The sequence below is a fragment of the Pleurodeles waltl genome, chromosome 9, assembly GCF_031143425.1.
Source record: "Pleurodeles waltl isolate 20211129_DDA chromosome 9, aPleWal1.hap1.20221129, whole genome shotgun sequence".
In the NCBI taxonomy this organism is placed as follows: domain Eukaryota; kingdom Metazoa; phylum Chordata; class Amphibia; order Caudata; family Salamandridae; genus Pleurodeles; species Pleurodeles waltl.
Genome location: NC_090448.1, coordinates 42,245,790 through 42,389,968, shown reverse-complemented (window position 1 = coordinate 42,389,968; position 144,179 = coordinate 42,245,790). Strand labels below are relative to the sequence as shown.

The window sequence follows — 144,179 nt, the reverse complement described above, 5'->3', positions numbered from 1 at the left end:
CACCCAACCCCCCAAGTCAGGGATGGAAGGGGAAGCCCTTCCCCTTCCACCCCCGACCCCCCTCCGCCCACCCCCCGTGACGTCAGCGAGCGAGCGCGCGCTGATTGTCACGGAGCCTCCTCCCATTGCGCTGGAAGCTCAGCTTCCAGCAAGATCGGAAGAGAAATGCTTTGCATTTCTCTTCCGATCACGTGGGGGAGACCGAGGGAGGCTTCAAAGGGAAGGAAAGTTATTTCCTTCCCTTGGAAGTCTCTCTCTGCGTTTTGGCAGCCGGATTGAAAGCAATCCGGCTATCAAAACGCCCACTAGACACCAGGGATGTTTTTTTTAAAATGAAATTGACATAAGGGAGCGACCTCTTGGGCAAGGGTCGCTCCCAGGGGGGGGGGCATTTTTTTTAAGGCCTTTTCTGCCCCCCATGGGGCTAGAAACCTCTAGGCACCAGGGATAAAAAAAAAATGTTGTTTTGTTTTTGTTTAGTTTTTTGTTTTAGAGGTGGGGAGCGACCCCTTAGGCAAGGGTCGCTCCCATAGGAGGCAAATTATATTTAGGCCATTTCTGCCCCCCTTGGGGGCAGATTGGCCTATTTTTATGAGGCCAATCTGCCCCCAAGGGGGACAGAAACCACTAGACACCAGGGAGTTTTTTTTTTTGTTCGTGAATTTCACGTAAGGGGAGTGACCCCTTAGGCAAGGGTCGTTCCCCTGGGAGGCAAATTTATTTTAGGCCATTTCTGCCCCCCAGGGGGGCTGATCAGCCTATTTTGATTAGGCCGATCTGCCCCCAAGGGGGGCAGAAACCACTAGGCACCGGGGATTTTATTTTTTTTGTTGTTTTACAGATGGGGAGCGTCCCCTTAGGCAAGGGTCGCTCCCCTGGAGGGGCAAATTGTATTTAGGCCATTTCTGCCCGCTTTGGGGGCAGATCGGCCGATTTTAGGTCAATCTGCCCCCAAGGGGGGCAGAAACCACTAGGCACCAGGGATCTTTTTTTTTTTGCGCCGTCATGCAAGGGGAGCGACCCCGTGGGCAAGGGTCGCTCACCGGGGGTTGGGGGGTCACATTTATTTCAGGCCATTTCTGCCCCCCCTGGGGGCAGATCGGCCTATTGTTATTAGGCGCCCCCGGGGGGGGGCAGGAACCTCTAGGCGCCAGGGCTAAAAAAAATTGTGTGTTTTTTTTTTTTGTTTGTTTGTTTTTTTAGAGATGGGGAGCGACCCCTTAGGCAAGGGTCGCTCCCCTGGAGGGGCAAATTGTATTTAGGCCATTTCTGCCCGCTTTGGGGGCAGATCGGCCGATTTTAGGTCAATCTGCCCCCAAAGGGGGCAGAAACCACTAGGCACCAGGGATCTTTTTTTTTGCGCCGTCACACAAGGGGAGCGTCCTTGTAGGCAAGGGTCGCTCACCAAGAGGGGTGGGGGGGGGATTTATTTTAGGGGGCAGATCGGCCTATTGTTATTAGGCCGATCTGCCCCCGGGGGGGGGGCAGAAACCTCTAGGCGCCAGGGCAATTTTTTTTTTAGTTTGTTTGTTTTTTTAGAGATGGGGAGCGACCCCTTAGGCAAGGGTCGCTCACCTGGAGGGGCAAATTGTATTTAGGCCATTTCTGCCCGCTTTGGGGGCAGATCGGCCGATTTTAGGTCAATCTGCCCCCAAGGGGGGCAGAAACCACTAGGCACCAGGGATCTTTTTTTTTGCGCCGTCACGCAAGGGGAGCGACCTTGTAGGCAAGGGTCGCTCACCAAGAGGGGTGGGGGGGGATTTATTTTAGGGGGCAGATCGGCCTATTGTTATTAGGCCGATCTGCCCCCGGGGGGGGCCGAAACCTCTAGGCGCCAGGGCAATCTTTTTTTTTTGTTTGTTTTTTTAGAGATGGGGAGCGACCCCTTAGGCAAGGGTCGCTCTCCTGGAGGGGCAAATTGTATTTAGGCCATTTCTGCCCGCTTTGGGGGCAGATCGGCCGATTTAAGGTCAATCTGCCCCCAAAGGAGGCAGAAACCACTAGGCACCAGGGATCTTTTTTTTTTCGCCGTCACGCAAGGGGAGCGACCCCGTAGGCAAGGGTCGCTCCCTGGGGGAGTGAGGGGGGCAAATTTATTTTAGGCCATTTCTGCCCCACCAGGGGGCAGATCGGCCTATTGTTATTAGGCGATCTGCCCCTGGGGGGGCAGAAACCTCTAGACGCCAGGGCAAATTTTTCTTTGTGTTTTTTTTTTGTTTGTTTGTTTTTTTAGAGATGGGGAGCGACCCCTTAGGCAAGGGTCGCTCCCCTGGAGGGGCAAATTGTATTTAGACCATTTCTGCCCCCCTTTGGAGCAAATCGGACGATTTTAGGTGAATTTGCCCCCAAGGGGGGCAGAAACCACTAGGCACTGGGGATCTTTTTTTTGCGCCGTCACGCAAGGGGAGCGACTCCGTAGGCAAGGGTCACTCCCCAGGGAGTGTGGGGGGGGGGCAAATTTATTTTAGGCCCTTTCTGCCCCCCCTTGGGCCGGCTGAGCTAGAGGCCAAAATCCGCAGGTAGGCACTTTGCAAAAAACACCTCTGTTTTCTGTGAAAAAATGTGATGTGTCCACGTTGCGTTTTGGGCCATTTCCTTTCGTTGGCGCTAGGCCCACCCACACAAGTGAGGTACCATTTTTATCGGGAGACTTGGGGGAACGCTGGGTGGAAGGACATTTATGGCTCCTCTCAGATTCTAGAACTTTCTGTCACCGAAATGAGAGGAAAAAGTGTTTTTTTGGCCAAATTTTGAGGTTTGCAAAGGATTCTGGGTAACAGAACCTGGTCAGAGCCCCACAAGTCACCCCATCTTGGATTCCCCTAGATGTCTAGTTTTCAGAAATGTGCTGGTTTGCTAGGTTTCCCCAGGTGCCGGCTGAGCTAGAGGCCAAAATCCACAGGTAGGCACTGTTTTCTGTGAAAAAATGTGATGTGTCCATGTTGTGTTTTGGGCCATTTCCTTTTGTGGGCGCTAGGCCTACCCACACAAGTGAGATACCATTTTTATCGGGAGACTTGGGGGAACGCTGGGTGGAAGGAAATGTGTGGCTCCTCTCAGATTCCAGAACTTTCTGTCACCGAAATGTGAGATAAATGTGTTTTTTTAGCCAAATTTTGAGGTTTGCAAAGGATTCTGGGTAACAGAACCTGGTCAGAGCCCCACAAGTCACCCCATCTTGGATTCCCCTAGGTCTCTAGTTTTCAAAAATGCACAGGTTTGGTAGGTTTCCCTAGGTGCCGGCTGAGCTAGAGGACAATATCTACAGGTAGGCACTTTGCAAAAAACACCTCTGTTTTCTGTCAAAAAATGGGATGTGTCCACGTTGTGTTTTGGGGCATTTCCTGTCGCGGGCGCTAGGCCTACCCACACAAGTGAGGTATCATTTTTATCGGGAGACTTGGGGGAACGCTGGGTGTAAGGAAATTTGTGGCTCCTCTCAGATTCCAGAACTTTCTGTCACCGAAATGTGAGGAAAATGTGTTTTTTTAGCCAAATTTTGAGATTTGCAAAGGATTCTGGGTAACAGAACCTGGTCAGAGCCCCACAAGTCACCCCATCTTGGATTCCCCTAGGTCTCTAGTTTTTACAAATGCACAGGTTTGGTAGGTTTCCCTAGGTGCCGGCTGAGCTAGGGGCCAAAATCTACAGATAGGCACTTTGCAAAAAACACCTCTGTTTTCTGTAAAAAAAAATGGGATGTGTCCACGTTGTGTTTTGGGCCATTTCCTTTCGTGGGCGCTAGGCCTACCCACACAAGTGAGGTACCATTTTTATCGGGAGACTTGGGGGAACGCTGGGTGGAAGGAAATTTGTGGCTCCTCTCAGATTCCAGAACTTTCTGTCACCAAAATGTGAGGAAAATGTGTTTTTTTAGCCAAATTTTGAGGTTTGCAAAGGATTCTGGGTAACAGAACCTGGTCAGAGCCCCACAAGTCACCCCATCTTGGATTCCCCTAGGTCTCTAGTTTTTACAAATGCACAGGTTTGGTAGGTTTCCCTAGGTGCCGGCTGAGCTAGGGGCCAAAATCTACAGATAGGCACTTTGCAAAAAACACCTCTGTTTTCTGTAAAAAAAAAATGGGATGTGTCCACGTTGTGTTTTGGGCCATTTCCTTTCGTGGGCGCTAGGCCTACCCACACAAGTGAGGTACCATTTTTATCGGGAGACTTGGGGGAACGCTGGGTGGAAGGACATTTGTGGCTCCTCTCAGATTCCAGAACTTTCTGTCACCGAAATGTGAGGAAAATGTGTTTTTTTAGCCAACTTTTGAGGTTTGCAAAGGATTCTGGGTAACAGAACCTGGTCAGAGCCCCAAAAGTCACCCCATCTTGGATTCCCCTAGATGTCTAGTTTTCAGAAATGTGCTGGTTTGCTAGGTTTACCCAGGTGCCGGCTGAGCTAGAGGCCAAAATCCACAGGTAGGCACTGTTTTCTGTGAAAAAATGTGATGTGTCCATGTTGTGTTTTGGGCCATTTCCTTTTGTGGGCGCTAGGCCTACCCACACAAGTGAGATACCATTTTTATCGGGAGACTTGGGGGAACGCTGGGTGGAAGGAAATGTGTGGCTCCTCTCAGATTCCAGAACTTTCTGTCACCGAAATGTGAGGAAAATGTGTTTTTTTTGCCAAATTTTGAGGTTTGCAAATGATTCTGGGTAACAGAACCTGGTCAGAGCCCCACAAGTCACCCCATCTTGGATTCCCCTAGGTCTCTAGTTTTCAAAAATGCACAGGTTTGGTAGGTTTCCCTAGGTGCCGGCTGAGCTAGAGGACAATATCTACAGGTAGGCACTTTGCAAAAAACACCTCTGTTTTCTGTCAAAAAATGGGATGTGTCCACGTTGTGTTTTGGGGCATTTCCTGTCGCGGGCGCTAGGCCTACCCACACACGTGAGGTATCATTTTTATCGGGAGACTTGGGGGAACGCTGGGTGGAAGGAAATTTGTGGCTCCTCTCAGATTCCAGAACTTTCTGTCATCGAAATGTGAGGAAAATGTGTTTTTTTAGCCAAATTTTGAGATTTGCAAAGGATTCTGGGTAACAGAACCTGGTCAGAGCCCCACAAGTCACCCCATCTTGGATTCCCCTAGGTCTCTAGTTTTTACATATGCACAGGTTTGGTAGGTTTCCCTAGGTGCTGGCTGAGCTAGGGGCCAAAATCTACAGATAGGCACTTTGCAAAAAAACACCTCTGTTTTCTGTAAAAAAAAATGGGATGTGTCCACGTTGTGTTTTGGGCCATTTCCTTTCGTGGGCGCTAGGCCTACCCACACAAGTGAGGTACCATTTTTATCGGGAGACTTGGGGGAACGCTGGGTGGAAGGAAATTTGTGGCTCCTCTCAGATTCCAGAACTTTCTGTCACCGAAATGTGAGGAAAATGTGTTTTTTTAGCCAAATTTTGAGGTTTGCAAAGGATTCTGGGTAACAGAACCTGGTCAGAGCCCCACAAGTCACCCCATCTTGGATTCCCCTAGGTCTCTAGTTTTAGAAAATGCACAGGTTTGGTAGGTTTCCCTAGGTGCCGGCTGAGCTAGGGGCCAAAATCTACAGGTAGGCACTTTGCAAAAAACACCTCTGTTTTCTTTAAAAAAAATAAATGGGATGTGTCCACGTTGTGTTTTGGGCCATTTCCTTTCGTGGGCGCTAGGCCTACCCACACAAGTGAGGTACCATTTTTATCGGGGGACTTGGGGGAACGCTGAGTGTAAGGACATTTGTGGCTCCTCTCAGATTCCAGAACTTTCTGTCACCGAAATGTGAGGAAAATGTGTTTTTTTAGCCAAATTTTGAGGTTTGCAAAGGATTCTGGGTAACAGAACCTGGTCAGAGCCCCAAAAGTCACCCCATCTTGGATTCCCCTAGATGTCTAGTTTTCAGAAATGTGCTGGTTTGCTAGGTTTCCCCAGGCGCCGGCTGAGCTAGAGGCCAAAATCCACAGGTAGGCACTGTTTTCTGTGAAAAAATGGGATGTGTCCATGTTGTGTTTTGGGCCATTTCCTTTTGTGGGCGCTAGGCCTACCCACACAAGTGAGATACCATTTTTATCGGGAGACTTGGGGGAACGCTGGGTGGAAGGAAATGTGTGGCTCCTCTCAGATTCCAGAACTTTCTGTCACCGAAATGTGAGGAAAATGTGTTTTTTTAGCCAAATTTTGAGGTTTGCAAATGATTCTGGGTAACAGAACCTGGTCAGAGCCCCACAAGTCACCCCATCTTGGATTCCCCTAGGTCTCTAGTTTTCACAAATGCACAGGTTTGGTAGGTTTCCCTAGGTGCCGGCTGAGCTAGAGGACAATATCTACAGGTAGGCACTTTGCAAAAAACACCTCTGTTTTCTGTCAAAAAATGGGATGTGTCCACGTTGTGTTTTGGGGCATTTCCTGTCGCGGGCGCTAGGCCTACCCACACAAGTGAGGTATCATTTTTATCGGGAGACTTGGGGGAACGCTGGGTGGAAGGAAATTTGTGGCTCCTCTCAGATTCCAGAACTTTCTGTCACCGAAATGTGAGGAAAATGTGTTTTTTTAGCCAAATTTTGAGATTTGCAAAGGATTCTGGGTAACAGAACCTGGTCAGAGCCCCACAAGTCACCCCATCTTGGATTCCCCTAGGTCTCTAGTTTTTACAAATGCACAGGTTTGGTAGGTTTCCCTAGGTGCCGGCTGAGCTAGGGGCCAAAATCTACAGATAGGCACTTTGCAAAAAACACCTCTGTTTTCTGTAAAAAAAAATGGGATGTGTCCACGTTGTGTTTTGGGCCATTTCCTTTTGTGGGCGCTAGGCCTACCCACACAAGTGAGGTACCATTTTTATCGGGAGACTTGGGGGAACGCTGGGTGGAAGGAAATTTGTGGCTCCTCTCAGATTCCAGAACTTTCTGTCACCGAAATGTGAGGAAAATGTGTTTTTTTAGCCAAATTTTGAGATTTGCAAAGGATTCTGGGTAACAGAACCTGGTCAGAGCCCCACAAGTCACCCCATCTTGGATTCCCCTAGGTCTCTAGTTTTTACAAATGCACAGGTTTGGTAGGTTTCCCTAGGTGCCGGCTGAGCTAGGGGCCAAAATCTACAGATAGGCACTTTGCAAAAAACACCTCTGTTTTCTGTAAAAAAAAATGGGATGTGTCCACGTTGTGTTTTGGGCCATTTCCTTTCGTGGGCGCTAGGCCTACCCACACAAGTGAGGTACCATTTTTATCGGGAGACTTGGGGGAACGCTGGGTGGAAGGAAATTTGTGGCTCCTCTCAGATTCCAGAACTTTCTGTCACCAAAATGTGAGGAAAATGTGTTTTTTTAGCCAAATTTTGAGGTTTGCAAAGGATTCTGGGTAACAGAACCTGGTCAGAGCCCCACAAGTCACCCCATCTTGGATTCCCCTAGGTCTCTAGTTTTTACAAATGCACAGGTTTGGTAGGTTTCCCTAGGTGCCGGCTGAGCTAGGGGCCAAAATCTACAGATAGGCACTTTGCAAAAAACACCTCTGTTTTCTGTAAAAAAAAAATGGGATGTGTCCACGTTGTGTTTTGGGCCATTTCCTTTCGTGGGCGCTAGGCCTACCCACACAAGTGAGGTACCATTTTTATTGGGAGACTTGGGGGAACGCTGGGTGGAAGGACATTTGTGGCTCCTCTCAGATTCCAGAACTTTCTGTCACCGAAATGTGAGGAAAATGTGTTTTTTTAGCCAAATTTTGGGGTTTGCAAAGGATTCTGGGTAACAGAACCTGGTCAGAGCCCCAAAAGTCACTCCATCTTGGATTCCCCTAGATGTCTAGTTTTCAGAAATGTGCTGGTTTGCTAGGTTTACCCAGGTGCCGGCTGAGCTAGAGGCCAAAATCCACAGGTAGGCACTGTTTTCTGTGAAAAAATGTGATGTGTCCATGTTGTGTTTTGGGCCATTTCCTTTTGTGGGCGCTAGGCCTACCCACACAAGTGAGATACCATTTTTATCGGGAGACTTGGGGGAACGCTGGGTGGAAGGAAATGTGTGGCTCCTCTCAGATTCCAGAACTTTCTGTCACCGAAATGTGAGGAAAATGTGTTTTTTTTGCCAAATTTTGAGGTTTGCAAATGATTCTGGGTAACAGAACCTGGTCAGAGCCCCACAAGTCACCCCATCTTGGATTCCCCTAGGTCTCTAGTTTTCAAAAATGCACAGGTTTGGTAGGTTTCCCTAGGTGCCGGCTGAGCTAGAGGACAATATCTACAGGTAGGCACTTTGCAAAAAACACCTCTGTTTTCTGTCAAAAAATGGGATGTGTCCACGTTGTGTTTTGGGGCATTTCCTGTCGCGGGCGCTAGGCCTACCCACACACGTGAGGTATCATTTTTATCGGGAGACTTGGGGGAACGCTGGGTGGAAGGAAATTTGTGGCTCCTCTCAGATTCCAGAACTTTCTGTCATCGAAATGTGAGGAAAATGTGTTTTTTTAGCCAAATTTTGAGATTTGCAAAGGATTCTGGGTAACAGAACCTGGTCAGAGCCCCACAAGTCACCCCATCTTTGATTCCCCTAGGTCTCTAGTTTTTACATATGCACAGGTTTGGTAGGTTTCCCTAGGTGCCGGCTGAGCTAGGGGCCAAAATCTACAGATAGGCACTTTGCAAAAAAACACCTCTGTTTTCTGTAAAAAAAAATGGGATGTGTCCACGTTGTGTTTTGGGCCATTTCCTTTCGTGGGCGCTAGGCCTACCCACACAAGTGAGGTACCATTTTTATCGGGAGACTTGGGGGAACGCTGGGTGGAAGGAAATTTGTGGCTCCTCTCAGATTCCAGAATTTTCTGTCACCGAAATGTGAGGAAAATGTGTTTTTTTAGCCAAATTTTGAGGTTTGCAAAGGATTCTGGGTAACAGAACCTGGTCAGAGCCCCACAAGTCACCCCATCTTGGATTCCCCTAGGTCTCTAGTTTTAGAAAATGCACAGGTTTGGTAGGTTTCCCTAGGTGCCGGCTGAGCTAGGGGCCAAAATCTACAGGTAGGCACTTTGCAAAAAACACCTCTGTTTTCTTTAAAAAAAATAAATGGGATGTGTCCACGTTGTGTTTTGGGCCATTTCCTTTCGTGGGCGCTAGGCCTACCCACACAAGTGAGGTACCATTTTTATCGGGAGACTTGGGGGAACGCTGAGTGGAAGGACATTTGTGGCTCCTCTCAGATTCCAGAACTTTCTGTCACCGAAATGTGAGGAAAATGTGTTTTTTTAGCCAAATTTTGAGGTTTGCAAAGGATTCTGGGTAACAGAACCTGGTCAGAGCCCCAAAAGTCACCCCATCTTGGATTCCCCTAGATGTCTAGTTTTCAGAAATGTGCTGGTTTGCTAGGTTTCCCCAGGTGCCGGCTGAGCTAGAGGCCAAAATCCACAGGTAGGCACTGTTTTCTGTGAAAAAATGTGATGTGTCCATGTTGTGTTTTGGGCCATTTCCTTTTGTGGGCGCTAGGCCTACCCACACAAGTGAGATACCATTTTTATCGGGAGACTTGGGGGAACGCTGGGTGGAAGGAAATGTGTGGCTCCTCTCAGATTCCAGAACTTTCTGTCACCGAAATGTGAGGAAAATGTGTTTTTTTAGCCAAATTTTGAGGTTTGCAAATGATTCTGGGTAACAGAACCTGGTCAGAGCCCCACAAGTCACCCCATCTTGGATTCCCCTAGGTCTCTAGTTTTCACAAATGCACAGGTTTGGTAGGTTTCCCTAGGTGCCGGCTGAGCTAGAGGACTATATCTACAGGTAGGCACTTTGCAAAAAACACCTCTGTTTTCTGTCAAAAAATGGGATGTGTCCACGTTGTGTTTTGGGGCATTTCCTGTCGCGGGCGCTAGGCCTACCCACACACGTGAGGTATCATTTTTATCGGGAGACTTGGGGGAACGCTGGGTGGAAGGAAATTTGTGGCTCCTCTCAGATTCCAGAACTTTCTGTCATCGAAATGTGAGGAAAATGTGTTTTTTTAGCCAAATTTTGAGATTTGCAAAGGATTCTGGGTAACAGAACCTGGTCAGAGCCCCACAAGTCACCCCATCTTGGATTCCCCTAGGTCTCTAGTTTTTACATATGCACAGGTTTGGTAGGTTTCCCTAGGTGCCGGCTGAGCTAGGGGCCAAAATCTACAGATAGGCACTTTGCAAAAAAACACCTCTGTTTTCTGTAAAAAAAAATGGGATGTGTCCACGTTGTGTTTTGGGCCATTTCCTTTCGTGGGCGCTAGGCCTACCCACACAAGTGAGGTACCATTTTTATCGGGAGACTTGGGGGAACGCTGGGTGGAAGGAAATTTGTGGCTCCTCTCAGATTCCAGAACTTTCTGTCACCGAAATGTGAGGAAAATGTGTTTTTTTAGCCAAATTTTGAGGTTTGCAAAGGATTCTGGGTAACAGAACCTGGTCAGAGCCCCACAAGTCACCCCATCTTGGATTCCCCTAGGTCTCTAGTTTTAGAAAATGCACAGGTTTGGTAGGTTTCCCTAGGTGCCGGCTGAGCTAGGGGCCAAAATCTACAGGTAGGCACTTTGCAAAAAACACCTCTGTTTTCTTTAAAAAAAATAAATGGGATGTGTCCACGTTGTGTTTTGGGCCATTTCCTTTCGTGGGCGCTAGGCCTACCCACACAAGTGAGGTACCATTTTTATCGGGGGACTTGGGGGAACGCTGAGTGGAAGGACATTTGTGGCTCCTCTCAGATTCCAGAACTTTCTGTCACCGAAATGTGAGGAAAATGTGTTATTTTAGCCAAATTTTGAGGTTTGCAAAGGATTCTGGGTAACAGAACCTGGTCAGAGCCCCAAAAGTCACCCCATCTTGGATTCCCCTAGATGTCTAGTTTTCAGAAATGTGCTGGTTTGCTAGGTTTCCCCAGGCGCCGGCTGAGCTAGAGGCCAAAATCCACAGGTAGGCACTGTTTTCTGTGAAAAAATGTGATGTGTCCATGTTGTGTTTTGGGCCATTTCCTTTTGTGGGCGCTAGGCCTACCCACACAAGTGAGATACCATTTTTATCGGGAGACTTGGGGGAACGCTGGGTGGAAGGAAATGTGTGGCTCCTCTCAGATTCCAGAACTTTCTGTCACTGAAATGTGAGGAAAATGTGTTTTTTTAGCCAAATTTTGAGGTTTGCAAATGATTCTGGGTAACAGAACCTGGTCAGAGCCCCACAAGTCACCCCATCTTGGATTCCCCTAGGTCTCTAGTTTTCACAAATGCACAGGTTTGGTAGGTTTCCCTAGGTGCCGGCTGAGCTAGAGGACAATATCTACAGGTAGGCACTTTGCAAAAAACACCTCTGTTTTCTGTCAAAAAATGGGATGTGTCCACGTTGTGTTTTGGGGCATTTCCTGTCGCGGGCGCTAGGCCTACCCACACAAGTGAGGTATCATTTTTATCGGGAGACTTGGGGGAACGCTGGGTGGAAGGAAATTTGTGGCTCCTCTCAGATTCCAGAACTTTCTGTCACCGAAATGTGAGGAAAATGTGTTTTTTTAGCCAAATTTTGAGATTTGCAAAGGATTCTGGGTAACAGAACCTGGTCAGAGCCCCACAAGTCACCCCATCTTGGATTCCCCTAGGTCTCTAGTTTTTACAAATGCACAGGTTTGGTAGGTTTCCCTAGGTGCCGGCTGAGCTAGGGGCCAAAATCTACAGATAGGCACTTTGCAAAAAACACCTCTGTTTTCTGTAAAAAAAAATGGGATGTGTCCACGTTGTGTTTTGGGCCATTTCCTTTTGTGGGCGCTAGGCCTACCCACACAAGTGAGGTACCATTTTTATCGGGAGACTTGGGGGAACGCTGGGTGGAAGGAAATTTGTGGCTCCTCTCAGATTCCAGAACTTTCTGTCACCGAAATGTGAGGAAAATGTGTTTTTTTAGCCAAATTTTGAGATTTGCAAAGGATTCTGGGTAACAGAACCTGGTCAGAGCCCCACAAGTCACCCCATCTTGGATTCCCCTAGGTCTCTAGTTTTTACAAATGCACAGGTTTGGTAGGTTTCCCTAGGTGCCGGCTGAGCTAGGGGCCAAAATCTACAGATAGGCACTTTGCAAAAAACACCTCTGTTTTCTGTAAAAAAAAATGGGATGTGTCCACGTTGTGTTTTGGGCCATTTCCTTTCGTGGGCGCTAGGCCTACCCACACAAGTGAGGTACCATTTTTATCGGGAGACTTGGGGGAACGCTGGGTGGAAGGAAATTTGTGGCTCCTCTCAGATTCCAGAACTTTCTGTCACCAAAATGTGAGGAAAATGTGTTTTTTTAGCCAAATTTTGAGGTTTGCAAAGGATTCTGGGTAACAGAACCTGGTCAGAGCCCCACAAGTCACCCCATCTTGGATTCCCCTAGGTCTCTAGTTTTTACAAATGCACAGGTTTGGTAGGTTTCCCTAGGTGCCGGCTGAGCTAGGGGCCAAAATCTACAGATAGGCACTTTGCAAAAAACACCTCTGTTTTCTGTAAAAAAAAAATGGGATGTGTCCACGTTGTGTTTTGGGCCATTTCCTTTCGTGGGCGCTAGGCCTACCCACACAAGTGAGGTACCATTTTTATTGGGAGACTTGGGGGAACGCTGGGTGGAAGGACATTTGTGGCTCCTCTCAGATTCCAGAACTTTCTGTCACCGAAATGTGAGGAAAATGTGTTTTTTTAGCCAAATTTTGGGGTTTGCAAAGGATTCTGGGTAACAGAACCTGGTCAGAGCCCCAAAAGTCACTCCATCTTGGATTCCCCTAGATGTCTAGTTTTCAGAAATGTGCTGGTTTGCTAGGTTTACCCAGGTGCCGGCTGAGCTAGAGGCCAAAATCCACAGGTAGGCACTGTTTTCTGTGAAAAAATGTGATGTGTCCATGTTGTGTTTTGGGCCATTTCCTTTTGTGGGCGCTAGGCCTACCCACACAAGTGAGATACCATTTTTATCGGGAGACTTGGGGGAACGCTGGGTGGAAGGAAATGTGTGGCTCCTCTCAGATTCCAGAACTTTCTGTCACCGAAATGTGAGGAAAATGTGTTTTTTTTGCCAAATTTTGAGGTTTGCAAATGATTCTGGGTAACAGAACCTGGTCAGAGCCCCACAAGTCACCCCATCTTGGATTCCCCTAGGTCTCTAGTTTTAAAAAATGCACAGGTTTGGTAGGTTTCCCTAGGTGCCGGCTGAGCTAGAGGACAATATCTACAGGTAGGCACTTTGCAAAAAACACCTCTGTTTTCTGTCAAAAAATGGGATGTGTCCACGTTGTGTTTTGGGGCATTTCCTGTCGCGGGCGCTAGGCCTACCCACACACGTGAGGTATCATTTTTATCGGGAGACTTGGGGGAACGCTGGGTGGAAGGAAATTTGTGGCTCCTCTCAGATTCCAGAACTTTCTGTCATCGAAATGTGAGGAAAATGTGTTTTTTTAGCCAAATTTTGAGATTTGCAAAGGATTCTGGGTAACAGAACCTGGTCAGAGCCCCACAAGTCACCCCATCTTTGATTCCCCTAGGTCTCTAGTTTTTACATATGCACAGGTTTGGTAGGTTTCCCTAGGTGCCGGCTGAGCTAGGGGCCAAAATCTACAGATAGGCACTTTGCAAAAAAACACCTCTGTTTTCTGTAAAAAAAAATGGGATGTGTCCACGTTGTGTTTTGGGCCATTTCCTTTCGTGGGCGCTAGGCCTACCCACACAAGTGAGGTACCATTTTTATCGGGAGACTTGGGGGAACGCTGGGTGGAAGGAAATTTGTGGCTCCTCTCAGATTCCAGAATTTTCTGTCACCGAAATGTGAGGAAAATGTGTTTTTTTAGCCAAATTTTGAGGTTTGCAAAGGATTCTGGGTAACAGAACCTGGTCAGAGCCCCACAAGTCACCCCATCTTGGATTCCCCTAGGTCTCTAGTTTTAGAAAATGCACAGGTTTGGTAGGTTTCCCTAGGTGCCGGCTGAGCTAGGGGCCAAAATCTACAGGTAGGCACTTTGCAAAAAACACCTCTGTTTTCTTTAAAAAAAATAAATGGGATGTGTCCACGTTGTGTTTTGGGCCATTTCCTTTCGTGGGCGCTAGGCCTACCCACACAAGTGAGGTACCATTTTTATCGGGAGACTTGGGGGAACGCTGAGTGGAAGGACATTTGTGGCTCCTCTCAGATTCCAGAACTTTCTGTCACCGAAATGTGAGGAAAATGTGTTTTTTTAGCCAAATTTTGAGGTTTGCAAAGGATTCTGGGTAACAGAACCTGGTCAGAGCCCCAAAAGTCACCCCATCTTGGATTCCCCTAGATGTCTAGTTTTCAGAAATGTGCTGGTTTGCTAGGTTTCCCCAGGTGCCGGCTGAGCTAGAGGCCAAAATCCACAGGTAGGCACTGTTTTCTGTGAAAAAATGTGATGTGTCCATGTTGTGTTTTGGGCCATTTCCTTTTGTGGGCGCTAGGCCTACCCACACAAGTGAGATACCATTTTTATCGGGAGACTTGGGGGAACGCTGGGTGGAAGGAAATGTGTGGCTCCTCTCAGATTCCAGAACTTTCTGTCACCGAAATGTGAGGAAAATGTGTTTTTTTAGCCAAATTTTGAGGTTTGCAAATGATTCTGGGTAACAGAACCTGGTCAGAGCCCCACAAGTCACCCCATCTTGGATTCCCCTAGGTCTCTAGTTTTCACAAATGCACAGGTTTGGTAGGTTTCCCTAGGTGCCGGCTGAGCTAGAGGACAATATCTACAGGTAGGCACTTTGCAAAAAACACCTCTGTTTTCTGTCAAAAAATGGGATGTGTCCACGTTGTGTTTTGGGGCATTTCCTGTCGCGGGCGCTAGGCCTACCCACACACGTGAGGTATCATTTTTATCGGGAGACTTGGGGGAACGCTGGGTGGAAGGAAATTTGTGGCTCCTCTCAGATTCCAGAACTTTCTGTCATCGAAATGTGAGGAAAATGTGTTTTTTTAGCCAAATTTTGAGATTTGCAAAGGATTCTGGGTAACAGAACCTGGTCAGAGCCCCACAAGTCACCCCATCTTGGATTCCCCTAGGTCTCTAGTTTTTACATATGCACAGGTTTGGTAGGTTTCCCTAGGTGCCGGCTGAGCTAGGGGCCAAAATCTACAGATAGGCACTTTGCAAAAAAACACCTCTGTTTTCTGTAAAAAAAAATGGGATGTGTCCACGTTGTGTTTTGGGCCATTTCCTTTCGTGGGCGCTAGGCCTACCCACACAAGTGAGGTACCATTTTTATCGGGAGACTTGGGGGAACGCTGGGTGGAAGGAAATTTGTGGCTCCTCTCAGATTCCAGAACTTTCTGTCACCGAAATGTGAGGAAAATGTGTTTTTTTAGCCAAATTTTGAGGTTTGCAAAGGATTCTGGGTAACAGAACCTGGTCAGAGCCCCACAAGTCACCCCATCTTGGATTCCCCTAGGTCTCTAGTTTTAGAAAATGCACAGGTTTGGTAGGTTTCCCTAGGTGCCGGCTGAGCTAGGGGCCAAAATCTACAGGTAGGCACTTTGCAAAAAACACCTCTGTTTTCTTTTAAAAAAATAAATGGGATGTGTCCACGTTGTGTTTTGGGCCATTTCCTTTCGTGGGCGCTAGGCCTACCCACACAAGTGAGGTACCATTTTTATCGGGGGACTTGGGGGAACGCTGAGTGGAAGGACATTTGTGGCTCCTCTCAGATTCCAGAACTTTCTGTCACCGAAATGTGAGGAAAATGTGTTTTTTTAGCCAAATTTTGAGGTTTGCAAAGGATTCTGGGTAACAGAACCTGGTCAGAGCCCCAAAAGTCACCCCATCTTGGATTCCCCTAGATGTCTAGTTTTCAGAAATGTGCTGGTTTGCTAGGTTTCCCCAGGCGCCGGCTGAGCTAGAGGCCAAAATCCACAGGTAGGCACTGTTTTCTGTGAAAAAATGTGATGTGTCCATGTTGTGTTTTGGGCCATTTCCTTTTGTGGGCGCTAGGCCTACCCACACAAGTGAGATACCATTTTTATCGGGAGACTTGGGGGAACGCTGGGTGGAAGGAAATGTTTGGCTCCTCTCAGATTCCAGAACTTTCTGTCACTGAAATGTGAGGAAAATGTGTTTTTTTAGCCAAATTTTGAGGTTTGCAAATGATTCTGGGTAACAGAACCTGGTCAGAGCCCCACAAGTCACCCCATCTTGGATTCCCCTAGGTCTCTAGTTTTCACAAATGCACAGGTTTGGTAGGTTTCCCTAGGTGCCGGCTGAGCTAGAGGACAATATCTACAGGTAGGCACTTTGCAAAAAACACCTCTGTTTTCTGTCAAAAAATGGGATGTGTCCACGTTGTGTTTTGGGGCATTTCCTGTCGCGGGCGCTAGGCCTACCCACACAAGTGAGGTATCATTTTTATCGGGAGACTTGGGGGAACGCTGGGTGGAAGGAAATTTGTGGCTCCTCTCAGATTCCAGAACTTTCTGTCACCGAAATGTGAGGAAAATGTGTTTTTTTAGCCAAATTTTGAGATTTGCAAAGGATTCTGGGTAACAGAACCTGGTCAGAGCCCCACAAGTCACCCCATCTTGGATTCCCCTAGGTCTCTAGTTTTTGCAAATGCACAGGTTTGGTAGGTTTCCCTAGGTGCCGGCTGAGCTAGGGGCCAAAATCTACAGATAGGCACTTTGCAAAAAACACCTCTGTTTTCTGTAAAAAAAAATGGGATGTGTCCACGTTGTGTTTTGGGCCATTTCCTTTTGTGGGCGCTAGGCCTACCCACACAAGTGAGGTACCATTTTTATCGGGAGACTTGGGGGAACGCTGGGTGGAAGGAAATTTGTGGCTCCTCTCAGATTCCAGAACTTTCTGTCACCGAAATGTGAGGAAAATGTGTTTTTTTAGCCAAATTTTGAGATTTGCAAAGGATTCTGGGTAACAGAACCTGGTCAGAGCCCCACAAGTCACCCCATCTTGGATTCCCCTAGGTCTCTAGTTTTTACAAATGCACAGGTTTGGTAGGTTTCCCTAGGTGCCGGCTGAGCTAGGGGCCAAAATCTACAGATAGGCACTTTGCAAAAAACACCTCTGTTTTCTGTAAAAAAAAATGGGATGTGTCCACGTTGTGTTTTGGGCCATTTCCTTTCGTGGGCGCTAGGCCTACCCACACAAGTGAGGTACCATTTTTATCGGGAGACTTGGAGGAACGCTGGGTGGAAGGAAATTTGTGGCTCCTCTCAGATTCCAGAACTTTCTGTCACCAAAATGTGAGGAAAATGTGTTTTTTTAGCCAAATTTTGAGGTTTGCAAAGGATTCTGGGTAACAGAACCTGGTCAGAGCCCCACAAGTCACCCCATCTTGGATTCCCCTAGGTCTCTAGTTTTTACAAATGCACAGGTTTGGTAGGTTTCCCTAGGTGCCGGCTGAGCTAGGGGCCAAAATCTACAGATAGGCACTTTGCAAAAAACACCTCTGTTTTCTGTAAAAAAAAAATGGGATGTGTCCACGTTGTGTTTTGGGCCATTTCCTTTCGTGGGCGCTAGGCCTACCCACACAAGTGAGGTACCATTTTTATTGGGAGACTTGGGGGAACGCTGGGTGGAAGGACATTTGTGGCTCCTCTCAGATTCCAGAACTTTCTGTCACCGAAATGTGAGGAAAATGTGTTTTTTTAGCCAAATTTTGGGGTTTGCAAAGGATTCTGGGTAACAGAACCTGGTCAGAGCCCCAAAAGTCACTCCATCTTGGATTCCCCTAGATGTCTAGTTTTCAGAAATGTGCTGGTTTGCTAGGTTTACCCAGGTGCCGGCTGAGCTAGAGGCCAAAATCCACAGGTAGGCACTGTTTTCTGTGAAAAAATGTGATGTGTCCATGTTGTGTTTTGGGCCATTTCCTTTTGTGGGCGCTAGGCCTACCCACACAAGTGAGATACCATTTTTATCGGGAGACTTGGGGGAACGCTGGGTGGAAGGAAATGTGTGGCTCCTCTCAGATTCCAGAACTTTCTGTCACCGAAATGTGAGGAAAATGTGTTTTTTTTGCCAAATTTTGAGGTTTGCAAATGATTCTGGGTAACAGAACCTCGTCAGAGCCCCACAAGTCACCCCATCTTGGATTCCCCTAGGTCTCTAGTTTTCAAAAATGCACAGGTTTGGTAGGTTTCCCTAGGTGCCGGCTGAGCTAGAGGACAATATCTACAGGTAGGCACTTTGCAAAAAACACCTCTGTTTTCTGTCAAAAAATGGGATGTGTCCACGTTGTGTTTTGGGGCATTTCCTGTCGCGGGCGCTAGGCCTACCCACACACGTGAGGTATCATTTTTATCGGGAGACTTGGGGGAACGCTGGGTGGAAGGAAATTTGTGGCTCCTCTCAGATTCCAGAACTTTCTGTCATCAAAATGTGAGGAAAATGTGTTTTTTTAGCCAAATTTTGAGATTTGCAAAGGATTCTGGGTAACAGAACCTGGTCAGAGCCCCACAAGTCACCCCATCTTGGATTCCCCTAGGTCTCTAGTTTTTACATATGCACAGGTTTGGTAGGTTTCCCTAGGTGCCGGCTGAGCTAGGGGCCAAAATCTACAGATAGGCACTTTGCAAAAAAACACCTCTGTTTTCTGTAAAAAAAAATGGGATGTGTCCACGTTGTGTTTTGGGCCATTTCCTTTCGTGGGCGCTAGGCCTACCCACACAAGTGAGGTACCATTTTTATCGGGAGACTTGGGGGAACGCTGGGTGGAAGGAAATTTGTGGCTCCTCTCAGATTCCAGAATTTTCTGTCACCGAAATGTGAGGAAAATGTGTTTTTTTAGCCAAATTTTGAGGTTTGCAAAGGATTCTGGGTAACAGAACCTGGTCAGAGCCCCACAAGTCACCCCATCTTGGATTCCCCTAGGTCTCTAGTTTTAGAAAATGCACAGGTTTGGTAGGTTTCCCTAGGTGCCGGCTGAGCTAGGGGCCAAAATCTACAGGTAGGCACTTTGCAAAAAACACCTCTGTTTTCTTTAAAAAAAATAAATGGGATGTGTCCACGTTGTGTTTTGGGCCATTTCCTTTCGTGGGCGCTAGGCCTACCCACACAAGTGAGGTACCATTTTTATCGGGAGACTTGGCGGAACGCTGAGTGGAAGGACATTTGTGGCTCCTCTCAGATTCCAGAACTTTCTGTCACCGAAATGTGAGGAAAATGTGTTTTTTTTAGCCAAATTTTGAGGTTTGCAAAGGATTCTGGGTAACAGAACCTGGTCAGAGCCCCAAAAGTCACCCCATCTTGGATTCCCCTAGATGTCTAGTTTTCAGAAATGTGCTGGTTTGCTAGGTTTCCCCAGGTGCCGGCTGAGCTAGAGGCCAAAATCCACAGGTAGGCACTGTTTTCTGTGAAAAAATGTGATGTGTCCATGTTGTGTTTTGGGCCATTTCCTTTTGTGGGCGCTAGGCCTACCCACACAAGTGAGATACCATTTTTATCGGGAGACTTGGGGGAACGCTGGGTGGAAGGAAATGTGTGGCTCCTCTCAGATTCCAGAACTTTCTGTCACCGAAATGTGAGGAAAATGTGTTTTTTTAGCCAAATTTTGAGGTTTGCAAATGATTCTGGGTAACAGAACCTGGTCAGAGCCCCACAAGTCACCCCATCTTGGATTCCCCTAGGTCTCTAGTTTTCACAAATGCACAGGTTTGGTAGGTTTCCCTAGGTGCCCGGCTGAGCTAGAGGACAATATCTACAGGTAGGCACTTTGCAAAAAACACCTCTGTTTTCTGTTAAAAAATGGGATGTGTCCACGTTGTGTTTTGGGGCATTTCCTGTCGCGGGCGCTAGGCCTACCCACACAAGTGAGGTATCATTTTTATCGGGAGACTTGGGGGAACGCTGGGTGGAAGGAAATTTGTGGCTCCTCTCAGATTCCAGAACTTTCTGTCACCAAAATGTGAGGAAAATGTGTTTTTTTAGCCAAATTTTGAGATTTGCAAAGGATTCTGGGTAACAGAACCTGGTCAGAGCCCCACAAGTCACCCCATCTTGGATTCCCCTAGGTCTCTAGTTTTTACAAATGCACAGGTTTGGTAGGTTTCCCTAGGTGCCGGCTGAGCTAGGGGCCAAAATCTACAGATAGGCACTTTGCAAAAAACACCTCTGTTTTCTGTAAAAAAAAAATGGGATGTGTCCACGTTGTGTTTTGGGCCATTTCCTTTCGTGGGCGCTAGGCCTACCCACACAAGTGAGGTACCATTTTTATCGGGAGACTTGGGGGAACGCTGGGTGGAAGGAAATTTGTGGCTCCTCTCAGATTCCAGAACTTTCTGTCACCAAAATGTGAGGAAAATGTGTTTTTTTAGCCAAATTTTGAGGTTTGCAAAGGATTCTGGGTAACAAAACCTGGTCAGAGCCCCACAAGTCACCCCATCTTGGATTCCCCTAGGTCTCTAGTTTTAAAAAATGCACAGGTTTGGTAGGTTTCCCTAGGTGCCGGCTGAGCTAGGGGCCAAAATCTACAGGTAGGCACTTTGCAAAAAACACCTCTGTTTTCTGTTAAAAAAAAAATGGGATGTGTCCACGTTGTGTTTTGGGCCATTTCCTTTCGTGGGCGCTAGGCCTACCCACACAAGTGAAGGTACCATTTTTATCGGGAGACTTGGGGGAACGCTGGGTGGAAGGGACATTTGTGACTCCTCTCAGATTCAGAACTTTCTGTCACCGAAATGTGAGGAATATGTGTTTTTTAGCCAAATTTTGAGGTTTGCAAAGGATTCTGGGTAACAGAACCTGATCAGAGCCCCACAAGTCACCCCATCTTGGATTCCCCTAGATGTCTAGTTTTCAGAAATGTTCTGGTTTGCTAGGTTTCCCCAGGTGCCGGCTGAGCTAGAGGCCAAAATCCACAGGTAGGCACTGTTTTCTGTGAAAAAATGTGATGTGTCCATGTTGTGTTTTGGGCCATTTCCTTTTGTGGGCGCTAGGCCTACCCACACAAGTGAGATACCATTTTTATCGGGAGACTTGGGGGAACGTGGGTGGAAGGAAATGTGTGGCTCCTCTTAGATTCCCAGAACTTTCTGTCACCGAAATGTGAGGAAAATTGTTTTTTTAGCCAAATTTTGAGGTTTGCAAATGATTCTGGGTAACAGAACCTGGTCAGAGCCCCACAAGTCACCCCATCCTGGATTCCCCTTGGTCTCTAGTTTTCAAAATGCACAGGTTGGTAGGTTTCCCTAGGTGCCGGCTGAGCTAGAGGACAATATCTAAAGGTAGGCACTTTGCAAAAAACATCTCTGTTTTCTGTCAAAAAATGGGATGTGTCCACGTTGTGTTTTGGGCCATTTCCTTTCGTGGGCGCTAGGCCTACCCACACAAGTGAGGTACCATTTTTATCGGGAGACTTGGGGGAACGCTGGGTGGAAGGAAATTTGTGTGCTCCTCTCAGATTCCAGAACTTTCTGTCACCGAAATGTGAGGAAAATTTGTTTTTTTAGCCAAATTTTGAGGTTTGCAAAGGATTCTGGGTAACAGAACCTGGTCAGAGCCCCACAAGTCACCCCATCTTGGATTCCCCTAGGTCTCTAGTTTTAAAAAATGCCACAGGTTTGTAGGTTTCCCTAGGTGCCGGCTGAGCTAGAGGACAATATCTACAGGGTAGGCACTTTGCAAAAAACATCTCTGTTTTCTGTCAAAAAATGGGATGTGTCCACGTTGTGTTTTGGGCCATTTCCCTTTCCGTGGGCGCTAGGCCCTACCCACACAAGTGAGGTACCATTTTTATCGGGGAGACTTGGGGGAACGCTGGGTGGAAGGACATTTGTGACTCCTCTCAGATTCCAGAACTTTCTGTCACCGAAATGTGAGGAAAATGTGTTTTTTTAGCCAAATTTTGAGGTTTGCAAAGGATTCTGGGTAACAGAACCTGATCAGAGCCCCACAAGTCACCCCCATCTTGGGATTCCCCTAGATGTCTAGTTTTCAGAAATGTGCTGGTTTGCTAGGTTTTCCCAGGTGCCGGCTGAGCTAGAGGCCAAAATCCACAGGTAGGCACTGTTTTCTGTGAAAAAATGTGATGTGTCCACGTTGTGTTTTGGGCCATTTCCTTTCGTGGGCGCTAGGCCTACCCACACAAGTGAGGTACCATTTTTATCGGGAGACTTGGGGGAACGCTGGGTGGAAGGACATTTGTGGCTCCTCTCAGATTCCAGAACTTTCTGTCACCGAAATGTGAGGAAAATGTGTTTTTTTAGCCAAATTTTGAGGTTGCAAAGGATTCTGGGTAACAGAACCTGATCAGAGCCCCACAAGTCACCCCCATCTTGGATTCCCCTAGATGTCTAGTTTTCAGAAATGTGCTGGGTTTGCTAGGTTTCCCCAGGTGCCGGCTGAGCTAGAGGCCAAAATCCACAGGTAGGCACTGTTTTCTGTGAAAAAATGTGATGTGTCCATGTTGTGTTTTGGGCCATTTCCTTTTGTGGGCGCTAGGCCTACCCACACAAGTGAGATACCATTTTTATCGGGAGACTTGGGGGAACGCTGGGTGGAAGGAAATGTGTGGCTCCTCTTAGATTCCAGAACTTTCTGTCACCGAAATGTGAGGAAAATTTGTTTTTTTAGCCACATTTTGAGGTTTGCAAATGATTCTGGGTAACAGAACCTGGTCAGAGCCCCACAAGTCACCCCATCCTGGATTCCCCTAGGTCTCTAGTTTTCAAAAATGCACAGGTTTGGTAGGTTTCCCTAGGTGCCGGCTGAGCTAGAGGACAATATCTAAAGGTAGGCACTTTGCAAAAAACATCTCTGTTTTCTATCAAAAAATGGGATGTGTCCACGTTGTGTTTTGGGCCATTTCCTTTCGTGGGCGCTAGGCCTACCCACACAAGTGAGGTACCATTTTTATCGGGAGACTTGGGGGAACGCTGGGTGAAAGGAAATTTGTGGCTCCTCTCAGATTCCAGAACTTTCTGTCACCGAAATGTGAGGAAAATTTGTTTTTTTAGCCAAATTTTGAGGTTTGCAAAGGATTCTGGGTAACAGAACCTGGTCAGAGCCCCACAAGTCACCCCATCTTGGATTCCCCTAGGTCTCTAGTTTTAAAAAATGCACAGGTTTGGTAGGTTTCCCTAGGTGCCGGCTGAGCTAGAGGACAATATCTACAGGTAGGCACTTTGCAAAAAACACCTCTGTTTTCTGTAAAAAAATGGGATGTGTCCACGTTGTGTTTTGGGCCATTTCCTTTCGTGGGCGCTAGGCCTACCCGCACAAGTGAGGTACCATTTTTATCGGGAGACTTGGGGGAACGCTGGGTGGAAGGAAATTTGTGGCTCCTCTCAGATTCCAGAACTTTCTGTCACTGAAATGTGAGGAAAATGTGTTTTTTTAGCCAAATTTTGAGGTTTGCAAAGGATTCTGGGTAACAGAACCTGGTCAGAGCCCCACAGGTCACCCCATCTTGGATTCCCCTAGGTCTCTAGTTTAAAAAAATGCACAGGTTTGGTAGGTTTCCCTAGGTGCCGGCTGAGCTAGGGGCCACAATCTACAGGTAGGCACTTTGCAAAAAACACCTCTGTTTTCTTTAAAAAAAAAAAATGGGATGTGTCCACGTTGTGTTTTGGGCCATTTCCTTTCGTGGGCGCTAGGCCTACCCACACAAGTGAGGTACAATTTTTATCGGGAGACTTGGGGGAACGCTGGGTGGAAGGACATTTGGGCTCCTCTCAGATTCCAGAACTTTCTGTCACCGAAATGTGAGGAAAATGTGTTTTTTTAGCCAAATTTTGAGGTTTGCAAAGGATTCTGGGTAACAGAACCTGGTCAGAGCCCCAAAAGTCACCCCATCTTCGATTCCCCTAGATGTCTAGTTTTCATAAATGTGCTGGTTTGCTAGGTTTCCCCAGGTGCCGGCTGAGCTAGAGGCCAAAATCCACAGGTAGGCACTGTTTTCTGTGAAAAAATGTGATGTGTCCATGTTGTGTTTTGGGCCATTTCCTTTTGTGGTCGCTAGGCCTACCCACACAAGTGAGATACCATTTTTATCGGGAGACTTGGGGGAACGCTGGGTGGAAGGAAATGTGTGGCTCCTCTCAGATTCCAGAACTTTCTGTCACCGAAATGTGAGGAAAATGTGTTTTTTTAGCCAAATTTTGAGGTTTGCAAATGATTCTGGGTAACAGAACCTGGTCAGAGCCCCACAAGTCACCCCATCTTGGATTCCCCTAGGTCTCTAGTTTTCAAAAATGCACAGGTTTGGTAGGTTTCCCTAGGTGCCGGCTGAGCTAGAGGACAATATCTACAGGTAGGCACTTTGCAAAAAACACCTCTGTTTTCTGTCAAAAAATGGGATGTGTCCACGTTGTGTTTTGGGGCATTTCCTGTCGCGGGCGCTAGGCCTACCCACACAAGTGAGGTATCATTTTTATCGGGAGACTTGGGGGAACGCTTGGTGGAAGGAAATTTGTGGCTCCTCTCAGATTCCAGAACTTTCTGTCACCGAAATGTGAGGAAAAGGTGTTTTTTTAGCCATATTTTGAGATTTGCAAAGGATTCTGGGTAACAGAACCTGGTCAGAGCCCCACAAGTCACCCCATCTTGGATTCCCCTAGGTCTCTAGTTTTTACAAATGCACAGGTTTGATAGGTTTCCCTAGGTGCCGGCTGAGCTAGGGGCCAAAATCTACAGATAGGCACTTTGCAAAAAACACCTCTGTTTTCTGTTAAAAAAAATGGGATGTGTCCACGTTGTGTTTTGGGCCATTTCCTTTCGTGGGCGCTAGGCCTACCCACACAAGTGAGGTACCATTTTTATCGGGAGACTTGGGGGAACGCTGGGTGGAAGGAAATTTGTGGCTCCTCTCAGATTCCAGAACTTTCTGTCACCAAAATGTGTTTTTTTAGCCAAGTTTTGAGGTTTGCGAAGGATTCTGGGTAACAGAACCTGGTCAGAGCCCCACAAGTCACCCCATCTTGGATTCCCCTAGGTCTCTAGTTTTATAAAATGCACAGGTTTGGTAGGTTTCCCTATGTGCCGGCTGAGCTAGGGGCCAAAATCTAAAGGTAGGCACTTTGCAAAAAACACCTCTGTTTTCTGGAGAAAAAAAAAATGGGATGTGTCCACGTTGTGTTTTGGGCCATTTCCTTTCGTGGGCGCTAGGCCTACCCACACAAGTGAGGTACCATTTTTATCGGGAGACTTGGGGGAACGCTGGGTGGAAGGACATTTGTGGCTCCTCTCAGATTCCAGAACTTTCTGTCACCGAAATGTGAGGAAAATGTGTTGTTTTAGCCAAATTTTGAGGTTTGCAAAGGATTCTGGGGAACAGAACCTGATCAGAGCCCCACAAGTCACCCCATCTTGGATTCCCCTAGATGTCTAGTTTTCAGAAATGTGCTGGTTTGCTAGGTTTCCCCAGGTGCCGGCTGAGCTAGAGGCCAAAATCCACAGGTAGGCACTGTTTTCTGTGAAAAAATGTGATGTGTCCATGTTGTGTTTTGGGCCATTTCCTTTTGTGGGCGCTAGGCCTACCCACACAAGTGAGATACCATTTTTATCGGGAGACTTGGGGGAACGCTGGGTGGAAGGAAATGTGTGGCTCCTCTTAGATTCCAGAACTTTCTGTCACCGAAATGTGAGGAAAATTTGTTTTTTTAGCCACATTTTGAGGTTTGCAAATGATTCTGGGTAACAGAACCTGGTCAGAGCCCCACAAGTCACCCCATCCTGGATTCCCCTAGGTCTCTAGTTTTCAAAAATGCACAGGTTTGGTAGGTTTCCCTAGGTGCCGGCTGAGCTAGAGGACAATATCTAAAGGTAGGCACTTTGCAAAAAACACCTCTGTTTTCTGTAAAAAAATGGGATGTGTCCACGTTGTGTTTTGGGCCATTTCCTTTCGTGGGCGCTAGGCCTACCCGCACAAGTGAGGTACCATTTTTATCGGGAGACTTGGGGGAACGCTGGGTGGAAGGAAATTTGTGGCTCCTCTCAGATTCCAGAACTTTCTGTCACTGAAATGTGAGGAAAATGTGTTTTTTTAGCCAAATTTTGAGGTTTGCAAAGGATTCTGGGTAACAGAACCTGGTCAGAGCCCCACAGGTCACCCCATCTTGGATTCCCCTAGGTCTCTAGTTTAAAAAAATGCACAGGTTTGGTAGGTTTCCCTAGGTGCCGGCTGAGCTAGGGGCCACAATCTACAGGTAGGCACTTTGCAAAAAACACCTCTGTTTTCTTTAAAAAAAAAAAATGGGATGTGTCCACGTTGTGTTTTGGGCCATTTCCTTTCGTGGGCGCTAGGCCTACCCACACAAGTGAGGTACAATTTTTATCGGGAGACTTGGGGGAACGCTGGGTGGAAGGACATTTGGGCTCCTCTCAGATTCCAGAACTTTCTGTCACCGAAATGTGAGGAAAATGTGTTTTTTTAGCCAAATTTTGAGGTTTGCAAAGGATTCTGGGTAACAGAACCTGGTCAGAGCCCCAAAAGTCACCCCATCTTCGATTCCCCTAGATGTCTAGTTTTCATAAATGTGCTGGTTTGCTAGGTTTCCCCAGGTGCCGGCTGAGCTAGAGGCCAAAATCCACAGGTAGGCACTGTTTTCTGTGAAAAAATGTGATGTGTCCATGTTGTGTTTTGGGCCATTTCCTTTTGTGGTCGCTAGGCCTACCCACACAAGTGAGATACCATTTTTATCGGGAGACTTGGGGGAACGCTGGGTGGAAGGAAATGTGTGGCTCCTCTCAGATTCCAGAACTTTCTGTCACCGAAATGTGAGGAAAATGTGTTTTTTTAGCCAAATTTTGAGGTTTGCAAATGATTCTGGGTAACAGAACCTGGTCAGAGCCCCACAAGTCACCCCATCTTGGATTCCCCTAGGTCTCTAGTTTTCAAAAATGCACAGGTTTGGTAGGTTTCCCTAGGTGCCGGCTGAGCTAGAGGACAATATCTACAGGTAGGCACTTTGCAAAAAACACCTCTGTTTTCTGTCAAAAAATGGGATGTGTCCACGTTGTGTTTTGGGGCATTTCCTGTCGCGGGCGCTAGGCCTACCCACACAAGTGAGGTATCATTTTTATCGGGAGACTTGGGGGAACGCTTGGTGGAAGGAAATTTGTGGCTCCTCTCAGATTCCAGAACTTTCTGTCACCGAAATGTGAGGAAAAGGTGTTTTTTTAGCCATATTTTGAGATTTGCAAAGGATTCTGGGTAACAGAACCTGGTCAGAGCCCCACAAGTCACCCCATCTTGGATTCCCCTAGGTCTCTAGTTTTTACAAATGCACAGGTTTGGTAGGTTTCCCTAGGTGCCGGCTGAGCTAGGGGCCAAAATCTACAGATAGGCACTTTGCAAAAAACACCTCTGTTTTCTGTTAAAAAAAATGGGATGTGTCCACGTTGTGTTTTGGGCCATTTCCTTTCGTGGGCGCTAGGCCTACCCACACAAGTGAGGTACCATTTTTATCGGGAGACTTGGGGGAACGCTGGGTGGAAGGAAATTTGTGGCTCCTCTCAGATTCCAGAACTTTCTGTCACCAAAATGTGTTTTTTTAGCCAAGTTTTGAGGTTTGCGAAGGATTCTGGGTAACAGAACCTGGTCAGAGCCCCACAAGTCACCCCATCTTGGATTCCCCTAGGTCTCTAGTTTTATAAAATGCACAGGTTTGGTAGGTTTCCCTATGTGCCGGCTGAGCTAGGGGCCAAAATCTAAAGGTAGGCACTTTGCAAAAAACACCTCTGTTTTCTGGAGAAAAAAAAAATGGGATGTGTCCACGTTGTGTTTTGGGCCATTTCCTTTCGTGGGCGCTAGGCCTACCCACACAAGTGAGGTACCATTTTTATCGGGAGACTTGGGGGAACGCTGGGTGGAAGGACATTTGTGGCTCCTCTCAGATTCCAGAACTTTCTGTCACCGAAATGTGAGGAAAATGTGTTGTTTTAGCCAAATTTTGAGGTTTGCAAAGGATTCTGGGGAACAGAACCTGATCAGAGCCCCACAAGTCACCCCATCTTGGATTCCCCTAGATGTCTAGTTTTCAGAAATGTGCTGGTTTGCTAGGTTTCCCCAGGTGCCGGCTGAGCTAGAGGCCAAAATCCACAGGTAGGCACTGTTTTCTGTGAAAAAATGTGATGTGTCCATGTTGTGTTTTGGGCCATTTCCTTTTGTGGGCGCTAGGCCTACCCACACAAGTGAGATACCATTTTTATCGGGAGACTTGGGGGAACGCTGGGTGGAAGGAAATGTGTGGCTCCTCTTAGATTCCAGAACTTTCTGTCACCGAAATGTGAGGAAAATGTGTTTTTTTAGCCAAATTTTGAGGTTTGCAAATGATTCTGGGTAACAGAACCTGGTCAGAGCCCCACAAGTCACCCCATCCTGGATTCCCCTAGGTCTCTAGTTTTCAAAAATGCACAGGTTTGGTAGGTTTCCCTAGGTGCCGGCTGAGCTAGAGGACAATATCTACAGGTAGGCACTTTGCAAAAAACACCTCTGTTTTCTGTCAAAAATGGGATGTGTCCACGTTGTGTTTTGGGGCATTTCCTGTCGCGGGCGCTAGGCCTACCCACACAAGTGAGGTATCATTTTTATCGGGAGACTTGGGGGAACGCTGGGTGGAAGGAAATTTGTGGCTCCTCTCAGATTCCAGAACTTTCTGTCACCGAAATGTGAGGAAAAGGTGTTTTTTTAGCCAAATTTTGAGATTTGCAAAGGATTCTGGGTAACAGAACCTGGTCAGAGCCCCACAAGTCACCCCATCTTGGATTCCCCTAGGTCTCTAGTTTTTGCAAATGCACAGGTTTGGTAGGTTTCCCTAGGTGCCGGCTGAGCTAGGGGCCAAAATCTACAGATAGGCACTTTGCAAAAAACACCTCTGTTTTCTGTAAAAAAAAATGGGATGTGTCCACGTTGTGTTTTGGGCCATTTCCTTTCGTGGGCGCTAGGCCTACCCACACAAGTGAGGTACCATTTTTATCGGGAGACTTGGGGAACGCTGGGTGGAAGGAAATTTGTGGCTCCTCTCAGATTCCAGAACTTTCTGTCACCAAAATGTGAGTAAAATGTGTTTTTTTAGCCAAATTTTGAGGTTTGCGAAGGATTCTGGGTAACAGAACCTGGTCAGAGCCCCACAAGTCACCCCATCTTGGATTCCCCTAGGTCTCTAGTTTTAAAAAATGCACAGGTTTGGTAGGTTTCCCTAGGTGCCGGCTGAGCTAGGGGCCAAAATCTAAAGGTAGGCACTTTGCAAAAAACACCTCTGTTTTCTGGAGAAAAAAAAAAATGGGATGTGTCCACGTTGTGTTTTGGGCCATTTCCTTTCGTGGGCGCTAGGCCTACCCACACAAGTGAGGTACCATTTTTATCGGGAGACTTGGGGGAACGCTGGGTGGAAGGACATTTGTGGCTCCTCTCAGATTCCAGAACTTTCTGTCACCGAAATGTGAGGAAAATGTGTTGTTTTAGCCAAATTTTGAGGTTTGCAAAGGATTCTGGGGATCAGAACTTGATCAGAGCCCCACAAGTCACCCCATCTTTGATTCCCCTAGATGTCTAGTTTTCAGAAATGTGCTGGTTTGCTAGGTTTCCCCAGGTGCCGGCTGAGCTAGAGGCCAAAATCCACAGGTAGGCACTGTTTTCTGTGAAAAAATGTGATGTGTCCATGTTGTGTTTTGGGCCATTTCCTTTTGTGGGCGCTAGGCCTACCCACACAAGTGAGATACCATTTTTATCGGGAGACTTGGGGGAACGCTGGGTGGAAGGAAATGTGTGGCTCCTCTTAGATTCCAGAACTTTCTGTCACCGAAATGTGAGGAAAATGTGTTTTTTTAGCCAAATTTTGAGGTTTGCAAATGATTCTGGGTAACAGAACCTGGTCAGAGCCACACAAGTCACCCCATCATGGATTCCCCTAGGTCTCTAGTTTTCAAAAATGCACAGGTTTGGTAGGTTTCCCTAGGTGCCAGCTGAGCTAGAGGACAATATCTACAGGTAGGCACTTTGCAAAAAACACCTCTGTTTTCTGTCAAAAAATGGGATGTGTCCACGTTGTGTTTTGGGGCATTTCCTGTCGCGGGCGCTAGGCCTACCCACACAAGTGAGGTATAATTTTTATCGGGAGACTTGGGGGAACGCTGGGTGGAAGGAAATTTGTGGCTCCTCTCAGATTCCAGAACTTTCTGTCACCGAAATGTGAGGAAAAGGTGTTTTTTTAGCCAAATTTTGAGATTTGCAAAGGATTCTGGGTAACAGAACCTGGTCAGAGCCCCACAAGTCACCCCATCTTGGATTCCCCTATGTCTCTAGTTTTTGCAAATGCACAGGTTTGGTAGGTTTCCCTAGGTGCCGGCTGAGCTAGGGGCCAAAATCTACAGATAGGCACTTTGCAAAAAACACCTCTGTTTTCAGTAAAAAAAAATGGGATGTGTCCACGTTGTGTTTTGGGCCATTTCCTTTCGTGGGCGCTAGGCCTACCCACACAAGTGAGGTACCATTTTTATCGGGAGACTTGGGGGAACGCTGGGTGGAAGGAAATTTGTGGCTCCTCTCAGATTCCAGAACTTTCTGTCACCAAAATGTGAGGAAAATGTGTTTTTTTAGCCAAATTTTGAGGTTTGCGAAGGATTCTGGGTAACAGAACCTGGTCAGAGCCCACAAGTCACCCCATCTTGGATTCCCCTAGGTCTCTAGTTTTAAAAAATGCACAGGTTTGGTAGGTTTCCCTAGGTGCCGGCTGAGCTAGGGGCCAAAATCTAAAGGTAGGCACTTTGCAAAAAACACCTCTGTTTTCTGTAAAAAAAAAAAATGGGATGTGTCCACATTGTGTTTTGGGCCATTTCCTTTCGTGGGCGCTAGGCCTACCCACACAAGTGAGGTACCATTTTTATCGGGAGACTTGGGGGAACGCTGGGTGGAAGGACATTTGTGACTCCTCTCAGATTCCAGAACTTTCTGTCACCGAAATGTGAGGAAAATGTGTTTTTTTAGCCAAATTTTGAGGTTTGCAAAGGATTCTGGGTAACAGAACCTGATCAGAGCCCCACAAGTCACCCCATCTTCGATTCCCCTAGATGTCTAGTTTTCAGAAATGTGCTGGTTTGCTAGGTTTTCCCAGGTGCCGGCTGAGCTAGAGGCCAAAATCCACAGGTAGGCACTGTTTTCTGTGAAAAAATGTGATGTGTCCACGTTGTGTTTTGGGCCATTTCCTTTCGTGGGCGCTAGGCCTACCCACACAAGTGAGGTACCATTTTTATCGGGAGACTTGGGGGAACGCTGGGTGGAAGGACATTTGTGGCTCCTCTCAGATTCCAGAACTTTCTGTCACCGAAATGTGAGGAAAATGTGTTTTTTTAGCCAAATTTTGAGGTTTGCAAAGGATTCTGGGTAACAGAACCTGATCAGAGCCCCACAAGTCACCCCATCTTGGATTCCCCTAGATGTCTAGTTTTCAGAAATGTGCTGGTTTGCTAGGTTTCCCCAGGTGCCGGCTGAGCTAGAGGCCAAAATCCACAGGTAGGCACTGTTTTCTGTGAAAAAATGGGATGTGTCCATGTTGTGTTTTGGGCCATTTCCTTTTGTGGGCGCTAGGCCTACCCACACAAGTGAGATACCATTTTTATCGGGAGACTTGGGGGAACGCTGGGTGGAAGGAAATGTGTGGCTCCTCTTAGATTCCAGAACTTTCTGTCACCGAAATGTGAGGAAAATGTGTTTTTTTAGCCACATTTTGAGGTTTGCAAATGATTCTGGGTAACAGAACCTGGTCAGAGCCCCACAAGTCACCCCATCCTGGATTCCCCTAGGTCTCTAGTTTTCAAAAATGCACAGGTTTGGTAGGTTTCCCTAGGTGCCGGCTGAGCTAGAGGACAATATCTAAAGGTAGGCACTTTGCAAAAAACATCTCTGTTTTCTATCAAAAAATGGGATGTGTCCACGTTGTGTTTTGGGCCATTTCCTTTCGTGGGCGCTAGGCCTACCCACACAAGTGAGGTACCATTTTTATCGGGAGACTTGGGGGAACGCTGGGTGGAAGGAAATTTGTGGCTCCTCTCAGATTCCAGAACTTTCTGTCACCGAAATGTGAGGAAAATTTGTTTTTTTAGCCAAATTTTGAGGTTTGCAAAGGATTCTGGGTAACAGAACCTGGTCAGAGCCCCACAAGTCACCCCATCTTGGATTCCCCTAGGTCTCTAGTTTTAAAAAATGCACAGGTTTGGTAGGTTTCCCTAGGTGCCGGCTGAGCTAGGGGCCAAAATCTAAAGGTAGGCACTTTGCAAAAAACACCTCTGTTTTCTGGAGAAAAAAAAAAATGGGATGTGTCCACTTTGTGTTTTGGGCCATTTCCTTTCGTGGGCGCTAGGCCTACCCACACAAGTGAGGTACAATTTTTATCGGGAGACTTGGGGGAACGCTGGGTGGAAGGACATTTGTGGCTCCTCTCAGATTCCAGAACTTTCTGTCACCGAAATGTGAGGAAAATGTGTTGTTTTAGCCAAATTTTGAGGTTTGCAAAGGATTCTGGGGATCAGAACTTGATCAGAGCCCCACAAGTCACCCCATCTTGGATTCCCCTAGATGTCTAGTTTTCAGAAATGTGCTGGTTTGCTAGGTTTCCCCAGGTGCCGGCTGAGCTAGAGGCCAAAATCCACAGGTAGGCACTGTTTTCTGTGAAAAAATTTGATGTGTCCATGTTGTGTTTTGGGCCATTTCCTTTTGTGGGCGCTAGGCCTACCCACACAAGTGAGATACCATTTTTATCGGGAGACTTGGGGGAACGCTGGGTGGAAGGAAATGTGTGGCTTCTCTTAGATTCCAGAACTTTCTGTCACCGAAATGTGAGGAAAATGTGTTTTTTTAGCCAAATTTTGAGGTTTGCAAATGATTCTGGGTAACAGAACCTGGTCAGAGCCACACAAGTCACCCCATCATGGATTCCCCTAGGTCTCTAGTTTTCAAAAATGCACAGGTTTGGTAGGTTTCCCTAGGTGCCGGCTGAGCTAGAGGACAATATCTACAGGTAGGCACTTTGCAAAAAACACCTCTGTTTTCTGTCAAAAAATGGGATGTGTCCACGTTGTGTTTTGGGGCATTTCCTGTCGCGGGCGCTAGGCCTACCCACACAAGTGAGGTATAATTTTTATCGGGAGACTTGGGGGAACGCTGGGTGGAAGGAAATTTGTGGCTCCTCTCAGATTCCAGAACTTTCTGTCACCGAAATGTGAGGAAAAGGTGTTTTTTTAGCCAAATTTTGAGATTTGCAAAGGATTCTGGGTAACAGAACCTGGTCAGAGCCCCACAAGTCACCCCATCTTGGATTCCCCTATGTCTCTAGTTTTTGCAAATGCACAGGTTTGGTAGGTTTCCCTAGGTGCCGGCTGAGCTAGGGGCCAAAATCTACAGATAGGCACTTTGCAAAAAACACCTCTGTTTTCTGTAAAAAAAAATGGGATGTGTCCACGTTGTGTTTTGGGCCATTTCCTTTCGTGGGCGCTAGGCCTACCCACACAAGTGAGGTACCATTTTTATCGGGAGACTTGGGGGAACGCTGGGTGGAAGGAAATTTGTGGCTCCTCTCAGATTCCAGAACTTTCTGTCACCAAAATGTGAGGAAAATGTGTTTTTTTAGCCAAATTTTGAGGTTTGCGAAGGATTCTGGGTAACAGAACCTGGTCAGAGCCCCACAAGTCACCCCATCTTGGATTCCCCTAGGTCTCTAGTTTTAAAAAATGCACAGGTTTGGTAGGTTTCCCTAGGTGCCGGCTGAGCTAGGGGCCAAAATCTAAAGGTAGGCACTTTGCAAAAAACACCTCTGTTTTCTGTAAAAAAAAAAAATGGGATGTGTCCACATTGTGTTTTGGGCCATTTCCTTTCGTGGGCGCTAGGCCTACCCACACAAGTGAGGTACCATTTTTATCGGGAGACTTGGGGGAACGCTGGGTGGAAGGACATTTGTGACTCCTCTCAGATTCCAGAACTTTCTGTCACCGAAATGTGAGGAAAATGTGTTTTTTTAGCCAAATTTTGAGGTTTGCAAAGGATTCTGGGTAACAGAACCTGATCAGAGCCCCACAAGTCACCCCATCTTGGATTCCCCTAGATGTCTAGTTTTCAGAAATGTGCTGGTTTGCTAGGTTTTCCCAGGTGCCGGCTGAGCTAGAGGCCAAAATCCACAGGTAGGCACTGTTTTCTGTGAAAAAATGTGATGTGTCCACGTTGTGTTTTGGGCCATTTCCTTTCGTGGGCGCTAGGCCTACCCACACAAGTGAGGTACCATTTTTATCGGGAGACTTGGGGGAACGCTGGGTGGAAGGACATTTGTGGCTCCTCTCAGATTCCAGAACTTTCTGTCACCGAAATGTGAGGAAAATGTGTTTTTTTAGCCAAATTTTGAGGTTTGCAAAGGATTCTGGGTAACAGAACCTGATCAGAGCCCCACAAGTCACCCCATCTTGGATTCCCCTAGATGTCTAGTTTTCAGAAATGTGCTGGTTTGCTAGGTTTCCCCAGGTGCCGGCTGAGCTAGAGGCCAAAATCCACAGGTAGGCACTGTTTTCTGTGAAAAAATGTGATGTGTCCATGTTGTGTTTTGGGCCATTTCCTTTTGTGGGCGCTAGGCCTACCCACACAAGTGAGATACCATTTTTATCGGGAGACTTGGGGGAACGCTGGGTGGAAGGAAATGTGTGGCTCCTCTTAGATTCCAGAACTTTCTGTCACCGAAATGTGAGGAAAATTTGTTTTTTTAGCCACATTTTGAGGTTTGCAAATGATTCTGGGTAACAGAACCTGGTCAGAGCCCCACAAGTCACCCCATCCTGGATTCCCCTAGGTCTCTAGTTTTCAAAAATGCACAGGTTTGGTAGGTTTCCCTAGGTGCCGGCTGAGCTAGAGGACAATATCTAAAGGTAGGCACTTTGCAAAAAACATCTCTGTTTTCTATCAAAAAATGGGATGTGTCCACGTTGTGTTTTGGGCCATTTCCTTTCGTGGGCGCTAGGCCTACCCACACAAGTGAGGTACCATTTTTATCGGGAGACTTGGGGGAACGCTGGGTGGAAGGAAATTTGTGGCTCCTCTCAGATTCCAGAACTTTCTGTCACCGAAATGTGAGGAAAATTTGTTTTTTTAGCCAAATTTTGAGGTTTGCAAAGGATTCTGGGTAACAGAACCTGGTCAGAGCCCCACAAGTCACCCCATCTTGGATTCCCCTAGGTCTCTAGTTTTAAAAAATGCACAGGTTTGGTAGGTTTCCCTAGGTGCCGGCTGAGATAGAGGACAATATCTACAGGTAGGCACTTTGCAAAAAACACCTCTGTTTTCTGTAAAAAAATGGGATGTGTCCACGTTGTGTTTTGGGCCATTTCCTTTCGTGGGCGCTAGGCCTACCCACACAAGTGAGGTACAATTTTTATCGGGAGACTTGGGGGAACGCTGGGTGGAAGGACATTTGGGCTCCTCTCAGATTCCAGAACTTTCTGTCACCGAAATGTGAGGAAAATGTGTTTTTTTAGCCAAATTTTGAGGTTTGCAAAGGATTCTGGGTAACAGAACCTGGTCAGAGCCCCAAAAGTCACCCCATCTTCGATTCCCCTAGATGTCTAGTTTTCATAAATGTGCTGGTTTGCTAGGTTTCCCCAGGTGCCGGCTGAGCTAGAGGCCAAAATCCACAGGTAGGCACTGTTTTCTGTGAAAAAATGTGATGTGTCCATGTTGTGTTTTGGGCCATTTCCTTTTGTGGTCGCTAGGCCTACCCACACAAGTGAGATACCATTTTTATCGGGAGACTTGGGGGAACGCTGGGTGGAAGGAAATGTGTGGCTCCTCTCAGATTCCAGAACTTTCTGTCACCGAAATGTGAGGAAAATGTGTTTTTTTAGCCAAATTTTGAGGTTTGCAAATGATTCTGGGTAACAGAACCTGGTCAGAGCCCCACAAGTCACCCCATCTTGGATTCCCCTAGGTCTCTAGTTTTCAAAAATGCACAGGTTTGGTAGGTTTCCCTAGGTGCCGGCTGAGCTAGAGGACAATATCTACAGGTAGGCACTTTGCAAAAAACACCTCTGTTTTCTGTCAAAAAATGGGATGTGTCCACGTTGTGTTTTGGGGCATTTCCTGTCGCGGGCGCTAGGCCTACCCACACAAGTGAGGTATCATTTTTATCGGGAGACTTGGGGGAACGCTTGGTGGAAGGAAATTTGTGGCTCCTCTCAGATTCCAGAACTTTCTGTCACCGAAATGTGAGGAAAAGGTGTTTTTTTAGCCAAATTTTGAGATTTGCAAAGGATTCTGGGTAACAGAACCTGGTCAGAGCCCCACAAGTCACCCCATCTTGGATTCCCCTAGGTCTCTAGTTTTTACAAATGCACAGGTTTGGTAGGTTTCCCTAGGTGCCGGCTGAGCTAGGGGCCAAAATCTACAGATAGGCACTTTGCAAAAAACACCTCTGTTTTCTGTTAAAAAAAATGGGATGTGTCCACGTTGTGTTTTGGGCCATTTCCTTTCGTGGGCGCTAGGCCTACCCACACAAGTGAGGTACCATTTTTATCGGGAGACTTGGGGGAACGCTGGGTGGAAGGAAATTTGTGGCTCCTCTCAGATTCCAGAACTTTCTGTCACCAAAATGTGTTTTTTTAGCCAAGTTTTGAGGTTTGCGAAGGATTCTGGGTAACAGAACCTGGTCAGAGCCCCACAAGTCACCCCATCTTGGATTCCCCTAGGTCTCTAGTTTTAAAAAATGCACAGGTTTGGTAGGTTTCCCTATGTGCCGGCTGAGCTAGGGGCCAAAATCTAAAGGTAGGCACTTTGCAAAAAACACCTCTGTTTTCTGGAGAAAAAAAAAATGGGATGTGTCCACGTTGTGTTTTGGGCCATTTCCTTTCGTGGGCGCTAGGCCTACCCACACAAGTGAGGTACCATTTTTATCGGGAGACTTGGGGGAACGCTGGGTGGAAGGACATTTGTGGCTCCTCTCAGATTCCAGAACTTTCTGTCACCGAAATGTGAGGAAAATGTGTTGTTTTAGCCAAATTTTGAGGTTTGCAAAGGATTCTGGGGAACAGAACCTGATCAGAGCCCCACAAGTCACCCCATCTTGGATTCCCCTAGATGTCTAGTTTTCAGAAATGTGCTGGTTTGCTAGGTTTCCCCAGGTGCCGGCTGAGCTAGAGGCCAAAATCCACAGGTAGGCACTGTTTTCTGTGAAAAAATGTGATGTGTCCATGTTGTGTTTTGGGCCATTTCCTTTTGTGGGCGCTAGGCCTACCCACACAAGTGAGATACCATTTTTATCGGGAGACTTGGGGGAACGCTGGGTGGAAGGAAATGTGTGGCTCCTCTTAGATTCCAGAACTTTCTGTCACCGAAATGTGAGGAAAATGTGTTTTTTTAGCCAAATTTTGAGGTTTGCAAATGATTCTGGGTAACAGAACCTGGTCAGAGCCCCACAAGTCACCCCATCCTGGATTCCCCTAGGTCTCTAGTTTTCAAAAATGCACAGGTTTGGTAGGTTTCCCTAGGTGCCGGCTGAGCTAGAGGACAATATCTACAGGTAGGCACTTTGCAAAAAACACCTCTGTTTTCTGTCAAAAATGGGATGTGTCCACGTTGTGTTTTGAGGCATTTCCTGTCGCGGGCGCTAGGCCTACCCACACAAGTGAGGTATCATTTTTATCGGGAGACTTGGGGGAACGCTGGGTGGAAGGAAATTTGTGGCTCCTCTCAGATTCCAGAACTTTCTGTCACCGAAATGTGAGGAAAAGATGTTTTTTTAGCCAAATTTTGAGATTTGCAAAGGATTCTGGGTAACAGAACCTGGTCAGAGCCCCACAAGTCACCCCATCTTGGATTCCCCTAGGTCTCTAGTTTTTGCAAATGCACAGGTTTGGTAGGTTTCCCTAGGTGCCGGCTGAGCTAGGGGCCAAAATCTACAGATAGGCACTTTGCAAAAAACACCTCTGTTTTCTGTAAAAAAAAATGGGATGTGTCCACGTTGTGTTTTGGGCCATTTCCTTTCGTGGGCGCTAGGCCTACCCACACAAGTGAGGTACCATTTTTATCGGGAGACTTGGGGAACGCTGGGTGGAAGGAAATTTGTGGCTCCTCTCAGATTCCAGAACTTTCTGTCACCAAAATGTGAGTAAAATGTGTTTTTTTAGCCAAATTTTGAGGTTTGCGAAGGATTCTGGGTAACAGAACCTGGTCAGAGCCCCACAAGTCACCCCATCTTGGATTCCCCTAGGTCTCTAGTTTTAAAAAATGCACAGGTTTGGTAGGTTTCCCTAGGTGCCGGCTGAGCTAGGGGCCAAAATCTAAAGGTAGGCGCTTTGCAAAAAACACCTCTGTTTTCTGGAGAAAAAAAAAAATGGGATGTGTCCACGTTGTGTTTTGGGCCATTTCCTTTCGTGGGCGCTAGGCCTACCCACACAAGTGAGGTACCATTTTTATCGGGAGACTTGGGGGAACGCTGGGTGGAAGGACATTTGTGGCTCCTCTCAGATTCCAGAACTTTCTGTCACCGAAATGTGAGGAAAATGTGTTGTTTTAGCCAAATTTTGAGGTTTGCAAAGGATTCTGGGGATCAGAACTTGATCAGAGCCCCACAAGTCACCCCATCTTGGATTCCCCTAGATGTCTAGTTTTCAGAAATGTGCTGGTTTGCTAGGTTTCCCCAGGTGCCGGCTGAGCTAGAGGCCAAAATCCACAGGTAGGCACTGTTTTCTGTGAAAAAATGTGATGTGTCCATGTTGTGTTTTGGGCCATTTCCTTTTGTGGGCGCTAGGCCTACCCACACAAGTGAGATACCATTTTTATCGGGAGACTTGGGGGAACGCTGGGTGGAAGGAAATGTGTGGCTCCTCTTAGATTCCAGAACTTTCTGTCACCGAAATGTGAGGAAAATGTGTTTTTTTAGCCAAATTTTGAGGTTTGCAAATGATTCTGGGTAACAGAACCTGGTCAGAGCCCCACAAGTCACCCCATCCTGGATTCCCCTAGGTCTCTAGTTTTCAAAAATGCACAGGTTTGGTAGGTTTCCCTAGGTGCCGGCTGAGCTAGAGGACAATATCTACAGGTAGGCACTTTGCAAAAAACACCTCTGTTTTCTGTCAAAAATGGGATGTGTCCACGTTGTGTTTTGAGGCATTTCCTGTCGCGGGCGCTAGGCCTACCCACACAAGTGAGGTATCATTTTTATCGGGAGACTTGGGGGAACGCTGGGTGGAAGGAAATTTGTGGCTCCTCTCAGATTCCAGAACTTTCTGTCACCGAAATGTGAGGAAAAGGTGTTTTTTTAGCCAAATTTTGAGATTTGCAAAGGATTCTGGGTAACAGAACCTGGTCAGAGCCCCACAAGTCACCCCATCTTGGATTCCCCTAGGTCTCTAGTTTTTGCAAATGCACAGGTTTGGTAGGTTTCCCTAGGTGCCGGCTGAGCTAGGGGCCAAAATCTACAGATAGGCACTTTGCAAAAAACACCTCTGTTTTCTGTAAAAAAAAATGGGATGTGTCCACGTTGTGTTTTGGGCCATTTCCTTTCGTGGGCGCTAGGCCTACCCACACAAGTGAGGTACCATTTTTATCGGGAGACTTGGGGAACGCTGGGTGGAAGGAAATTTGTGGCTCCTCTCAGATTCCAGAACTTTCTGTCACCAAAATGTGAGTAAAATGTGTTTTTTTAGCCAAATTTTGAGGTTTGCGAAGGATTCTGGGTAACAGAACCTGGTCAGAGCCCCACAAGTCACCCCATCTTGGATTCCCCTAGGTCTCTAGTTTTAAAAAATGCACAGGTTTGGTAGGTTTCCCTAGGTGCCAGCTGAGCTAGGGGCCAAAATCTAAAGGTAGGCACTTTGCAAAAAACACCTCTGTTTTCTGGAGAAAAAAAAAAATGGGATGTGTCCACGTTGTGTTTTGGGCCATTTCCTTTCGTGGGCGCTAGGCCTACCCACACAAGTGAGGTACCATTTTTATCGGGAGACTTGGGGGAACGCTGGGTGGAAGGACATTTGTGGCTCCTCTCAGATTCCAGAACTTTCTGTCACCGAAATGTGAGGAAAATGTGTTGTTTTAGCCAAATTTTGAGGTTTGCAAAGGATTCTGGGGATCAGAACTTGATCAGAGCCCCACAAGTCACCCCATCTTGGATTCCCCTAGATGTCTAGTTTTCAGAAATGTGCTGGTTTGCTAGGTTTCCCCAGGTGCCGGCTGAGCTAGAGGCCAAAATCCACAGGTAGGCACTGTTTTCTGTGAAAAAATTTGATGTGTCCATGTTGTGTTTTGGGCCATTTCCTTTTGTGGGCGCTAGGCCTACCCACACAAGTGAGATACCATTTTTATCGGGAGACTTGGGGGAACGCTGGGTGGAAGGAAATGTGTGGCTCCTCTTAGATTCCAGAACTTTCTGTCACCGAAATGTGAGGAAAATGTGTTTTTTTAGCCAAATTTTGAGGTTTGCAAATGATTCTGGGTAACAGAACCTGGTCAGAGCCACACAAGTCACCCCATCATGGATTCCCCTAGGTCTCTAGTTTTCAAAAATGCACAGGTTTGGTAGGTTTCCCTAGGTGCCGGCTGAGCTAGAGGACAATATCTACAGGTAGGCACTTTGCAAAAAACACCTCTGTTTTCTGTCAAAAAATGGGATGTGTCCACGTTGTGTTTTGGGGCATTTCCTGTCGCGGGCGCTAGGCCTACCCACACAAGTGAGGTATAATTTTTATCGGGAGACTTGGGGGAACGCTGGGTGGAAGGAAATTTGTGGCTCCTCTCAGATTCCAGAACTTTCTGTCACCGAAATGTGAGGAAAAGGTGTTTTTTTAGCCAAATTTTGAGATTTGCAAAGGATTCTGGGTAACAGAACCTGGTCAGAGCCCCACAAGTCACCCCATCTTGGATTCCCCTAGGTCTCTAGTTTTTGCAAATGCACAGGTTTGGTAGGTTTCCCTAGGTGCCGGCTGAGCTAGGGGCCAAAATCTACAGATAGGCACTTTGCAAAAAACACCTCTGTTTTCTGTAAAAAAAAATGGGATGTGTCCACGTTGTGTTTTGGGCCATTTCCTTTCGTGGGCGCTAGGCCTACCCACACAAGTGAGGTACCATTTTTATCGGGAGACTTGGGGAACGCTGGGTGGAAGGAAATTTGTGGCTCCTCTCAGATTCCAGAACTTTCTGTCACCAAAATGTGAGTAAAATGTGTTTTTTTAGCCAAATTTTGAGGTTTGCGAAGGATTCTGGGTAACAGAACCTGGTCAGAGCCCCACAAGTCACCCCATCTTGGATTCCCCTAGGTCTCTAGTTTTAAAAAATGCACAGGTTTGGTAGGTTTCCCTAGGTGCCGGCTGAGCTAGGGGCCAAAATCTAAAGGTAGGCACTTTGCAAAAAACACCTCTGTTTTCTGGAGAAAAAAAAAAATGGGATGTGTCCACGTTGTGTTTTGGGCCATTTCCTTTCGTGGGCGCTAGGCCTACCCACACAAGTGAGGTACCATTTTTATCGGGAGACTTGGGGGAACGCTGGGTGGAAGGACATTTGTGGCTCCTCTCAGATTCCAGAACTTTCTGTCACCGAAATGTGAGGAAAATGTGTTGTTTTAGCCAAATTTTGAGGTTTGCAAAGGATTCTGGGGATCAGAACTTGATCAGAGCCCCACAAGTCACCCCATCTTGGATTCCCCTAGATGTCTAGTTTTCAGAAATGTGCTGGTTTGCTAGGTTTCCCCAGGTGCCGGCTGAGCTAGAGGCCAAAATCCACAGGTAGGCACTGTTTTCTGTGAAAAAATTTGATGTGTCCATGTTGTGTTTTGGGCCATTTCCTTTTGTGGGCGCTAGGCCTACCCACACAAGTGAGATACCATTTTTATCGGGAGACTTGGGGGAACGCTGGGTGGAAGGAAATGTGTGGCTCCTCTTAGATTCCAGAACTTTCTGTCACCGAAATGTGAGGAAAATGTGTTTTTTTAGCCAAATTTTGAGGTTTGCAAATGATTCTGGGTAACAGAACCTGGTCAGAGCCACACAAGTCACCCCATCATGGATTCCCCTAGGTCTCTAGTTTTCAAAAATGCACAGGTTTGGTAGGTTTCCCTAGGTGCCGGCTGAGCTAGAGGACAATATCTACAGGTAGGCACTTTGCAAAAAACACCTCTGTTTTCTGTCAAAAAATGGGATGTGTCCACGTTGTGTTTTGGGGCATTTCCTGTCGCGGGCGCTAGGCCTACCCACACAAGTGAGGTATAATTTTTATCGGGAGACTTGGGGGAACGCTGGGTGGAAGGAAATTTGTGGCTCCTCTCAGATTCCAGAACTTTCTGTCACCGAAATGTGAGGAAAAGGTGTTTTTTTAGCCAAATTTTGAGATTTGCAAAGGATTCTGGGTAACAGAACCTGGTCAGAGCCCCACAAGTCACCCCATCTTGGATTCCCCTATGTCTCTAGTTTTTGCAAATGCACAGGTTTGGTAGGTTTCCCTAGGTGCCGGCTGAGCTAGGGGCCAAAATCTACAGATAGGCACTTTGCAAAAAACACCTCTGTTTTCTGTAAAAAAAAATGGGATGTGTCCACGTTGTGTTTTGGGCCATTTCCTTTCGTGGGCGCTAGGCCTACCCACACAAGTGAGGTACCATTTTTATCGGGAGACTTGGGGGAACGCTGGGTGGAAGGAAATTTGTGGCTCCTCTCAGATTCCAGAACTTTCTGTCACCAAAATGTGAGGAAAATGTGTTTTTTTAGCCAAATTTTGAGGTTTGCGAAGGATTCTGGGTAACAGAACCTGGTCAGAGCCCCACAAGTCACCCCATCTTGGATTCCCCTAGGTCTCTAGTTTTAAAAAATGCACAGGTTTGGTAGGTTTCCCTAGGTGCCGGCTGAGCTAGGGGCCAAAATCTAAAGGTAGGCACTTTGCAAAAAACACCTCTGTTTTCTGTAAAAAAAAAAAATGGGATGTGTCCACATTGTGTTTTGGGCCATTTCCTTTCGTGGGCGCTAGGCCTACCCACACAAGTGAGGTACCATTTTTATCGGGAGACTTGGGGGAACGCTGGGTGGAAGGACATTTGTGGCTCCTCTCAGATTCCAGAACTTTCTGTCACCGAAATGTGAGGAAAATGTGTTGTTTTAGCCAAATTTTGAGGTTTGCAAAGGATTCTGGGGAACAGAACCTGATCAGAGCCCCACAAGTCACCCCATCTTGGATTCCCCTAGATGTCTAGTTTTCAGAAATGTGCTGGTTTGCTAGGTTTCCCCAGGTGCCGGCTGAGCTAGAGGCCAAAATCCACAGGTAGGCACTGTTTTCTGTGAAAAAATGTGACGTGTCCATGTTGTGTTTTGGGCCATTTCCTTTTGTGGGCGCTAGGCCTACCCACACAAGTGAGATACCATTTTTATCGGGAGACTTGGGGGAACGCTGGGTGGAAGGAAATGTGTGGCTCCTCTTAGATTCCAGAACTTTCTGTCACCGAAATGTGAGGAAAATGTGTTTTTTTAGCCAAATTTTGAGGTTTGCAAATGATTCTGGGTAACAGAACCTGGTCAGAGCCCCACAAGTCACCCCATCCTGGATTCCCCTAGGTCTCTAGTTTTCAACAATGCACAGGTTTGGTAGGTTTCCCTAGGTGCCGTCTGAGCTAGAGGACAATATCTACAGGTAGGCACTTTGCAAAAAACACCTCTGTTTTCTGTCAAAAAATGGGATGTGTCCACGTTGTGTTTTGGGCCATTTCCTTTCGTGGGCGCTAGGCCTACCCACACAAGTGAGGTACCATTTTTATCGGGAGACTTGTGGGAACGCTGGGTGGAAGGAAATTTGTGGCTCCTCTCAGATTCCAGAACTTTCTGTCACCGAAATGTGAGGAAAATGTGTTTTTTTAGCAAAATTTTGAGGTTTGCAAAGGATTCTGGGTAACAGAACCTGGTCAGAGCCCCACAAGTCACCCCATCTTGGATTCCCCTAGGTCTCTAGTTTTAAAAAATGCACAGGTTTGGTAGGTTTCCCTAGGTGCCGGCTGAGCTAGAGGACAATATCTACAGGTAGGTACTTTGCAAAAAACACCTCTGTTTTCTGTCAAAAAATGGGATGTGTCCACGTTGTGTTTTGGGGCATTTCCTGTCGCGGGCGCTAGGCCTACCCACACAAGTGAGATACCATTTTTATCGGGAGACTTGGGGGAACGCTGGGTGGAAGGAAATGTGTGGCTCCTCTTACATTCCAGAACTTTCTGTCACCGAAATGTGAGGAAAATGTGTTTTTTTAGCCAAATTTTGAGGTTTGCAAATGATTCTGGGTAACAGAACCTGGTCAGAGCCCCACAAGTCACCCCATCCTGGATTCCCCTAGGTCTCTAGTTTTCAACAATGCACAGGTTTGGTAGGTTTCCCTAGGTGCCGGCTGAGCTAGAGGACAATATCTACAGGTAGGCACTTTGCAAAAAACACCTCTGTTTTCTGTCAAAAAATGGGATGTGTCCACGTTGTGTTTTGGGCCATTTCCTTTCGTGGGCGCTAGGCCTACCCACACAAGTGAGGTACCATTTTTATCGGGAGACTTGTGGGAACGCTGGGTGGAAGGAAATTTGTGGCTCCTCTCAGATTCCAGAACTTTCTGTCACCGAAATGTGAGGAAAATGTGTTTTTTTAGCCAAATTTTGAGGTTTGCAAAGGATTCTGGGTAACAGAACCTGGTCAGAGCCCCACAAGTCACCCCATCTTGGATTCCCCTAGGTCTCTAGTTTTAAAAAATGCACAGGTTTGGTAGGTTTCCCTAGGTGCCGGCTGAGCTAGGGGCCAAAATCTACAGGTAGGCACTTTGCAAAAAACACCTCTGTTTTCTGTAAAAAAAAAAAGGGATGTGTCCACGTTGTGTTTTGGGCCATTTCCTTTCGTGAGCACTAGGCGTACCCACACAAGTGAGGTACCATTTTTATCGGGAGACTTGGGGGAACGCTGGGTGGAAGGACATTTGTGGCTCCTCTCAGATTCCAGAACTTTCTGTCACCGAAATGTGAGGAAAATGTGTTTTTTTAGCCAAATTTTGAGGTTTGCAAAGGATTCTGGGTAACAGAACCTGGTCAGAGCCCCACAAGTCACCCCGTCTTGGATTCCCCTAGGTCTCTAGTTTTCAAAAATGTGCTGGTTTGGTAGGTTTCCCTAGGTGCCGGCTGAGCTAGGGGCCAAAATCTACAGGTACAGGTAGGCACTTTGCAAAAAACACCTCTGTTTTCTGTAAAAAAAATGGGAAGTGTCCACGTTGTGTTTTGGGCCATTTCCTTTCGTGGGCGCTAGGCCTACCCACACAAGTGTGGTAACATTTTTATCGGGAAACTTGGGGGAACGCTGGGTGGAAGGAAATGTGTGGCTCCTCTTAGATTCCAGAACTTTCTGTCACCGAAATGTGAGGAAAATGTGTTCTTTTAGCCAAATTTTGAGGTTTGCAAAGGATTCTGGGTAACAGAACCTGGTCAGAGCCCCACAAGTCACCCCATCTTGGATTCCCCTAGGTCTCTCGTTTTCACAAATGCACAGGTTTGGTAGGTTTCCCTAGGTGCCGGCTGAGCTAGAGGCCAAAATCTACAGGTAGGCACTTTGCAAAAAACACCTCTGTTTTCTGTCAAAAAATGGGATGTGTACACGTTGTGTTTTGGGGCATTTCCTGTCGTGGGCGCTAGGCCTACCCACACAAGTGAGGTATCATTTTTATCGGGAGACTTGGAGGAACATAGAATAGCAAAACAAGTGTTATTGCTACATTTTTTCCTTCCAAATATAAGAGAGTGTGTAAAAAAGACGTCTATTTGAGAAATGCCCTGTAATTCACATGCTAGTATGGGCACCCCGGAATTCAGAGATGTGCAAATAACCACTGCTTCTCAACACCTTATCTTGTGCCCATTTTGGAAATACAAAGGTTTTCTTGATAGCTATTTTTTACTCTTTATATTTCAGCAAATGAATTGCTGTATACCCGGTATAGAATGAAAACCCACTGCAGGGTGCAGGTCATTTATTGGCTCTGGGTACCTAGAGCTCTTGATGAACCTACAAGCCCTATATATCCCCGCAACCAGAAGAGTCCAGCAGACGTAACGGTATATTGCTTTAAAAAATCTGACATTGCAGGAAAAAGTTACAGGGTAAAACGTAGAGAGAAATTTCAGATTTTTTCACCTCAATTTCAATATTTTTTTTTCAGTTGTTATTTTCTGTATGAAACCCTTGTAGGATCTACTCAAATTACCCCTTGCTGAATTCAGAATGTTGTCTACTTTTCAGACATGTTTCGGTTTCTGGGATCCAGCATTGGTTTCATGCCCATTTCTGTCACTGACTGGAAGGAGGCTGAAAGCACAAAAAATCGTAAAAATGGGGTATGTCCTAGTAAAATGGCAAAATTGTGTTGAAAAATTGGGTTTTCTGATTCAAGTCTGCCTGTTCCTAAAAGCTGGTAAGCTGGTGATTTTAGCACCGCAAACCCTTTGTTGATGCCATTTTCGGGGAAAAACCACAAGCCTTCTTCTGCAGCCCCTTTTTCCCATTTTTTTTTAAAAAACGAACTTTTCACTGTATTTTGGCTAATTTCTTGGCCTCCTTCTGGGGAACCCACAAAGTCTGGGTACCTCTAGAATCCCTAGGATGATGGAAAAAAAGAACGCAAATTTGGCGTGGGTAGCTTATGTGAACAAAAAGTTATGAGGGCCTAAGCGCGAACTGCCCCAAATAGCCAAAAAAAGTCTCGGCACAGGAGGGGGAAAAGGCCTGGCAGCGAAGGGGATAAGAAAGGTTGTGGATTGAAGGTGAATCCAGTCTTAAAGATATCATTGCTTTTGTAAAGAAAGCGGAGTTATCTGAAAGATGTGCGAAAATTACACTGGCACAAGATAAGAAGATAGAAGAAGTAGTTGCCAAGGTGGCTGATCGGAAGCAAAACAAAGGATCCATGGAAAAACGAGATAATGATTCTAGAAAGGAAAAATATCACGCTTCAACAAAAAAATAAAAAAACAAACTGGTCAGATTGAACAAAAAATGAATGTTTCTGGTGTGGAAGTGGATTTCCCTCTGCAAAATTTGATGGTTGTCCAGCTAAAAATGCTAAATGTTTAGAATGTGGTACAGTAGGTCATTTTGCAAGAGCTTTCAGGAGAAAACAAATGAAGAAAGCCAATAGCAAAGTAGCATGTATTAAAGAAGTGGAGGAAGAATTATCAGAAGATAGTGATGAAGAAGCGAATTATAAGCAAAAGGGACATAAAACTGTAGTATTGAACATTTCGGGACAAACTTCAAACAAACCTTTGTGTTGGGTGTCTTTTGGTGGAGATATGTTACAACTTGCAGCATACTCTGGTTCTCCATATACTATTATTTTGGTGAACATGTGGCAAAAGTATTTTGTGAACAGTATAGGGAAGTGTTTAGAACCTCCAGACATTTCTCCTGAAAGTTACACTGGTGACAGCATAGACATAATTGGCTTTAGACTGCTTGTTTTTAAATTTAAACACAGAAAAGCAGTGTTTAAGTTATATGTGGCTAAAGAAGGTCTGTCAGTTTTAGGCTGGAAAGACCAAAAGAAACTTCATATTGTTCTAGATCCTAACAGTGTAGAGCAGGTCTTAGTAATGTGTGATGAAGAGGACACAAAACAATGGGTATTACAAGAATTTCCTGGAGTTTTCAATGGTAAAGTAGGTCAATTGAAGGGAGAGCAGCAAATGTAAATTTGCACAGAGGAAGGTGACTTATTTAGGACACGAGATTAATCATGAGGGTATCAAACTTAAAAAAAAGTTAGTGGAAGCTATTGTGAATGCTCCATCCCCTAAATCTAAAGATGAATTGAGATCCTTCTTGGGATTAGCTGAATTTTATTTGAAATTTGTAGAAAATGTTTCCCATAAAACTCATCAAATGAGATTGTTACTTAAAAACAAAGTTAAATTTGAATGGAGTAAAAGTTGTCAAAAGACATTTCAAGAGGTAAAGAATGTGATTGTAAATGCTCCAGCGTTACAAGGTTATGATCTAAAAGCTTGTTCTATTATCACAACTGATGCGAGTGGGAAGGGGCTTGGAAGTATTGTGACACAAATTGAAGAGATGGGTGAAGAATATGTAGTTGCATATGCTTCCCATTCATTATCTCCCACAGAGGAAAAATACTCAGTAATAGAAAGAGAAACTTTAGCATGTGTGTGGGCTTTAGAACATTTTTGCAAATTTATTTGGGGACAAAAATGCATCATAAGGTCTGACCATAAACCTCTTACAAAATTGTTAACTACAGAATGATTATTTAAAGCATCTGCTAGAATAGCAAGGTTATCTATGAGATTGCAGGATTTCTTATATGAGGTACAATATGTTCCTGGTGTTAAAAATGTTACTGCAGATTTTTTAAGCAGGATGTAATTAACTTTAAAAGAATTGGATCAAGATCTTTGGAATGAATGGTGTGTAGCAGGTATTTTTGATGATAATACTACAGGCTCATTACAAAAAGAAGAATGGATGCAAGAGTATGAGAAGGATGATATATCGAATGAAGTGAAAAGTATGGTGATTCTTGGATGGACTGAAGAAAAGAAAGTTAAAAGCAGAGACGATTTAAGAGTCTATTGGGAAGTGAGAGACGAGTTAAGTGTTGAAGGTGAATTTTTATGTAGAGGTGGGAAGATTATTCCACCTTATTGAATTAGAAATAAACTCATAGCTATTGGACATGAAGGGCATCCGGGCATTGCTCGCACAAAACGGGGAATCAAAGTACTCTATTGGTGGCCAAATATTGATGTGGAAATTGAAAGGTTTGTACATGACTGTATGGAATGTGAGAACAGTGACAAAGCTAAAAAAAACTTTGAATCCACCCATTTCATCTTTAAGCTGTCCTAATTTACCATGGGATGAGGTTGCTTTGGATATTATGGGCCCTATTACTTGGCTTGATGGTACATCAAAATACACTGTGGTATTAGTGGATTTGTTTTCCAGGTGGTTAAAATTTTCAATAATACAGAGGATTGATACACAGACAGTAATTGATTTTTTAGGGGGAAATATTTTTGAGAGAAGGTTTTCCTAGGATTTTGTTGACGGACAATGGTGTTCAATTTAAATCGGAGGAAATTAAAACTTTTGTTAAACTAACAGGTATAGAAAAATAGTTTACAGCATTATATCATCCCAGGGGAAATGCTGTTGTTGAACGTATAAATATAGTAATAAAAAGAATGTGGAATTTGAGCTAAAAAGAATGCTAAGAGCTCAATTGACCATTGGTCAAAGCCCTCTTGATCGGATGAGACGCAGAATTTATTTTTCAAGGATTAATCCAGGATGGATGCAGAGAAGTAAACAAGTGGTTTGGAATAAAGAAGATGTTAGAAAGTGCATAAGAAATTCGCAAGAAAAGAATAAACAGTATTATGATAACAAATATGGTACCACAGAAGTACATTTGAATGTGAGACAATGGGTAAGAGTGAAATCTGTAAGGAAAGTAGGCAAGGTGAGAGTAGGTTTGGCAAATCCATAAGAATCAAGAACGTGATGAAAAATACTGTTGAATTGGAAGATGGAAATGTTTGTCACATGAGTCGCATTGCTATTGCTAAGTCTTGTAGGCGGAATGAGGAAATGATACAGGATAATTTATTTGAGGAAAGTGGTAGCAAATTTTGGTGGTTACAAAGTGAAAAACATATGAACAAGGAAGCAGGTACTGACATTGGGTTTGATGAAACTGGAAATCAAGAATGTGGTCAGATTAATATAAATAAGTAGTGAAGTAAAGAAGAGTTTTTTTGGAAAAAGTTCTAAGAAAACCTAAAGTATTGGAAAATTTTGTGTGTGATTCAATTGTTTTTTTTTTGTTCTATGTTTTGTCCTTATGTTAAAAAAAAAGGAAGGAAAGGGGAGGTGTAATGATGGTTGTAATATATTTTATGGGATCGGCGTGGGTGGATGGAATGTGATGACCTGGGCTTTGATGTGGTTTGGGAATGTTGGGGAGAGTTGGAGACGGATTCAACCTGTTTTCATGTATCTCTGACACAATGAATTCATCTAAATAAATGTATTGATAAAAGAAATGAAGAACCCATCGACTCACTTCACTACATTGGCTTAACATTTTTTGTGACGTACAACTTGAGCTATAAATTTCCTGCCAATGTTATGTGAACCGTATTCCACTAACAGTAGTTGTCAGAAGATGTTCGTGCGTTGCTAACACGTTCCATCGACCACCATTGTAACCAGATAGAGGGTCATATGCATGTTCCACTTGGTGTATTAGTCACAAAACTGTGAGGACTACAGAACCGGGCATGCTGGGGGCTGACCTTTCTTACGACCCGGAAGTCATTTTTAAGCTGAGCGTGACAGGCGGTCTCTAGCGAAGTGTGGACGGTTCCTGATATAGCTCGGCGGTTTATTTGTGGGTAAGTTGAACATATAGAAGCGAACCTTTAACTTTAGTAAGACGAACAGGTTTAGTTTTCGGGCCGCGGAGAAGCATCGCACGGAGGAGAAATTAAAAGTTACGCTGAAGTATGAGTCTGAACCTGTTTTGCGAAAAAAGTGAGGGCAATTGTTGCGAGGTCTTTGGGTGGGGCTAATCATTACATGTTTGTGGCACTGACAACTAGGGAGCGAGTAATTTGCGAGGTGGTAAACACCACGTATAAATAAAATGCCTCTGTTGACGTCCATTGATTACATCCACTTTCTCGCTCTCGAAGCTGTTCTGCCTTCTAAAAAAGTAAGCTGCTCATGAATATTTAACAGCAACTCCAATTCAGTTTAAACCCTTCATTTGTGTGAGCGCGCACAGTGCGGGGTGTGTTTAGTAGCTCTGATGTGGCAGCACTCACAGGCACTAGTGTTCAGGAGAACTGCACTGTAATCGGAGACCTGCAAGTCTGCTGAAAGGGCGAGTCACTTCTGTGACACACTCCCCCCATTATGTGCAGTTAGAAAGACTACCATTCTCACAGGCATTTCGTTGAGCCCGAGCCGATCTCGTTTCCTTTCGTGGTGAATTAAGTGGCCGGCTCGTGTTCGTTGTCTGTGTAAAAAGAAACGTAAACTGACTTTCAAGCTGCCCAGGGTCTGCAAATGTTTCTGAATGCGGCTATCAGGAACAGAATCCCTTGCTGTGGCAACCGTCTGTCTAAAGCGGCCTTTCCATCCCTTGGGCCAATGATGAGTGAATTCATTCGAGGAAAGGAAAGGCTGGAATGCCAACAATGACTTTATGTGTCTCCCGAGAATAACTTATTTCCTTTTATCAGTTTCCCCCACCCTTGAGATTGTTGTAAAATTTTCAGATATGCTGTATTCTTTACTGTTATAGTTTTGTGTCTTTTACTCTTACTGTGCCCGTTTGAGTGTCTCCGCCCTTTTTGTCATGCCAGCATTTGCCAATTTGCTGTTGCATTTAAGAAAAGTACTGAAAATCCAGGCACGGTCATTTACCTTTGAGTAGAAACTTAATAGATACAAGTCAATGCATTAACTTTCTGCGTTATTTGTTCAACTCCGGAACATTTTTTCCATTGTTTGTTTTACTAGAGGGTGTTCCTCAGAACTCTAAATTCCGGGGTGATTTTATAATGTTTTTCTGTACGGCTAAAATCATGCTGTATTGGTAATTACTTGGTGAGGCTAATTGAGCTAAAGGTATCTTAGATGTCTGGCATGGCGCTACATAGAACAGACCATACCCTTGACTTCCTAAAATGCTGGGCTGCTTTTGAGAAAACATCCTAGTATTGCCCATCTAGCTGAATTTTCTTGTCGTTTAATTATGTTTTCGGCGTTAACATTATATAGGAGTAAAGAGGGAAAATAATGGACACCCTCTACTCAAATTTAACATTTAATTGCAAAACCCTAATTAGTGAAAACGGAAAGGATTTAATCAGTTGAAGCTCTCTCTATACCTTCAGCTTAGGGATAGTTCTGATCTATTATAAAGATTTAGAATCTAACCTACAGTTCGCCTTTTATGTCTTAGATAAACATAATCATCTTATTGTAAAATGAGACTTCTCACTGAATTCAGTGCATCTGGCTTGTCATGAGAGGTAGACTCGGTCTGCCAATTTGTGTGCTACTATACAGTTATCTTCAACTATGTTATGAGAATAACTGTAATATACTGTTCTCTGTAGCGCTTGCTAAATCCTCGCCAGTCACTGTGTCTATTCTTTGTATGTTAGTCCAACTGTCAAGTCAGACCTCACACTTGCATGACAGTAACCTAAAAAAAGGAAAGTTTAAGAAAGTGTCACAGGTGGTAATTTGTCATTTATTCAGTGTCTTGGCTGGCATGTGGCTAAAAACAATGTCATGTGTTTGACCTAGTTTTTATGGCTGGCCTCACTGCTGTGGTGATAGAGGCAGTTTCATCTGCCCCCCCAATAATAACATTATGACTCCCCTTTCTTGTCTTATTTTACTCACTTCCAACCCAGGAACTGCATAGTAGTTGAAATCAGTCTAATTCATGATAGTGGATGTATGTCTCATCAAGGATCAGGTTTCTGCGATTTATAGCGACTCCATCCTAGTGCAGGGAATCCTCTGTGGTAAAACTGGCATCATTCTCTGCAATTGCACTATATGAATGGGGTTTTAAATTAAATTAAATGATATTTTCAGTGAACCAAACTAAAACCACAATCCAAAATCTACTAATCTGTCTTTCCACTGTCATTTTAGGACTAATAATTGGCAGGGAGACCTTTTACATGCACAGAGTGGTGGGGGGAAATCAACATTAAAGTTTTGAAAGACTTATTTACTTTGTGTCTTTGTAATGCAAAGACATCAAACTGAGGTGAAAGCGCCCTGTAGGGGGGGGGGGGGTGCATTAATTGACCCCAAGGGGTATCCCAGGCACTGGCCAACGGAACCATCATGCAGATAACAGTGCTTTGTTTTAAGTAAAAAGAACAAAACATGAGCAGCAGTAAGCCACTCTGTAATGCACCGATTATATACCTGAAATCTTCATTACCCTTAGCTCATCTCGCCCTTTTCAACCATTACAAAGTAAGGTAATGTTACCTCATGATGGGAACAAAAAACACGATGGATCCATAGATGCTAGCCTCCTTACTCCCCACCTACTGGGATGCCATAACAGGGGCTGGTACCCCTGATTTCTCATGTTTTTTTTTGGTTTCCTGTGGGACTGCTGTGAGGACGTGGGATGCCCCTGCTCAGCTTGGGCTGAGTCCAGGCACCGCATAACTTCCCCTGCTGGACCTGGTGGGGGTGCGAGCATCTGCTGTAGGATCACTGTACCTGAGAGACAATTGAGGGGCATCCATCTATTGGAAAGAAGGCTTTTGTTTTTGTCTCTGCTTCGCTTTGCTGTGTGTTGGGTGAGGGAGTTCTTACTCGGCTTCGTGCATGCACAGTGGGATTTGAGTCTTGTGAATGCACGTTGCTTTAAATCTAGTTTGCCCATGTGCATTTTTTGTTTAGGAATGTCGGGTCAGGTGCACCTTTACGTACTATATATGGAAACACAGGCAAGTGTTTTCCATTATTTATTGTGCAAAGGAGTGGTGTTGCTGTAATCTGAAGCTGGCTATTTTCTTCTGGGCAAACATTCTTCTAAAAGGCAACATATTTCCCCCATCGCTGTCTAACTCTTCTCATTCTTTAGGTCGCACTGATTCTCCCAAAAGCAGCAGGTGTGGCAAAGAAGATTTGGGGGATTGTCCTCCAAACTGTTGCCACATTTAACGATGATTCCTTCCTTTTTTTCCTTAAAAAGAATATGGTAGAGGCAGTTTCTAATTTGGCAGCCTCAAATTCGGGGAAAGAAGTGTCTACTTCCACAAATGTAAAGGGCAAATACATATCTAAGGATATGATGGCGGGCTGGTTGGGGTATATTAGAGAGAATATGAACGTTTCTCCTCTTGCAAAACCAGGAACCTTGGATGAATCCCTCTTGAGGCAATTTTAGAAACCTTCTAGTTCGTCATGGATGTGGTTAAACAACAGTAGAAAGATCCTTATAGGATTAATTTGTTGAGGTTCATGAGTATGCTCTATTCTGTCTAAAACATGGACTCTATTTTACAAGATATTGTGCATGTGGATTTAGTCATGCAAGTCTGATTGGCTGCTTATCCATGGCAGAAGGAAAAATTCTTAAAGGTGCGTCTGAATAAAAAAAAAAAGTAGACTCTGCTTTGAAGAAGTTTTTTTCCAGGAACCCATGTAGCAATGAAGGCCATTATTTATGGAGCCTATATAGCCCAATCCCTGAACACGAATTTCCAGAATTTATTTTTAGCTGTTCAAAATGAATCAGATTGTTTGTCCTTGTTAGTAGAGAGGGAGCACCATTAATAATTGCCATTTGCTGTTTCTTTTGATGTGGTCAAGTAAGCAGCTTTCGTAGAGGAAGCCACCATTGTGGCAAGGAGAACTCTGTATCTTGGCTATTGAACCACTGATGCCGCTCAGAGGGCAGCCGCACTTGAATGCCCTTTAAAGGTTCAAGGCTTGTCTAGTGTTGAATTGGAGGACAGGCTCTAGCTAAGGTTCAAGTAGAGGAAATATTAATCTTCCTTCCAGTGTCAGTCATCGAAGTTCCAATTCTTCAAGATCAAGGTCGTCTTTTCGTCAACCATGAAGAAGACCGCGAAATCAACATGATTTGTTAAATCTCAAGGCAGGTCATTTCCTTTTAAATTCTTTAGGTAACAGAAGTCGGATATAGGAGCAAAGAATCAGCATTCCTGACAATGCCAAGACACTCAACTCTTTATCAATGGCTGGAGAATGGATTCAGAAATTCTTTTCACAATGGGAACGGATAACAACGGATCATTGGGTTCTTCAAGTTGTCAAGAGAATTATTGGATACAATTGCTCTTAGATCCAGCTTGTACTGGGACCATACGAACTACACTTCGTGAAGACTCAGCCAAAAAGATGGCTTTGCTGGAGAGAGTCTTGACTCTTCCAAGAAAAGGAGCCATTATTCCAGTCCCAAAAGGGGAAATAGAACATGGATTGTACTCAATAGTATTTCTTGTTCCAAATCCCTTTATCGTCTGGTTGTCTTTTTGAAGAAACTCAATAAATTCAGTCAGAGCATAAAGTTCAAAATGGAGAAACTCTAGAGGGTTATTCCTCTGAAACTGACTGGTCATTTTCTCATAACCTTTTATCTCATGGATGCTTACTGCACACTTTAATTGCAAAGAGTCATCACAAGTATTTGACGGTTACGATAGAGGATAGACATTGGCAGTTCAAGGTTCTCCCCTTTGGGCTGCATTCGCCCCAAGGGTCTTCACAAAAGTGATGGCTCCAGTGGAGGTGCACCTTCATCTCTCAGGGATTCCCGTCTTCCTCTTCCTGGACAACTGGCTACTACATGCGGTAAACCTGGAGCAGATCCAACACTACTGGGGACAGACAAAGAAAATAATTTCCAGTCTTAGGGGGTCATTACGACCCTGGCGGAACAAGTCCGCCAGGGCCGTGGGACGCGGTGGCACCGCCGACAGGCCGGCGGTGCCCCGCGGGGCATTCTGACCGCGGCGGCTCAGCCGCGGTCAGAGAAGGGAAACCGGCGGTCTCCCGCCGGTTTCCCGCTGCCCCAAAGGAATCCTCCAAGCCGGCGCAGCATGCTGCGCCGGCATGGGGATTCCGACTCCCCCTCCCGCCATCCAGTTCCTGGCGGTTCTCCCGCCGGGAACCGGATGGCGGGAGGGGGAGTCGCGGGGCCCCTGGGGGCCCCTGCCGTGCCCATGCCTATGGCATGGGCACGGCAGGGGCCCCCGTAAGAGGGCCCCTAAAAGTATTTCAGTGTCTGCAAAGCAGACACTGAAATACGCGACGGGTGCAACTGCACCCGTCGCACCTTCCCACTCCGCCGGCTCTATTACGAGCCGGCGTCATCGTGGGAAGGGAGTTTTCCCCTGGGCTGGCGGGCGGTCTTGTGAAGACCGCCCGCCAGCCCAGGGGAAAACTCGGAATACCCTCCGCGGTCTTACGACCGCGGAGCGGTATTTCGGAGGGGGGAAGCCTGGCGGGCGGCCTCCGCCGCCCGCCAGGCTCGGAATGAGGGCCTTAGTCTCCTATTGAACATTCCCATGTGCCAGCTCCCTTCCTTGAGACATCAGGTGTTCATTGGGTCTTGGTTCATTACAGATGAAGGAAGAGTTTTTCTTCTAGAAAAGAGGATCCTGCACCTTCAATCATCAATTCTCGACCTTCTATGCAGAGATCAGGCTGCAGAGCAGATGCAGAGCTGTGATTGAAAGTGCAATGACACATGGTGGCAACTGTCCATAGAGTTCAGTGGGCGAGGCTTCACCGCATTCTCTTCTGTGGCATCTCAACAGTCATTGGCCCTAGGCAATGGACTTATTAGACAAGTTGGATCCTCGCTCTCTGCTGAAGTCATATGCAGCCTTCCTTGGTGGTTGGATGGCCAATATCTTTCCAAAGGAATGAAGACACATATGAATTCTCCAGTAACAATAACTGTGGATGCGAGAAGTCTAGGCTGGGGTGCACAACTGCTGGACAGACCTGTCAGTGCAGGTGGTCGTTTCTACAGAGAAGCAAGTCCTCAAATTGGAAAGAGCTAATGGCAGTCTTCGGAGACTTCATGTTTTTCAACATCTTCTTTTGGGGAAGAATGTTTCCATCAAGATGGGCAACTTGATGTCAGCATCCTATACACATTAGCAAGGGAGCACTTGTTCTAACTCTCTCAAAAAATTTGCAGTTCAGTTGGGCACTTGGACGAAACAGAACTTGGCAAACCTATTGACTGTTCTCATTAGGGAATAACACTATGTGTTAGCTGACAATCTCGGCAGGGAGTTTCCATCTTCCCAGGTATTAACACTACCCAGGCTAACACTTCAAAGGATATGCAGGTGTTTCGGCAGACATTATCTGGATTTTTTTCAACAAAGGCCAAAACTCAGCTTTGCAGATTCCACTCTAGGTTTCCAGAGGAGGAAGCCTGAGGAGGTAACGCTTTGGAGTCGAAATGGCCAGATGAACTGCTATGTGCCTTACTGTTAATACAGATGGTTCTATTCAAGTTTTAGAAGGAGAAAGGGAAGGGAGATAGCATAAAAACGTTTGAAGACCACTATTCTAGTGCTATTGCAGTGGTATTAGAACACTTTCTTATATTACTGTCACATTTTGAACCAGAAACGTGCATGACACGAGTACAATATGCAGCAATGGATAAAGTGGGTGGCAGATTGAGGTGGATAAAGTAGGTGGCAGTTTGTGGTTGCTTCAGGTCTCTGAGTGGGGCAGGGTGCTATGATGTCCTCAGGTGAATGGCACAGAATCCCTTAAGATCTTGAGATGAAGGATTGCTAAATAGGTTTGCCTCAAGTTGTGGTTGAATTTAAGGAAAATGTGTTAGCCAACAACCTTTTAAATGGGCCTTTTGGTGAAATCTAAGGCTTAGGGTGTACTGCCTGCCCATATAATCAATATGTAGTCTATGTAGCAGCAACATAGTCTTATGTGTGTCTTATAAAGGGTTGTTCTTGTAATGAAATTCTGCTCAAACCATTGTACACAGAGACAAGCAACACTGGGGCGAAAGTGCTCCCAATGGAAGACCCTTTCAATTTGCTGGTAAATGGTCCCCTTGTATTGAAAGAAATTATCGGTTAAAGCAAGTACGGCAGTCACCACAGAATGTATAGGGGTAATGTAATTCCACTCTGCCTTTTTTTCCAGACACTCTACAAAGCGTAGGGTCTGTTCTTGTGAAGAATAAAACCTCGCTGTCTAATCTCAATCACAAATCAATATTCGGGTTAAAGGGCAAGCCTTGTAGTAGTAATAACACATTTTTAGTGTCTTTCAGGTATAAGGTGGTTTAACCCACAAATGAGCAAACAAAACAGTTGCAAAACTCGGAGAGACAATGCCTGAAATTATTGGTCTACCAGGAGATGGTCTCTACTGTTTTTGAATCTTGGGTAGAATGTGAAAATATGGAATACATAGATGTTTTTGAACGAAAAACTCAGCCTCCTTTTTGGTGATCCAATCTGCACAATCCACCTCCTCTGCCATGTTAATTATTCTGCTGCAAAGCCTGTTAGAAGGGTCAGTCTGGAGGGCTTCCTAGTTGGCTCTGCCTGACAATATACATATGTTTTTTATAAATCTCTTTACTAAACACAGTGTGGCATACAATGAGTGATTCAGAGAAACATAGCATCATCGTACAGACATGTGTATCATTTCTCAATATTGGACTCAGTGGTGGCCCCTCCATTAGGGCTGAGGAGCGTCACCCCCTGCTGCCAGTGCCGCCAAAGCTGAAAAATAAAATGGTAATAAACTGAATTTAAGAAATGTACTCCAGCAGCATGAGGTTGATGTTTGGGTGCACTCAGAGTGTGGTTCTGAGTGAATTTGCGCTGCAAAATTGTTGATTTTGAATGTTTTCTCTTGGAAAAGAAGTGAAAGAAAATACATTTGAAGCTGTTAATGATGGCCTACAAAATTAGGCAAGAAACTGGGCGGACCTGTATATTTTCTGAGATGGCAAAATGTAATTCCTTATTAGCACATCTCATTCTTGTAGGTAATATCCATTCCTCTTGATTCTTACCTTCTTTTAGTCCACTGAGAAGTCCTCCCCTGCTAAGCAGTGCTGTGGTTCATTTTTTCAAAACAAAAACATTTTCGAACCCTAATTACGAACAGTCAATATTTTGACTGTCTGTGAGACGAGGTGAGAGTGTTGGGTTCGGAGCATACAATAGGCGAGCCTGTATACAAGATTTTCACTTGCCTGCTGGCGATCACATACTTGTACCTGGGCTCCCTTTCTATAACCACATTTACCCCAAGTTTATAGACTGTGAGTCCTGCTGGTCTGCATCCTCATGAGAAGTCAGCACACCTTCACCAGCAGGGTCTCTAAAACCAGAGTGTCCAGTGTTGGTCCATCAGTGCTGTACCCATGCCAGATGTTAAGGATAACCTCTGACTATGATAAGGAGTTATTTTTATGTAAATGTGTCTTATGTGGATGTCCTGAATATTTTTCATGGATCTGAACCTCCTGGGCCTATTATGCCCCCCCCTTACCAGTTTAAGACCTTTGCGGAGTGATCAGACATTTGACATTTTGCTCTAGCAATGGGATCTTGTTGCTCCTGTCTCAACAGAGAACTTGTAATTAGGTATTGGTCACCTTCTGTTGCTGCACAAGGCAGCTTCATTTTCTTCGTGTCTTGGGGCATTTATTGACACCAGATCCCCACAAGTCCATGAAAGAGGTTATACCCACCTTCAAACCCATTTACAATGGCATAGATTTTCCTTTTTATTCTTTTAGCTTAGACGCATCAACTGCACCTAATTCAGTATAGAGCAGGGTAGTCACTTCCTGCTAGAATCTTTCATATTTATCCCTATTTCTTTTCTAGTGGTGGGAGGTCTCCAAGAAGCTTATTTTGCAGAGGGCTTCTCACAGCCTCACCCTGCTGAAACCGGTTTACTCGAGCCCCTGCTGCAACATAAGCTCCCACTTCAGACTCAGGATGGGATAGCAGAATCACTGTCCACCTAAAACAAGTTTTTGCTATGTCTCCAAAATGTTTGTAACATCCTAATGGATTTTTTTGCTTGGCAAGTCGCTCCTTTTGACTAGACAGATGCTCCAGTGAATAAAGGCAGAAATATCAGTAGTCATCAAAATGCTTATTTTCCAACTACTTTAGTACTGGTACAACACCTTAGCATATTTGTATGTGGGCATGACTGGTTTTGAGACTTTGCCATCTCATTTTCCTTCTTTCTTAATTCCCGTTTCTCTCGAAGGTCGGATAGCTTCTTGACCAGTGCACCGTAGTTTGTATGGGAGATGGATATTTACCAAGGCTTTTATTCCCATTCCTGTGGGTAAAGCAGACAGTGAGGAACGTTCTCGGTGACAACATCTTCAGTCTATTCCTTTAAAGAGATTCTCACAGAAGTAAGGCTGGTGCACAGCCTATTGACCTTTCAAATCGGGTTTTGGCTTTATGTTTTTTTTTTTTAGAGTTCCTTATCCCTGTCTGCAAAAACACTTCATTTACTACCTCTGTCCTCTGCCGAATCTAATCAGACTCTAAAAACTCATGATTGTCAGTTCCTACTGTGTGAATTAAAAGTCATGCAATTTATGTCATCCAGGTAGCTACTTTGTCCAAGTATTTTATCAACTGCTTAATGGCCATCTCGGGTCTACCTCCACATGAGAATTTAATGTTTATATTATCTATATACTGGTGATGCTACATGCCTCTGTTTCGGTTTACATCCACAAGGAGCTCAACATTGTGTATACATTTAATAACAAGCATTTACAATGCAACGGGTCTCGCGTTTGGTCATGTTAGAGCTGATCGCGTTGTAAACTCCTAGCCCGACTTTTCACCTTTCGGGCAAAAGTGCATTTATGTACATAACCCGAAAAAGTGAAATCAAGTATGTAAAGCGCTCGACTTCTGCCAAGTGAGATCGCACTCGTAAATTAGAGAAAAAAAAGTCCACGAGCCCGATGGAAAACAGCGAGCCTCGCATGTTTTCTGTTCTTGGTCGCTGCGCTCCAGGAGGGCTAGCCACCGGAAAAGGCATGACATATGCGTGCCTTCGACTAATGAAAGCAAGCAGATTTTATTAGGGAAGCCCACGAACCAATAAAAAACACTGACGTTAAGTTGACAAGGCTCCGAGCCCTTTTCTAAATACAAAAGAGTCTCTCTGCGATACGCATGCGCTCGCGCATGCAACACAGGCTCGACCCTAATAAGTGGCAGCAGTTTTTCCCATGTCACACCCAACTTGGAGGATCCAATGTGACACGAAATTCATGGCTACCTGCATTATTGTGACAACTGATTTTACATCTTTCTTTTTAACAACTACCAGAACCCACATATTGAGCAACGTGTCATGGATCATAGGTATTCTGATGGGTTCAACATGATGTGAATTAACATACAACACCACAGTCACATCTCCTGCCATACAGAGCAGAGAGGGTTCTGTTTGTTGATCAGCTCTAAGTCAGACTGCAAGAGGAACAAATCTAGTCAGCTTTATAATTGGGTGAAGAGCAGCTTCTCCAGTTCTTTTCCCAATATGGTAGCTTGGAGATGGGCCTATAGTTGTCAAATCTGCTCTGTGAACAGGTGCAAAAGTCTGTCTTAGATCAGTATGATGATGATTAAATAAGATTTATAGAGCGCACAGCTACTCTGAGAGTGTCCTGGCGCTCGCTCCAAAGCAACCTGCAAAAAACAGACCGTCAAACTATTCCTGTTGGCAATGCCAGATTTGTAATTTTTTTCTTAAAAAACGATAACTCAGTTGTGGCGGGTAACTTCAAAGGAAGTTTATTCCAGGCTACTTCCCTGAGATAGGAAAAAGACCTCAACAGATCTTGGGGATACAAGCCTACTGGTGGTGGACCCAAGAGAGGGGACATAATCTTTAATTCTCTCCCTGAGATAGCCTGCTCCGGTGGAATGTAGTGATTTGTGGACAAGGGCTAAAGTTTTAAAGAGCATCCTTTTTTAAATTGGAAGCCAATGGGGTGCCTTCAGGTTTGGATAAATATGATTTCTTGAGGAAGGGGTAAGTTGAGTACAGGCTGATGAATTCTGGGTGACTTAAAGTCTGTTAATAAGGTATTCTGGGAGACCCATGTTTAGAGCATTTGCATATACCATTCTGGACCTTATCAAAGCCTGAATCACCGTTTTTTGTTTTGTTGTGTTTTTTTTTTTTGCTGAAACAGAAAGTAAGGTAAGAGCTTTTTTCAGCATTCGTAGCAACCTCAAACAAGAACCAACCACCGACTGGATTTGTGGTTGAAAGGAAAGGGTGCTATCAAATGCTGAGATTCGTAACAGTGCCCTGTGGAGGACCAGTAAGGGGGTGCATCTTCGGCCAGTAGGTCCTCCATCAATCTGGCAAGATAGGGCTGAATAGTTATATTTCTGTCTTGTCGGCATTACATTTCAGTTGATTAGTGGTCATCCAGTGAAACACATGTGAGAGGCATTTTTGATATCCTCACCTGGAATCTCCTCTCCTTTTCCACAGGTAACAGAAGCTGGGTATTTTCAGCATATGAGATCACATTAGCTCCTAAGGACTCATCAAGCAGGTCTAAGGGCATAACTTAGGCATTAAATAGTGTGGGGCTAAGGGCTGAACTTTGAGGCACAGCAATAGACATCTTGTGTACTTTTGAAGAAAAAGGAAGCATCCAGACTTCTTGACGTATTCCTCCAGAAAGAAAGCAAGCCACTTCAGAGCTATTCCACCAATCCCAAATGATTGGAGTTGGGCTAGTAACCTTGTGTGGAGGGGACAGTATCAAAAGCTGCAGATAGGTCTAGCATAATGAAGATGACCTTCCCCCTATGTCTAAGATGTTTTTAATGTGTTCAGCAACTTCCATCAGTGCCATCTCCGTTCTGAAATTGGGTCTAAACTCAGACTGACTCGGGTGCAGAGGTCATTATTTTCCAAATATTGAGAAAGATGTTGGTTTACAAATCTTTCTATTGCTTTCGAGAAGACAGAGAGAAGTGAAATTGGTCTGTATTTAGCTCAAATGTTTCAATCAGTGGAAGGTTTTTGGATCAAAGGCAACATTTTGGCTCGCTTCCATTGCACAGGGACTATTCCTGATAACAACAAGGCCTTCAGCACGTTGTTTGCTATAGGATTAATGGTTGATGCAGCTTTGGAAAGTATGCTAGGTGGGCACGGGTTGGATGAATTTAAGGCTTTTAATTGCTGCTAGTGATTCCTCCAAGGAGTTTGGGAGAAAGTTAGAAACAGTTGCCCTCCCAGAAGTAGTCTTACTTCTAGTTGCTACTCAATAAGGCCATCAGTTGTCTGTAAGTCTAAATGCAGACTTGCTTGAATAGTTGTAATTTTATTCTGAAAGTATGAAGCCAGCTGGTCGCACCATTCAGCTGAGAGCGGATGGCCTCTGATCGTGGCCTCTGGTCTCATGTTGTAACTATTCAAAACATTTCCTTAGACTTATTGCCTGACTCTTATATCTTTGACTCGAAGTAGGCTTTTTTGGCTAAGCTTACCTCCAAATGACAGAAGCAGTGATAAGTAAAACTGATGGTCACATTTAAGTTCACCCAAGTCACAAGAAGAAGGAAAACTGCCAGAGAGTAGTCTGAGTTATTTCAGAACAAGTGTAAAGTGTATGTATTTAGAGACTGGCCTTGACCACAGCCAATGGGCATTTAACCATACCAGTGCAGTTAAGCTATGCAAAGATCCACTAATGTTCCAACCATTCCTATAAAGTTCTAGTGGAACCCCTATCTGCAGAACGCAGAACACAGAACCTGCCCGTAAGGGCTAAAAAAGATCTACTGTTTCTGTTGAAAAATGTATTTTGTGAAAGTGTTCTAGGTTTCCTTGTGTGCTTCCAAATACCTTCACTAAACATTACACATGATTCTGACACCATGATTAACACCACTTGAGCAATGGAGTAGAGAAAAACCTTTTAGTCTGGCTCCAATTGTATTTCTCCATCCTCTATGGAGTACTAATTTAGAAGCTGAATCTAATGGTGGCCCGCTGTGAATGAGTGCCGAAGAAGAGGATATTACTTACCTTTGGAAGCTTTAATTCTTTCTCAAGTAAATTATCTGCTGCTGGTGTGACCTAGTAGCGGACAACCTTGTCTGTTTTGTTGGCAGCTGGCACCTACGTGCATGGATGAAAGTATTCATGGTGGCATATTTGTGATAAATGTGGTTCATGCATCTGGTTCTAAGTCCTTGTGCTCCTACTATGACCGGTTTCTATCCATTTATTCTGTGACTCTTGAGTTGATGGAGTTACACCAAAATTGGTACTCTAGGGTTACATATGTTAATGAGCTAAGGCACAAGCCAGTAAACTGACAACTTCCAGCAATACTGTGATGTCACATACTTTTCCAAAATAAATGGCTAAATGCTGCTGGATAGATAAATGATGCACTTAGAACCTGGTCATTTACTGGGCCTAAATCTGTAGCCACAGGTGCAGGAATGTCATGAACAGCTGTAGGCCGGAATGGTTAATGTACTCAAAACTACTTCTGGTCTATAGTGGTATGTGGGTGTTGTGAGGACCCAAGCCACAGGTGCAAGAGCACTCAAACACCTTTAATTAGGGATGGTGACCTTTTTCTCAGGAACTTGTGAACATAACTGTCATTTTCTGTTATACTGCTGTGGATACTTTGATAGTTTTGTAGACACGGACATTATCTGGAGGGGTTCAGGTCCAGGTTTATTGGTCCATGGTATGTCAGATGAATATGATATTCTAAGATGTTGGGTTTTTGGCAAGTTCGTTGATGCATGCCGGTGACACAAGTGTTTTAATTCGGTCTGGATCACTAGTCAGTAGTCCTAAATCCATTCGGATTCAAAATTAGGAAGCAGGGCTTGGTGTTATATTCTTACGCTAAGAAAATAACAGAGCCCCTAACAGTTCCGGGGTAACAGATCCTAACAGTTCCAGGGTCTTAGGTCTAGGTTATGGCCCATTTCTAGTTGGAGGCAGTGGATCTTTTCTTACCTTCTCATAATTTCATAGCAGTAAAAGATACCTGCTTTTTTGTCTTTTTCTTCAAGCAATGATTTAATTCCATGGAATAACACAGTAGCTAGTCTGAGATGTTAGCATCAGGGATTCTTAAAACTTTCATGCAAGTGGGGACTGTAGGGGCAATACTTTCCTGCATGCTAAGGAAATTGGAAAAAGGGTATTTGTGGAAATTGTACAGTCCGCCCCAAACAATGACCTCAGTAAATCAGCAAAAGTATGTGATTTGTTTCTAGGTTCAATTTGTGACCCTTCCACACACAGCCTCAATGCATACATATGCATCCAATACATAAGTTGCAGGTTTATGATGAAGGAGGCCAAAGGAAATAACTTGCCATCAAACTATGGCCCTCATTATGACATTATTGGTAAATCCCACTTACCGCCACGCTGATGGCTGCCAACTTACCGCTGCGGCGGTGGATATCTGTTCACCATATTATGACACACACACACCCCAATCTGACAGAATACAGCCACATACACAAATCTGCCAGACCAAAGGTCAGTGATAAAGTGCTGGTATCACAACCCACACCGTTACGCCAACAGAACAACACCCACCACATTATGATGCACGAATCACCGTGGCAGACATTCAGCGGTGGTAAACCATTGGCGGTACATACCGCTGCGCTCACAATGGACACCCACATACAAAACACCACCACATTGGACAATTCGAACAACTCACACCTGACACTCATACACACACCACACCAACATTACCCACAACCCTTTACGATTACAATTCATTGCCACCAGAGAGACACCAAGACCACTGAGACAACTAGAGCCACACACCACTCACACCCATACACAACTCACGCACACCACATCCCACACCCCAGCACATTACCAAACACACCCTCACCAACACACATCACATAACACCCATGGCACCACAAAGACACCCCTGTTTCACAGAGGAGGAGCTAAGGGTCATGGTGGAGGAAATTTGTCAGGGTGGAGCCACAGCTATTTGGAGCACAGGCACAGCAAATATCTATAGCTAGGAAGATGGAGCTATGGTGGAGAAACATGGACAGGGTCAACACTGTGGGATAGCACCCCAGAACAAGGGAGGACATTAGGAAGAGGTAGAACGACCTACGGGGGAAGGTATGTTCCATAGCAGCAAGACACCAGCTCGCTATACAGAGAACTGGCGGTGGACCCCCGCCTCCTCCCCCACAACTCACAGCATGGGAAGAGCAAGTCTTGGCAATCCTGCATCCTGAGGGCAAGGCCTGAGTTGGAGGAGGACTGGACTCTGGTAAGTCAACTTTCTACTATTATCACCCCCTACCTGCATGCCAACACATACCCTCACCCTCACTCCCATCACTCCATTACATCCCACACACTCCACCATCACTTCTCTTCAATCCCAGTGCCAAGCCCTACATGCTCTACCAATGCATGGGCACCCCTCGCACCCCTCACACCCCTGCATGGACACCCATCACTAAAGCATGCACAGCTTAGGGATCTAACAGTCCCACCTTACACTAACATACAAAAGTGAAAGCTGGCAGGGCAAAACCAACCATAGAGGGGAAGCCAGGGATGTACAATATGCAGTACACATCAACCATAACACATCATTTACATCCCCACAGGCACCCCAGCCAATGTCACCGGAGAGGAGGTGTCAGCACTATCCAGTCCCCCAACTGAAGAGGCCCACATTGATGACAGTAACTCTGGACTTCAGGATCTGGGCGACCTACCTGGCCCATCAGGGACCACTGGACAGTTGGTTCCCCAAGCCCAGTCACAGACCACCACAGAGCCTCCCTCTTCAGGAAACACCACCACAGCACGCACCCAGCATACCCATACCTCTGTCCCCAGGACATGTCAATCAGCAGTGTGTCCACTTCTACAGGGACCCCAGGCCACACCTTGCACACAAGACAGTCAGGGACCTGGGGTCAGTGGCAGTGGGCACACAGTTCAGGGGACAGAGGCACAGGCTAACAGGTAAACTGGGAGGACTGCTGTGTGCCAGGGGGAGACAGGACCAGGGAACCGACTCTCCAGGAGGCACTCTCTGAGATCCTAGGACCCTACCAGCATTCCCAGGACACGATGGGCCAGATCCTGCACAACGTGCAGAACAGGCCGCTGTAGGAGGGACAGTACCAGGGGATCAGGAAGGACTTGCAGGCCATCAACAACACCGTGATCTCCAAAGCAGGGGTGCTGGCAGACATGGCCAAAATTATGAGGGAGGCAGTCTCACACCAGCGGGCCCCTGCCACTAGCCAGTCATCTGAACAGCCGTCCACTTTCTCCTTCTCTAGTGGTCAAGAGGCCCCGCCACAGGACTCACAGGCCACCAGCACCCCTCCCCCTGCAGAAGCTGAACCACACCGCAAACGTTCCCTGCAATCCAGACAGAAGCCAGAGACACTTGCCAAGAAACCCTGCCAGGAAATGAGACTCTCCTGATTGTCCCCCTTGTGTCCCACTCAGTCACCCTATCAACCCTGAACTGCCATTGGTCCCCTTCCTATGTCCCCTTGGACAATGCACCTGTGCCACAAACAGACTGGAACAATACCCTGAACTTTCCTCCATCATCACCCCATCCCATTGCACTTTCCCCCTATATGTTAGCACTTCAATAAACACCCTTTGACAAAAATCGATTTTGAGTATGTATATCAAATATGTATTGTTTGAAACAGGTACAACCATTGCAAATGAACTGTACGTAGAATAAGCATAGAATTAATGACCTGTAACTGGCTGTAGTGATCACACCAGGAGTATTTGTCATATCACCAAAGTCTGAAAAATGAATAGCCAGAGGGAACAGTAAGTGGGCAAAGAAGTGGGAATTACCAGCATGCCAATGCCACACAGAATACAACCAAAGTCATTGAAATGTAAAGTTACACTGTCTTACCTGTGTGTCATTGGAAGTATTGACGGATCTCAGATGTTCTGTTGTCCTCATCTTCATCCTCTGCCTCCTCATCCTCACTGTCCACAGGGTCCACTGCTGCCACAGGGGCATCTCCAGTCTCCTCCTCCTGCAGAAAAGGGACATGGCGTCTGAGGGCCAGGTTGTGCAACAAGCAGCATGCCACCACTATCTGGCAGATCTTGGGTGAGTAGCTCAGGGATCCACTTGTTTGATGGAGGTACTGGAACCTGGCCTTCAGGAGGCCAAAAGTCTCTCAATTATCCTTCTGCTTCGCCCATGTGCCTCATTATAACGTTCTTCTGCCCTGGTCCTGGCATCCTCACAGGGGTCAGCAGCCATGATAGGCTTGGATAACCGTAGTTACCTGCAAATATTGAGGGACAACATTTAGCCACACACTATCCTATATGGCCCACACCATACCCATACACCAAAATATACTGGGTGGGAACCAGGGCTCACCTATAGAGCACACCCTGTGCCTCTGTAGTTGGGCCATCACATTTGGGATGCTGCTATTCCTTAGGACAAAGGTATCATGCACCGACCCAGGATACTCAGCATTGATGTGGGAGATGTACTGGTCCGCCAAGCACACCATCTGCACATTCATGGAGTGGAAACTCTTACGATTCCTGAACACCTGTTCACTCTGGTGGGGGGGGGACAAATGCAATATGTGTTCCATCAATCGCCCCAATTATATTGGGGATATGTCCCATTGCATAAAACTCGGCCTTCACCGTGGCCAAATCCTCAACCTGGGGGAATGCAATGTGGCTGCACATGCAGACAATGCTATTGTCAGCACTATTGAGAACATTGGCTGTGACATTCCAGCTGCCAAGCCCACTGTCACTGGGAAAGAATTAGTTGCCAGGACATGGAGAACTGATAGCACTTGCACAAGAGGGTGGATCCCAGTCAGATGACGAATAGCTGATATAATGTCAGGCTCCATTTGGGCACACAGCTCTGTGATTGTGGCCCTGTCCAGTCTATAGCTGAGTATTCTGTGCCTGTCCTGTAGCCAAGACCACCAGGGGGCTATACACGAGGGTATGTCTCTATCTCCTGTTCATCCACAGCGGTAGGAATCTATGAGACAAAAGTGTGAGGAGCCTGTCACACACTGAACAATGAAGCCACAACAATAGTTTGCATTCTTTGAACATGTAATGGGTCTGTATGATTTATCCAGTATGTCCCTAGTTCTCCTGTGACGCAGCATTATTCTATAAGGGCCCCCCCCCCCTCCCCCCCCTTGAAATGGCGTCCGCTTGTCCTGTGTGGAGGGACAGGTGGCGGGAGGCGGTCGTGAACCGCCATGTAACTCCTCATCGGTTAATATTGGGCCCTATCGGTTACCGTGGCCAATGGTGATCTACGCCGGCGGTGTCGGTATGCACCGCCGCGGACGTTACTGCCATTTCCTATCTGATTCCTTACTTGCTACCTGACATTCCATAGAAGAGGACCTACAGTGCATGTGCTGCTGTGACCTGCGTCTGGAACCTACCACGTCCCGTGTGACCGGGGAAAGGGCCGCATCCTTCACTTCGGAGGAGTTGGAGCGACTGGTGGATGGGGTCCTGCCCCAGTACGGACAGCTGTATGGGCCTCCAGACCAACAGGTGAGTACACTGTGGGCACGATGCATGGGCATGGATGCATGGAGATGTGTGTGAAGGCATTGTGTAAGGGGGGTATCTGTTGGTGGTGTACATGTTGTGAGTTGGGCTATGTATGTACCAGTGGTGATGGAAAGGGCTATGGTGGGTGATGTGTGTGACAAGCTGGATTGTTTTCTAATGGTGTTCTGTCTGTATTGGCTCCGCAGGTCAGTGCCCATCAAAAGAAGGGTATATGGCGTGCCATCGCCAAGGAGGGGTCTATGGCAGGTGGAGCACCCACTGTCAGAAACGCTGGGAGGACCTGAGACGCTGGGCACGGAAGACTGCAGAGGCCCAGCTGGGGATGGCCTCCCAACAAGGAAGGGGTGCCAGTCAAACCTTGATCCCCCCCCTCCCCCGATGGCCCGTATACTGGCGGTGGCCTATCCAGAGCTAGGCGGGTGCTTGAGGGCATCATAGCAGCCACAAGGGGTGAGTACAGTGGCTATCATTACAGCTTACAGCTGGTGGGGTGATATCTGGGTGGTGGTTGTGTGTCCTTGGGTTCCCCTAGGCCAGGCCAGACATAGCAGCGTAGGTCCTCTGGTGGCTAGGGGTCTGAATGGAAAATGATGGCTACCTAGCTTGTTAGCATCCCCTACTGGGCAGGACTGCGTGGGTCCTAGGTGTGCTGCAGTTGGCGGTGTATGCTCCTCCTCATGCCTTGGTGGCTAGCAATAACACTGGTAGAGCAATGCATAGTGCGTATGCCTGTTCTCTGTGTGTGAGGGTGCTGTGTACGCCAACGGTGGTGGTGTTGCAGTCATTGACCAGTGTATCCTTTGTCTGTCTCCCCCCCCCTTTCTTGTTTTGTCATCCTGTCCTTATGTGCAGCTTCATCTGGCGGAGGAGCAGAGGCACCGGCGATGTAGGGAGCTGCATCCCAGAGGACCCAGGAGGCAGAGTCCACCGACGCTGAGGGCAACAGTGGGACCGAGGGCGAGGGGAGCACCACGGCGGAGGCTGGAGGGGACAACACAGACTCAGATACCTCTTCCGATGGGAGTCCCCTGGTGGTGGTGGACACCTCTGTGACCAACCCAGCTACAGGTACAGCCACCACCCCCGTACCAGCACCACCCTCCCAGCAGCCCCTCAGCGAGTTGCCTGTGGCCGCTCACCCAGGCGGGTGGACATCTCCTTCGCCCCAGGCACCTCAGGCCCTGCCCCAGTGAGCCCTGCTGCCCTGAGTGAGGAGGCTATTGACCTCCTGAGATCCATCTCTGTAGGGCAGTCAACCATTGTGAATGCCATCCAGGGGCTGGCAGCCCAGATGCAATTTAATGCATTCCTGGAGGGAATTCACACTGGATTGGCGGCCCAACAGAGATCAATCCAGGCTCTGGCCTCCTCTTTGATGGCAGCCATTGTCCCTGTTTCTAGCGTCCCCCCCTCCAACTTCCACCTCCCAGTCCCATTCTCTCAGCCCCAACCCATCCCAAGCACACAGACAGATGAGCATGCACACAAGGCAACACCCAAGAGTGTCACAGGCAAACACAAGCACCACACTTCCATCACATACACTACATCATCATCCAATACATGCATCATCCCCACACCAAGCAGAACACGCACCTCACTGGCAGACACCTCCACAACAGCCATGCACACGTCCCCTGTGTCCTCTCCCACTGTGAATGTCCCCCCTTCCTAAAGTACACAAACGCAAGCACTCAAACACCCAGCAGCCATCCACCTCACAACAGCATACAGCCCATTCACCTACACCCAAATCCGGCAGACAGACACCTCCAACAACCACTCCCTCTTCCTCCACTCCCATTACTTCTCCCTCTTCCCACCCCAATGTCCCTAAAAAGCTTTTCCTTTCCACCATTGACTCCTCCCTCCCCCACCAGCATGTATGGCCAGAGTTTAAGGAACCCAGCCAAGCAACTCAGCCACATAGTCCACAGCCCCACTTTCATTTTCCCCTCCTCATGGTGGAAAGGATTCCAGGCCACAAATCCTAATGGGGAAGGAGCCTGCACCAGCCAGCAAGAAGGGGAAGGAGCCTGCACCAGCAAGCAAGAAGGGGAAGAAGCCTGCACCAGCAAGCAAGAAGGGGAAGAAGCCTGCACCAGCAAGCAAGAAGGGGAAGGAGCCTGCTCCAGCCAGCAGAAAGGGGAAGGAGCCAGCACCAGCAGCTGTCACAGAGCCCCTGCCACCAACCGTGGTTGTGCAGCGATCAGTGAGTGCAGGGGCTGAGCAGGAGCCTCCAACTACCGCCGCCACAACCACAGTGCAAGCATCGCAGGGGCTGAGCAGGAGCCTCCCACTACCTCCACCACTTCCACAGTGCAGGCATCGCAGGGTGCAGGGGCTGAGCAGGAGCCTCCCACTACCTCCACCACCACCACAGTGCAGCCGTCACCGCTGGCGGACTCAATGTGATCCAGCCTCCATGGGTTGCTGTGCGACCTGTCCCCTCCAGAACCAATGGGGAAGACACCCACCCGAGAGACTGTGGCCTTGCACTCCCCAGGACCAAGCACAGGGCATGTTGCCCCCTCCAGAACCAGTGGGGAAGACACCCACTTGGGAGACTGTGGCCTTGCACTCCCCAGGACCAAGCACAGGGCATGTTGCCACCTCCAGAACCAGTGGTCAGCATCTGGCTTAGGTGCCCCCCGCCCCCTGAGGTGCCTGCCTACTTGCCAACTGATGCGCTTGCACTGTTCTCTACGTGTTAATGCAGGTAACAAGTGGGGCCTTGGGCTTTGCCCTGTGGCCCACGCAAACTGACTGGGCAGTGTCCCTTTTCTTGTACATTTGTACATGTCTGTTCCATTGGCAAAACTATTATTTATACTATGTTCTTCTTATAACAATCACTCTGGTCAATTCCTGTTGTCCTTGCATTATTCAGCCGATTTACAGGGATTAACCTATTTTCTTGTGCAGATGGTTGTGTGTATGCTGTGTGTGCTGGGCGTGTGTGTGTGTGTCACTGTTGTGTTCCTCCCTCCTTCCCTTGTGTGTTAGGTGGCTGTACTCACCGTTGTCGTCTTTGCCGGCGTTAATGTTCGTGGTGGAGCAGGACGTAGAATATCATCGGGAAGACTTGCAGTTCTGGTTCCATGTCGGCGTGGTTCTTCCCTGTGTCTCCAATGGTGAGTCATTTCACTTCTGTAATGTGTTTCCGCCAGGCTTTTGATGTCGTTGGTACTGCACCGGAAAAGGTGGAGGATTGTGTTGTCATAAAATGTTGGGCGGAACTTTGTCTTCCGCCTGGCTGTAGGCGGCTACCGCTGTGGTGCCTGTTGTTTCTGCCCTGGCAAACGGTATGGTACATTGGCTATCTTTTAGAGATCTTTCCGCCATGGTCATAATTTAGTAGTTACTGCCAGCCTGTTGGCGGTATTACCGCCACTTTATCACCGACCGCCAGGGTCGTAATGAGGGCCTATGTCTTCACAGTTGTCAAATGAAGACAATTTTGAGTTTGAAGTGTAAGCATGTGGAGAGTAAAAGAGATATCATTATTAGCCAGCTTAGATAAACAGATGAGAAAACCTAATTGACAGATTAGAATCCCATGGAAAGGGACTGCAGTGCACTGAAGAGATAGATGTGATAAATGTGGAGGCACTACAGCCAGGATCCTGCTGTATATGGGTGAATGTAGTCTGTGATATGGTCAGTTTTGAAAATTGTTGACACTGTCGGCATTGCCTGGAGGAAAGGATGTGTCCTGTGCTGGCTCTGCCCTGGTACTGACTTTGTGGGGGCTATAGAACATGAAAGCAGTGGCTTTCTCTGCATTCCCCCAGAACCATTATCCACACTACTCTTCACTTTTTAATGTACTGCCATGCCATTGATGTTGACTTTCATGGAAGATTTTCCATGAAAGACTTCCCAACTCTTGTGCCGCACAATAGCTATTACATTTTCAAGTTATATTTTTGTTTTTAACAAACACACTAAACAAATGAAACATTTACTAACTAGGAAAGATTGTATTTATACGCAGGATTGATTCGCCTTTGTTTCTTTCCTTCAGAACAACCTGAAGATACGTGTATATTGTGTGCGACGGGCCTTCCCAAATATGAAAATATTAAAGAAGTTACATGTGGAGGACTGCTACGTTGGATGTAGAACTCTTCAGTATGTTAGGGTTGCCTTTGGCTCCTCCGCACACGTATGTATTATTATACATATCATTCTTCATCTAAACCAACCCAGGCTGTTGTCTTTTGGGAATTTTCTAACTTTGATGCGCCCGGCCCTGTCGTTTGGTTTACAGTAGTGTTCCCAACCTGTAATCTATGGGCCCCCGGGGGACCGCAAAGCCTCCTCAGGGGATCCTTGACTGCTTAGAAAATTAAATAATATTAAAAGACTCATAAAGTGTATATAAATAAAGTGGCTAAATGTACAATTGAAAATCTAAAAACGTACTGTAAATGTCAAGGAATTGGAAATTGGAGGCTAAAAATGTAATTGGTATCCTCAGATTGATTTGTGGGAGCAGTGTAGGTGCATCAAACAGAATACAATATGGCCAATGTGTGACTTAAGTTGAATTTAGAAAATCTCCAACTATATTTTTCATTTATATTTCTTTGCAAATTAAATGGAATGTGTTATCCTTTGTGTATGTGTTTGATTAAATGTTTGTTTCTGTATTTTATGTTTATTGTTTTGTGGTTCATATCATCGACAATATTTAGGTCAGGTTCCCTAGCTTCCAGTAATGATAAAGTGGGAGTCCATTGAAGTCAAAAGGTTGATGACCACTGGTCTCCAGTATTAAATAGTAAAGCATTTGCTAACAGAAATGTAGACTTGGTGATTTTGTTTTTAATGTCTTCTGCTAGGATGAATACAGATTAACAACTTTTTTTTTTTTTACTGTAAACCATATGCAAGATCTTATTTGGGATCCTACAATTATCCCAACTATTAAGCGACCTATGTCTTTGGATAACACCATATTTTCTTTAAGATTATACACATCTTAGGTTTAAGTTTGAGAAAAAATAAAAGTTTGTGTTTTGTTTTCAAATCTCTTCATTTTTATGAGTATAGTTTCCCTGAGGCTGGTAATACTTAGGTTTGAAATGTTGATAATATCCAGATCATATAGACATAGAAACGCATATTACAGATACATAATTTGGCCTGCACCAGACAGGGATGTTTTTTTATGTTGACTAGATCATTGCTGATCTCATGAAGGCTGGATGCAAAACCCTCTTAAATTTACGTTTGACAATGTTGAGTTTTCTAAAACAATCCTTATTTGTAAAGACAATGCCTACCTATGCATTGTTACGTGTCCCAATAAGACAAAATTGCTGTGTAATCAGCTACTATTTTGTAGGATTTGTGCAAGTCACAGTCTAAACTTGCATTACCCATTGTGTTTGCAAGCAAGAGATGCTAGCTGTACAAAAACTCAATACTTCTAAAAGTAGAGGAACAGAAAAAAACTATTTTGCCATTGTTTTGAAATAGTGTATTTGCTGTATGGCCATGATTTAAAGTAAGCTGCTTATTTGCATTGCTATTATGGAGTTTTTTTTTTTTTAACCCTGAGACTTCCTCTATGCCTTGCAGAAGGCTCCGGCACACATCATAGAAATGTGGCACAGCAGCCAAGGTTGCAAAATCTTTCCGGCATGGCAGTTGGTAAAAGTGTTATGCAATCCCCACAACTTACGGAAACCACTGTAAGATGCTATTGAATTGGGGGCTCCACTTCTCATCCATTATTTGACCTGTACGCCTGTTTGAAATTGTGAGTTGTGAAGTGACGTTTTTGACTTGTTTCCCCCTATTTTTCCTTTCAAGTCCATTTCTGAACTTTCCACATTTTTATTTTTCCCATGTTCTGAAATGTACCATTTGCTTCTGTAGACGCTTATTCCCAGTAGGCTAAATCGTATATTTTGATATGACATGAGCTTAATGGGGAAAAAAGTACATTCCTTAATCTTAAAATGGGGAGAGTTAATTGAAATGAGCAGAAGCCTCAGCATTTGCACCCTTTTTATTACCAGTTATCTTCCATCTTGCTTTCAGTACAACACCACTGGACAACATTGCTACTGATTCAAATCATGTAGCCCAAGCCCCAGCAGAAGCAGGCTACGGATTTCATTTATCTGCACTGAGTGACACATTGTGGGTGGATTCCTGGAAATGCATCTGAAAAATATTTTTTGGTGATAATGCATGAAATACGGTGCAGTAGGAATACACACATCAGCAGATTGTTGATGTCTTATAAATCACTTTTTGGGACTACTAGCATCTCTTTGTTAGTTGATTTGATTATTTTAGTAAAATCTCTTTTTCTTTGCCAATCTAATTTTAGGAGCTTTTGAGGAGCTATTTTCTGGCCTTTTAATGAGGATCATTTATTTTTAGGAATTGCGATTCTCCTATCAACATGCAGAGAAAATCTTGATTTCATTAAAGACAACAGAGACTAACATTATGCAATAACCTTTTATTGCTGCCCCACCATGCAGCCCTTTAAGAACAATAAAACATCATAAAGCATTAGACTGTCCGGTCAATGTAAACATCCAGTGCACTCAGTCGTCCTCATCTTCTTTAGGCTGCGACGAAACAGGATAACTTCTTCTTCCGCCAAACTTTATAACTAGTTGTCTGCCACTAGAAATTCAAAATTAATCCACAAACTCCTGATGCTAAAAAACATAATTCAATCAAACCAGATAAACTCGTTAACAAACTTAAGTAGAAGTTTAAACTTTTACTTTTTTTTAATAAATCCTTCTATTTCTCTTTTCCTCCTGTTAGGGTGAGGAGGGTGGTATAATGTTAGCCTCTGTTGCCTTTAATGAAATCAAGATTCTCTCTGCATGTTAATAGGAGAATCACAATTTCATTACAAGCGTGGTGGCTTCCATTATGCATGTTTAAAGCCATCCAGTGCCACATAACTCACATGCTCTACAGGTCTTAAATAGAATTTTGCAAAATTATTCACATTTGGCTAATCTGCTGCTTTTAAAATCTCTAGAAGCACACCTCCTGCCCTGAAAACCTTACTAGCCATGGTACCTCTCAAAGAATCGGTACCAAAACTAGAAAGCTCAACATCTGCCTCAGTCATAACTATTTACACTCATATAGCTAATGTAGCTGTAGACACTGATTTATAACATTTACCATAAGACAATAACACCTGTTCTTCACCATCTGCTCTATACTCCAACATCTTACTCTCAAACAATTCACCACACATAGGGCCAGATTTACAAGGCCATATTGCCACCGGAGCGTCAGTTTTTGCAGTGCTCCGGTGGCTCTAACCACTGCTCCATATTTATAAGAAGGTATAACACCACTTTTGTGGTGTTACAACTCCTTGTACATATGGGCCCCTCCGACACAGTTTTCTATGTTAGAGGGGCGTGCAATGGGTATTGCACTGGGCGTTCCATCACAACACCCCTTTTTTGACGCTGCCCCAGAATTACAAGAAACCGTAAATCTGTGGCGGCACCAAAATCTAACACCACCCCATGGGTGGCGTTAGCATAGCAAAACGAGGAGGAATGCTTTTATTGCTACTTGTTTTTTGCTTTTACTAAGAAGCAAAATGCCATGGATGATTGTTTATGTTCACTTCCCTCACGCAGATACCCTTGCACTATGTTACAAGGATGCCTGCATAATTTTTCACATTCATGAAAATAAGGGTAAAAGACATAGTCAGACATAGTTTTTGTCCTTATCCAAATATCAAACTGTACCCCCTGAGGAGAAGAGAATCTATTAGAAAATTCTAACTCTTCTATAAGAAATCAAGCAAAGTAGCTAATTTCAAGGAAATGTGTCTAAGAGAGAGGTAGTTATTACCTGGCCATGAAGTAAATAGCTTGGAAATTAGACAGATGTTCTATAAAGACTCATAACATGCACTAGGAGGTCTCCTTAATCGTACACCCTTAGTTACTCTCTGTATCTAAGGGTCACTGCCTATTGCAAAATTACTAACTAATGCATGAACAGCAGAGATAGCTGATCTGTAACAGTTAATGAGCCCTGAATTGTACAAACCCACTACATAGTTAGATACCTCGGCTACAGGAGCTTCCACGTGATCAAAACCCCTCTCTCCATGCCCCAACTACACCACTTCTTCCAAACACCTTTGTATCTCTTTGTAGTTCTCTGGGCCAAAGATTCATCCAGTAGTTCCTTAGCCTTTCCTGAAGGCCCCGAATATCTAATAGTACTCCTGAAATCTCTCAAACAAGAAGGTTCATTTTCTCTTCTAAAACCAAAGGGTGCTCTTCTCCCTCTGAATACATCAGAGTACCCAAAGACACCGGAACCAACCAGGGTATACCTATGGCAAGTTCCATCACCCCCAGGAACCAAACTTGTGACTACCAAAAGTTAGTCACCAGATCAATGCTGCAACCTTCTAACCTTTGTTTCATCAACACTCTCTGGATAATGGGGAAGAAGGGAACGGCATAGCCTCCTTCTCTTCCCCAATCCTGCAGAAAGGGGTCTACTGCTGTTGCCTCCAGATTTGGCCTCCAACTGTAATACCTGGGTACTTGGTAAGTCAGCTTCCTCGAAAACAAGTTTACTTGAACAGGACCCCATAGCTTCTGAATCAGACTGAAAACCTCTGGATTCATTTTGTAATGGCTGAAGTCCCTGAGGTACCAGGCATTCCAATCGCCCTTATATTTTAAAGTCCCAGAATATATTCTGATTTTAGCAAAATCTTGTGATCCCAACAAAAATACCAAATTTGTTTAATTAGATCAGTCGGAGCCTTTGATTTTGATTTGCCGAAGCGGTTTATATATGATACAGCTGTAAAATTGTCTAATCAAATCAGCGTTGCTGTATTAGTCAACGAATCGTGGAAGCTTATAAAGGCATACAGACCTGGCAACATCTCTAAACAATTTATGTGAAGCAGCTTTTCCTCCCTAGACCATCGTCCACTTGTTTCTAAGCTGTTCAGACGAGCTCCACAGCCCAACTTGCTGGCATCTGATTCCCGTACCAGGTCGGGAAACATTCCCATAGATGGCCTTGCCATTCCAAGCCTCTACATTTTTCAACCACCATTCCAGATCTTCTCGAGCATCCACTGACGGGAAGAGAGTCCCCATACCATAAGCCTTTCCTCAGACCCAAAGCTTTCAGTCTTAGAAGGCCTCCGTAATGTAAAGGATCCAGCTAATTTGCTCTTTATGGGCAGTGCCATTTGGTAGATTTTGGGGGTGAAGGGTGTGACTGCAGTTTCTGGTGTTCAAGATAAGGATGTTTCTAGGCCAGGGCTTCCCCTTTTCTGTTCCTGATTGCTGCTCGGAAAGGCTGAGGATAGCCCCTAGTGCTACCGGCTGGTAGAAGCATCAATTTTCACAAAAGCTGCTCCTGGAGTATGGCCTGAGAAATACAGTTGAAAGACTAGCACCCTAAGCTTGTTCTGAAGTTGTCAGGGTTTGCATTCCCTGTCAGTAAAATGTATAAAAAGTCGAATGAACCCCACATCACTTTGAGCATTCTCAGGTTTGTCTTGACCAAGGAAGTGCTCTGCAGAGCACTTGAAGAGCTTCTGTGTTCCCAGGGCTGATGTCTGCCTGACCACCAGTCTCTCTGTTTATAATCTTGGTTGTTACATGAGGGTTGGGTCTATTCACTGAAAGAAGGATGTAGTTATCTCTAATCTTGTTTCTAAGGGTTGAATTTTTCAATACAGTCTCTTATCATCTACGAGCTAAGATTGGGCCGGCTTGATGCATTGGGGCAACGCATGACAAGGGTGTGCCGTTTTTAGGTCCATCTGCGGTTGGCCTGGGCAGTTGGCTGTGGTTGCCATAAGATTTGTGATGTGCCTGGTTGCCGGTCTGGGGTTTCCACACAGAAAGCGGAGTCAGGTTTGAGCAGACTTTTTCTTGGTATTGGTTAGACAATGCTTTAGCTACAGACTCTGCTTAGAATCCAGATAATTTCCTTTTAAATTAGTTATGTTCCAGACCAGGTATTTCCCTGAAAAGTTTGCTTATTTTGAGTGTTTTTGTTCAGACCTTCCCAATCCATTATGGCGAGATAGTCATTCCTGTTCTTCTGTTTCCTGTTCTAGGACAATTCTGTCTAAGAATTTAAAAGGCAGCTGCTCTGTCTGCTTGGAGCATTGCAGATGCACTCTCAACTCGTTGCTTCTTTCAGATTTCCAGTTTTTCTATCCGCTTCTGCTTCCCTGATTCCTGTTCTTGATCTGCCTATATACACAAAGGTCTTTTGCTATTGTTTTCTTTTTTTTACTCTAAGAGATTAAGTTTTCTTCAGTCTGCCACCTGTACCACTCATCTTGTTACCATTTTGAACTAATCAGTAGAACTAGGGGGCAACAGGCCTTAACTTCGAACTAAAAGGAGCGAACAAGTATATTTTAGAAGATCTCCTCTGATTCTTCCAGAGGTGAGGGGCGTCACCTAGGTCACCACTGACCTTTGAAGGAGCTGACAGTCTTCTTGAAGTGCTTAGAAGGCTGCTTGCCTTCAGCGAGGGAAGGGGTGTGGCTGAGGCTGGCTTTGGAGGAACAGACTTGTTGGGAAGGAGAGACCCTTGTGTCCCTAGCAAGAGGAAATCCAAAGTAAGCTGACGATTCAAAGAGTTTGCTAAGATACCTGTGTGATGGAAGATCAATCAAGCTCTTCTGTGCTGTTTGTCAAGTAAATTATACTACCAGGTTGTGCCTGATACTTGTGACCCAGCAGTCGATTGTGGATATGGTCACGTGCTGCAGTCACCGACAAGGAGCAAAGAGACTACATCACCATTTAGTGGAGAACCTAATCTGCATAGGGCCTAACACCATTGCCTCAAGAGGATTCGCCCTGGAGGACTAGCCCCAAACCATCTGAGAAGGCTGCACTTCGGGCGCTGATGTGAAGGCCCACCTCCCTGAAACCTTCTGGCCATGCTGTACAGAAGCCGTTGCTATGCAGCAGGAAGATTGTGCTGCAAAGGTGAAGGGTGCATTTGCAGGGTATGCTGAATGCACTATGAATGTAAACCCCAGGGCTGAGCGACACAAAGGCACTGCACTGCCTGCCATGTCAATGATGGCTGTTGAATTAACACCAACAAACGATAAACTATTGAACTCTGCTGCGCGTTAAAAACAGTGAGAATATTTGTGAGAACTCCACCTCAGCCTAATCCTGCTTTACGTGCACGGGGGCAGTAATAGCGGGAGTCTTAACCTGAGTTGGTAGAAGGGTGATTATCTGGAAGGGAAAGGATGAAAGCACCTCATTGGTGAACACAGAAGTCTGCAAACATGTTGTTCCATGCATTGAACTATATGGTATTTGTTTGCTGTTAGATTAAGAAGTACAGCATCAAAAGAATAAGCTCTGGGCGCAACATTACTTTATTGTATCTGTTAAATATTGAGTTTGGAGCTCTCGACCTATTGTCCTCCCCCCACACTGCCTCCCTGCGGAGCCTGTGATACTTGCCCTCGCTACCCTCAGAGTAAGTTTCAGAAATAGTTGTACTTAGTCCAGTTTGTAGACCCATAGTAGGATGGGCCCACAGCACCTGAGGCATACGACCTCAACCCTCACTCACTGTTAGTCCTATGGCCCCCTGAAAAGGGGGGGGGAGGTAACATACCTGGTATACACAAGCACTTTATTTATTTATTGTTTACATATTTGTCGGACCTGTACTCCTTGACCCGTTGAACATGCATTGTATGTAATTTAAAATCCAGCTTTGAATTACAGGAAGTACAAGCAATGATATATATACAACCCCATATTATAAGTGCCTAAGGACCCAAGGTACAGCTTACTGACAGAATTCAAAATGTCAGAAACATGTTGGGAATTGCTTATTGTTATGTGTGGCAGGGTTGTAGTTATTTATTTTTGGCCAGTTTGCTGTCATTGAGTGGACTGATGTCTCCCCAGTAACGATAAAGCAGTACGTAAGAATCTAATAGACCAAAGAATATAGGTTAAGTATCTTGCAAAGTGTAGCTGCTAGTATTTCAGTGACCTGTTTAATGTGTAAAGTCATTTTAATTGCTTGTCGGATCTTGCTGTGTGCCTCCTAATAAATACATCAGAATTTCTTGTTTCAGCTTCAATTTACTTTTCCATGCTGCTTCCATTTAAGGAAAGAATAAAATGTTCTTTGCTGTGCCCTATGATTAGAGTTATTGCATTCATTAAAAGTAAGTCAGAGGTTATCACTGGCCATGCATCTATTTGTGTCGCAAGTCCTTGCATATTAGAGAGCAGTAGGCCACTAGAGGAATTAACAGTATGTGCAAATGGCCCTGACAATTGTGTGGATAGTGACTGCTGATATTTAATAATAACAGCAGGTTAAGAAAATGATGGCTCTGAAGTATTTGCAGCACGCCTGATGACTTCACTGTGTGAATGGCGTGATGTCACGTGATACAGAAGATGCAGACGGCCATGTAAGTAGCGGTGAGCGGGCCCTGCTCTCTACTGTGGAGTGAGTAGAGCTACGAATAGCTCAATGGCCAGCAAGTAAGTAAGTAACAACATTCATTAAATCCAGTAATAACCCTAATTCTTCAAACTCTACCACTGATGGAGTGGTATAATTAGCATTGAGTTTTTCTCAGTAACTCACAATGTGTTTCCTTTGACAAAATATGTTAAAAAACTGTGTGCGCTCCACAAAATATTTCCAGAGACCACACAACACATGAATATGTCAAGCATACATGAGTACACTTACATCCACAACAATTAAGTTTATGACCGCCAGCAGCCACCCGAGCCATAAGAAGAAGAACTTTTAATGTGTCTGTTTTTTCAAGCACAAAATTCACTAAAATAGAGTTGTGCATTGAATCCTAGAGTGTGTACCGGGATTATGGCAACATCCGGTTCAAGTCTGCATTTGAGAATTTATTTTTTAATCATTTGTTCATTACCTCCAGATACCCATTGGGAATTCCCCAGATCATTTGCTTGAGTTGCATAAGTTAATGAATGAATGAATGAATGCATGCCGCGTTTCTGGTAATATCAGGAAAAGTGTTTTGTTAAAGAAAATAAAAAGGGATCTTGTTCTGGTCCCGATGAAAACTTGTGACCATTGCTGGGATTTGAGTAACCGGCTGAAACATGTACTCCACTGGTAGAGATACCTGGGAACTAATAAACTCCACTCGTGTTTTTATGTTTGCCAAAGGACACTGGGAATAAAATACCAGAGATTGGACATTCCTTTAGACCAGTTTAACCGATTAACCTTGTAGATACCCATCAAATCAATTTTCAAAGAGTCCCTTCTTTAACAGAGATTGAGCCGTCCAGATGTAGTTAAATTCCAGATGAGGGCCTAATGGTGAGGCATGCCACAAAGTTACTATGGGTGAAAGTCATTTTAAAAAGAATATCTTTTCTGAGGGCTAAAGACTTCAGTGATGAGCCAGTGATCTTGATAGTTATGTTTGGTCACGACAAAGGGAATAATCACTCTTTTTGAACTAAAATCTAGAGTGGGCTATCAATTGACTTAATTTACTACTGTTGGAAGTTGGGGTAGCCTACTAACGCCAAGCTTCTTTTGTTCCCCATTGATTTTCGTATGATCCGCAAATTACACTGTACAGACTGCAAGATTGCTAGGAATTACAGTTTGGTCTAACTACTCACGAGCAGAGTTAAACAGAACTAACAGAGCATCACACTGACAAGTGATAGGATTACAGTAAACATAAGTATCAGAGCCAGTCTTCTGTGAAACGAAGCCTGCTTATTAGTAGACCAACAGTACCCCATTACTAAACAGCACACTCACTATTCTACTTCAACCTTGCTGGCTACGATCCAGGATGACTCACCCCTAAAACATTGCAATGCACAACCAAACTCTAATCAATAAGAATCCCAGATTCTTAAAGGGCACCAAGATAACTTCATGACAATGCAGATTATGTAAATGTGGTAAGGAAATGTACTTTAAATAAGAACTCCTGTGGGGAAGCAGTGTGAAGAACTATCCTAACTATTAAATGAGAGTTACTTAAGTATTTCAATAACTCGTGTGGAATTGTGGATTTTTCTAATGGACGTTGCATAATGAGCCACATTATAGCTTTCTTATTTTGTTATCGAGCTTTGTCTGCCTCCTTCGATGTTTTTCCCCATTGTTTCCCCGTTGTGTGCACTTTCGCTTTAGCACTTAGAGAAAATGTATATTGTAATGGTTATTGCTAATTTGCTTGATTGAAATAGTCGAGTTTATTTAACCACCTCAGCCAAAATAGTTTTATGCTTGTATGAAGTTGTGAGAAGATTAATACAGGGACTTTAGTAATATCGTTTGTGATTGGAGAGTTAATATAATTATCATACAAATATTTAAAGATGCATTTTTGAATTCTCTTGTCATTGCACAATTGTTAATTTATTCTTATAGAAGTGAAGTCACCAGCAAATTATCACGGTAGCGTCGGCATCAAGAAAATCTTGTACATGAGAACAAAAAACAAACAGTTGTTTTGCTTTAGTGCACACAGTTTAAAAATATATTTGTTTATTTTGATTTGATACAGAAAAACATTCTTATATGGCCCAACTACAGTGATGGTGCCACGGTCCCGGCCCGCTACGCTAACGGCATTAAATTAAAACAGCAGGGAAAGTAAATTCAGTTATTCTGTTGCCAAAGTTATGTCAGAACATATGAAAGGTTACACTCCAGCACAATATTCAGTCAATAACAAGCACTATCGGTTGGACCATCAGTGTACTGTATTACCTCAAAGGTATCCAATAAACGTAGTTCTAATGACAAAATCACCTAAAGTTTGAAATTATTCCTTTCAGGATATGGTTTCAAATTTTTGTGGAAAATAAAAAAAAATGTGCTCACACTAGTAAATGTTATTCAATATTAAACATGGTGATTATGTACAATAAATTAAGTGGATTATTCTATCGCTCACATCATACTTATCAGTTGAGCAGAGTAGTGTTATCAATGATAACAGATGTTAGCTATTGGAAGAGAGAATGAGAACAGAACGTTCTGCTCCCTTTAAAGAATGTGCACATCATTTTATACCCAAATGGATGCACATCATAAACCAATCTAGACTGACTACTGAAAGATACGGCAGACCATTTAACTTCTGCAGTTAATGCTTGGTGACACTACTAAGAATTCTTGTGTTCGTAGTACGTAGCGGCCATATGATTCTGCAGAAAGCAGAAATATTGCACAAGTTGCACTTTTGTCTTGCTTTGTAGGCTTGTATTTCAGAATATTGCATGCAGAAATATCTTCTGGCATAAATATTGTGTTCTAAATATTATATGCAAATCTATCGTCCCTTCGGGTGTAGATGTTCCATTAAATCCTTAACTTCAATGTGTACGTGTAAACAATGTTCAGGAGATAATACTTATGATAGGTAATATTCTGACAACAATATTCTGTTACCACACCCTCTGTAGGGCAGCATTCTGACAGGACTACTACACAAAGAACAAAGTAATGTGTAGCCATTGTTTCTTGAATTTACATATTACTCCGTGCTTTATAGTCTTTTGGATTTCAAATTTTTTGTTTTTTTCTCCATAGAGTTCATGCATCTGTATCTTGGTTGAGCGATGGCGAACAGTGCCCCCAGCCCTTCAGTTGCTCTCATCGGTGGTGGAATTTCAGGTCTGGTCTGTGCAGCAAGACTGTGCCAGCTTGGAGTGACCAACACTGTGGTGTTTGATACTGGGAAACGGGCCCCTGGTGGCAGATGCAGCAGCAGATACATCAGCATTGATGGCACACTTCAAATCTTTGATCATGCAGTGCAGTTCTTCACTGTGAGTGATCCAAGGTTTTGCAAGATTGTGTCTTTTTTACATTCCAAGAAAGCAGTGCAGGTTTGGCCCGGACCTCTTGTTACACTGAAACCGGGGTGTAAGCCAGAAGAAGTGAGAGGGTTGCAAGCTTTCATTGGCACACAAGGCATACAAACTGTACCTGAATGCCTGTCCAGTCTTGTTCAGTTAAGAGGAAATGAGTGGATAAACAGCGTTCAGTGGGACCCTGTCATCAAAAAGTGGAAAGTTGATGACCATGGATGGTTTGATTATTTGGGTATTGCCCACAATGGCAAATGTGCAGACAGACTACTGGCAAGTGCAGGTGTGCCAGAAATTCATAAACTTCTAAAAGTTAAATTTGGGCCAGAAATAGACCCTAGATCTAATGTGATGCAGCTTTGCTCTCTTTGGGTCCTGCTAGTGGCATTTCCCAATAAACTGCGCCTTAGTTTTGAAGGAGCATTTGTGGATCACCCAGATATATCCTGGATAGGGAATAACACGGCTAAGTACAAATCTGAAAGTCCAATAGAATGCTGGACAGTAATTAGTACCAAGAACTTTGGTGCCCTCCATAAAGTTCCCCAGGAATTTATTCCACCTACTAAAGAGAAAGAGGTTATCCATTTGCTACTTAGTGGTTTTGGGGAAGTAACTGGTATAAATTTGAAGTCCACTAACCCATGTTTCACTAAAGTGCAGTTGTGGGGTGCTGCAAACCCACTAAATGTGCTTCATGGTGAAGAGTGTGTGTTCCAAGCAAGCCACAATGTCGGAATCTGCGGAGACTGGTTGGTTAGCCCCTGTGTAGAAGGGGCAGCATTGAGTGGCCTGGCTTTGGCAGAAGCGATTAACAACCATTGCAAAGGAGAGAGAAGAGACATTGGACTGAGAAAACCTTTAGTTCCCACCATGGCTCGTGCACTAGGGGCATTTCCAACTAACAAAAGTCTGCTTTTTCGACCTAAAATGCAGAGCTGATGCAAATAAAGTTGTACATTGTGCCAAAAACCAATGCCAGCATGAAATTATTTTGTCTGAATCTTTTCACCCAGTGTTTGCTACCATCTCAAAGCTAATTGGCCCTGCTGGTCAGTTGGACTGGAAAAAGATGTATATGCTCTACCTGTCTGTTACTCATTTGTAGTGCTATACACTTACCTGCAGCTTAGCCACTTTACAGATGGCTTCCAGATCGGTTTCAAGGGTTTAAAATTGGTAAATGGGTAAAATCACAAGACTGCCTGCCAGGATGTACCATATTCTCTGGGTACTGATGCTTATAAGGGAGGGTGTGTGAGGTGGGGAAAACATTGAGAAGGTAGGCTGTAGTTTAAGTTGTTGTCATTAGCCAACTTGCAATTCTACTTGTAATTCAGTATATACTTCACACGAAGGCAAAGCAATGCGTTGGATCATCAGCAATTGGCTTTAAAAATATCCTCATTACAACAAAATAAAATGTGCTTATCAGAATTACCCAATTGGAAGTGAAATGCTTACGCACTTGCTTCTAAACTGCTGGTTCCCACCCAACCGTATTCCACCATATTTGGCTTCACAGGACATAACCGCTGGCAAATCTATCCAGTGCTGCATTTTGCGCGCTGTTTCTTAAGACTCAGGTTGCACCTCCTTGACAATTCTAATGCAAGAGAAATATACATGTTGTGGCTTATAGTTGGGTGACTGAAGGTGTGGCCAAACTCTTTGGGCTGGACTGTGTCGAAGTGAGCTGCTTATGGTGAGTCCACTCTTATTGTGGCACAGCTGAAATTTGGATTGTGTTCTCCTATATGTGTGCGGTCTTAATGATGCCAATGATGTTGCATGCCAGTCATAACGTGCATAAAGGTTAATCAGGGAAGATTTTGACTACTTATGGTAGGCATACTATACTCGTATCCTGTAACCTGACTATCATAGAAAATAGCCCCTTTTTGTACCATCTGGGTCATTCCCGATTCCTCACTGCAGCCCTGAACTTCTATTAAAATGTGACTAATTATTAGAACTGGACTGTTTCTTCATGCAGGGGTTCGACTAAGTTGGATATGGCATTTGCAGGTCAAAAAATGATGAAATGGCTGTTTGAAGCACCCTTCAAACAGGCATTTCATCATTTTATTTAACCTTGAAATGCCATATGCAACTGCAGTATATAGGAACCATTAATTCAAATGTTTCAAGATTGTTACGCATTGTGCTCCAAAATTGAACCTGTTTTTGCAACTTATTTGATTGTATTTTGTTCTGAATATTGAGGTGCATCGTCGGTGTAGCATAGCAGTGTTCAAACATGAAGTCGACCTGAAATTTTTAATGTGGTTAAAATTATATTGTTTCTAGAAGAGAGTAAAGATAACCATAGTAGACAAAGTTGAAATGGTACCTCAGGTTATGCATAGTTGTTTCCGGTTGTGAAACCAGGCCATATCAGGTATAGTACCGGTATGTTGGTGAGCAGGAATAGGGTGGTGGGTTTAGCATGAGGTGTCAGATTCCCTCGGCCAGTGATGTACTCTACCAAGGTGTAGGTAAATGATAGAAAGTCAAGGCTATGATGTATCGAGTCAGCAGAATGAACCTGATGTGCAATCTAGATTTAAATCCATAAAGGATCTGAAGAAGGCGTACTAAATCTTTACAAATGAGATACCCAGATGGATAATGGCCTTGGCAAAATCTCCTAATATGATCTACAGCAGAGTTTTTGCTTGTGATGCAGGATATAGTGATCAAGAAAGTATAGTCATTTTGAAAGTCTTCCATGGATTTTGGTTTTTAAGATGGCCTGTCGTGTTTGGGCTCTGTAGTGTAAAATGTTTATATGGGCTTCAACCAAGTAGATTGCTGATTACATATCAAGACTTTCCAGGATCCTTCAGAGCTTTTTGAGGATAAGGATGGTCCCAAACTTGGAACAGTAATGTGCTCGATTTAAGGGAAGGACATATTATTTAACTTTCACCTTGTCTGTGTGTAGAGACTGTTCAAAACCACTCTTTTTCAGTTCCAAAAATTGTAAAGTCTATGTACTGTTGGGTACAGGAAGACTTGCAATTTATTGTAGGCTATTATAGTCGTAGACAGTGTTAGTTTGTGTATATTTGGATGTATACGTTGCTATTTATAGAGCACCAATCTTGGGAGAGAACAAAAGGAGTGCCGGGCAGCAATGTGGGAAGATAATACCTTGACACAAAAAGTGGTTGAGGGATAGCAGATGCGTTCCAGTTGAAGCCCAGGTAGGTAATGGAAGAACAAGTTAGCCCCTGTGAGTGTGGGGTGAGATTCTTACAAGATGTATGCCATCTGCTCATGTTTGAATTCTAGTAGTGGAGTGCGAGTCCGATGTTGTTGCATATTCTAAGTGCACAGCTGGAGAAGGTGTGCCTCCACTTTTTTTTTTTTTTCCCCCGTTGGACTCAGTCCCCTGTACCTACATCTGCCATGGTAAGCTGTAGACAAACATTATGAACTCGATACTAGCTCCACTGTTGCTCTTTACTGCTGCTGCCTCAGCTAGGAAACAAATATGTTGTCATGGGTTTGGAACCAGAAACAATTTTTTTTTTTTTAAAGACCCTAGCGCACTAGGTTGTTTTCCTTTGTGTTTCAATTTTACAGCAAAACAATTGCCATTAGTCTTATAAGGCATGACGGCGAAGTCATCCCAGAGTTTCAAGAACCATCTCCTATTTTGTTTTCTGCTTGTGTATTATTTGTGCCAAGATCATTCAGGGCATGCTGTAATTAGTAGTCATCCAATGACTGACTTCATTCTCAGTCCAGCTATGGAAAGTAGCCAGAAAATATGTAATCCAGAAAAGTACATTATGGAGTAAGATTTTTGTGTTTGTTTCTTGAGCCCCCAAAGAATGAAGGCCATTGCAACCCATCATTCGTGAGAGTTCTGTTAAGGTGTGCATATCCCATCTGTCCTGACCTTCACTTCATTTGTATAGCTCATGGGATTCCCTACTGAAATGTTCTAGAGGCAAAGATTATTATAATTTAATTTTTATACCTGCCCAAATCCCAAAATGGTTACCATAACTAAATCTAATGATACAGCCATGTATATTTATGTGTGTATTTGTTCCATTGCCCATCTAAAAGAATGGACTATTTAGGCAAAAAACCTTATTCATCTGGAAGTCACCTGCTGAGGATGGCAACTTTGACTGCAATTATGTTGTCAGGTATTTGAGGCCACTAATGTTGCTAGGTAATTTTGACAACTTAGGGGCCACAATTGTAACATGTTGTGAGGGTAAACTGCAAAACTATGGAAACTTTGCATCTAAGGGACACCGAAGCTGTAAATGGCTGTTGTTAATGCTCTGTTTCACCTCTGGTAGCAGGTGACATGTCGATGTTCACCCTAAGTGAATACTTCTGCGCTGAGAGTATCTTGGTTCTGCCATGAACCCCATTATAAACTCACCCTGTTGACAGTTGCGTCAAGACCATGACACATATTGTGAAGGCTTTTGCCTTGTGTATTACAGTAGAACCATTTTCTGAAGGAAAAATGAGAGCAAATTCTCCTGTGCTGTTGTTGGAATCTACCCTGCTACTCTTGAAAGCACCAGACGCCGATGTCCTCTGAGCATAGGTATGCTACCCTACCACTAGAAAACACAATATCACAGTGGGGTTAAGTACTCTACTCACTGGCTTCCTTCCATTTTTGGGAGAATGTGTGAGGCGTTATTTAGATGGTGCAGCTCAAAACTTCAGTAATAGACTCTGCTCTCTTGCACTGAATGTGGTGTGAGTTCTGTATATCTCTTAAGGAATATCATAATATCTTAATATATTTGTCATATAGATAAATAAAAATCGACTGGTTATTATACTTAGATTTTCTATATCTAACTATATAGATGTATTTCGAATACAAAAAGGTTGCAGGACTCGAAGGACTGTTCATAAAATAGATGTTTATTTAAAGCATAAAGGTAATGGTACAAAATCAATATTTTCTTCTGAAAATACATACAAGTCTCTCGGATCCACAAGGAAGAGCAATCATCTGGGCTTGCCAGTCACTCTTTGAAAAAGTATCACAGTATGTGGACTATTATTTGACAACCGTGGTGAAAGATCTCAGTTCCTACATTTGAGATACGGTCGATCTGTTAAGAATTTTATCAGACATAATTTGGAATCAAGATTACAAATTAATAACAATGGATGTGGTGTTGTTGTTTTACATCAATCAGACTCGAAGTGGGGCGGAGAGCTTTTAATATTTTCTGAAACAGAAGGGTAGGTGAATATGAACACTCACAAATTTTATTGGGAATAATCAATGTTTGCCTCAATAATAATATATTTTTATTTAACCATATATACATACAAAACTGTGGTACTACAATGGGAACATCTTTCCCACCTAGCTATGCAAATCTCACCATGGGATGGTTGGAAAAAGAAGAAGGATGGGGTGAGAAACATAAACAGTAGCTGGAAAAAATAACTCAGTGGACGAGATTCATAGATGATAGGTTCATAACATTTTTCAAGTTTGAACAATAATGAACATGGATTACGTTTTACTTGAACAGTGGATGAAAAGAGAATAAACCTCTTGGATGTTACAATTTATGTACAGAAAAATAAATTGGAGAGCACCTTGTTTCGGAAAGAAACATCAATAAACTCCCACTCCATCCTCCATGGTGCAAGTTTCCATCCCAAGGCTCTGTTGCACAGTATTCCCTATGAGGATTTTTTTTTAGTATTAAAAAGGAATTGTTCCAACATTGAGGAATTTGGAATGAAATGGAGTGGCACAAATCATTGCTTTAAACAAAGAGGGAACAGAAATATAACTATCCAAAGGGGAAATAAGAGATTCACATTGAAAATTAGGATGGATACTCTGATTGCAAAGAGAGATCAAGGCAAGGAGGATGATGGGTACAAAACAGACATCCAACTGATTTTAATGTACAGCACAGAAAACAAGGAAATGCAAGTAATTTTTGGTCTCTTCATTTGTCAGGATCCTGATCTAGGGAGTAGAGCACCATTAATAACATATAGAAAAACACCCTCTTTAAAAAGAAGTTGATCAAGAGTCATTTTTTTAAGACAAATCAAGAAAAGCATAGTTAGGTCAATCTAGAAAGTGCTTAACGTGCAAAACATGTAAAATTGAAAGACCATTAAAGACATGGATAAGAATGGATACCCAATCAAAATCAATCAAACAATTACATGTGAAACATCATTCATAGTTTAGATCTTGGAATGTGCCTCTGGTTTGAAGTATATTGAAAGAACTACTTGGATTTTAGAACACATCAGTGCAGAAGAAAATAAATATCCTTTATATGTAATATGCAGGTGCTATATGAAAAATCATGAGGAGAATTGGCAATCTGTGAAGCACTATGGTATAGAGCACATATTACAAACAGAACGGGGAGTGGATAGAACCAGGCTCCTTCCTCAGAGAAAACCTAAGTTCATCATTCGGTTACAAATTATATTTCCCTTTGGACTGAACAATGATGAAGGAATGTTCATACATACATTTGGAGTGAATTATATATGTGATGCTAAAGAATTTACAAAGTTAAACACCAGTTATGTAAAGCAGTACTTTGAAATCTAGAATTTGTGAATTTAGTGGATACTACATTCATTCGAGGGAAGACAGGTAAGTGTGAATTTGTGTTATATATGAGAACTAAGGGCCAGATGTAGCAAGCAGTTTTGCCCATTCTGTGTCTATGGGAAAATGTGTTTGTACATATGGCCCAATGACTATTATTTGTATGAGAAATATTAATTGAAATTTTATGATTAACTTCTATGCTGAATGTGGTGAGCTCTACTTGATACTCGTTTTACCACACAACTGGAATTAGGAAAATGTAGAGCATACAAAAGAATGTCCAAGTGAGGTAACTATGGGCTTTTCATTCAGCAGTAATGCATAGTGCAGTCTGTGTGTGAAAAAGATATTACATAATGATCTCAATTATGTCACTTGCATGCATTGATCTGCCAAGGCTCACTTAGAGAATCACACAAGTGATTAAAAGTAATAAGTGCAGGAATAGACTGCTTATTACAGTATTGCATTCTCCCTTAGAGATAATGATCATGAAAGAAAACCCATTGGAAGGTCTAAAATAGAGTGCACTGATCATTCTACACCTGAAAAATACAAGTCCTATACCCTTGTATGGTAGTATTCTTAAGACAAGAAAACATGTGTATTATGAATTGTGAAAGGTGTACAGCTCGCTGTTTGGTTATTTTAAAATTAACAGCACTTTTTTTTTTGCACAGAGGTCACTTTATTGTTTCTAATTGTCACTGTAAACTACACTACAAGTGTGAGGATGCCCTCCTAGTTGGCTGATGGGAAACTATGTAAGCAGTGAGTGAAAACACACCTGATAGCCGTGATCAAGACCCTGGGGTCGAAACGTGTCAGTGGTCTTTGTACCGCTACCTTTAATATTTAAACACATATCTATTTTAAGAACAATCCTTCGCGTGCCACAGCTTTTTTGCATAGAGATAATTGAATGGGGGTGGGCTGATCCCAATGTGATCACCAGCAATTTGCAGCACGCCACACTGGAGAAGACCTTATTGTTGAAAAAAACCAAAATGTCTTCGAGGTACCTAGATGTGGAGCTAATCATATTAAGTCTTTACTTCCCTATATGCACTTACTTTTTTATATTTGTTGTCCTTGATATTTTGGCTATGATGTTGAGGCATAATTATATTCCATACTCCATATCCCTAGCGAAAACCCTGGAGGTAAGTAACATAGCCTCAAAGTTGATAATGAGATGAGATAAGATAAGATCACATGTGGCCAAAATTAGTCAAATGATTATCCTGAAATTAGAGTGAAGATTGCATTGTGTAATATGTCTAAACAGTGCATACTTCCTTATTACTTTGAGTCTACCTTTCCTTATTACTTTGAGTCCACCTTTTCAGGGAGTACCCAAGGTTTATGGTGAACAGCTCCTTTTTCTATTTAAAGGTTGTACTCCAGAAGACCTGCATATATGTAATTGTAAACTGTAATTATTTATGGCTTACTTCCCCTGACAAGGCATTGAAGACCTCTGCAGTGAGAAATGCACTACTCCAGAACCCAAAGTTATAGATTAGTAAAAAAAAAATATATATATTATTGTTTTTCTTTCCTTATGGATTAGTTGTGGCAAGTGTGTTAAGTTAGTGCTCATTGAGGTCTCCAGCATTTGTTGTAATTGTTTTGAAAGGGATGGATTAATTGAAGTGGATTAGTAAAGGGAGGGAGTTGTTATCCAGTATTGGATCTTTCATAGATTCACATGCTTGAATCATTCCCCATCGTCAAAGTGGGAGTTCCACAGTACCAAGATAAAGCCGTATGCAAGAGCTACAATAGGCTATAATGGCAGTAGGCCATCAGTTTATTGGCCTGTCTGTGTTGTTTTAAAAAAAAGGACCAAACCTGAACTATGACCAGTCAGGTGCCGACACCTTCTAGAATACTCACAAGGGAGGCTGATTCCCTCAGATTTTCTACTGCACGTTGGGTGAAGGGAGTCTCCCTGAACTCTGCTCAGTTTTTCCTGTGGAAATCTAGTTCTTCAGCATCTGCAATGTCTGAGTCTTCCAAGAAAGGTCTCTTGTTCCTGCAAGTCATGTGGGAAGAAAATGCTACATATGGATGACCACAAAGAGACTGCCTATATTGCCTTTACTCATAGCATCAGGTGAAGGTGTGTAAAATCTGTTGTATTTTCTCCTCAAAACCATTGAGAGACATAGAAGGAAGATTACTTCTGTGGCTACAGAAGTCCAGATCCCAAAGATCCCGCTCTTCAGGTGAGGACAGTGATACTACTGTAAGGCCCCATAAAAGGTCAAGATCCTCTGACCAAGGGTTTTCTGAGGAGAGCAGGAAGGCCTTAATCTCACCACTAGGACCCTTACCAAAAAGGAGAATATCCCTCTTGTCTCCACAGGGTCGGCCTCCTCACACCCATCCACTCCATCCCATAGGAGAAAAGAGAGCATCACCACTCTTCTTCATTTGAACCGCCGACGTCAAAAACTCGTCCTAGAACTCCGTCAACACCTTCGACGTTAGTGACAGTGACCACAGCCACTGTCATTACCATCACCATCTTGCCAACGAGACCATCGTTGTCAGGAACATCATCGATGACAGCTATTACAGCACCCATCTCGTCCAGATACCGTTGACGAAGCTTGGTGTCAACAAAAGTACAATTGACATCTGCACCACCGTTGATGGCAGCACCATTGAATTTTGCCTGCAACATTATATTTCACTATTTTATCATCAGGGAAGAGTGAATGAAAAGGTTGGTTTATGACTTCATTATTATCTTTTATGTCAATACATTTCACTCTCTGAGATCACCTCTGATTAAGTGATGTGCCCAGAATCACATTGAGCCAACGTTGGGCTTGAACTAGGTCGCCTAGTTCCAAAGTCTGCAGCTTGGGCTGTTGGCCATCATGTCCTCTCCATACATATCTTTAAATCTGAAGGACCTGTTTATGCCTGTAAAAAAAGCTAATGTGCTGCAACTTTTGTTAAATAAAAGACTGGTTGAGCTAAAGAAAGGTGCCACAACCTACATAATTATTTGTTAAACTAGAACAACCAAAAAAAACTCAAATTAACAGAAGATATGTTTGCAGCTAACACTTTTTTTTTTTACTAATCTTTCCTTCTCTGCTGTATCATGTAACTTTTTTCTAAAATATCCATAGTTGTTACACGAAAAAAAAAAAAACAGAACATGATTCATCTTTCAAAAAGCATTATAAAATTAACATTTAATTTCTAGTGCAGGGAGCAGGTATTATCAAGGAAGATTCGAAAGTTGATGCCCATTGCTTTGAGGTTAAAGTCTTACCCCAAAAAATATGGGCACGGAACTCTGTAATGAACACTCACAGCCATCTTTCTTTGGGCTCTCATCAGATTCCACGTTGGGGGAAGCGGTTGGCGGAAACCTCTTGATTGCTCGCTTCACGCAGTCTTAAACAGAGGGTAGTTTCGGGATAAGTTATTTAGACTATACACGGACGAGCCTTCTTTAAACGGAGGTGTCACCCCAACACAGAATGAAGTGACACCCCAATACCACTGGAAAGTTATTTCTGTTTCTCACCGGTTCATTGGTTTGGTTGTTTGTTGTGTGTCTCGCATGTCTCGGGCATGCTTGGAGTTTCCATGTTGGTTCCCATCTACGGAGTTTCCAAAGGAGGGAGGTGCACGCTCTTTACCCGTGGGAGCATGGTTACTTATGGTTGCTTTGTGCTATATATCGTTGTGTAGCCCCCTGCTACTTATTCCTTATATGCCTGTGCACTGCCTACTCAAACCAGCAGTTTGCCAACCTCTCCTCGTACCTGGTCTTCAAGAGAGTGTCTGTAGCTGTCCCCGATGCAGACATGGTTTGTCTTTATGGTCTGTGTGCACTGGTGCCATTTTGCCTGCGCCCACACCCCTAACCTCTAAAATTTAAGGATCTCCACTGCAGGTTTCCACAGCATATTCCAACCTGCGTTCAGCAGCAACGGAGTCGGACCTGACTCCCCATGCGTTTTGCTCCTTTGCTTCATATGTATAAACATGTACTATTTACATGCCCAGACCTTTGCATGTTTTATTCAGAATAAACATATATGTTTTTTGCTATTGCTAAATAAATTGTTAATCATTTAGACATACATTCCCTTTAATCATTTTCATACTTAGATACATATGTATTATCATAGAAAAACAGAAACGCTCTAATTATCTACATACATATTAACTGTATATTATGACATAAATGTATATATATATATATACACATATATATACACACACACACACACACGTTAAGTAGAAACACATAATTACTCAATTCTTGATTGGGGCACTTTTATTGGCTAGACAGGATTTGAAATAGTGTACATCAACATACAAAGGCATACAGGAAGCACACAATGAAATATACTATAAAAATAAACAGCCACATTCACCACAGTGGCAGGCCCTACAAAAAGTGAGTCAGTAGTTTTGGTTTATTTGACAAATATCAGGTATTCAAGCTTTAAGTTAGCTCTACGCCAATATTTTCAGATTTGGCCAGAAAGCTCAACTTCAGACAAATACTGTAGCTGGATAAACCTGTAGATCGGAACATCTGTATAGAACTCTAATTACGCCTCCAAAGGCAACCGATATACACCCCCTAGGAGCAGTAATAATGTTCTTTTATTTTCTTGACTCAGTAATAAACCTCTCAGCAGCATGCAACAAATTGTTTGGGGATGAGAGGACATGCAAAGTCCAAAAAAAGCAACCCTAGATTTAACCATTGATAAGACAACATCATATACTATATAAATGATTTCCTGTGAAATCAGATGTTTGATTTCCAGGAGGAGGAGACATTCTGATAATGGGCCCAATTAACAATTTAATTGATGTATTGGTCAGGCTGAGTTGGTAATCGAGAACAAATCCTTCAAGAAATAACGTTGCAGTGTGAAGTGGAATTTCCATCTCAAAATTGGCCATGAATCAATTGCTACATGGGCCAAAATCTCCGAATCGATTCAAACAGATCCATAGTGCTGAGTGTAGTATTTCTGTCATTGGGTGTCTTACTTCCCAGTGCTAAAATGCAGAGTGGTGATGACCTACGTGTACCCTTACAGCACTTTTGAGTGTGACGAAGCAAAGGGGCACCTACTCCGTACAGCTTTCTCGGCTAGCAACTCTGTGGGAATGGGTCTTAAAACGTGGTGTATTTCTGCTAGACTCCCAGATTGTGAAGATGGATAACACCAGAGTGGACAGCCTCAGCAGGTGTCTCCTCTTGCCACAACTATCAGAATTTCTCTAAAAAGTTCTCATTCCACATTTTGTTTTGCTTCAGGTTGACCAAGCATTCTAATGTACTTTTTCCTCCACCTCTTCTCACCTTGATGCACGAAGATCAGAGGGAGGCCGCAGTGCTGTCATCTTAGTGGCTCTTGGTTGACCATTCCGAGTCTGGTGTTTGGACATGCTTGGTCTGCATGAAAATAAGCACATCTGTCTGCCCTAGAAGAAAGCCCTCCTATCTGGGTAGGGAACGAGATGACTGTATTTCACTCCAGGCTCACTACATATCTTGAACTTTTGGTGCTCGAAAAGCTAACCTTTGCAGACCGAAGTCGTGGCAGCTGCCAGAATGTCCGCCTGCGGGACTCCTAATAAATGCAAATTGCTCAGATTCTTCTACTGGGACAAGTGAAAAACACCCACAAGATCACCTGATCTTAAGTCTTTCTCACGTTTCACGTGGGCAAGGAAGGGCTGCACGTGGACACTTTTAAAACTCACTATGCGGTCTTTGGAAACTAGCTGACTAGGCCTGGATACTATTTCTCTACACCCACTTAGGCAATCAAAGTATATCTTGTGGGCCTAATGCCTCGGTTTTCTCTTATTCTGTGGGCTTCCTGAGACATGGTCTTTGCACTTGCAAGATGGCTAAGTAAACCTTTTAAACCTTTAGATATAGCTTTTTTCCTGGAAGACATCTTTCCTGGTTTCCATAACATTAGCCAAGTGTAAATGTGAGCTCCAGACCCTTTGCACCACAGGACCTTTCAGGGGGTGGGTTTCAGAAGGATAAGGTCGTTTTCAGGAATAACCTCGCCTAGGTTCTGAATGCACCACCCACCACATATTACCCTATCGGGTGTGCGGTGAACCGTTATCTTGAATAATAACCACCAATTGGAAACGATACAAACTGAGCAGCTGCTGGGGACACTATCCGTAGTGTGTACCCTCTGCTACACCTAGTCTGTGTCAGTGAGCTTCATGCTGATACCTGTTATAGATATGCAGCTGACAGAATATGTCACTACAGCTTCCTCTGTTCAGATAATGACGTCAATATTTACACATAATTGTGCACTGAACTATTTTTGGCCAGTTTGTAGGTGGTAGAAGAAGCAACAGTGGGCGTTGTTGATGCTCATGTGTACTAGTACAATGACCTCATTGGCTTGGGCTTCTGGCTTTGTTATTATATGATGTCAGTGTAAAATGTGTTCTAAACGTGGTACTAGCACTACAGCTTGTTTAACTGCACATTTAGCAGTGCTTTTACAGTGATGGTTAGAGGTATTACCGAATTCCCTAAAAAAAATACCGCATTCAGGTATTGTTCAAAGATTCACACAAAACTCGAGAGGAGGATTACAGTACTTTGCCTTATAAAACGAGTATTATACTATGAATACACCACTCAATTCTACAAAGCCTATTAGCTCTTTTATAGTGGCTTCCAGAAATACATACCGTTATTGTAATTGTGTTTATATAGCGCTTAATTCCCCTGACAAGGTGTTGAAGGGCTTTGTGGCGAGTAGTACGCTACTCCGGAACTCAAGATTAGTGGTTACTCCAGTGGTTAATGTGAATAGTAATGTGCTTAGAAATCTGTTTAAGAGTGATTTTCCATCCTAAATGTATCACGATCTCCGACTAACCCGACTCCAACAGTCTTCAAGGAGATTCCTTCCACTTGCGTTTCCTGATATGCTTGACCAGTTAGAAGAGAAAGGGGAATTCAACCCAGGTGCATAAATCTTCACTTCTGTATTTCTTTTTAGACACACAACGTGCAAAACACTACATTTGTACTGGGATTATGAAATAGTGAAAGTATGTATTTCGTGAAGTGAGTTTAATGTACATGCTATTAATGCCTTTGAGAATAGAATGGTTTGTTCTATTTTTGAATGCCCTGTTATTACTCCAGGCCCTTATGAGTCAACATGGACGAGCTGCCAGCTTCAGCCCTGATGATGAGTGGGTCTGTGTTTTCCAACCTCTACGCAAACCCCTGTTTGTGCGGTGGTCGCAGTTCTGAGTTGTGTTTTATTCACTGCACCCAGTATTTACTGGGTGCTTCAAATCTTCATCCTTCATTAAATTTTGTCAGGTCAAACCATCCAGAATTTAATAGGGAATAATAATAGGGTATTTACCGTAACAAACGGGCGTAACTTCCATTGGCACAGCAGGTGCAGCGGTGCTGGGTCCCAGAGGCCTGAGGAGCCCACTGAACCCTGATTACTGCTGTGCCTTAAAATTTAAATAGCTGGCAAGGGGAACTTTCCCTTTCGTGTACTAGGGCTTACGACACACTGACTACAATATTGCCATAACATGCCGTTTTTTACACAATAAGTATGTGGATCCCCCAAAACTCAGAATATGTGCTGTTTATTAACCCAATACATTCTGGATCCCAGGTAGCAGATTTTATCGGGTGTGATGGGTGAAGGGCACCTAGCCATCCAATACACTCCTAACTTGGGCCTTAGAAATTTTTTTTACAATGTGAAAGCCTCAGAGGAGGTGGGCCATCAAATTGGGACAGGATTGTAAGCCACAGAAGCTCAAGCTGTCATAGAGCGACACTGGACAGGGTGGTGGCCACTACTTCCCTGGCAAAAAGCACAAAACATGTGAAGCCCCCTTTTCTCCCAGGGAGATTGAGAAATCTGTACTGGATTTTCAGAAGTGCAGATCCTCCACACACTAGCTGGAAGCCCACCGTGAGGAGGAGTTTTCTTCTCACCATGTGATATCTGCTCTTCACTTGGTGATCACATGAACTGTGATGTCATGTGCCACACGGTGACGCTGTGGTGTGGAGGCCTGAATACTATATGTTGAATGTCTCATCATACCATAGGTGTTAACTGATTTGGACCAAAGTGCTAGCACTTATTTTTAATGATATGCTGTTTTGCTCCATTTCTTTTGCAGCAGTCGATGGTGTGTTGAGACACCAAAAATTACTGCTGACGTAGGCAATAAAGTCGCCAAAATAATGTGCTGTTTCTTATAAGCAGTGGCACAAAATTGAACTGCAGTACTTAATGTTTCTGAACTAGTACACTTTACTATTAGAAGGAGGTACATTTGTAGAGACTGTATTATTCGTAGTCTATAAACTATTCCCAATTATCAGCCTAATTAGAAGACCCTAAGCTAAAATTTGAATTTAGACTTTATGCACCATTTCTGCATAGGCACACATTTGTCGTATGCAAACCGCCACCTTTCATATTAGTGTGGACATTCTCACCAGTTCATTTAGCCAATTTGTTGTGCACTTGCTGCTGAAGGGTCGGGGATGGTGTCAAGACATTAATTAACATGAGAAAGAGCCTGTGGACTAACAATGACAGGTTCACCTTAAAAGTAACTTCATCGTTACTCCTTTGTCCCCGCTCTTTCCCGTTCTCAGTCAGTGGAAATATTTGACTGCAAATGAGAAGGAGAGAAGTGTCATGGCCGTAAACACGACAGATTCCCTAGAAAATTATACAGCGTGCTCTACCATGAATTTCTGGACCAACGTAGTCCATTCATGGAGGCTGCCCAATTCCACACACATTTGGTGGCAGTACTAGAGCTGAAATTGTATGTACAGCGCTATGTTGTCAGTGTGCTTGATTGGGTTGCCTGATGACTAAGAAATCAGGAGGTTGCCTAATGACTAAGCAATCAGGGCACAAGACTACTAGCTGTCAGCGGCCATCTTGGGTAGACTGTGTCTTTGAATAGCCACGCCCGGCAGCACCCATTTGCTAGGCTATAGGGACTTCAAGCGGCACCACACGTCATCAGATCGTCTCAGTGTTCTGCACTCGGCCGGGCAAGCAGCCTACTGCCTCCAGGACAGCACCCCCAGTTGAGCTTGGCTCTCCTACTGGCTCTGATACCCCCTGCAACAAGACCACAGTAAGTCACACAGTGCCGTGGGTGTTTCCTGATGGAGGCCTGGTCACTCTGACCGCGCATCTCACTACCAGAACAGCATGATTTACAGTTCCAACTTATCAAGGGCATGAAATTATCAGTTGGTCCGGTCTTTTAAAAGCACTCCCAGACAGTGACCTTCACCCGCACTACAAGCCAAATGGTATACATGAAGCACATGTCTGAACCAACTAATACTGCGTAACACTGCTAGCGCTCCAATGGACTAAAAAAGTTGCTAGCTCTTTTAACCCGCATATATGCACAAATGTTGGAAAGACTTATGCATGAAGACTAACCTAAGAAAGACTTGTTTTCTAGTGTGTTGCTAGCATGTTTTAAAGTTTCAAGGCATATGGATGCAGCATCTTCATAGGATAGATGACCAGCTGCAAAGGGTGTTGTCAAGAACAGTTTTACGCATAGTGCTTAAACATTTATTTGTGAGGAGCTGAAGCCAGTGACGTAACTGGTGCCAAAAGTCTGCAGACGTTATGGACAATAAGCAGACATCATTGGTTATATGTTGATCTGGTCACATGAGAGGTAATAATGAGGAATGAGTGATTGTACACAGGAAAGAGTACAAGTGAGAAGTGTTGATTAGAGCACTAATTTGTTTGTGCTTGTCTTATAGCGCACACTACATCCTCTAAAGCCACCTGACAAACACGGGTGAGGGCGAAAGCTATCCAATAACTTCAGACGAGGGTGACCAGTGAAGCAGATCCTGTTTATTATTTTGTCCCATTCCCTTCATTGAGACCCGGTCTGGCAGTAATGCGGTCCACGTAGCTTTAGAAGTTTGGGTCGGTCAGTCTGCGAACATCGCTCCCGCTGGGTCAGGATCAGATGGCAAGTTAGTGTAACTGAACATACTGTTTTCTAACAAGAAGACAGCACTGGCCAGTTTAAGCATAGGCTTTGAGGTTGTCAAGAACCACCTGGCCACATTATGTATCAATCCACAAGGATGCTTCCACAACGTAGTGCTGGTCCTCATGCATTAGGAGTATGACCAAATGTGGGCCTTGAGTCAACTGTCCCACAAGATTCGCCTTACACTTATACGAGAAGCCAGTGTAGGCTGAAACCAATCTGAAGTATGCATGTGTTTCAGAGTGGATGGCCTCCGGCCAGGCTAGACTGTCCCTGTTGGAGCAGGACCAAGTCTGATTTGCATATGGTGGGTCTCTGTCTACAGTGGCATAGTGAGCAAAAAACAATGGACTGAAATGTGGAACCAAGTGACCAGGGGGGGCTGAGTTTAATTCACAGATTACGTCCATCCCTTTGTTGTTTGTTATGAATTCATTCCACTCCACTGAGGCATTCTTTCTATGCTGCAGGATCTGTCGTTAGCCATTTCATTTCAATTCTGCACCACTGGCGGCAACACTGCTTATCTCTTTATTTTGTTTTTAGTTTTATAGTAGCAGATACTGAGTGTAGGTGCCTGGAGTGACCTCTCAACACATAGATTTGTCGCAGATTGAAATCTAATTATTACATACTCCCAATATTGCAAAATCTTAGAGCATTTCCAAATTAGCAGAAGGGGTGTTGCACCAAGTACAAATATCACTCCTGGTATCGTCTGTGTAATATAGCAGCTCTTGTGTCCTGTAAGTGTGATGCAAAATATGGAACTGGCCAACTTTAAATCTGGCATTACTAAACATTACCAATATCATTTTGCTAGCTACTGATCACTGTCCATCTGTAATTACAGTGCTGCAGTCAGCCTCCTATGTCTAATTCTTTTCCAGTGGTGCTAGCAACGTATCAGACCTGAGAGCACTTGTAGGGAATCTTCTGCTTTCCTGGTTAGTTCCCCAGATTTTTTGTCTTTTTCTGGATTCTATTTTTTTTTGCTGGCATTAAAACTCTGTCAGCGTTCCCCCTGCTAAGCAGGAGGAAAGTGCTTGTGCTGCCCCTTTCAACATGGTTAAAAACTCTTATCCGTGATTGACATATATTTAACTTGCCTATGAGTCCCTACTATACAGTGTAGAAATTAAACAGAGGGCCTGTTAGTTAAATACCACTTATAGACTGCAGCACCAATAGTGCCATCCCCAGGGTTTGCTTGTAAAACAGCTTCAGGCCCACCATGTGTTGCTTGACTGTAGCATCCTCAACTCTTGCTGTCAAACCTGTCAGAACAACCCATTTTTGACAGCCGGGAAACCGTGTTTTTTTAGGTATTAATATGTCACACCTATGTACAACATGTTGCCCACACAGTAAGGTGCCTAATATTTAAAAGTGGAATGTGCAAAATTAAAACTGTCATGTTCCTCCATTGACTAGCCCTGTTTTCACTGGCAGGGCTTTAGCTGCATCCTAGAGGATAGCAACGTACAGAGTATAAACTTTAATCTATAACTTTGACAGGAACTGGCTAAACTAGTCTTTCAATGACTGGTTCTCTTATTTATTAAAATTTCAATACATTAATAAAGATGGATTTTTAATACATATTTAGGAAAAGTACTTTTAGAAAGTTACCATTTCCCTGCCTGAAGCTCCAGGAGGCTATTTTGTATTAGCTTGACAGCAGCTGCCCCAGCCTGTAGTTGACCCTAATGAGGTGTGAAAACTGCTCCTAGAGGGGGGCAATTGCCTCGTGTGAAGTGGTGTTTTTCTTCACCTGGCAGGAAAATCAGTTAGTGTAGACCCAAGAACTTAATTACTGTGTAAAGTGTCTGCCCTTTCACAGGGAATTGTAAATTGAGACAGGAGAAGCTGAACCTTTGTACCCCATTTAGGCTGGCTCTAAGCCCAGTGGAAGGGAAGTTACCCCCAAAAACGGATTTGAGTGAGCAAGCAGGAGGTAACTGCTCATTTGCCTGGCCACACCTCTGGGTGGACACAAGCTCTTCACGATGGAGGAAGGATTTCTCCATCTTGGATTTTAGGAGTGAGGGACACTGGGATTCTTTGCAGTAGGGCATACAGGATTTGCTGAAAAGGTGGGTCCGTTTGCCCCTAGGAGCTTTTTTCCCCATTGGTTGGAGGGGGGGGTCAGGGGTCACGCTCACTCAGTAAATGGTGGCATTGATAAATGTGTCATCCCAAGGCACCCTCCTCAGATCACATTTTCAATTTGTGGAAGATTAGGAGAGCACTGTACTTGCTGTCTGTGACCTGAAAGGAGCCCTGAATGACTGGGCCTACTCCCTCTTATACCCAAGACAAAAAAAAGGACTCGAAGTGTCAGTTTGCTGATCTCATATGGCTACAGGGAATCAATACGCTGCAAGGGTCTTTTTCCTGTAAGTACCCAGCTGACCAGTGGCAACTGCAGCTGGAGTCGACCCTGCTGTTGGCCTCTTCCTGACAACCTTTGAGTTCAAGTGCCTCCCTTGAATTCTTGGGTGCTTTAGAAGTTTACTCCTGTGGTGAACTGTAACTTAAAAGACAGAGTCAGGAGGTAAAGATTTCGACCAGGATGGACCAGGTTAGTGTATGCAACCCGTGCTCCATCGAGATCATCATCAAATTACGCCTAGGTCCCAGTCTAATGCGACATATACTATTATTGGCATATAGAGCTTTTTGGCGCTATTCTTACTTCAGAGTTTAATAACTAATTTCTCCAGTTCCTCCTATTAGACTTTTGTCATTTTGGTGTCATTAATTAAATTTTAAATTAACTGTAACTCGCTACTCTACCATGCACTGTGTTCTCAGAAACTGTCTTTTGAGATGGAATAATCGTTTTTATGACTGCTATGTTTTCACATGGTATAAGTTATATAATATGCAACGGTATAACCAGCGCATGGAGAAAGGGCAAGTTATAATTCATGTAGTGTGGCTAGTGATGCAACAAGACTGTACAGAGGTCCATGACGTACAGTAAATTGAATGTGGTGCATAAGTTATAAATATAAGTTATAACTGGTGATGCGCAAATGAGAAGTTTACGTTATAACTAGAATTTCTACAATTTGTATAGTTTAAGTTGGGTTTGCACAGAAAGAATAAATAAAGTTTTTCTAACTGCAAATGGTTTTTTAATAAAAATGTGTTTCAAATCTTAATGTCGAGTGTCATTCAGTTGAGTGTAAGTGGAGTGCCGTAGAGTATAATGGAGGACAGTGTCATAGAGTGTAGTGTGGTAAAGTCTGGTGTTGTACAGTGGATTACAGTGTGGTGAAGTAGAGTGGAGTGGCATAGAATGGAGTATGGTATAGTGCAGTGGCAGCCACTGGAATCCCGTGGAGAGGCTTAGAGTGGATTGGCCTAGGGTGGAGTTTCATAGAGCGGAGTGAAGTAAACTGTAGTGGTGTGCAGTGAAATAGCATAGAGTGTAGTGGCGTACAGTACAGTGGCATATAGTGGAGTGGTAGACAGTGAAATAGGATACACTGGAGTGGTGTACAGTGGAGTAGTGTAGTTATGTATAATGTAATCGGTTTGAGTGAAGTGGCCTATACTGGAGTCCCTAACAGTGGTATAGGGTACATTGGATTAGCGTATATTGTAGTGACATAGACTGTAGTGGCATACAATAGAGTGTCATAGAGTGGATTTGCGTAGAGTCTAATGGTGTACAGTGCAGAGTGGAGTTGCATAGAATGGAGTGGTGTATGGTGGAGTGACACACAGTTGACTAGGTTACAGTAGAGTGGGATATAGTGGCTTTGCATTGACTGGAGTGGCATAAAGTGGAATAGCATAGAGTGGAGTGACGTACAGTAGAGTTACATACTATGGAATAGCACCCAGTGGAGTGTCACACAGTGGAGTGGCATAAACTGGAGTGGCGTAGAGTGTGTTGCCGTAGAGTGGAATACCATAGAGTGGAGTGGGTTAGAATGTAGTTGGGTACAGACTAATATTGTATAGTGGAATAGCATGGAGTGGCGCAGAATGCAATAGCATAGAGTTTAGTGGCTTAGAGTGCCAGAGAGTGGAGCGGCATACAGTGGAGAAGCACGGTGTGGAGGGTTTACAGTGGGATAGCGTTCAGTGGAGTGGTGCACAGTGGAGTGGAATAGTGTAGAGTGGAGTGGTATCAAGTGCAGTACAGAGGAATAGTATAACGTAGAGTAGAGTGAAGTGTTGCACAGTGGTGTGGTGTAGACTGCAGTAACGAACAGTGCAGTGGCGTACAGGGGAGTGGGGTATGCTGCAGTGTGGTAGAGTAGTGGCATACAGTATAATAGTGTAGAGGCATACAGTGGAGTGGCATAGAGTGCATTGGCTTACAATAGAGTAGCGTGCAGTGGTGTAGAGTAGAATAGTGTTGACTGTAGTGGCATACAGTGAAGTGGCATCCATTTGAATAGGGTAGAGGGGAGTGGAGTAGACTGGAGTGGCAAAGTGGAATAGGATATAATGGAGTGGCATAGTGTGGAGTGCCGGAGAGTGTAGTGGTGTATACTGAAAGAGTATAGTGGATTGGCATACACTGAATGGTGTAAAATGGAGTGGCATACAGTGGAATAGTGTAGAGTCTAGTGCCATACAGTACAACAGTGAAGTGGCATACAATACAATAGTGTAGAGTGGAGTGTTGTAAACTGAAGTGGCGTTCATTGTAGTAGCCTATAGTGGAGTGCTGTACAGTGAAATAGACAGTGGATTGGCGTAGAGCAGGCTGACATACAGTGCAATAGCACAGAGTAAAGTGGTGTACAGGGTAGTGAAATAGACTGGAATGGCATATTCTGCAATAGTGTAGAGTGGAGTAACATGGAGTGAAGTGGTGTAAACCAGAGTGGCATAGAGTGCAGTAATGTACAATGAAGTGCCATACTCTACATAGAGTAGAGTGGATTGGCATAGAGTAGAGTGGCATACAGAGTAGTGGTGTAGAATAGAGTGGCATAGAGTAGAATAGCATTGAGTGGAGTGGTGTAAAGTACTGTGTAGTAGAATGGAACAGCATAGAGTGTAGTGCCTTAAAGTGTGGTGACGTACATTGCAGTAACGTACAGTAGAATACCATAAAGTTGAGTGATGTAGAGTGGAATTGCATACAGTGGAGTGGCGAGGAGTGTTGTAGAATGGAGTGTCAGAGTCCAGTAGCATACAGTGTAGAGTTGTGTAAAGTGGAATTACAGTGGAGGGTTGTACACTGGAGTGCCATGGACTAATAGCATAGAGTGGAGTGGCATACAGTGGAGTGGTGTAGAGTAGAATAATGTTGAGTGTAGTGACCTACAGTGGAATTACATAGTAAAATACCATATAGTTATATAGTGTAGAGTGGAGTGGTGGTGAATGGAGTGTCGTACAATGGAATAGCATAGATTGCATTAGTGTACAGTAGAGTGGCACAGAGTGGAATAGTGTACACTGTAATATCGTACAGTGGAATGTCATAGAGTAGAGTATACTAATGTGGCATACAGTGGAGTGGGTATACAGTGGAACAGCATAAAGTATAATGCTGTACACTGGAGTGGCATTGATTGGAATAGTGTAGAGTGTAGTGTCGTATAGTGGAGGGGTGTACTGTGTAGTGGAGTACACTGCAGTGCCACAGACTGGAGTGGCATAGAGTGTAACACTGTACAGTGGAGTGGTTTTGAGTAGAGTGGAGTGTGGTACAGTGGGTTAGAGAGGAGTGGTGTATAGTGGATTAGCAAAAGGGCAGTGACATTGTCTAATGATGTAGAGTGGAGTGGTGTACAGTGTAATAGCATAGAGTGGAGTGTGATGAAAGTGGGTGAACGGATGTAGCTCTAATGTGCCAGGAATGTAGATTGTGAGGTGTAAATGCTAATTTATGGTAGTAGGTGTAAATAATGTAAGTAGTGTTAAAGTTATAAGTGTTAAAATACATAGTAATATATTGTGCCGCTATTAGAAATGGGGTCTCTAGTTGTCAGTCGGTTTGCACCCTGTTGGATTAGGGACCCTCACTCTAGTTAGGATAAGCGAGATACCCAGCTCAGATAACCCCTGCTCACACCCTTGGTAGCTTGGCACAAGCAGTCAGGCTTATCTCAGAAGCATTGTGTAAAGCAATTGCACATAACACACAGTAATACAGTGAAAACACTACAAAAGGACACCACACCAGTTATAGAACAATAGTCAATGTTTATCTATGTCAAACAAGACCAAAACAAGAAAAATCCAACATACAGTAGTAAAGATATGAATTTTGCAAAAATTACTTAAAAATACAGTTCCTTGAAGTCGACAGCTCCGTCTGGGGCTATTACGGTGTTTTGAACAACAGATCCAACAGTTCAGACTGGCTGCGGCATCGTAGGCCAGCTACAGTGTTGGAAAGACCCGCAAACAATACCTTGGAAATGTAGGGCGTTGTGATCCTCGCAATGAGATCTGGAGTGGGGCGTCACTGGCATCGGTTCCAGAGGTCAGTGTGGGGGTCATTGGGCCATTGAAGTCACACGTGTTGCAGATCGAACTGTGGGCTGATGACGAAGTCTAGAGCGCTGGCGTGGATGACGTCAGGGCTGCGGTGCGAAGCAGGACGCTGTGATGTGCAGTGCCCACAGGTCACGGTGCAGGCATCGGCTTGGTAATGGCATCCTGTGGCATCGGTGAGACCAGGGCTGCGGTGTGAAGGGGGGCGGTGCAACGTGCAGTGTCTGCAGGTCACAGTGCAGGCAGTGGAGTCATCATTGCTGAAGCGCTGTCGTGAGTAGGCTGAAGATGGTGGGGCGGGACGGGCTCCGTGCGGCCCCCACTTGTCGCGGTGCAAACAGGGGCATTTGTTGACACTGGAGTCGATGGCGCTGGCGCCAGTGGATCGGGGCTGCGATATGGGATGGTGCTTCGTGTACCTCATGAGCTGTGTCCACAAGCCATGATGCAGGCAGCGGAGCCGGTGTCGGCATGGTGCGTCATCGTCCACGATGCCTAGGCTGCGATGTGAGCAAGGCGATGTGGAATGGGGGGCCCACAGGTCACGGTGCAAGCAGCGGCTCAGTGACTGCATCAGGTGGCAGCATCGGTTAGACCAGGGTTATGGTGCGATGTGGGGCACGGCTCCTTGTGCATCATCAGGTCACAGTGCAGTCAGCAGCGTCGTTGACGGCGTTGCAGTGTTTTTTTCTTCTGTTGCAGCACAAAACACACAGTTCCCAGTGCTGTAGGCAGATGAAGCTGGTGTCTTTGATATCCCTGAGACTTCCAAGAAGAGGCAAGTTCTACTCCAAGCCCTTGGAGAAACTTCACAAGCAGGACACCCAACAAAGTCCAGTCTTTGCCCTCCTTAAGGCAGAAGCAGCAACTGCAGGCCAACCCAGCAAAGCACACACACCAAAAGGGCAGTACTCCTCCAGCTCTTCTCCTTTGCAGAGGGTCCTCTTGATATTTAAGTGTTCTGAAAGTCTTGGGTTTTGGGTCCACTACTTATACCCAGTTCTGCCATTGAAGTAGGCAAACATCAAATGAAAGTCTCTGTTGTTGACAAGGTGCCGCCTTGCCCAGGCCTGGCCCCAGACACACACCATGGGGTAGGAGACTGCATTGTGTGAGGGCAGGCACAGCCCTTTCAGGTGTAAGTGACCACTCCTCCCTCCACTCTAGCCCAGATGGCCCATCAGGCTATGCAAGCTACACCCCAGCTCCCTTTGTGTCACTGTCTAGTGAAGGTTCACAAACATCCCAACTGTCAGTCTGACACAGACGTGGAATACATAAGCAGACAGAGGCACAGAATGGTTAAGCAAGAAGGTGCCCACTTTGTAAAAGTGGCATTTTCAAACTGACAATCTAAAAAACAACTTTACCAAAAGATATATTTTAAAATTGTGAGTTCAGAGACCTCAAACTCCTGTTCGCTATCTGCTCCCAATTGGAGACTGCACTTAAAGTATATTAAACGGCAGTCCCTATGTTAACCCATGAGAGATATAGGCCTTGCAACAGTGAAAAACTAATTTGGCAGTATTTCACTCTCCGGACATGTAAAACACATTGTCCTACCTTTAATATACACTGCACCCTGCCCATGGGGCTACCTAGGGCCTACCGTAGGGGTGCCTTACATGTACAAAAAGGGAAGGTTTTGGCCTGGCAAGTGGTTACACTTGCCAGGTCTAACTGGCAGTTTAAAACTGCACACACAGACACTGCAGTGGCAGGTCTGAGACATGTTTACAGGGCTACTCATGTGGGTGGCACAATCAGTGTTGCAGGTCCAATAGTAGCATTTGATTTACAGGCCCTGGGCACGCACAGTGCACTTTACTAAGGACTTATGAGTAAATCAAATATGCCAATCATGGATAAACCAATCACTAATACAATTTACATAGGGAGCACTTGCACTTTAGCACTCATAAAGTGTGCAGAGACAATAAAACGGCAAAAAGAAATCAGAAAGGATAGGAGGAAGAAGGCGAAAGGTTTGGGGATAAACCTGCAAAAAGAGCTATTTCCAACACCCCGCAATCTATTGTGGTACCTTTGCAGTATACTGCAGATCATGTCAATATGAAGGCAACGACCAGTGGAGCTCCTCAAGGTTCCTCCTTAAGTCCCACTATATTTAGCATCTATGTTGCCTATTTGGCTAAACTTATCCACTGTTTTGGGTTGTCATTCATGTGCTATGTGGATGATGTGCAGTTGATTTTCAGACTGCGCAGAAACTCTGAAGCAGTCTGTCTGAATTTTTATGGTTGCTTATCTGATGTGGCTGAATGAATAAAAAATAATGGTATGAAGTTTAATATGGATAAAACAGAGGTGGTTATGACAGGAAGAGCCTAGTCCACCTGGTCCATAGATCGGTTCTAATTTCCTTAGGACATTGCCTCCCTCCTCCAGCTACAAAATACCTTTGATGATAAACTATCTTTTAAACTTGAGGTCGCTAAAGATGCCTCTGCCTGCTTTTCCAATTTCACAATTTTGAAGGAGGTTCTCCCATTCTTCTATTGAACACTTATTTTAACTTCACCCAGCCCACAATTGGCTCTTGCCTGGATTATGCAAATGGCCTGTCTGCAACTAATGCTCATTCTTTCATCAAATAAGCTCCTTTGGCTCCCATCTATAAAAACTCAATGCTTGAATGCTTGAGTCTCTGTTTCAAAGTGAGTCATTGTTTTTGACAACTGTTCACCCTCTGTTCTTCCTTGTTCTCTTCGATCTGCTCCTTCTTCTTTGCTTTGTGCACCCAGTATGAAAAGATATCACCAGGGAGGCATTACCTTTTTAGGTAGAGCATACCAGCGTGCAAGCGCTGCTCTTCTCGACATGTTGAAATCTATTCTGTGTGCTTTAACCACGCCCATGTCACACCCATCACTTTCATTCGTTCCTAGGCCTACCTTTCAAAAATCCCTTTATGTTGTTGGTGACTGCTTTTGTTTGTTCCACCTGGCGGCTGTTTTGTTATCGCCTTGGAGACTGACCCTGTTACATGCATTATTGCACTATCATGCATGTACCTTAGTGTGGCGCACTATTTTTTCTTTTGCCTCGACACTTTACGCTCATGGCGGTATGTTGTTTCTTCCTCTTCCTTGCTTTCAGGCATAGAGCTGTTTCTTTGTGATGTTTTCAAGGTCTTTTTTATTTTTTTACTTTTTTTGCCGTTTTATGTTTCGCAAACTTGACAAGAAGGTATTGGAGCACTTTTTTTTTGTTTGTTTTTTTGCAGTTTTATATAGTGCCAACTCGATACAAAGTTATTACAGCGCTTTAAATTAGCACAAGTTACATTACACAAGAACACATTCATTTTTGGTAGCAAGGGGAGATTAAGAGATTTGCCCAGAATCACAGGATGTTGGGCCAGTGCAGAGTCTCAAACTGTATTCCCAAGCTCCAAATTCAGCAGTTCTGTCATCTACGCCACATCCTCTCCCTCAGGGTTCTTTGTCTGGTGTGTGTTGGGGCATTCTGGGAATATCTCATTTTTTTTTATTTAGCGGTTGGTAGTACAGGTTCTGCCATTTTATAGTGCTGCAAAGCCAGTGCCGTTCTTTAAAAAATCACTATAATTCATTTGCATCGACCTTGCAGAGATAAAGAAGTGAAAAAGCTATGTCAGGATTGTAATCTGTGACATTCTTGACCTGTCAAGACCTCTAAAGCGGGTGCATTAACCAACTGACTTGAGTAGAGCTTAACACTAGGTGATAGCACATGCTCATAATAACCTCCGGAGGGTTACCAACCAAGCACATAGGTTAGTTCTCGGCAAGAAGATGGCAAAAGTTGTTGTCTCCATAATGGTGTAAAAGGAGTTGTGACTCCAGACCTAAGGACTTCACGGCCTCAAGCTTGATAGCAAAAGAACATCTAGCCTTTGATTGTAAATTGGGCCTCTTCAAATAGAGTTTACTTAGCCGAACTCAATGCAGGGGTATTACAGCGCTTTACATCAGCATCGGTTACATTACACAAGAACACATTTATTTTTGGTAGCAAGGGGAGATTAAGTGATTTGCCCAGAATCACGGGATGTTGAGCTGGCGCAGATGCTCGAACCATGTTCCCCAGCTCCTAGGTCAGCACCTCTGGCCCTTACGCCACATCCTCTTCCATAGGGTTCTTTTTCTGTTGCGTGTTGGGACAGCCTGGGAATAACTCATTTTTTGATATAGCACTTGTTAATACAGGTTCTGCCATTTCATAGTGCTGCAAAGCAGGTGCCATTCCTAAAGAAATCACTATAATTCATTTGCAGTTAAACTGCTTCCTCTGTTATTATCTTTGTATACAGTCAATGTTTTTAAAAGTTAGGATGGTATTGCCAGAGTAGAGGAATAATTCCTTTAAAAGTTTAACACAGAAATATATGGCTGTCCCCTTTTTTTGTTGCTTTTAACACCTTTGACCCCCTCATTTTCCGGGGCAAATGCCACAAAGTCGCCTCTTTGTAGCTTGTTTGGTGCTATAAAGGTTTAGGTAAACACACTAGAAAGGGTTGCATCTGAAGGGTATCACAGCCAGTCTGTAGAAATGAGGCAAATACACTCCTGAGATGGCAGCCTTGTTGTGTCCGCTCTCCTGCAGCGACAGGCCTGGGAGGGTTGCTGTGGCACCTGGCATACATCCACTACAGTCCAAACCAAAACACATAGGTAAAAGACATTGGGGGTCATTACAGCTGTTTTGACGGTAGCACCCCCAACAGGTTGGCGGTGTTTCCCATGGCACCGCCGGGGCCATTGCGCCACAATGGCCCCGGCGGTTTTAATCCGCCAGGGCAGAGTTGCTTGCAGCGCTGCCCAGGGGATTACGAGTCCCCCTACCGCCAGCCCAAACCGCCAGGAAAAGGCTGGCGGTACAGGGAGTCGCGGGCCCCCTGACAGGGCCCGTGCAGCTTTTCACTGTCTGCACAGCAGACAGTGAAAAGCACGACGGGTGCAACTGCACCCGTCGCACAGCCGCAACACCGCCGGCTCCATTTGAGGCCGGCTCCTGTGTTGCGGCCGAGATCCCCACCGGGCCGGCGGGGATCTCCTAATGGCCGCAGCAGGGGTATGGCTGCATTGGCGGCAGCCCGGCTGTCTGGTCGTAATGAGGGTCATTGTCATTTACAACACTAATTAATAGCTCTAACTCTCACAAATGCGAGGCCTTTTGCATTGCAAATGCTTGTCGTATAAAACAGCTTAAGCCTTCCTCTGGAATACTCCTCCACTCGAGCTACCCACCACTAACTGCCAGAATAAGCATAGAATGGCCTTAAAAACCTGTCTTTTCCACCTGTAACTGTTCACAATGTCTTGTTTCTGGTTCTAGCGCCAGGGCACTTCCAGGCAAATTTGTGCTGTATAAAAAGCAAAAACAGAAATGCTTTCCAGAGAATAAATCAAGTCATGTTCTGAATTCAAACTGGATGTATAGAGTGTGGATAAATGAAGCATTGTAGCATGGACGTCACTGCAACCCTAGCTTGCCCTTTGCGACCCCTGGCACTGTCTTTATGACCCCTGTCCTCAGAGGTGGCAAATCCAGTGCCAGGAACACAGTGGCACTGCGTCCTTAAGGACGTCGGTTGCAGCTCCACAACTTTTTTATTACATTAACAGTGAATAATGTTTCATTATTCATTGTTAGTGTAAAGGGATAGCAATTAGCTGGTATATGGCCTTCAAAATGTATGTTTTGTGCGCACTTGCAGGTGAGTGTGTGTTTATTTGAGAAACAGTAGGTGTATAAGTGTAAATGTGTGTTTGTGTGAATGAAAATTAAAGGTCAAAGGGCGTGTGTTGTCATTTCCGCTACCCCTGGCATTTTGGTGAATTGACGTTCGTGCATTGTAGTGAATAATACTGGGTACATAAAGCATAGAAGGATTGTGTCAACCATCTTGGATGGTTTCAGCAGTGATACACTAGCACAAGATCATTCCAAGATGGGCACCCAACACAATGGTTACTAAGTGGCCAGTTCGGAATGTTATTGTGCATAATGTATTATTGTTTTACTGCTCCAGGATGCTGCTTCTAAATTTTGGCAGTCATGGTGGAACTGTTAAATGCATTTATTTGTTGAGTTCTGTGCCGGAGTGTAATGATGAGTGATATAATGTATGTATCATGGCTTATTAAGTGGCTAAACTCACCAGAGGCACTTTCATTTATAAGCCAAACCTACTGGCAATGCCAGTGCTAGTTTGGCATTGATTGCAAAATGCAAAAATCTATATATCAACATCATCCAGTCATTTAACTTTGTCCAATGTAAATTGTCTCTTTTCCTTCTCTGTGACAGGTAAAGGTTAAGACTTTGCAACCACCATCTTTGTCCATCTTTCCATCATCTCCGTCTTCCCCCTTACTATTCTCTACACCAGTGGTTCCCAACCTGTGGTCCGGGGACCCCTGGGGGTCCGCGAAGCCTTCTTAGGGGGTCCGCGAGAGCCTAGAAAATTAAAAAATATTAACAAATATTGACAAATTTAGGTCCCCAGCTTCCAGTAATGACTCAGGCGGGGGTCCCCGGATTCCCATGATGATTCAGGGGGGGTCCCTGGGTTCCAATAATGTTAAAGTGGGGGTCCACAGAAATCAAAAGGTTGGGTACCACTGCTCTTCACCTTTGAAGTGGAAACGTGGTGCATTTTACTTGTAACTTTATGTGAAAAACACATGGCAATCCATCCGCATAAAGTAACAATGTATCACGTGCCTCTTCCCACTTCAAATGTGTCATAGAAAACAAAGGAGAGAGAAAGAGTGCGTGACTTAGCAGCTGTAAAAGTAGGACAAATCTACATAAGTTGTATTGTAAAACATTAAATGATTGGATCAGTTTCGTACTTTTTATAATTTCCAATAAGTCAGTGCTCAAAGAATGTATGTGCAGGAATACTTCAATCATCTCCATCTTCCTCCCTTGCTATTTCCTGACACCTTTGAAGTGGACAACCAACACATGATAGTTTATTACTTTATGGGTAACACACTTGCCAGTCCATCCACATAACGTATGGTGTGTGCTTCATTTCCACTTGCAATGTGTCAGAGAATACTAAGAAGCAAGAAGGTAGGTGACTTGCAGCTGTTAAAGTAGGAAAAAGTGATCTTAGTTGTATTGTAAGCAATAACATGATTGGATCAATTTGAGATTTTGTAAAGTGATTCATTCAGTGCTCAAACATATGTGTTGCAATCAGGAATTCTTCTGGTTCAGTTTAGGTTAGATCGGCAGACATATAATGCCCACTTTTTAGTGATTTTTACCCCCAAATATCAATATTTTCAGGCCCTTTCTTGCTGTACTATTTTGTCTCGTAAAACATACTAAGACAGAGGAATTGAGTACAAATATCTGGGGAAGTCAATTTCACAACAGCAGGATTTTGGCAGTCTTTAAATGGAATAACTGCAGAATAGCAGAAACTTCCAGCAGTATTAGTATGGAAAATAGAGCTGTCTAGGCCGATGTATTTTAAATATAGAGAAAAGTAAAATGGCCTCCTAGAATCAGAAATAAAACATGGAAGGCCATACAATTATCCCAGGCTTCTACTCTAACTTGGGAATGTTATGTTGCAAGTAGGGACATATTCTTGAGTTTTTCCAACATTTAGATAGAATACTTGGCCACAAAAGAACATGATATTTCAATGATAAATATTTTTATCTGCATCTAAAGTAGCACAACTAGCATGGTAGGATATGAGACATGCTTTAATCCTTTTTCGCTTTAAAGGCAGGCCTTTTTCTGTGAAAAGGTTAATTAATTTGAATTTACCATCCTATTAGTATTTCCTCAAACTAACAAAATCATTCATGTTTTATGAATGTAGGTCATTCATGACTCTGTTTAAAAAGCTGGTCTGAAATGAATTGGATGCTCTGTTCAAGAGATCTGTACAGCGTCATCTACACAAAGCTAGCATAATAACAAAAAGTCTTTACCATTTGGGGACACCAACATTGCAGTTAGAAAGATCCAACCTAATCATTAAAAAAATGTTAAAAACTATACTGGTCAAAATATAACATTGTTGCACAACTTTCAATACTGAAGAAACATTTAGGTAAATTGTGCTGCAACTGTTTTCCTTTATTTAATTCAATATTCAATTTGCATAGATGCCCAACAGCTGTTTCATGTCTAACATGCTTGGTGTTCATTGTCCTTACCCTTGTTTTGATTCTATCCCCACTGTTCTATATCCTCTTAGCCCTGGCCCTTATAGTTTGTGTTCTCCTGGGCCTTGGCCCTTCTAACCATCCTAGCCATGGTGTCCTTGGCTCTGCTCCTTCTTGTCCACTTATGTTGGCATCATAGCCCTTGCCTGCTTTGGTTTACCTAGTCTTGAATCCCCCTTGCCCTGATCCTTTCTGGTCCTCTTGGCCATGGTCACCTTGTTTTAGTTCTCTTCGCCTGTTGCACCTAGTCTTGGTACTACAGGTTTTGGTTCTGTTGTCCCCTTGGCCCATCTTGTCTCTCATGTCCTGCACCTCCTGGTCATTGTCCTCCTGGTTTGGTTTGTCCTGGTCCTCCTGGCTCCTGTTTCCTTTCCTGTGGGGAAGTGTGGCTCAATGGTTAGAGCGGCAGACCCTGATGCAGAAATCTGGCCCAGGACCAGGGTTCAATTCCTGCCTCGGCGGGTCTTGGGCTCAATTTCCTCAGACCTGATAATTTTAGCATCGGTGCCTAATCTAATTCATGGGTCCCACTCTGTAACTCTGGGCAATAGCTTGCTTAATCTCCACAACGGCCCCAACAGCGCTGGGATGCCTGTCTTCACCTTGGAGGTTGCCCAGGAGTGGGCACCTCACAGGGAAAAGCCAGGAGGGGTTCCACAGTGGTATGCGTACAGCACCTTTGAACCCTAACGGGTGAGTAGTGCGCTATACAAGTACGAAGTTTACAGTTTTCCTGTCGGTCCTCGTGGTACTAAATGAATTTGTCCTGGCCCTCTTAATCCTGATTCTCCTGGTTTGGATACTTATGGACCTGGCCACTTTGGTTGCCTTTACTGACCGGTTGACCTTGTTACAGCATATCCTTGGGCTAGTCCTGATATCTGAGAGAACTTACCTACTCCACTTAGTAATCTGGGCCCTAGTCCCCTAGGTCCTGATCTTCACATCCCTCTTAACTCAGTTTCCAGTCCTCTGGTCAGGATTCTCTTAGTCCATGTAGACCTCCTTGCACTGGTCCTCCTAGTGCCATTTGTCCTCCTTAATCTGGTCCTAGGTTTCCTAGTCCTCCTTTTTGTCTTCGTGGTTCTGCAATAACTTGTCCCAGCCCACCACTAATCATCCTAGCCTTTCCAAGTTCTTATGATCTAGAACACCCTGTTCAGTAAATCCTTCCTGGTGCTGGCTTTGCCAGTCCAAGTCCATCTGATCATCATTCCCAGGTACTCCTGCCCCTTGTCCTCTGGATCCTGATTCTCCTGTCATACTGACTCCTGATCATGGCCATTTTCATTCTTCTCAACCTAATTCTGGTCTCTCACTCTTCCCTGTCCTGCTCCATGGTTTATCTAATTCCCTCTGTTTTCCTTTTCCAAGTCCTTCTGCTCTAGGTGGTCCGAGTCCATATAGTCCTCACCTTAGTTCTGGTACTCTTTTGCAGTGGAACTGGTCTTCTGGTGCTGATCTCTCTGGCCATGGTTTTCCTAGTCACCACGTCCTCCTCCCCCATCCTAGTTCTACTATCCCTCCTGGTGTTTTCCCACTCTTGGTTCTTCTGCCTATTTATCCTACAGCCATATAAACACAAAAATGTCAGGTATTTATCCAGCAGCTGACTAAATAGCAGAGATTATGTACTATTTGGCTGCTGCCTGGATAGCCACTTCCTTGCTTTTGCTTTCAGTAAGGGGACAATGTTGTGTTTGATCCTTTGTAGACTGCACAACCATGGAGACCTCAGTAAATTGAATTTAAATAATTCATCTTCAACAACATGACCGCTGCCTCTCACTTCACCCCTCTAAGAAGGTGATGCTGATGGCCACGCTTGATTAGATTGTTCTTAGAAGCATCACCATTCCAAATGAAACAACAATTGTAAGTGCTACTCTTAACGCTGGGCAACTTTTACTAGCTAGGCTTTAACCAAGGAGAGGTTAAAGAGCAATCTATGCAGGGTTAGGCTTTAGGGACTAGATGTAGCAGATTCCCAATCACTTCCGATTAATATAATGACTTAAAGTGACAGCGTTAAATTTCTCCTTAATGAGGCAGCTGCCTATATAGGACACTTTCCTGGACATTCCCTTAAAAAAGTAATCTTTTTTAAGTGGGCAGGGTGACCTATGGAATTAAATAATTGTTGCTGACAGATGCCATAATCAGCTGGTCAAAAGGTTTAAGGCCAGGAAGGCAAATTCAGCCTTACACCCTTCCAATGCCTGTAAATTTAGTAGCATTAAATTGAGCACCAACAAAACCTTTTATTTAGAATGCCTTGAATTGGCAGAAGAACACTTGACACACTGTTTAAAAGAACATTTTTTGCCTATGAATTTAAAAAATAAAGAAAGTGTTTGCTGTCAATGAGAAAATACTTATTTTTAAAATATAATTTGCTACTGTGAAAGAAAGGTGAATTTTAAAAGAAGAAATCCCCTAAACTGTTACAGTACAGTTTCCACACTAATCTAGTTGCTTGCAACTAGAAAACAGCATACATCATATGGAGCAAGAGAATGAGTACTAAAGGAGAGTGGTGCTGTGAACATGTACTCTAAGTGGCATGCCTTCAACTTCTTGTGTGTGTCCCTCTCCTGTACCATAGCCACTTGATCATGCATTTAATTGACTGACGTGTCCTCTCACTACTTTTAGGGAACTATTTTTTCTTATTTTGATAAGCATTCCATGAGTATGCTTGTGTTTTCTAGCTCTCTCACTTGTGTGCTTCTCTGGCCCCAAATGCCTAACCCCCCCATGTTACTCTCACTTTTGTGCAGCTCTCATGTGTTTCTCCTCCTGCCAAATTTCTCCTTCCTGTACTTTTTGCTCTCTCCCTTATGTGCTCCTTTTCCCCTCCTTCTTTATCCCTTTTTCTCTACCTGACTGTATTTTTGTTTCACCTCCTCACCCCAAATGCTTATTGTGTCCCCCATCCTGCACCTTTGTTACTCGCTGACCATATTCAGTCCTTTCAGTATTTATTTTTTCTATTTTATTTTTTTACATTTCTATGTGGCATGGCAGCTCACATCTGCTATTGGGCTGCTCACCTTGCACGAATGCAGTTTAGCACAATTGAAAAATAGTTTTTATTTACTGTGCCAAGTGGTGTTTGCCATCTTGGATCAGTAAAAACAAATACATAAATAAAATGGCACCAGCCTAATTAAGCGTCTTGATGCCCACATGTTAAATGCATCGCTCCATGAGATCTTTCTTTTTATTTTCCTTTGGTTTTGTCAAGGCTACAAATCATTGGCAAAACGCATTTTGTGTTTTACTGATGTTGTACAGCATTGCAAAAAAGCATTAGCAAAACCAATAGGACTCAAACTTGGGACCTGTTGGCTTTGCTAATGCTTGTTTTCTTTTCAAACTTGCCGGGTGTGCTCGCGCTGTGAACTGTGTCTTAGCAGCCTGGAAGAGAACTACCTGGAGCGATCACTTTGACCTTCTCGACAGGGAATGAAGTAGAGTCACTAAGCCCTCAGAAAGGAAGAATATGCTCGGTGGAAGTGTAGAGTAGTTCTGAATGTGTAATAAGTGACTTTTTTAGAAAATAAGATTGAGTGCGTGATGATTGACTGTATTTTTGAGACGTAAATTGTCCCTCAAGCTACCATAGGAAACAAAATGATGCACCTAAACGGCCAATAGTATGATTGACGAGATCCCAAGCCACTGGCTTAAGTTTTCTGAGCCAATAAAGCTAATGGCTGAAGGATGCCGACGTGTACCCCATTATATGTGCTTTTTATAGGTGTTGCTTTTTGTTTGAACAAAAACAAAAGGTATTGGCTTAGAGGTGTCTAACAGAGATACAAGAGGTCCTGGTCAATGCCAGACATTCAGATTATCCACATGAGATATGTTCAAAAGACAATGGTGATTTGGGTCTCTGGTAAAACAAATCGCTTCTTTGAGAAAATAATTCGGAAAATGTCTTTCAGTTCAAACGTTAGCTCCTGGAGTTATTTTGAAAGGATTGTGCATAAGTCACTTAATCATTGAAGTGACCTTGAGTTTTATTTGCATACACGTGGAAGATACAGGTGCTATAAATCAAATCAATTTTGATCCTCTGATTAGGTAGGAGAGAGAGAAAATTTAAATTCAACATGCATTCATCTGTCAGCAAAGTAATGCCTGCATCTTCCTAGGACTACTGCCGGTTCTAGCACCACTAAGTAAAGGAACTAATTTCTGTGAAACGTGTAATCTCAATTCTATGTCAGAATATTGTAGCCTATAAGTATTGGCTAACAAATATTGTGGAATTCTATGTAGGTATATTTAGATCTACCACCCTTAGCTCCACATATGTGTGCCTTGAAGATATGTAGTTGATCACGCTAGACATATGTGGAATTTAGTACAGTAAATCCATATTAACATACGTATGCTTTACCTTCACAATATTTTGGTAGTCAATATACTGGCTACAATATTTTGTTTTCATGATATTTCAGACTCGGGTGTCCTACCGTTTTTTCCAAGGTTGATTTCATTCCACTCAATTACTCTAAGGCTTTTGGTTATCTTTACCACTGCACTGCAGGGCCTGAGGGTTGATGCTAATGGACAAACAGCTGGATGCAGTCAACTGACTAGTATTTAGTGATGGCTTAAGCCTGCTTAATGAGCCATGGATATGCATGTGTCTAATTTAATGCAGCGAGGGCCCATTCGTCTGTACTTAGACATGGATAAGTGTTTCAAAATGTCACATAGTTTGGACAGTGAAAGTTGTATTTAATGTTCTGTACATTCAAAAGCTTTTTTTGATCCAAGTGCCTGACGTAACATTGGATAGGTTGCATCACAGCTGTTTTTGCACAGCATTTGCAATACTACACGGACAAGTTGGTGTACTGTGTATCAGTGTTGTACTTTGAAAACTGCCATTCGCATGGATTCTGCGAAACCTGTCAAAGCCCGCCACTTAGCGAGCGTATGCTTTGTGATTGAAAAAAATACAGACATCAATTACAATTCTTACCTAGACAGTATAAAATGCAGCCTCCTAATGAGAAACTGCTCCATAAGCAATTAAAGAGAGTGCTAACGGTTAACCTCCCCTCCTGCTTCCTTCTGCAAGTGTTACTCTGAAACTTACATTTATGGACTAATTAAATATTCGTTGTAATATATTTATTTATTTCACTGCATAGTTCAGCATTGCAGAGAATAGATGTTATGTTTTATTCAACATTTAAAACCACAGCACTGGCTTAAGGAGATGTGTGCACTAAGCTGTTAAAAATATTTCCTTGTATCAGATTGCAAGCTGCAGAGCACTTTTTATTTCCACATTACAGATTCCCCATGTGTTCTTCAAGTGTCTTCACCTGGAAGATTTCTCCTATCAAAAGAAGCCAGAGAACCTGTATTGGATGATCGTATTCTTTAGCCTCATTGTACCGGGATCTGGTGGTCTTCAATCCCAGATTACTTTAGATGTTCTTCCGCTAATGGTCTGTAGAAAATAACCTGAGACCACATCCCTGTCCTATCAAGAGTGTGTGCAAGATCCCATAGCCCCTTTGAAATTACTAACCTATTTAGCTGCTCTGGTTTACTATTCTTTAGACTTCAGAATGTACATTATCTTGCATATCAGGGGTAACATAGAGAGCAAAGTGAACCTTTTCTCTCCTTCTAGCCTGGACTTCCACAGGCCCATCTACCTAAAAGGTGATATTGATCCACTCCACGCCTCCATCATGTGACAAGGCCATTGTTTTGTGGCCTGCTTCCTTGATCTTGTGGTGAGAACAGTTTGCGTACAGCTGGTCAGGTGGCCTGAAATGGGAATGGAGCTGCTGCGGTGATCATTAGCCAGATGACAATGTTCCGACTTTCCACTTTCCAGTAAAGCCTGCTTGATTGCTGCTCCAGCAGGAGCACAGGAAGCGAGGCAGGAAGTGTGTATCAGCTCTGCAGGAAGTAGCGCGAAAGCTGCCAAAGACAGCAGGGTCCGGGCGCACAGGGCCCTGGATTTAAGAGCCCCCTTTCCGGCCTCATGTCTGGAATGTTTGTTGCTTCTTAAAGCCCTTTTGCTGACTTCAGTTTACAGGAGCAGTCTGACCTTTGGAGGCAGAGAGGAAGCAGGGCATCGAGAAGGGAAACCCGCTGCTCTTGAGTGGAATGTGTTAGTTGGCTGAATTCTAAAAGTGAAAACAATGAACAGGGCACACCTAGTCTACATGAAGAGGGTTGTTAATGGCCAGGGCGCCATGGCCGTGCACAGAGGATTTCAGAGTGTGTGCTTCTCTGCTCGGTGCGTGTTGTCTCGATGCAGAATTCAAGGAGCCTGCAGTTTGTGTTTAATGTGCCAGTGCATGTAGGATAAGGGTGTTAAAAACCAGGGGCGTAGCTTGGTCAGTATGATGGGATGAGTTGTGTGAGCTGGCACACAATGTTAAAATACCTTATACAACAAGCGGCGAAAGGGAGCAGAATGCAGATGGATGGGTTACTAAGTGAGAGGAATCACATTTTTAAATGTGAAATAACTGACATTTTTAAAGTAAAAAAAGACGGTGAAATCCGACAGACACCGCACCATACCCGACTGAAATCGCCTGTCCCCAACTATTTATAACAAAACAAAATTATTAGGGGAATGTAGCACCCCAAACACCCCCGCCCTGAAGCTACGCCCCTGTAAACCAGCACAGAAATGAAAGTGTTCAACATGCCAGCTGAAGTTGCATAAGCACACTAAAGAGGCAAAATAAATGAAAGTCGAACTGTATTGATGGCCCCTTGCCTTTGTCATGGGCCTTTTTCTGTTTCTATTTCAAAGAAACTTTGGATGGCCTTCTTAATAGTCCCTTAGTTACTACTATTACATAGAAAGAGTGCAAGTGCCATAATGAAGGCTCCCTTGACCCTCTTTTGACTTAGAAGCAAAAAGACTACATAACAGTTTTGAGGGAAAGGGAGCCTTCAGTATAACCTATATTTCGTTTGTATGTGACAAAAAAATCTGGTCTTGGGTGCACATATGAGAAGCTGCCAGGAGGAAGGGCAGGTGGGAGTATCAAGGAGTGTAAAAGGGAGGCGGAGACGGGGGAAGGGGAAATGAAAGACTGGCTGCCTGGGAGAATGAGGAGCGGCAGAAAGGAGATATGAGAAGGTGGCAGGCAATGGTATGAGAAGCAATCTGGGGAAGGAGTCAGGTGCAGGAGGGAGGTATGAGAACGTGGCAGAAGAAAGGAAAGGCCCACACACGGGACCTGGGAAGCAGAAAAGAGGAACAGAGTGAAACACCTGAGTTTAGCAGAAATGGATAGAGAGAGCCATAAATATAAAATAGTTTTTCACATTTCAGTGCTAGCACTCCAGTGGAGGCGAAAGGATACACCAAAACAGCCAATAAAATTAGGAATAATAATAATTCACAGGGCTGAGCCAAGAGTTGATTAACATTCTGATGCCACTAGCTGAAAGAAGCTGGTCAAAGAAAGCCAGTGGTTCAACCGGTCCAACCCAAAGCTCTATGTGTATTATAGGCAATAGGTTTGTGGTCATTGCACATTTTTAGAGGTGTATGAATGTATTCAATAGGTTTACAGTCTATTCTTTTCAACTGAGAGAATGCTTTTGCAGTGTGGCCACTATGTATTGTAATTTGAAGGCCAGAGGGGCTAGTGGTAAATAGTACCAGCGTTTCGCAGCCTGGGGAGTGAGAAAGACAGAACACAGATCAAACCTAATCTGCAAAAAATAACGTAGAATAGGTTTCGTGCTTCAGGAACTCGCAGCTGAAGTGCATGACTATCCAACGATGTGTTGCTCCATAAATGTGAACATACAAACTCAAACTAAAGTTGTAAAAACCTCAAATGTGTTTAGAATTTTTAACTGTCTGCTTTATCTTACTCACTAAGTAGTTGACGCCTAATATATTGCTGGAGCTCCTCAGAGCGGACCTTTGCCCATGCTCTCTGTTTGTAGGCCTCATTTCTCTCCTACTGATATGCAGTTCTTCAAACTCACTGCTTTATATCTCCTGATCCTCTTGAATACCCAAAACCTTACTATTTTACTCTGACCAGACCTCCATTGCCTCTGGTGCTCTTTTTGCCATATTAATGTGAATGTCTGTACCATGTTACCAGTTTTTCAGTATGTGTCACATGTATTTAGTACTTTCACTCTAGTCCTATTACTCATGGTCCAGTACCCATCATCATTTGGGGGCATTTCAATGAACCATCTCAAATGGTTTCCTATCCTTCAGGCAATGATGGCATCCATACTTGGACACGTTAATCCTGAGAGCATTAAGGGGAGCATGATAATGCAGTCAAATCCAGAGTACGAGAACTACCAGGATTTCTAGAAGTATCAAGTGGCTTCTTTTAATGGAAGGGAACCTATGGGATAAGCCTTACCATTTGGAGTTGGAACAAGCACTGACCCAGCCTTTGCACTTGCGACCTAATCTCACTTGACGGTGCCATCTAATATGAACAAATCCTGAACAATACCAGGAATATATGTCACTATATTGGTAACCTGGAGAGAAAATAAAAACAGACAAGTAACTCTCAATATCGAGATTAAAAAAGGATGTAACCCTTCAAAAAATGCTGTTCATCCATTACCAAACAGTGGCTTAATATGGGAAGACAACAGGAAAAACCTAGGAAGGAAACATATAATCTCCTGAAAGATGCCATTTCACTCAAAATCCCAAATGAAGTTTTGAGGAAAATATGGTACACGGCCAGTAAATTGTTTGCACTTTTGACACAAAGTTTGAGTTTTTGGACTCGTTGTCAAACTCCACAAAGCAACCTGTTGCCATTGCAAAGTGCATACAGCACATGATCGTTGAATGTGTATAAACCTGAAAATTCTGTGATAAGATATGGCAGATAATAGGAGAAATGAGATCCATAAATACTTCTACTAGTCCAGCAATGACTGCTCTTTCAAAAAGAGGATGACTGTTCGAATAAATTCTAGGGCAGCATTGTGTGGAGCAACGAAACCAGGCATAGCTCGGACAAGAGGACCATGGTATGTACCCACACGTCTGACCCTACCTGCTTCACACAGTGCCAAAACACAGCTATAGGTTCAACATCACATTATTGGAGCACCATGCATGGTTCACACACGTACACATCCAATAAGTCCCACACAGGCCACATGGCAAGTCAACACTATCAAGTGCTTAAGAAGGTTGGTAGCCTCTTACACCACCCAAGAGATTAACTTCAAGGCCTTGAAAGTGGCATGAATACGTCACCATACACGTTCCATTAACACACCTCCAAATCTGACTGCAAATCTTGATGTTGCATCGTAGCATCATTTATAGTCATAAATGTCATAATAATTCCCCACTGTGTGCGGGGACCCCGGGGCACTTTTAAGAGATGTATTGTCCTTTATCAACCTGGGTGTCAGTGTGCATCTGTCCTTATGGTGATCAGCACGTTGTAATAACCTTTTTTGATGCTAATTGTTTTCCTGGATATGGACTCATAGATCCCAGATAAGCAGTTTGAAGCCAGCATTGCAACGTCTGACGTGCAAGGACCCGTAAAAGTGCATAATGGAATGAAAATAATGCAGCCCGGTAGGCTGACATTAAAAGCTATAAAAATCCTGCCCCCTTCAGATTACAGGAGCTTCCCCTAATTATAATGCACTGTGCTGGCAGCTGCCTCACAGAGCCAGTTCCTTTTTATGGCTCCCATGAATAGGATCTCAAAGCACAAGTAAGTATTCATACTGCTCTTCTGACAAGGAAATTAGGTAAATCTTTGCTTCTTCACTTTCACTTGACACCTTTAGCATCATTCAGTCGAGTGAAATGATTCTTTGCTGTTTCCTGACAAGGATTTTCTTTTTAAATGACTTCTCTTTTTGATAAGTGTCTCTCCTTTAGAAGGAAGAAGACAGTTTCTGACGCTCACAAGGTATGTGTGGTGTGCCATCAGCCTCAAAGACTGCGACATTTGTAAAAAAGAAATGTCCAAAAGGACCTTGAAGGACAGAGAGGGCATAAAGCTCAGAGGCATGATGCAAGATATGTGAGTGGAGGAAGAAAGAAAGAACGAAAAGAAGGCTGGAGAAGTCATCCTTTTATGCATCCACTGAAACACAGTCTGTTCCTGAAAAGAACACACAATGGGGGAAGCAGAGTCAGGAATCTGATTGTTTTTATTGTTAAACTTCCCAAGAAAGCATCAGCACTTGTTTTTTTTTGCCCACACTATACTAAACCTAGAAACAAATGGCTCGCTCCTTTGTGTAGATCCCTCGGTTTACAAATTCGAGTTGAAGTTCTTGGAATATATAAAAGTGACCCAGCCTCGATTGTGGTTGTGGCTGTGTCAAAGTTTTTGTATGCTGCCTGGGCAATTAGAAGTAAAATACTAGGCCCACTATAAGTAGATACGCCTCAGAATGATCTACAAATTGTTTTGCAATTTATATTGCTCTTAATGTATTATGTATTGTATAGTTATTTATTGGTGTTTTCATTGCTTTCAGTGCTTTCAGTATTTTTAATAATTTTGCTAATGCACGTTGATGACGAGACTGTTGTCTCGAACTATCAATAAATGAGAGATGAGAGAAAAGGACACCCACAGGGTGAGATCCAGAGACAGTGGCTAAGTTGAACATTCCTTTAGAGGCACCACAGCTGTCTGTTTTGGTGATTGATTTTGGAAACAATCGAGATGACAGCAGCTCCAAAACCGTTGCTGCCTTTAGTGAATAGATGCTACTGACAGAAAGATTTGTGGGACGGCAGCTACCCATCTGCCTGGTGTGTGTCTGTAGCAGAAGGAGGATGAAGCCCTGGCTATATGAAAGGAAGTTAAGTGCAAATGTGCTTGTTATCTTTTTTTTCATCCAGGACAATATTTGGTCCTAAGAATAAATCTTTTCCCCTTCACCCCACCAACTGTGGGGGTTGTCCCTTTGCCTTTACTACAGAGGCGGCTGCCGCAAATGTCAAGAGAGGGGGTAAACGGGGGAAACAATAAAAAAAAGAACACAGTTCCACCGTTCCCGCCGCCTCCTGCTGCCACGCTCCTCTGATCCTGATATGTCCCAGTATTCACTGGGACACCAACACAGGCTCCCCAGCAATGCTGGGTCTGCTGTAATGATAAACCTATCATGAAAGCAGCATCAGGACTGGTCTGAGTGGCTTGGACTACTGCCCAGACAGTGCACTGGGGTCAGTGCAGTTTTTCCAGCCCAGCAGGCCAAACACACATGCGCACTTAGTTGCACTACACTCCCCCCCGCCCCTCTCCCCCATCCTGTGGCCCAGCCCCCCTCTCTGCACTGCTGATTCACCCAGCAAATTAAAAATAAAACGATAGTAAACTATCCTTTTATTTTTCAACTGCTGGCTCTGAGCCACCCCTGCTTTACTACCTGTCCTAATTAAAGAGAGTTGCTTCTATCCTTATCAGGGCAAAGGACTGATCATTTTCAGAGTGGAAATGGGTAGGAAAGGGGTTTGTGAATACCACCACCGCGTTTGTTAATTTCAACAAACTTCAAGGGGATTTCTGCCCTGAAAGTCCCACTCAACACTCACAAGAGGAGATTTATTGACACTGTCTGTATGAATATACCCTTTTGCAACTGCTAAACAGACGTCTGCTAATTACGACATTTGTTTGCCACTTCTAAAAATACTGTTCCTTATACACTTACATAGTTTTTGGTTAAAATAATCCCAGAAATCTATCGACAAGTGTCTTTGCTAATTCCAGCTGCAGATCACCTCCTTTTCAGACATTCTTGTCCTTGAGGCTGCCTCAGCCCCCCACACTTCCCACGTGCATGGGGTGGCTGGAATATGCAAGCTCCGTTTTCATAGGGACGGGTCGTCGACGTTCACAGCAATATTTGCATACTAGAAAGTCTGGGCATAGGATGGGCTCAGGAACTCTGAAGAACGGTTAGTCAAAGTCCAGTTGTGCTTTTTTTTCTTCATCGGTTAATGAAAACAAAAAATAGGGCATGGTACAGATGGAGCCCGTGGATCAAATGAGCATCCCCTCAGGATGCAGGTGCTGCTGGGAATGCTTCCTGCCAGCCCGGCTGCTTACAGCCGGTTCCATTATTTGTTTATTTTCCACGAGTGCAGCTGGGGTTCCCTCCAGCTGCCTGGAAATATGGTTTAAGCCGGTTTGCTCTCGTGCGGCACTTGGGTTGACTTGCATACGTTGTCTGATCAACAAGCGAATAACATTTTGCTTCTTCTTAGTGGTTTGAATGAAGGCCTCATATATATTTCGACCTGGTTGAAGGTGAGGCATTCAAGTACCAATGGCTAAAGTGCCTTCTCTTTTCGAATCTGTGATGAATGTGCACTCCATTTGTCAATCTTAAAATTAATCTCCTTATTTGTGTGGCACATGCCCTTGTCGTGGACCACACCACTGTCAGGGTGGGCAGCTATGCCAGGAGTGCATACTTGCCAAGTAATGTAGCACCTGTGTTCTGTGCAGCCGTTCCCCATGCTGAAGCCACTGCATGGCCTTTGTCTGACAGTACCAAGGTGCTATGCCACCATGATCTGTTGAACTCACTCAAAAAAGTTTACACCCTTGTTTTGGAAATTAAATAGCTGCATTTATTACCAAATAAATATTACAAGAGATTTCTCCAGTACCTTTGCCATACACCCTCATCCAGTATCCATTACCAAGGGCCAATAGACCCATTCCCAGAAGCATTTTCCCTACCTTACCCATCTATTTAGTACAGTTGAAGGCTTAACAAGATCGAAATTGAACATTTCTCGCTAATCAGTATAATTACCAATGTTTTGATGATGGTCACCAGGTAGAATCAAGCGGGGGTCTGCTCCCCATGGTTGTATCTGAAGTCCACAGGACTTCTGGACGTCTGAACAATCTTTCACCAACATTGTAGTGAACAAGAATTGAACTAAGAGTATTTAGAACAGTACTGAGAAGTAATTAGTGCCATTGGGGGTCTCCGACAAATCCACAGGTTAAGGGGCAGACTTACAAGAAACTGGCACATCAGCACTGATGCACGTTTTCTTGCTTTGCCCCTGCTCCATCTAATAACACCCTGGGTGCGCCGTCTTTACAATACTGCGCAACATGGTGGTTGTTAGGACAATAGCGTCAAAATTGTTGGCTCTAATGTGGCGCTTTGCTGCACTATCATAAAAAATTTGAACACTAGTGCAGCAAAGTGCAGGGAGACCCAATGATTTTAATGGGTGCGTCATTTTAACGCCTGCTCTTAGTAGGCGTTAAAAATGATGGAAAAAATGATGCAGTGAAATTGTGTCGATTTCACTGCACCATTCTTTCGGGCCTCCCTGTGCCGGAACGCCCCCTTTGTATACATTATATCTGGTGCAGGCATAATGTGACGCAAGGGGGTGCAAAGTGGCGCAATGCATGCATTGTACCATTTTGTAAATCTGGCGTGGCAAAAATGCCTGCCTAGCGGCACATTAGCATTAAAAAATTACGCTAATGTAGCACAAGGAGGCGCTAGGGGCATGCAAATATCCCAAGATTTGTTAATGAGTAGCCCCTTGAATTATTTCACTCATGCACTTCACATGTTATAGTCTAACTAGCAATACTGATTATTGTCAATATAATTAGTGTTATTTGTGCAATGATCTAATCTCCCTAAAATCATATTCAGATTTCATTGGTTCATATAGTGCATTAAAAGGTATAGACAATCTCTGTACATCATCAGGGCGCTCTCGCCTGTGCCATTCTGTGCTGCCCTCCCCCTTGTTGCTATTATTCGTCTGCGTGCTTCTGTGCCCTTAGGTGTCCTCCATGTTACTTAGCCCCCCCCCTTTTTGCCACCTACAGTCTTGTATTCTGGTAGTGTCTGCATGCTGCTGCACATTAAAAGCAGTGACTGTCGCATTTTGAGCTGTCATCAGCATTATATTTTGGTACCCGGATTGCTATGCAACTGCACTTTCAATCCTATAGGTGTTTCCTATTAAGTAGTAGCATGAAAGAAACATAGTAAAGTCGTAAATTACAGTTATGTATTTTTCATTGTTCTGGAAAAAACAAAAAAAGAAACATGCTGATGGGGCTACTGGGCTTCATCACTTTGTAGGTGGGCATGTTTGATTAACGCCTACAAATGACACAGCCCAGTGGGCACATTATAGTGCTTATTTTTTATATTTTTTTTTTATCTTTCTTCGTGCTGTACAGCATGTGCTTTCATGCTCTGTAGAAGAAGAAAATACATTGGCAGACCCAATAGGTTTCTAACGCGAGACCTCCTGGGTTTGACAATGCTTGTTAAATTTAATTGAAGTACTTTCCATTTTTAAACAACACAGTTTGTTCTGGTCTATACCTTGGGAAAGCAATCAGAAACCCAATAAGACTTCATATAGTTATTCTTTTTCAGTTTTAAATAAAATATTTTGAGATCAGGTGCCAGGTTGCGAAGACCTAATCAGTGGTGGAGGCTAGACCTAAAAGTGCCCTGGTACATGGTCAAGGTGCATTAAACATCTTGCCACCCCTGTTTGTCTTTTAGGGTCACGGTATTGAAAATCTTGAATTTTGCATCTGTTAGACCTATTTGATTTTGTATTTGAAGCCGTGTCCTTCTTATATATCAGCACAATAATGCTATGGAACCAAGATTTCTATGCGGTGTTGAAAATGTTCCTGCAAACTTTTTACCTACCAGTGCAGGAAGTATTTGAAAAGCTCGTTCAGAAGGAAGTTAGGTCCAGGGGCTTTTTATTTTTCAAACAGGAGATTGGACTTCGATACTGCTCTGTCTTGCCCACTTTGTACTCAGAGCAAGCTCAGAAGGCACTCCTGTAAACACAGCGGGAAAGGGAAATTGAGAAAGACACACATCATTGCATGGCACAATCTTGGACCAGGTATGGATTTGTCTTATGCTTTCAAGCCCTGAAGGGAATAAAACAACAACATTCAGCATATAGTGTGCTGAAATGAACTATTTTACAGTATATAAAGTACTGTAAATATACCATTTAGAGTTAGGTGCCACTCAGCAGTTGTGTGTTGTTGTATCCACAATTGGTTTGCCTGCAACATATAACATGACATGTTAGTCTAAAGTCTAACTCTTCTGCAGTGTGATGATATATGTATAGAGAACCTAATCCCACAGCTACTTTGAATAATATAAAATGTAGTTTATAATATGTTTAGGAAACCAAATCAAAGGCACGATTCGTAGTCTTTAGAAAGAATTGGAGATTGTCACTCTAGAGACACAAACAAACCTGAAGTTCATCAGAATCTGTCTTGAAACAATATCACCTTTGAAGAAATGTCCAAGCCCATACAAACACTAGTGGCAGCACTCCAACAACAGCGAGTTCCAGTGAAGAAATTCAGCTGATACCACGAAGAAGATTTTCCAGAGATGACCAGAGCACAGTTCTGTCTTCAAAATGAGTGAGACGTGAGCAAACAAAAAACAGCCATTGGGAAGCAAGGTTCTCCAGGGTAAGTGACTTGATATAATAGGGTTGAAAGATGGCTGTCACTTTCTAGTTTGTATGTTCAACCTAGGATAGGTTTTGCCCTGATTAGAGCTCTACAGCCAGGTATAACCTGTGTCAAGTGGCATAGTGAGCACGGACCTACATCTGGGAATGCCCTTCACACTTTGGGTGTCAACAGCAACAACAAAAAGTTGATGAATGGAATGCTTGAATTAATCTCAACCAATGGCAAGTGCTGAGGCTGCATCCTAATCCATTGTTTCTCGCCCACCATGCAACCTCAGTTTGGAACCAGCCATTTGCAAATCAGTCTGCACCCTACTTCACCAATGGGGACAGTCTAGCCCAAACTGCTAGGCCAGGTCCATCCTAAACTGGAACACAACCAAAGACCGGTTTCGTCATATCATGATTAGGGCTCATCAGCTACATATAGCTCGGGTCCAGGGGCACAGAAAGCACAGGGCCCAAGTCTGGGCATGCCCTTTGCTCTTATGGCATCTACTGCAACAACAGAAAGTTGATGGATGGAATGCTTGAATTAATTTCAGCCACTGGCAGTCTCTCGGGCCACATCCCATTCCTTTTTTTTGCTCACCATGCCACCTCAGTTTGGACCCAGCCAAATGCAAATCAGCCTTGACCCTGCTCCACCCATGGGAACAGTCTAGCCCGAACTGCCAGGCCAGGTTTTCCCTAAACCAAAACACAAGCAACTCGGGTCCAGTTTTGCCTGAATAGGGCTCATCAGTTCCAGTGGCACGGTGAGCATGAGACCGATGTCTGGGCATACCATTTGACACAAGATAAATGACAGTAATATTGTTGCTTTCTAGCAACTTTTCCAAGTGATTAAACTTGAGGAAACCTTGACAGTGTCTTCAATGCCCATACCAGGTTTTCTGCAATACTACAGTAATGCAATCAAAGTAAACCGATATTGGTGGCCTGCAGGAGGCTTAGCGTTATAGCCTTCACAGTTTGCAACCCTGCTGGTGCACTTAACCCAACCTCAGCACCTGCTCAAGCCCAAGAATCACCAAATCCTGCCCAAGCCCACACTCAGTCTTGCCTTCGCCTGGGACTCACCCACAACCAACTTGTGGCACATCCTGTTATCACGTGGCCAATCTTCAGGGGAACACCAGCGTTAGGTATTCCCTAGCAGGATGTTAGTGCACATATCCTTTGCTTATAATACCCACCTTGCTGTCTGGACCGTGGCCCTCTTCTCTGTCACTTAACATGTGCCAGGGCAAAATCTGGCTATCTTTCAGCTAGATTTGGCATGGTCACGTCATTTGGCAGCCATTTTGGATGTCGGACTATTTAAGCAATGCCCTGCACATGTGCTGGTGCTTGGCTTTCTGCCTTTCAGAAAGAAAGCTGCTTCTTGTGCTTACTTGTTCCTCGGACTCCTGAGGCTTGGGCACCTTGAGTGCATTGTCTTCCAGCTTAGCACCTGCTCATCACGGTGTATGCACCGATTCTGGACCTGCTAAAAAATTAGTAAATAAAAGTCTGAGTCTGAGAACAATTCAAAATATTCTAAAATATCTAAAAGACTTTTAGCATTTTAGTCAGTGCAGGACAAGATTGATTATTCATGTGTCAATCATCAGTTACCAAAAGTATTAACAGAAAAAACAAAAGGTTGTCGAGCTCTAACCATATTCAATAAAATAACAAGAAGAACTACGATGGCTCCAAAAACGTCCTCACTATGCAACCAAAAAGATAATTTGGTTGCTTTATGATAAAGATACCTGATTGTGAATGCTAAACTTTGTAAGAAACCTACACAAAAACTTTATAGATCTCTTCCCGAGGACACGAAATATCTAGAACATAGTGTAAGTTACAAGTGCGTGTAAACCACAAGTATTGACAAATTAATGTTTTGTTGCACATGTATATTTCAGTTAATTGAATCTTTTATCATTTGCATAGTGAACTGCTGAAGAACGTTCATTTAGGCTGAAGAAGTATCTCAAATTCCGTCAACATAGGAAGAGCAGGACAACATTTCTTTCAACAGCATCTTCAACTAAAGAACAAGCCTCACAGGTATCATCCCAACCCCCTTTCCCCTGGCTGGATACCGTGGTGGACATATCGCACGGGGGGAGCATGCCCATAGTGAAAGCGCAGGGACATTTTGGTTGAAAAACTGGCAGCCTTCTGCACAACACTTGGTCTAAGAGTTCTAAACGGTTGCCTTGAGGACAACCATCCACCAGCTTGGACACACATCAGCTCAAAGTCAGATTTGGTCATTGATTACTCAGTGGTGAGCCTTGTCCTATTTAAACATTTTGCCAGTTTCCACTTAGAACATTGAATGGAGAGCGATCATCTGTCTCCAAAAAATTCAGGAGAAGTATAACAATATGCAGAAGTTAAAATCTGATGATAGAAGTCACACACAGAAAAAATTGAAGGAAGCTAACATGGAACTCTCGCATCTGCTCAAAGGTCACGGCAAACTATGTCGCCCTGCTGGAGGATGTAGGAAAGTACCCTCTTTTTGGCATGTTACCCCCAATTTCTGCCTGATGTCAGTGTGTTTGACTGTGGCAGTGAGATCCTGCTGGTCAGGACGCCAGTGCTTATGGTTTTTGGCCTGCTTGTCAGTATGTTTCACTGTTTTTGTCAGTATGCTTGACTGTGTAACTGGAGTCCTGCTAACCAGGACCCCAGTGCTTATGCTCTCTCTCCTCTCAAATTTGTCACTACATACTGGTAATCCAGTATTTCATCCCAAATTGGCATACTGGTCACCTTTTATAGGCCCCTAGTATATGGTACTTAGGTGCCCATGGCATTGGGGTTCCAGGGGATCCCTATGGGCTGCAGCATTACTTTTGCCACCCATAGGGAGCCCATGCAAAGGCTTCTACGGGGATGCCATTGCAGCCTGTGTGAAATAGTGCATGCACCATTTCACAGCCATTTACACTTCACCAGGTTACTTATAATCCACCTATATGTCGGGCCTTTCAACCCTGAAGGCTGGGTGCAAATACCTGTGTGTGAGGGCATCCCTGCACTATCAGAGGTGCCCCCACGTTGTCCACGACCAATTTCCTGGACTTCATGAGTGCAGGGACGCCATTTTTTGCATGCACTGGACATAGGTCAATACCTATGTCCAGCTTCACAATGGTAACTCAGAATATAGCCATGTAAGGTGTCTAACTGGGAATTGCACCCCAACACTGATTATAGTATTGGATGTACCATCTCATGCACTCTGGGGGCTCCACAGTGGACCCCCAATACTGTCATACCAGCCTTCTGAGATTTTCCATGTAGCCCCGGCTGCTGCCACCTCACAGACAGGTTTCTGCCCTTCTGTTGCTTGAGCAGCTCAAGCCCAGGAAGGATGAACAAAGGATTTCCTTTGGGAGAGGGGTGTTACACCCTCTCCTCTTGAAAATAGGCGTTACAGGCATGGGAGGGTTAGCCTCCCAGAGCCTCCGGAAATGCTTTGAAGGGCACAGATGGTGCCCTCCTAGCATAATCCAGTCTACTGTGGTTCAGGAATCCCCAGTCCCTGCTCTGGCGCACAACTGGACAAAGGCAAGGGGAGTGACCACTCCCCTCTCCATCACCACCCCGGGGGTGGTGCCCAAAGCTCCTCCAGAGTGTCCCTGGGTTTTGCCATCTTGGATTCCAAGGTGGTTGGGCACTCTGGGTGCATCTGAGTGGCCAGTGCCAGCAGGTGATATCAGAGCCCTCCCCTAATAGGTGCTCATCTGTGTAGCTAGCCAATCCCCCTTTCAGGTTTATTTAGGGTCTCTCCTCTGGGTGTTTCCTCAGAGTCGGAATGCAAGCCTCCAGCAGTAATCCTCTACATCCTTTACTTCATCTTCTACCAATGGAACCACAGCTGAACCCTCCAGGAACTCTACAAACTGCAACAAAGAAGCAAAGATGACTTATGCAAAATTGTATCTTCAGCTCCTGCCAGCAACAGCAACTGCAACTGCTCCCAGGTCGTGCATTCTCTGAGGACTGCCTGTCTTCAGCCTGCACCAGAAGAACCGAAGGAATCTCCCGTGGAGTGACGGAGTAACTTCCCTGCTTCAGCAGGCTCCTCTCTGCAGCAGCGACCGGTGGCGTTGGTCCCCTCTCCAGATGACGAGCGTGGATCCAGCAACACGAGTGGTGGACTATAGTGACCCCGACAGTCCCAAGGTCCAGCTGTCCAACTTTGGTGGAAGTAAGGGCTTGCCTCCACACGCAAGACAGTACCCCTGTGCACCGCGTGACTTGCAGTTGCCAAGGCTTTCGACTTTCGCATTCCACTATTTTAGTTATGGTTTGTGTTCCCCCTAGGCCCATTTCAACCTATTGTGATTTTCACTATTTGCACTGTTTTCTAACTGTTTTTACAGCTATTTCTGCATTCTACTGTATATAGTGTGTATATTACTTACCTCCTAAGGGAGTATAGTCTCTAAGGTATTTTTGGCATTGTGTCACTAAAAATAAAGTAGCACTGAGTAGTTTCTTTCATGGGTGTGAGTAATGTGTGACTACAGTAGTATTGCAACAGCTTTGCATGTCTCCTAGATCATCCTTGGCTGCTCAGCTACAGCTACCCGTAGACAGCCTAACTGCTAGACACAGACTACATTTCACTAATAAGGAATAACTGGACCTGCTATAAGGTGTAAGTACCTTTGGTACCCACTATGAAAACCAGGCCAGCCTCCTACCGAGAAACCTAAGCAGTCAGAGGGAAACTTGATCATAGCCTGGTAACAATTTATTAAACTACTTCTGGAAAACTGCCCAGGCACAGTTAAGATTACGCGGGTGGCTGGTCACAATCCCGCATGGATGACCAAGCGACTTAAGGAAATAAAGAAAGCCTTAAATAAGGAACTTTGCCTACTGAAGGAAATCCCTCTCGATGTGATATAGTTGTCCAAGGTACGTTCCATGCGAATATATACTATAAAAAGCAAGTTTGGTTCTCCAAGAGGTTATTTCAAGATCAGTACTGGTGTAAAATACTGCATGTCAGCAAAAACAAAAATCCTAACAACTTCTGGACTTTAACAGACGATATTGACAAAGGAGCAGCTAAAGTGTTTAGTTCTAACATAAATGAATCCTCCTGGGTCAGCTATTTGCTGAATCATTATTGGGTGATCCAATCAGGATCTCAGGCATGCGAGCACTTGGCCAAGGAAAGGTTAGTTGAAAATCACGAACTAGAACAGATCCCCTTGATGTCGCCTTAGCTGCAGCTCCAGCGGTTTACCATGAGGAACAACTAGTGAAGTTGAACAAGGAAGCTCGTACCAGAGGCGCAGCGGGCTCCAACGGTTTGATGCAGGCCCTTTTCTTGGCAAGGGAATTAGCAAACTTTAACAGTTTCATTTTTTCTTAGGACTAGTTCTAGACTCCTGGAGAGGCTCCATAAAAAATCTGATTTTCAAAGGAAGTGCCAGTAACAATTCAGCAAATTACAGAAGAGGCAAAACTTCGACAACTGGGCAGCGAGTCTAAAGCTGTTCCATTGAAAAAACAGAGTTCCTTTCAGGGCATGGAACTTTCTCCCATCTATTGACTTTCTGTACATGGATATAACTTTCTCATTCACATCAGCCCTTTTTGCCTCTTTTGTCAACTTCAAAGCTGCTATTGACGGTGTACCCAGACATCTGCTATGACTAGAATTACAAAAACTTTGGAATTCCTTTGAAATTACTTAGAGACATTCAACATCTATATACAAACACATGGCTTAACGATAGCTAGGGGATGGCAGTAAGATGTCTTGAAATGTTCAATCTGATTCTGGTCTTAAGCACATGTGGGGGATGACTTGCCCCCCCTGCTGTTCAGTCTTCTCATCTCAGATCTGTCATCCGAACTTGGTGAGCTTAATGTGCACTACCGAAAAACTGTGAGGACAACCAATTGCAAAATCAGTATATGCAGACAGCCTCCCTTACTTAACAGGACACTGGTAGGCCTTCAGAGACTCTTAGACACGTTGCATGCTTTCACTATCAAATTGAAATTGGTCATTACCCTCAGCAAACCCAAGCTTCTCAAAATAGGAAAGAACATCAAAATTCCTGGTTCATGCATAGTAAATGGTGAAAACGTGCACGCCAAAAGAAGTATACATATTTAGGAGTCATAATTGATACACAGCCAGCTAAAAAGCTGTGGCACTGACAGTGTTTCACACATTATCACACATACAACGGGGTCCCACGTTCACCACACAAAGTAGTGAGTGCAAAATTGCTTCCCTTGTTCACACATGGATGCAAAATAATGAGGGGCAACCATGGTAGGTTACTGGACCTTTTAATAGCCAAAACGTATAGGTCCATCGTCAGACTTCCCAAACACACCTCACAGGTCCAAGTTCGCCTTGAATTCGGCCTAGCCAAACAAAACTAATTAGGGGGTGAAACTTCATTAAGATGTATCATAAGGTCTGATCTGCTCAAGCAGACACTTTGGACTCTCTTATATGGCACTAGAATAGTACATGTAGCATGACCACGCTAATTGGAGGGATCTCTTAGCTCCCTACCGGCTGGTGATCTTTAGTCACAATTACTATCAACTATTGTATTAAAAAAAAAAACGAAAAAACTTTTTAGGTAAATAACCTGTGCTGGTAGAAAAAGCAACACAACACAGCCACGCATGGCAAATCATAAACACAGTCACGTTTCTTAAAACAAACCCTACTTTGATATCTGTTTTCCAGAACTCTGAAGCGCAAGTTTTTACAACATAGGTTTGGCGTACACTAGAATCCGGATAACCGTCCAGCTGGGCAAAAAAACATGGCCGATATCTCAGATTATAGGCTTTGTGGAACCACACGCGCTCTTTGTAAATGAACAGCGCACTGTGCTTCGAAAACTGTTCAATCATCTCGCAGTACAAACGTACAGACAAGCTGCCATTGAGGCGCTGAACTCAGCTAGTACTACTTTCTCCCACTCGTTTTATAAAATGTTTGGTCATTTGTATGAAGAAGGTCGGCTAACATTCTACAAGACCAAAATGCTTAGGTCAGTTGAGCACTGAAATCTGGAGCTTGTATTTTCGTACTGCAAGGATGTAGGTTTCAAGTGCCTCTGCCTCAAATAACCTAAACACAAAAGATTTTTTAATAAGGTATGGAAGTATCTCTTCTATCTGACTCCCAAGCACTCCAGAGAACCAAGGAACAGATGAAAAAGAAGGCTTTTTGAAAAAGGAATTTGTACCTGTTTTAGCGCATGAAACTGTTCTTTTTTAAATATACTTCTGTAGCAATGTTTTTCTTTTATTTCAAATGAAGTTGTCACTGTTCTAACACATGTAATGGTCTTTATTGACTTTGCATTGCTAAATAAAAATAATGAATACCAAGATTTATAAATCAGAAACCAGGTTCTCCACATCAGTGGTGATAAGAAACTCTCTGTCCTCCAGGGAATTCCCTTGCAGGGTTCAGGAATAGAAGCTTAAGAACTTTGAGGAAGGCTAGCAGAAGAGGCTCCCTGAACCTCTCTTTGAAGGAGAGAGCTAACATACTGCTGAAGAAAGAATTGGAGGTGTCATTGCCTGAGGGGGAAGCTGCAGCACTAGTGAAGGACCTACATGGTGTGAGAAGGTGAAGTTACAGAGTTCCTAAAGGGTCTCTGTAGCGTGAGAAGACAATGTCCCCAGATGGACTGATGGCACTGAGCAACTTACATCTATCTGAGTTCCATTGCCACCAATGAGCATCAAAAAGTTCAAGGCACTGTAGGAAAGTGGAGTATGGTGCACTGATGCTAGTTAGATTTCACTATGTAATACTCTCACAATACCCCAAAGACAGTCCTTTGGATTCACAATAATAAACCCTTAGCTCAGACCTGGTAGTGTGGCAAAGAGTAGTCAGGCTTCACTAGAGGAACATGCGTTAAACATTTCAAAGTACCAAGATAGATGATAAGTAATTGACACGACTTGAAAGAAATCTGACACCAATTTCTAAAACTAACGCAGATGTTTATATAAATGTGGACACCAAAACAAAGTAAATAAGTGTTATGTATAACCAGAGTTATGGATTTGTGAGGGATAATAAACTCAGTACATTTACAAGGTGTCAAACATTACCATTGCAGTCAATGGGGAAAATCTTTAGTGACACCATAGCTGCCACGTTTTCAGATTGCTTATGTGTGACATTTCCAAGGATTAATTGTGCTTATGAGTGACATTGTAGTGCCAATGTATGACACTTTGAGTGACATTTTCTCACAGTTGAAACCAAGGATTATGGTCCATCTAGAGAGAAAAATATCAGAAACTGCGCACATCTGAGCAGGGAGAAGCCCTACAAAAGACCTAGAAACTTCTGTAAATTCCTTGTAATGGAAGCCCACTAACTGATTTTGTATTTCTTACGTGATTTTTACTGTAGTGAATACTAAATTACTTACTATCTTGCTGAGGCTTTAAACTGTTTCAAATGGCTGGTTCCTTGGAAAAGGGAGCAGTCACTCATAGCCAGACATACCTCAGGCAAGCCGATAATGTGTCTTTTTAGGGGCTGGACTGTCCCTCAAGCTTATGGTACTGTCATCACTGAGCTCAAGTCAAGCCTCCAGAACATCAGATGCTTGCATGTAGCTATAATGATTAGGTCACTCAGAACTAGTAGGTTAGGCGCCGGATCCCAGCAGCATTACCTCTATAAAATTGTGTGCTTTGTAGGAACTTGAAGGGTTCCTTAAGGGATTGGTTATGATAGCTTGACCTATAGAGTGTGGAATTAAAGTATTTTCTTATTGGTGCCTTTATCTTTTGTTCTTCCCTGATCAGGTAGTTTTGCAGCCTGGCACTGTGTTTGCAGTCAAGGTTCCCTTCCAATTTAATATTGGAGAAAATATAATGTGAATGTGAGCCTCTGTAATGTAATTAGTGGTCATGTAAAGCGGTTCAATACTGTTGGGTCAAGTGTGTGATGTATAAAATTGTAAAAAAGAAAATGTTACCCACAAAACGTTCTGCCACGATTCCTATGCAATGTCCTGTGAAGAGTGAAGGCTAGTCTGTGTCTCTAAAATCACAGATCTGTCAGGCTGGACGCAGAGAAAGTTGTGTGTTATTGTATGTAACCAGAAACACAGTAAACAACTTAGCTGGGCCCAGGTAAGTTTCAATAGGAACTGGCCACCTCTCTGTGACCTGGGCCAGCTCATGCTTCAAATATGCAAGCCCTCTCTCAGGTGTCAATTAGGTGCCAAATTACTAACAATATAATTTGATAACATTAAAACCAATTTAATACTTACAAACCTTGCTTTTACAATAATCATAATCACTATTTGAGGAAACAAATATTTGTATTTGAGCTCTCACCTGATGCTGTGCCCGGAACTTAAATCGGGTGGCTCTCTACTGGGTGCCAAGCAGCTAACAACCTGCCTTTAGGCTGTGGGAGTACTATGCACGTCTCTGCCCTCAAATACTATCCAGAAGAGACGGACACAGGAACTGGTGAAACAATGATGTCTAAGGGATAGTGCAGCAGCAGGTGGGCCCTCAGACTGCTCAGCCATGTGATTGAAGTACTTGGCAGCATCAGACCGCAGCAGTGGCGGCCACCCAAAAAGCACCATGTTGGCGGTAATCCAACCGCCGTATTAAGAGTCACACTGTGAAGACCGCCAAAAGACAGCAAAAAATCCAAAACCACCAGGACACTGGAGGACGGGAAAGAAGCAGTCCCACTACCAGTACCGCCAGCCCGACACAATTCCACCCACCAGATTCCGAGCAGCAGATAAACACAGCAGTTCTACCATGTTGGAAAACCATTGGCGCTGCGAACCGCCGTGGTCAAAACTTACATCAGGCAGAACACTACACCACATTGGATAGTTTGTACACCCTACACCTGACACACATCCACACACCAGACACATCTACTCACTGCACTATATAACACACCCCTACACAACCCACAAGCACACGCAAATGTCAACAACCATCACACCCTCACAACGCAGCACCCACACCTCACCAATTACCCAACACTGCACCCTTACACTCACAACACCCCACACACCGTTGACACAAACACTACCATGTTCCCACAAAAACACCCATGTTTCACTGATGAGGAGTTGAGGATCATGGTGGATGAAATTGTCAGGGTAGAGCCACAACTGTTTGGAGCACAGGTGCAACAAACATCGAATGCCAGGAAAATTGAGTTTTGGCAAAGGATATTCAGTAGGGTCCACTCGGTAGTCAGCCATCCATGCGCAACAGGACGACATCGGGAAGAGGTGGAACGACCTCAGGGGGAAGGTGCATTCCATGGCATTACGCCATTATATAGCCATGCACCAAACTGGCGGCGGGCCCCCCTCCTCCTTCCCCACACTTCACTTCATCGGAGAAGGTCATAGACATACTGCATCCTGAGGGCCTGACTGGAATACCTGGGGGACTGGAGTCTGGTAAGTAACCACAACAGTCATGTCACACAACTGTATTGTCTTGCATGCATCCTCACCACCCAAATACTCCCCAATTAACTCAATTTCCCACTGAATCTTCCACCTATTCACTTAATGCTCCTCTCCTGCATTCTACCACTCCACCCAGTCCAATTACCCCACAGCCCTTGGCAACAGCACATTAACTGCTGGCAAATCAAATCACTATGACTCCCAGAATGCACTAACCCAACTTTTTGAAAACCTTGATTGTGCACAACACACCACATTTCATGCATGTACAACTAAAGAACTAGCTGCACCATCTAGATTGTCCTAGTGAGGACCAGTACATGGCAGGGACAGAAATGCAATGGCACACTCACAATCGCATACAAAACAATATACAGGTAGAGCTGAGTGACCATTCCTAATGGCCACAGATCAAATATCCCAACCCAGAAATAGACTGACCTGGGTTAGAAAGTAAGATGGCTGAGTCGATGCACATGCACAACATCTAGATACAGGACTATTGCCCTTGCATACTCACATACTGTGTGCCCACTAGGACACACTTTTGCATTGTACAGCTTTAATTTGTGATATCTAGCAAGCCTCACAAATCACTAGGTGACAGAGGTGAACAGTCGTGTCAATGATCAAACAAAATCAGAACCCATCTGCAGTGCAATCTGTAGCAAAACTTGTATGACAGCTCCCAACATGGAGTATGGCAATCAAGTCACAGAGTAGTATGTACAACAAAGGTATGCTGTGCAGCATCTGTCAATGTCATTGCAGAGAATCATGTAAAGCCACTGTCTGCATCTCATAACAAGGTAATCAAACACACATTCCAACCTGAGCTCTGTGTCTCCCTCCCTTCACAGGTAATCACGTCATTGCCACCATGGAGAGGATACCAGACACTGCCAGTCCCCCTCAGGATGAAGGTCCGAGTGAAGACAACATGCCTGGATGTCTGGACAGTGACGAACAACCTGGCCCATCAGGGACACCTGGTCAGTCAAAGACTCCCTGCCTCACCCTGTTCACATCAACACCTCCCACCCCTCGTGCAACCACATCACAAGCTACCATTTGCCCCCCAACCTGTGTCCCAAGGCTTGTTCAATCTATTGTGTGCCCCACAGTACAGGGACCTGAGCCGAACCTTGACATCCCTGACAATGAAGGCCCTGCTACCAAACATCAGATCTGTTCTTTGGGAGAACCTGATCTAGCTGTCCAGGTGTTTCAACAATGCACACAGTACATTTTTCAACACCAGGCTGAACATGAGCTGAGACACCCCTGCTGGTAAGACAACAATATTCTGAAAGGACCCTGTGGCCAAGAAGTATAACACTGACAATACTTGAACAATGGGAGGTATGCAATAGGGACTGTGAATGGTTGGCATCAGATCTGGCTCCAACTGTGTACATAGATCCATGATGGTATGACGATTCAGACGATATGTCTGGATGACATGCCTGGCCTCCATGGTTGCCAGGTCTACTAGTGGACGGTACACTGGTGGCTGTCTCACTCTCCTCATGGCAGGATAACTATGTTGAGAGGATAGAATGTATAATGAGTTATGCGGTATGCACACATCACCAACACATTGTAAATTACCTGACACCTAACATCTGTAGAGGATGCGTAGGACTGCAGACAAATAAAATACAGACGATAGATATGTACCTAATTCACCTTAATAGCTGCACATCGGCTAAGATGTTAATTGGATTGTACCTATGAAACATCTGTAATTGTACGTGTGG

At 44.2% G+C, this 144,179-nt stretch overlaps 1 protein-coding gene across 3 annotated transcripts; it reads left to right on the top strand.

Moving 5' to 3' along the window:
- Nucleotides 1–50,214: 50,214 nt before the first annotated feature.
- On the top strand, nt 50,215–86,018 carry LOC138258916 (renalase-like). Of its 3 annotated transcripts, none has more exons than XM_069206241.1 (3): nt 50,215–50,301; nt 81,501–81,675; nt 84,749–86,018. In XM_069206241.1, the coding sequence occupies exon 3, from the start codon at nt 84,778–84,780 to the stop codon at nt 85,969–85,971; it is 1,194 nt and encodes a 397-aa protein (XP_069062342.1). In that variant the 5' UTR covers nt 50,215–50,301; nt 81,501–81,675; nt 84,749–84,777; the 3' UTR covers nt 85,972–86,018. The 3 variants fall into 3 exon arrangements, with proteins under 3 accessions (XP_069062342.1, XP_069062341.1, XP_069062340.1); XM_069206240.1 differs by having other exon boundaries at nt 81,501–81,679; XM_069206239.1 differs by lacking the exon at nt 81,501–81,675.
- The last annotated feature ends 58,161 nt before the right edge of the window (nt 86,019–144,179 follow it).

Bases quoted from the DNA above. Each gene is read 5' to 3' on its own strand.
- LOC138258916 (XM_069206239.1), top strand. From the start codon at position 84,778: ATGGCGAACAGTGCCCCCAGCCCTTCAGTTGCTCTCATCGGTGGTGGA.